Raw genomic sequence first — 143863 nt, forward strand, 5'->3', positions numbered from 1 at the left:
TGATCTTCTAAGTCCCAGGTGCTGGAAAAGTTACAGCTAAATATCACCAGTCAGGTCAATGCCACATAATGCATTTCGATTACAACTTAAAGCAAAATCAAAGGGTTTACATGTCTCACAAAAAGACTATCTTCTTAGTGGTAACTATCATTAACTTGCCAAAGGACTTCAATTTAGCAGCCAGGTGGAGCCTGATGGAACCAAGAACTTGGTAGAGTTTTCAAGTGTGGTAGGGCACTTCCAATAATCTCTTCACATGATCCTATAGACCAGCGGTTCTCAACCTGTGGGTCGCGACCCCTTTAAGGCTCGAACAACCCTTTCACAGGGGTTGCCTAAGACCATCGGAAAACATATATAATTACATATTGTTTTTGTGATTAATCACTATGCTTTAATTATGTTCAATTTGTAACAATGAAAATACATCCTGCATATCAGATATTTACATTACAATTCATAACAGTAGCAAAATTACAGTTATGAAGTAGCAACGAAAATAATTTTATGGTTGGGGGTCACCACAACATGAGGAACTACATTAAAGGGTCGCAGCATTAGGAAGATTGAGAACCACTGCTATAGACTAACTCTACCTATTTTCTACCCTTCATATGTACAGCCCTACTTCTATAATCATCTTTTGCCTTGACTATAACCTCATTATTTTGTTATTAATCAACCCTTGAAATCATTTTAATGCTACTTATAAGGTGACATCTATATTAAACTCTACTACAGGTTAGTTCCAAGAATATTCTGCCTCTCTCCCCTTTCTGGACACATGGAAAAGTGCACTTCTCAACCACTCTATATTTGGGGGCACTATTGGAATCATTCTGACCAATGAAATGTGAGTACAGATGACTGTGTTACTTCCCAGTTGAGGTGATGAAAGACCCATTGTGATGCTCCTATTTCTCTCACCTGGCACATAATTCATGTGGTGCAGCTACAAAATGAAAAGGCATCTCTCACCCTTATCCCTGAATGACTCTGTGAAGCAGAACCTCTCCTACGGACTCCTCTGAACATATAGGATAAGCAAGAAACAAACTTCTATTGGATAAAGCTCCAAGAATTTGGAAGTCATCCCCAGCATGTAACATTGCCTATCCTGACAAACAGCCTAATGTAAATCAACACCTCCATGTATGTGATCCATGTGTGATTAGGGATTTGCCAAGTTCTGATTGGTGGAATTGGTGGAATTTGTTTCCATTCCAATTGGCATCAAATCAGGCAATGATTCTAATTCATAAGAGGGCAGGTTGTAACCGTATGATCTTATGATGGAATAATATTGAGACATTTATAATTTATGTAGCATATAATAGTTTTTATTTGTTCTAGATAACTCAATGACAAGTACCCACTTCAACTGAGTCTACAGATGAAATACCCCAAACTTTGCTGAAGTGAAGGAATATGGATGCTGTATTTCTATTGAATAGTTTGTGCAAACTACTCTTGTATGGATGAATCAAGGACATATTAACAATATCCTAAGAGGGCTTGGGAAATGCTTGGAGTAATTTATGGCATCTTTAAACTGCTGTATGAATAACCCTCATGGTAAGTAGATGGTTTTAATGGAATAAGTTTCCAGATCCTCAACTTTCATATGTACTCAATCTTAACACTGATTGGAAGACAACCTGGGGCAGAGGTTGGAGGCTGCCTGCCACTTTTCCTTTCACTTCTGACCTTTCACAGCATCCTTCTTCCACACTACAGATAAGAGGCATGCCTTTTATACTCTATCCACACCCCTTCCTTTCATAGTCTATTTCCCTCTGGTGTGACTACCACCAGGGCATTAACAAAGGAGACATTTGAAACACTGGTGTCTAGAAGCTTCCTTTAACCAACCACCATAGCCTTCTAATCATTCATCTTTTTAAGAGATATATTTCTGCACAGCCAGTGTGGATCAGTTGTTGAGCATTGACCTATGAACCAGGAGGTCATGGTTCGATTTCTGGTCAGGGCACATGCCAGATTGCGGGCTTGATCCCCAGTAGGAGGCATGCAGGAGGCAGCCAATCAATGATTCTCTCTCATCGTTGATGTTTCTATCACTCCCTCCCCCTCCCTTCCTCTTTCTGAAATAAAAAAAGAGATTTCTAAAACCTTTTAAATTTTATATTAATGATCACTTTAAAAGCTCATAATGTAATTATGTTGTTGTGCTCAATTGTTTATATATATAAAACCCTAAGTGACCAGTCGACTGTTTGACCGGTCCCTATGATGTGCACTGACCACCAGGGGGCAGACACTCAACACAGGAGCTGCTCCCTGGTGGTCAGTGCACTCCCACAGCCACAGCAGTAGTGCTGCTCAGCTAACCAACAGGTGCCAGACGCTGGGCTCAAAGCTGGCAGCACGAGCCTCTCCCACCGCCGAGGAAGCACTACTGAGTGGCTGCGCCACAGGTGCAGCAGGGCCAGCATGAGCCTCGGGAGCAGCGCTGGCACCAGCCCAGGCCTGGACTCCTCTCTGGTGGCCTGTCACTTTGCACACTATTGCATCCCTTGGGGGATGTCAGACTGTGGGTTTCGGCCCCATCCAAAACCCACAGTCCAACATCCCCTGAGGGGTCCCGAATTGCGAGAGGGTACAGGCCAGGCTGAGGGACCCAACTGGTGCATGAATCTGTGCATCAGGCCTCTAGTATATTTATAATGATAATTCAACCCAGAAGAAATTTGTACACCAAACCTTATAATCATGCGAATTTTTTAATTTTAATTTTTGTACCTCTTTTTGTTGTAGAGTAGTATGATAGTATGATCAATGAAAAAAAAATCAAGCATTAAAATGTATTGTATAAGTGCAAAATTTTGTGGAAAAAATGGAATGGAATTATGTTTTCAAGGAGAAAAAAATTATGCAAAATCTTTGTTTTAAAAAAGAGAACTTTTATATATTTTTGAGTGGATAATAGAAGGTTTTAAATACCTAGGGTGTTTATATTTCATTGGAAACTTTGTAAAGAGTGATGCAACAATTTTGTTCTGTTTTAAACTGTCAAGATCTACAAAGCACTAGAGATTGCATCATTTACAACCATTTAAATGTATCATGAAAAATTTTGGATGTCAACTTGAAAATGTGTGATGAGGCACATACTTTTTCAAAATTCTTCCTGGGTAATATGCAAGCAAAGCAATGTGGAGACTCCTGATTCAGCACAGGCTGAGGCCCTGGGAGCCCCAAACTGTCAGCCCTGACTCTGAGCACCGGTGGGGGCTCTGCTCTTCAGAAGGAAGGACAGGCTACCGACAGCAGGTGTTTGGCATATAAATGCATGTTTGTGAAAAAGATAAATATCTCCGGTTTCTCATTCCCACTCTGTTCTCTACCCCCAGCGTGATCTTGAACAATTTTTGCCTCCCTCCTCAAGATTTTTCATCTTCTTGAGGTCCTTAGAGGAAGAATGCAAAGTGTCATGTGGTCACATTGTCCCAGAGGGTACAGGGGACACCCTTAGGAGCATGGCAACCAAACCCTCCCGAGGAGTCTTTCTGACCCCAGATTATTTGTTTGTTATTTTGTGGCAGAATCCTTCCTTTTTAAAGTATGTTTTTAATCCATAAAGACAGAACAGGGCAGACACTGGAACTTTACTGCCTGTATCCACCCTGTGATTGACTCGAAATTGAATATTTTTCAGCCACAGAAGAAATTCTCTCCATTCTGGCATTCAATCAAGATTTATTAGACAGATCTGAATCTGTTGTATTTTCATTTACAGTCTATGAGCCAAAGAGTTGGGTATTAGAATGAACTCTGAGTTCAAAGCTTGTATCTATGCTACCCAACTTTAACCCTCTCTTGTGTTCTTATAGCATCAGTTCCCTCAACCATAAACTGAGAAAACCCCAAGGGGAGAGTTCTGAGTATAAAATGAAATATTTACTATGAAAATGAGTGGTAAGTAAAAGTATAGAAATAGCAGGGTATTTATTACTAGGAAGATAGAATTTTATATCACTTTTGATAATTTGTAGTAGCATCAAATAATCATTCCTGGTCCAACCTAAATCTCATTAACCACAATTCCAACCCTTTTCTTTTTGTCTTTTTTTTTCCCTCTTTGGAAAAAAGAGAACAGATGGATGCCATCCCTTATGTAAGAGTCCATTCTCTATTTGAAGAGGAGATATTTGAAACCAATTATTCAGAAGTGGAAGTCAAGAGTATTCAACATCTCTGCATTACCCAGACTACCCTTAGACTTTGTTAACCAAATTCTGCCAAATTTCTCAGGAAAGGCAAATTAACTTCTAACAATTTTATTCAAGTAACCATTTTCTACTTGCAAATTTCCCTTATAACTCTGACAGCAAATTCTGTAGGGGTAGTAGTTAGATCAGCCGTGGGCAAACTACGGCCCGCGGGCCGTATCCAGCCCGTTCAGCTGTTCTATCCAGCCCGCAGAGCCGAAAGAGCGGAGGGTTCTCTTGCTCTCCCCTCCGCTCCTTCACCAGCAGCAGTGTTAACATGGCAATGTCGGGAAACACGGCCGCAGCTCCTTCTTCTGATTCCAGTTTAAGAACCCACTGTGGCCCTCGAGTCAAAAAGTTTGCCCACCCCTGAGTTAGATGAACTAATTTACCACTGTCAAGCCATGCATTTAGCTAGGGCCCCATCAAGATGAATCGTTCCAGAGAGGACAAAGCAAGCTTCATTTCCTGGGGCTGATCAATTGTACAGAGTTTATGCTAAGCATGGGGATAACACATTTCCCATTATACAACGACTTCATTTAAGCCGTCTTCAATGCCCAAATGCTCAATGTTAAAAAAACAACAACACACAAATGGAGTTTTACTGTCCAACCTCAAAAATCTGCTAGTCAGTCCTCTATTGCTGAAGTTATGGTAAGCCTCTGCTGATAGGAAAATAGCACCCTGGTGGCAAAACATTAAATGAAGAGGGGATGGCTTGAAAGAAAAAATCTGGTCTGTCATGCTTTAAACAGTAGTCAAGTAGACAATAATAGTCTCTGCCATCTCCATCTCTTTGTATAAACGCCCCCATCCCCCCGCTCGAAGCACTCTGAACATTTGTAGGTGTCACACACCTACATGATGTAACATGGGAATCCAGGTCTGTAATCTTCTGCCCAGGCACAGGATGCTCCCTCTTACCCACAGAGCCCCATGGTCCAACATCACCCCTTATTCTTTCTCTCCCACATGCAAGTTGTCAACCTCTGTCTTTTGCATCTGTCTGGCCTTCTTTGCATCCTGTAAGACTTGGCTCAAGAGTCACATCCAGAAACCTCCCCAGACTGTCCACCATAGAGCCTGTGGTTATCTGTATCAAAGCACCAGTTACATTGCTTATTATCATTTGTGTATTTGTTTACCCCCTGTCTCCTTGACTAGATTTTGACTCAAGGGCAAGAATCATGTTCTGCTGGCCTTCAAATTTCCTTTACCAAGAATTGTATTTGGCTCATAGTACATGCTTAAGAAACATTTGAAAAATAAATGAATGATTGTTCTAGTAATCCCTGGAGGTGGCAGGGAGTTAACCCAAAGGAATATGATTGCTAATGGTGAAATTTCAGGCATGTTGGAGGCTGGAATAAGAGATATTTTGGGACTAGAAGATGTGCCCTACTTCCCTCAATCATTTCACAAAAGAATCTACATGAAAGGCTGGCCTTGAGCTGGTAGCTAATGTTCCTGAAAAATCTCCCTGGTAGGTTACCCAGGGAGATTAGCAAGGTTGTTTCACTTGTCCTCTCATCATTATTTAGTGGACTGCCAAACTAAACAGACCCTGTGCTAGGGGGATAGGGCTCTGCCTCAGAGTTTTGACCCTTACTTTTCTACTAAGAGGCCCACATAAAGTGCAAGGGGCTAACTGTTGGCCCCACAGACCATCATTCTGTCTTTTGCAATTTCCTACCTATGAAAGCTGTGTTTACTTACATAACATTTGCAGTTCTTGCATCTGGCAATGTCCCATCTGTAACACCTGATTTTATGCATTTCCTTTTCCCAGCATCTGTCTTTTACAAGCTCTTATTGACCAAATCCAGGTTTAGGGATTTCATCTCTGAAAACACCTGGGCCCAGGACACTCAGGGAGTTGCTGTGATGTTGAAATGGATCTCTGAAAGTAACTTGAATGAAAGAAAATCAGAGCAAGTAATAAAAAGGAGAAATGCCGTGCAGGGCAGATCTATCCCTGCAATGACTGGGAAGGAAATGGACACCAAAGCAAAGCTGCCTGGCGAACCGCAGCCCCCTATTCAGCACGGAGCCGGCTAGCTCCCGGAATAGTTCCAGAGTCATATCTCAGCAATTCTCTTCTTTTATGTTTCTTTGGCTTATCAAAGACCCTTCTAAAATCCATTGCTTATTTTTAAAACTGGACTTTGTATCTTAAGTGGCCAAGTATATCAACAATGACATAGATATGAAAGAAGTATCTGAGACGCAGCACTAAGAATTTAGTGTCTGTGAGCATAATGAGGACTTCCGAGTCTGAGAACTTTTAGGGTCACCCTTTCAGTAAGGGCCAGTCTGCTTTGTGATTAGAATAAGTGGTTGCCTACATAGTGTCAACTGAGTGATTAAGAAAATCCCCATATCCCTCAGATAGCTATAGTCTGCATCAGATCAAAGTACCATGATGACTCAATTTCTATGAACAGAAATTTCCTCCTTAGGTCAAACAGTGATTCATTAAGTATGCTACTTTAGAGTACAATGCCCGATGAGAAAGACCTCTTCACGTCTCTAACGCACACTTTAATAGGAAACACTTTCTCACGTCTCTTTCTCTTCTGTGTAAGGAACTTGGGCCATGCTGAGTGTGAAGTCTTTGTTATTGTCTGTCATGGTTTGTTTTTGTTTTTGGTTTTTTTTTTGTGTGTTTTTTTTGGGGGGGGGGGGCGGACGAGAGTAAAAGGGAATGGAGGGAGAAATATGCTTAAATGAGAGAAAACAGTATCATAAAGTAGAGCGGTGTTCCCAAAGGAAAATGTTGCCTGCTTCTTAATTTTGCCTAGGACCATGCAATCAAAATCTACCTGAAAGGACTAGCCCAATGCTCCCCAAACTTTACTGTGCATTCATATCACCTGGAAATCTTGTCAAAATACATATTCTGATTCTGTAAATCCAGGATAGTGCCTGGAATCCTACATTTCTCTCCCAAGCTCCCCGGTGAGGCCCATGCTGCCAGTCCCCAGACTTTGAGAAGGGGGCAGTGACACAGAAAGCTCAAGGATCTTCCAAACTTTGTAGGAGTCATCATGTGGGGCACAACTGGAAGCCTGAGCTTATTTAAATCCGCCCCTGACTGTTAGGAACTGGTTCTGTAGTGCCCTCCCTCTCCAATCTGCACACAGTGGGGAGCACTGCCCCTCCCAGGAGGCTGGAATTCAGGTGGGAGCACTCTGCTCTTTCTCACCCTTTCAGGGCCCCAAGGCAATTTTTGGGGTCCCCAACAACTTTTGTTGTTGTCCTTTTGTTTTGCTTTATTAAGACTTTATTTATTAGAACAGTCTTAGATTTATAATAAAATTAAGAGAAAGAAGCAGAGATTCCCCACATACCCCCTACCCCCACTCATGCAGTCTCCCCATTAGCAACATCTCCCACCAGAGTGGTACAGTTTTTACTAAGGATGAACCTATATTGACGCTCATAATCACCCAAAGTGCATAGTTGACCTGAAAGCGCATTCTCAGCATTGTACATTCAGTAGGTTTAGACAAATGTATAACGACATATACCCATCATTACAATATCAAACAGTATTGTCACTGCCCTAAAAATCCTTTGTGCTCTACTTACTCATCTCCCCCACCCACCCTTGTCACCCACTGATATTTTTATTGTCTCCATAGTTTTGCCTTTTCCAGAATGTCATATAGTTGGAATCATACAGCATGTGGCTTTCTCAGTACTCTAAGACTTGTAACAAACAGTTGCAAAACTGAGTGGATCCTTAATACACTTTACCCACAGCTAACACTGTGGGTAACATAAGAATTAATATGAAATAATAATATAAGAATTGTTGTCAGTGGGCAGTGAGTCCAGTTTTTGATGACACCAGTAATAAAAGCAAGAAAAATCTACAATCTCATATTTACATGTGTAGATGATTAAAATTCCTCCCATGCCTACCCAACAATGAATTCTTTATTTCTGTCTCCTTTTAAAGAGCTTGAGGAGGTAAGAGTATACAAGTGAGTGGCAGGTTAATCTGTCTCATGATGTGATCCGGTCGTTGGCTGAAGCTGGAGTCACTGCTGTGTACAGACGAGGCTCGGGCAGCTTAGCTGGTGGAGCTTTGCCTCAGATGAACGCCCCCTGGCAGCTCTCCCCTAAAGCGAGGTATCTAACGCAAGCTGGCTCTTTGGGACACGCACTCCAAAGGCAGCAGCAGTGAATGTTTTGAAGAAACTGGAAATTAAGTAAACTTTGTCTTCAGCATCCTCTTGCTTCTTGTGGAGATTTTGTCCCTGGCAAACCCCCATCGCCTGGCATCCTGAATCTTCTGTGCTAACCCCTCCTGCTGTGGACCCAGCAGCTACTCTGTGCCAGCTCCTTCCTTCTGATGTGAGTGAACAGCTCACTACTGAGCAATATGACAATGGCTATGGTATTACCCTTCCCAGGACATTGGCTTTTAAAAATAGGGAAGGGCACCCTAGCTGGTTTGGCTCAGTGGATAGAGCGTCTGCCTGTAGACTGAAGGGTCCCAGGTTTGATTCCAGTCGAGGACACATGCCCAGGTTGCAGGCTCGATCTCCAGTAGGGGGCGTACAGGAGGCAGCTGATCAATGATTCTCCCTCATCATTGATGTTTCTATCTCTCTCTCCTTCTCCTTTCCTCTCCAAAATAAGCCAGTCAGAAAAAGATAAATATCACATGATCTCACTCATTTGTGGAATATAATGAACAACATAAACTGATGAACAAAAACAGATCCAGAGACAGAGAAGCATCGCTCAGATGCTCAAACCTCAGAGGGAAGGTAGGGGACGGTGAGGGTAAGAGGGAGAGATCAACCAAAGGACTTGTATGCACGCATATAAGCATAACCAATGGACACAGACAACAGGGGGTGAGGGCGAGGGCAGGATTGGGGGGGTGGGAGGGTAATGGGGAGATTAGGACACATTTGTAATACCTTAATCAATAAAGGGAAAAAGATAATAAAATAGGGAAGGGCAAGGAGAGTGAAAATCTAGCCTCCCATACAGCAGCCCTCCTCTGGGTATCCACTTTCTCAGCTGTCAGGAGCTAGAGGCTGGGCATCAGCCACAAATGGAGACTATCCCTTCTCCATTCAATAGATGAGTAGGGTGTCTAAGCAGCGATTCTCAACCTGTGAGTCGCGACCCTTTCACAGGGGTCGCCTAAGACCATCGGAAAACACATATATAATTACATATTGTTTTTGTGATTAATCACTATGCTTTAATTATGTTCAATTTATAACAATGAAATTGGGGGTCACCACAACATGAGGAACTGTATTAAAGGGTCGCGGCATTAGGAAGGTTGAGAACCCCTGCAAGGGTCCAACTTTGAGTGGCCACAGCCCCTCAGCTGTTCGTTCCTTTCTGCAGTCTCACTCTACACCACTAATGGAGACATGCCTTTCTGAGCTAGGTCTGTATGGCATTGTTTCAAATTTCAGCTACCAGCTCTTCATGCAACAAAGCATTAGTATTTCCATGGAGTATTAAATTGCCCAGGATACCTAGGCAGCACTTTTAACTTTGAGAAGTCACAGCTTTTAGAGCTAGAAGAGTGTATGAGAATCTTCCTAACTCAACCCCCATGTTTACCAATGAAGGTAATAAACCCCAAAGAAGAGTGTTAAAAATAGATGATTCCCCAGGCTACAAAATTAGGACCAGAATCCTCCCCTCTCTGAAGCAGAAGATCCACAGCATTTACCTCAAAAAACAAGACTTACATCACAACTGAAGAGATTTAGATGTGACATAAAGAAGAACTCGCTGGTAATGGAGATGATTAAATACCAGAACAGACAGCCACAGGGAATTGTGAATCGTCCTCCCTGGAGATCTTTTAAAATAGGACTGTTAGCCATCTGTCTGAGATGGTTTAAGTACAGTCCTGCCTTGGAGGTAAGAAAATAATGAGATGATCCCCTCACCTGTCACATTGGGGGTTCTGAAATCACACCTGGATGTAGGTGCATTAGGGGGATCCCAGGCTGAATCTGGGTTGTGCCTCCCCTGGGACTCAGATGTGTCTGAGTGGTTGAGAGTGTGGGAGGCCCACAGTGCTCTGGTTGGATACAGTGGGAAGATGTCTGCATGGAGGTGGTTTGTGCTGGGATTTTTTCCTGGGGTGGGAAAGAAGGGAGATGGGAGAAGTGGAGATGTCTATTTGCCAGGCCCCCTACCCTACCTCTGGTCCCTTGTAACTCCATCCTACCCTCTCCCTGCCATGTGAGTCTAATGGACTGCAGCTGATGCCTGCAGAACCAAGGGACACCACGGAGCACAGGGACTCCAGCAGCCCTGTTTGTTTCTCAGAGACAAAACATAACACCCAGCGGAAGGAAGAACAGTCTCCCATTTCTTTTTTAAAAACCCAGCCTGGCTCTGGCCTAGTGAGCATTTCAAGGGAAAACCCTTCCAGGACTCTGACATGGTGGTTTGGGACACTGCTTTGGAGCAGACTTGTGCATCCTCAGGGAAGGCTCCGTACCTGGGGCTGGCGGGAAGGAAACCCAGCCCTGCAGGGGCGCTGGGTCTTTCTGCACCAGCTGGGGGTTCTCGCACCTGAAGTGAGCCACTGGGCTACTTGCCCTTCTCATCTTGGCCACAGTTTCTCAGGCCTCTAGGGCAGCGATTTTCCACTGGTGTGCTAGGGCGCACTGGTGTGCCACCATGAATTGTAAAAACATGCAATACCTGACTATTTAGCCAGGGGCACTGACTTCTTTTCCCTTAGATTGTCAAATAAAAAAAATGATAACAGCCAACATAATAGCCATCCCATGCGGGTGAATCAAACTTATTTTTTTGTCAGGTCAGCAAAGAAATATATTCCACAGAATTTTAATATTAGTTTATGTGTGCCATGAGATGAAAAGGTTGGAAATCGCTGCTCTAGGGCTTTTACATGCTGTTGCCTCTGCCAAGACCTTTGTCGTCTTCACCCCTCACCATGCTAGCTCCCAAGTCTTTTCCCCTCTTTCCACAAAGTTGCATTAGGTATCTCTTAGCATGCTGTCCTTTCCTAATTATATCTACATGAAGAATTAAAACCGCCTGTTTACACATCTCTGCTTTTCTGATCTACAGACTTGTTGAGGACAGGGACTATGTGTTATTCACCCCTCTGCCTCCAGGGCCTGGCCTTTAGGAGGCACTCAGAAAAATATTTATGGAATACATGAATGAATGAATGAATGAATGAATGAGAAACCATAAGTTTTAATAACACTAGATGGCACAATTAGCCCTTGTATTATTTCAAAGCAATTGGATGTTGGCACAGCATATTACATTGACCTCTATTTGAGATTGTGTGTGTTTTGGGATTTACTTTGCAAAGAGAAATAAAACAGGAAAGATCATTAGAGTGTCACCTGCTAACTCCTCCTTATAATGTTAAATAACCGCCACGGCACCCTCAACATTGGCCTCTCAGCCTAGGCCTGAAGATGTCTGAGGGAATAGAAACAAAGGGCCAGATAGGGTTATTCATTCCATCTCTGAACAACTCTTACTATGAGAAAGTTCTTCATTGTGTTAAGTTGAATCTGTTCTTTTGATGTCTTCCCTGTAGCTCTAATTTAGTTCTTCTCAAATACTAGGGAGACATGGGAGAAGGAACAAAACCTTTGGATCTAGAAGATTTGTGAATCTTCGCTTTGGCATTTACTAAGTGTGAGTTTGGGCAAGTCACTTAACTTCTCCAAACTTCATTTTCATCAACTGTTTAATGGAAATAATTATATGCACACAATTTTTGTTGTGAAGACTTAAAATGAGTTAATGAGTTAATATATCCCAAAGGTCCAAGACATACCAGATATTCAGAATGTGATTGCTATTGTTAATAAATGTTATAATGAAGATAATATGTTAAAATAATATGTATAAAATCTTCCTTGCTTCTCCATGAATCTTTTCTTCTACAGACCAAAACATGACTACTTACACATCCTCTGCCACCCTCATCTCCTTCTTTATCAGTGTTCCTCTGAACGTGCTACCAGAACTGAGCTGTTCTCCCAGGTGGGGTGACTAGAGCAGTACAAACATCATCATCTTCATTTGGATGTTATACTTCTATTCGTGGTGCCTAAGGTTACTTTAGCTTTATTGACAGCTGCATCTTCTGTGGCCCTGGGCACTTTGGCCATGTTACTCTTATCTCTGTAGGGAGATGATTGCTGGAGATTTGTCTTATGATTCAATGAGGGGGAGCTGGAATTTTGCTGTTTTTCTCATCTGTTTTAGCATGAGATTGCCAGAAAATCTTTGCCCTCAGGATTATAGTATGAATCATATTTAAAGTCCTGGAGATAGTGCTACTGACCCTACAAAGACAATATAAAACATTTAGCATGGAAGAATAGGGGTGAAGATCAATGTTCCAAGAAGGAAGATACAGTCAGACTTCTGTTTTGAAGGCGTAAAAGTAGCCTGGATTTGGAGGAGAAGCGGATCGGTGTTCTGAGTCCCAGAGGTGTGTCAGGTGCCTGAGCCCCGACACAACATTCTAGGTTAGGTTTGCAGCCAGACGTGTGAATGGGCTGAGGACCACTGAGGAGACCGGGCTTCGGGCAACTGTGTCAGGCGCCAGCAAGAGGACCCAGCTGGGCCCCACTTGCTGTGGGAAATGCTGCCCACATATTCCCCAGGGCTTCTTGTAAGTCAAGGACTGGGGAGGCCACACCCCGCCCCCTCTAGAAGTGGGCTAGGCCGGGGGGACACCCCCAGGGATGGTTCAGCTTATCACTGCACCAGATCTGATGCTCCTGCCAGCATCATAGGGCTCTTTGGCATTTTCCTCCACCACCCCCATCTTCAGTTTAAAACCCCTTTGATCATATTGGCAAACCCTTAATTTTTCACAAAGAAGGCCCCCAAGAGCAAGCACTGTGTTTGTGTGTGTGTGTGTGTGTGGCAGGGGTGGTGGTTGTTATAGGGAAAAAATATTTTCTCTCTCTGCAGATCTGTGTTGTTATTTCCAGCAGAAGGGCTTCAGCGATTGTTAAATCAGAACCTAGTTCTATAAATACTTCGGATTTTAAAAGCCACATTCACTTTCTCTACTTCAAAATCCAAGCCCGAGATGGCAGCAGCATCTCATGGATATGAAATGCATAGAAAACACAGCACCGTTGTTAGCACCACCTCCTGATGTTCTGAGCTGCCTGCTCAGAACCCAGAGGACAAGACAAGGTCACTAATAAACACTACAGAATGGTGTCTCCTCCCTGGGTTCTGCATAAAAATATTGCAGCCCAATGAATACCAAACGAGTGTAATGGATTGGCTTAATCCACATTTGAACACCCACAAACACAGCCGCCTAATAACATTGCTGTTTCCAGCAGATTTTCATGCTTGTCAATTATTCAGACTCGTCAGCTGTCCTAACTTTGACTTCAGTTAAAGTAAAGATGCATTTAATGTTTACTTAGTAAAGGAAGAAAAATCAAAATGTTAATCCATTTTTTAAGTCCTTTTCAAGAGCAATAGTCCATTTGCAGTATGTGCCATCTGTAAGCACAGGATTGCACCTCTTTGCCAGAGAAGACCCCCAAACCCTAATATGCAAATACACCCAACAACACAACCACTAAACAACCGGTCGCTATGATGTATGCTGACCACCAGGGGCGCAGGCGGAACATGGCGGGCATCGGCAACAGGCAGCAGAGCATGGAACATAGCAGGCATTGGCTGCAGTGGGATGGTGGAGCAGGTGAGCGGGGGTACCAGACTAAAGCAGGGTACCAGTCACTGTCATCAGGGCAAGCCACTGGTGGTTACTGAAAATTCTTTGCTCCTGCATGCCATGGTTCCCACTGGGCACTCACACCCACTGCTGGCGCTTGCCCCAATTGCTCTGTGCTGTCAGCGGGTGTGAGCAGGGCCAGCGCTGTCAGTGCATGGGCGTGGTGGCAAGGCAGGAGCAGGGCTGCTGGCAAACAGGGAACTGGGGCCTCGGTGGGAGGGGCCTAGCGGGGGTGTGGAGGATGGGCTGAGACCCGTGCCTGTAGCCACTGCAGCCTCATGGCCCACAGTTCCTTTCAAGGTGCACGAATTCGTGCACTGGGCCCCTGGTCATAATATAAACAGACAAAACCTAAATCTTGGAAAGAACTCAAGCGGAGCTGGATGGGTATCTGGGTCCACAGGAACTTCCCAAGTTGTGCCCAGAACATGTCCTCTGTATGCAGGTGCAGGGACTCCAGCAGGTAGTGTCCCTCCCTATTCCTGTCTGTGTCAAGCCTGTGCAGACCTTGCAGCATGGAGAGATTCTAGGTGGGAGTTTGTGGATACATCCTTTCTACCCCTACCTAACACACACATACACACACTCACAGGAAGAGCAACCATCTGTCTCCAGGATGGGAAAATAGCAAACAAATGTAATTATTCTGTACATTCAATAAGATTAACCAGAAGTGTCTTCCATCTCCTGAGTCTACCATTATTCAGGAGGTGAATTCTCAGAGCATCTCAGGAAGGGTGGAGCAGGACTTGGAGAACTCTTCAAGGAAAAAAATTTTAAGACACCAAAGAAAGCCACTGGGCCATCTATATACCGAATAGTACCAAAGCTCTTCTTGCTGTTATAAGAAAATCCAAGGAGCCCCGGCTGGTGTGGCTCAGTTGGTTGGGTGTCATCCCATGCTGGTTCAATTCCCAGTCAGGGCACATGCCCAGGTTGGGGGTTCAGTCCCCAGTAGGAAGCATGCAGGAGGCAGCAGATCAATGTTTCCCTCTCATATGGATGTTTATATATATCTCTCTCCCTCTCCCACTCCCTTTCTCTCTCTCTAAAAGTATCAATAAAATCATAATAAATAAATAAAAGGAAATCAAAGGAGATATTAAAGCTTGTATTTATCAGAGATAGAATGAACTTCTACATACATATCTGGAACCATTAGAATATAAAAGAATGTATGAGAGGGTAAAAGCAGGAACTCTGTCTTTGACGAGTAAATTGACACTAAGACAAAAAAGAACTACCAAGGGCTGGAGTTTATGTCCAATAAAGTTTTATGAATACGAATCCTAAATAATAAATAGGCAATATGCAAATTGACCCTCATACTCTCGTGTCACAAGATGGCCCCCACATCATCACAAGATGGCTGCCCCCACGTCATCACAAGATGGCTGCCACAAGATGGCCACCCCCATATCATCACAAGATGGCCATCCCCATGTTGTCACAAGATGGCCTGCAGGAGAGGGCAGTTGAGAGCAATCGGGCTGGCAGGGGAGTGATTAGGAGGTGATCACGCTGGCAGGCAGAGTGCTTAGGGGCAATCAGGCAGGCAGGTGAGTGGTTGGGAGTCAGCAGTCCCGGATTGTGAGCAGGATGTCCGACTGACAGTTTAGGCCCAATCCCAGGGATCAGGCCTAAACCAGCAGTCGGACATCCCTTGAGGGGTTCCAGATTGGAGAGGGTACAGGCTGGGCTGATGGACACACCCCCCCACACCTCATGCACGAATTTCGTGCACCAGGCCTCTAGTCATTCTATAGCAGATAATATTTACTGAGCACTTCAATGGGCCAGTTGATCCTTTAAACCTTTTACAGACAATAACTCAAATGGATCCTCATAACCACCCCACAAGGCATGTGCAGCTATTAAGCGCCACATTGTAGGCAAGGAAACAGCACAGTAAGCAGCCAGTCAGGGTTTCCGCTGATCTAGGGCCAGAAACCACGCTCCACCTGTTGGGCTGCCTCAGACACTAAACTGAGCCTACAGTGAAGGCTGGTTTCCTGGTTATTCCAACCAGATGCCCATCAGATCCCTGGCTGCTGCCCTCACCCCTTCCAGGCAGTACGGCCCCACTATGGCCCAAGCATGTGCTCTGGAAAGATTAGCACAAATGGCCCCATCCACAAGACAGACACAGCTTCACAAGCACCTCAAAACCAGGACACCGGCCCCTGCACACGTACAAAATGCAGACCCCATGAGCACCTGAGGACCATGGAGAAGGGCAAAGCAGCACAGCTAGCCACGGTGGGGTCAGGGAAAGGAAGGTGCTGCTGTCCTCACCACAGCCCAAATAAACACTGAGCCCATAAAATTGATTCTGAAAGTATGTTTTTGGCAAAATGATCTATGAAGTTTTTCATTGATGAGAGTAAGGAAATTAAAACAAAACAAAAAACAAACAAACAAAAACTATGTTGGGCAATGTTCCTTTAACTGATGTACAATGTGAAGGAATTGACTTAATTGATTCCAAGGAAAGATGCCAGAAATTCCTTAGCATTAGATCTGAGCTTAAAATAGGAATTATTGCACCCAATTAGTATGGTGATTTTTTTAAAATCTCTCCTCTATAGTTCAGAGTTTATTTACAGACAAGGAATTCACCCATTAACAAATGGAACACCTCAACACCGTAAAATGACACCCAGGTATCGTTCTGGTGTCCCATGGCTCCCCTTTTGGGTTGGGGACATGTGACAACAAGCTGACAGAGGTGGCACTGATGAGGGGAGAGCCTCTCCACTGGCACGTGGCTGCTGCACAAAACCCAGGTGCCACCTGGGGCTGAGAGGTCCAGCCTCTGGCATCCGTGTCTTCTCCATGCTACAGCTGCCAGCCCAGCCCTCCAAGTTCACAAACACCAGGGCACAAGCACATGTCTAAGTGACAGGTGGGGTGGAGCTAAAGGAGTAAGCTCCGCAAGAATAGCAAGTAGCTGAGCTTTCTCTACCCTGAGATACTAGGGACACGTGTGTAGTGCGAAACGGAACCACCGTGTAGCCCCCTATCAATGAGTGAAGTTTGGAGTGGGAGGAACGAGAGAAACAGAAAACTGTATTACAGCCAGTCAGCCTCACTTCAAGGGGGAGTGGAGACAAAGCGGGAGAATGGAACTTTAACCAAAATGCAACATAAAAGTCATTTTTAAAAAAAATGAAGTACTGATCCATCATACGATATGGCGGAAACTTGCAAACATTATGCTAAGTGAAGTAAACCAGAAACAAAAGTTCACATATTGTATGACTCCATTTATACAAAAAATCCAGAATACATAAAAGTATAAAGACAGAAAGCAGATTAGTCGTTGGCATGGGCTAGGAGGAGGGCAAGTGGGGAGTGACTGCTTAATGCAGCGGTTCTCAACCTGTGGGTCGCAACCCCTTTCACAGGGGTCGCCTAAGACCATCCTGCACATCAGATATTTACATTACGATTCATAACAGTAGCAAGATTACAGTTATGAAGTAGCAACGAAAATAATTTTATGGTTGGGTCACAACATGAGGAACTGTATTTAAAGGGCCAGAAGGTTGAGAACCACTGGCTTAATGGGTACAGCGTTTCCTTTGGAAATGATGAAAATGAGTTGGATCTAGACCAGTGATGGCGAACCTATGACACTCGTGTCAGAGGTGACACGCGAACTCATTTTTTTGGTTGATTTTTCTTTGTTAAATGGCATTTAAATATACAAAATAAATATCAAAAATATAAGTCTTTGTTTTACTATGGTTGCAAATATCAAAAAATTTCTATGTGTGGCACGGCACCAGAGTTAAGTTAGGGTTTTTCAAAATGCTGACACGCCGAGCTCAAAAGGTTCACCATCACTGATCTGGATAGTCATGCAGATGTGCTTAATGACACTAATGTGTATACTGTGAACTGGTTAATTTTATGTTAAGCAAATTTCACCTCAATTAAAAAAAAAATATTTGTAACTGCAACATAAACATATTGGTCCAACAAATAGGAAGTGGTTTTAGGATGGACTGCAGGCTTCCCAGAATTGCATCAGGTGTCTCTTCCTCTCTGCCTTCCATTTAGAAAATCCCATAAGACTGAGCAAGTCATTTTTATGGCTTTACAAATAGATATTTGTAAAGCTCTCCCTCATTTATCTGTGACATACGTGCCCAGTTCAAGCAGCCTGTGGTCCCAGCACTCCTCCTGCAAGATCTTACCAGACATGAGGGAACATGCCAGACATCCTCAGCACAAAATATAATAGGTTCAACAGGCTACAGTGCATCCAAGGGAAAGTTACAGAAAGCCCAGAATCCAAAAGCCAAACTTTCAAATACAAGCTAATGTTTATTGAGCATTTGGTACTTGCCACAGACTGTTGGCAGCATTTGGTACGCCTCAACTTATTTCATCATCACAACAGTCATCATGCAAGTGAAGCAGCAGAACTCCAGGAAGGGTAAGTAGGATATGCAAGGTCATCGAGCTAATTAAGGTGAAGAAGAGATTTGAGCCCAGACAGTCCACATCCACAGCCTCCCTGTTTAACCTCTGTGCTTTACAGCCTCTCCATAGACAGGACCCATTTTCTTTAAAGTTCTATTTCTGTTCTAAGGTTGGTGTAAATAGGCCCATGCTGGCCCTGGCTACAGTGAGGAATCCCAATCGTCACTGGGAAAAGTAAAGAGCACTAGACTGGTAGACAAGAGATCAGTGTTCTAGACCCATCTTGGTTATTGGTATTGTGGCTTCAGGCAGATTATAAAACCTCTCCAGCCCTTAGTATCCTCTCTGTAGACATGAGAAGTTGGATTAGATTAATAGTTTTCCAATTATTTAAGCAGCAGAACTTATTCTTAAAATTAAACTTTATTTTGAAGCCTAATATACAAAACAGATAAAAGTGTGGAGCTATTCAGCATAAGGTGGAGGAGGAAGGATGCAGAACCTCTCTCCATGCCCCAAGCAGTTCCTAAGACCCTTTCTTGGAACCCTGGTGACTCTGTGTAACACAATTTGAAAGCCACTTGAATAGATATTTGTAAAGTTCTTCTGAAAATAAACCTTAGTCCTAGCCAGTTTGGCTCAGTGGATAGACTGTCCGCCTGAGGACCAAAGGGTCCCGGCTTCCATTCCGGTCAAGGGCATGTACCTTGGTTCCAGGCTCCTCCCTGGCCCAGGCCCTGGTCAGGGCATGTGCAGGAGGCAACCAATCGATGTGTTTCTCTTACATTGATGTTTCGCTCTGTCTTTCCCTCTCTCTTCCTCACTCCCCCCACAACCCCCCAAAAAAAGTCAATGGAAAAATATCCTCCAGTGAGAATTAACAACAACAAAACAAAAAAAAAAGAAAGAGAGAAAGAAAGAAAGAAAGAAAGAGAGAGAGAGAGAGAGAGAGAGAGAGAGAGAGAGAGAGAGAGAGAAAGAAAGAAAGAAAGAAAGAAAGAAAGAAAGAAAGAAAGAAAGAAAGAAAAGAAAAGGAAACCTAAAAATCTTAATTTCAAATACTGCATCCTTAGGCATTCTTTAATACTGTGTGTGTGGGGTGGAGGATTGCAGGGGCGGGGGGGGGGGGGAGGGGAATAGAATATTATAGTCACTTTGCTCAAAGATACTTATAGTATTTGAATTGATGCCTTTTGAGAGTTGGTGAAGGTTTCAGGTAAGAAGTCCAAGTGGACCCCTCTGAGGACATAACCAAGAATCAATAAAAGGATGTGGAGAACCTAAGCCTTCCAAGGGGCTCAAATCACTCTGAATTAACTATTAAGTATTACTATCCCAACAGACTCCTCACAGGAGACCAGCTGTTCAATTCTGAATCTGTGTGTGTTTTTTAAAAAAAGCTCTAAAGTTACTAAGTTAGACTTTAACATCAATCAAGGTAGCACACTTCTTTCTCCATAAAACTTAGTGCTAATATCTTGCTGGATCCCTATATTCAACTTGGTCAATGAACAACTGGACAAGAAATGATAGGGAGAGCATGAGTCTCTCATACTAATTCTGGAAAGATCAACTGACAGAGACCTCCAGGGGAGGGAACTGCTCTTTTAAACATTCATGAGCAAGTCAACTCCATTCTCTCCTCTCACCCTGCAGGCATTTATAAAGTCCAGCTTGCTGCAGTGCTTGGAAGAGGTTATACAACTGTTATGATGCAATGTTCAAGGCAGACAGATACCCATAATTCAGAGGCCAAGGCAAACAAGAATATATTAATAGCAGCCATAACATAAAGATAATTTATTTTGAGTATCTGGGAGCTGAGGAGATCAGCAGATAGACTGTTAAGCATTTAGGCACTAAAGCAAGGGAGCTTAGCAAATAGGGAAAGAGCGGGAGAGAGGTGGAGGGAAGAAAGATTGATCTCCTTTGGAAACAATGGAGCATCTGAACTAATTAACTAACTAACAATTATGTGGTTATGGGCCGCACCAAACAAAGAGGAAAAGACATTCTCCTACACCCCCATTCTGCCATTTGGGTGGCATATACCACCCAAGGGGCAAAGCATTTGTTTAGTCCTAGAAGAGAGATCATATGAAGAAACAGTTTCTTTTCTTTGTTCAGAATGCTGGCCAGATGGCAGTAAACAACAACCAAAAAATCACAGTTTGAAATTAGGAAAACATCACAGTACCTTTCTTTGGGGAATGGCAAGAAAGAATTAGAAAGCTATTTCTCTACTTTTTTTTTTTTAACCAATGAAAACTGAAATAAAAGAATCACTTTGCAGTTTCAGTTTTTCTTTTAAAGCATATCAGAAAATACATTTTGATTGTGTATTCTCAGAATGTATACTGTGCACTCTCCCAAATGTCACAAACAGGGCTGAATAAAATCTCAGATACCAAGTCATCAGCTGATCCTCAACATTGCAAAATCTTAAAAAAAAAAAAAAAAAAAAAAAAATCTCCCTCCGAAAAAGAAAACATTCAAAAATCTTGAACTCATGCAGTAAACTCTCAGGTGAAATGTTTCTAATCAACTTTAAAAAATAAGCCTTGCCAGTGAGGCTCAGTGGTTGAGTGTCAACCTATGAACCAGGAAGTCAGGGTTCGATTCCTGGTCAGGGCACATGCCCATGTTTCAGGCTCATCCCCAGTAGGGGGCATGCAGGAGTCAGCTGATCAATGATTCTCTCTCATCATTGATGTTTCTATCTCTCTCTCCCTTCCTCTCTGAAATCAATAAAAATACATTTTAAAAACTAATAAATATCAATATTATCTAAATCTGAGAAGTTCATGTCAAAAATTAAATGTCCATAAAAGTATATATCATTTGTACACGGTATTGTTTGGAAATCAGCTGATACAAGGTAACACAGGGCCTAACGCAGAAGAGTGAAGACTTTCTGCATCTGAAACTTCCTCCACATCCAATTCTTCAACATCATCAACTCTCAAATGTGCTTCTTTCTTTCATTCCTAGCCACTGTCAACATTATAGTTCAGGCCCTCTCCTCGCCTCTCATCTTGTCATCACCTAACAGGAATTTGTACCTAACTGACCCAACTGTCTTGACTCTCACTCCCCAATCACAATCAATCTATTTTTCAGGCTGAATCCAACATCATCATTCTAAAACACAGATGTGATCATGTCACCCCATGTTTAAGAACTTTCAAGGCTCCCTATTATCCCCAGGATAATACAAAAGCTTTAGCAGAGCCTAAAAGACTCACCATCTTGCCCACCTTACCCTTTCGGCCTTACCTCCTACTCATCTTTCTCTTTCCCCCACTCAGCAAGCACCTCCCTCCAACCATTGAACATAGGCATTTATACTCTTGCTTCCCTCAGTTCCTACCATTCTCTTCTATCTGTCAGGCCATTAAAAATGCCAGCTCCACCATGAAACTTCCTAACATTTATAAGCAGCTGTTTTTCTTTTGGTCTTTCAGAGCATTCGCATGCATGTTCACTGGTAGAATAATCATTTGTTCTGATCTTGTGGTTTCCAATAGCTGCCTTCCCTCTTTAGTTATCTTAGGGAGGGGAAATATGTGTCTTTGTGTCACAATACCCAGGCACAGAGCAGGCTTTGTAAATGGCTAGGTAGATAACAAGTAAATGACTGATAAATGCATGAATAAAAGAATTCAGGGGTTTACAACCCAAGTGAGAAAGGTAGTAAAAATATGTGAAGTTAAATACTTAACAGTCGAGATCAGTAATAGTTGAACTCAATGAATAAAAGAAATATGGGAGACAATCAAGTGTCATAAGATCCTGAGGCTGATATCCGGGGAAGAACTTCTCCAAGAGGAGGTACTTGAATCTTCAATGGATGAAAAGGATTTGAATTAGAACACAGAAGATGCAACTGCATTCCAGGAGGCTGGAATGTGAAAGAGAAAAGGAAAGCAGAGCCCTGGTCAGGTGGTTCAGTTGCTTGGAGTGCCATCCCATACACCAAAACATTGTTACAGGTTTGATTCTCCATCAGGGCACATACCTAGGTTGCAGGTTAGATCCCCTGGTCAAAGTGCATATAGGAGTCCACCAATTGATGTTTTCTCTCACATTGATGTTTCTCTCTCACTCTCTCTTTCTCTCTCTCTCTTTCTTTCTCCCCTTTCCCTCTCTTTCTCTCTCATTTGCTCTCTCTCTAAAATCAATGAAAAGCATCTCCTTGGGTGAGGATTAAAAAAATAATAAAGCAGGAAGGCCCAAGTCATGTTTGGAGGCTAAAAATAAAACAATCCTAGAAGCATTTTTTGGAGGCATAAGCTAGTCTTCAACAAGAAAATGCCTGCTCCCAGAAATTGAAAACCCATGTGAAAAAATAATGACAGAAAACTTCCCTAACTTGGTGAAGGAAGTAGACATACAATTTCAAGAAATGCAGAGAGTCCCAAACAAGATGAACCCAAAGGGCCCACACCAAGACATATAATTAAAAAGCCAAAGGTTAAAGACAAAGAGAGGATCATAAAAGCAGCAAGAGAAAAGCAGTTAGTTACCTACAAGGGAGCCCCCATAAGACTGTCAGCTGATTTCTCAACAGAAACTTTGCAGACCAGAAGGAAGTGGCAAGAAATATTCAAAGAGATGAAAAGGAAGAACCTACAACCAAGATTACTCTATCTAGCAAAGCTATCATTTGGGATTGAAAGACAGATAATGAGCTTCCCAGACAAGAAAAGGTTAAAGGAGTTCATCACCACCAAACCAGTGTTATATGAAATGTTAAAGGGGCTTCATTAAGAAGAAGAAGAAGAAGGGGGAAAAGATATAAAATGTGAATAGTAAAATGGGAATAAATACACATCTATCAACAATCGAATCTAAAAAACAATATAAACAAATTAGCGGAACAGAAACAGACTCATAGATAGATACAGAGAATGATTTGATGGTTGCCAGATGGGAGGCTGTTAGGGGAATAGGTGAAAAAGGTCATGGATTAATAAGTACAAATTGGTTGTTACAGAATAGTCATGGAGATGTAAAGTAGAGCATAAGGAATATAGTCAATAATATTCTAATAACTATGCATGGTGTCAGATGGGTGCAAGGTTTATGAGGATAATCACTGAGTAAGTTATGTAATGCCTAACCACTGGGGTGTACACCTGAAACTAATATAATAATGTATGTTGACTGTAATTAAACATAAAAAATGATTTTAAAAATTTATTAAAAATATAAAATGCCTGATCCCTTCATTCTTCAGAAAGTGCAGAGCTAGGATGGGACCATAGTCACTGCTGGAATCCCTAATGTAACCCACAATGCCCCCTGTTACTGGTCTACCAGATGTCAGCCTTGCGGGAATCAGACAGCTCTGCCCTAACTTTGCTGACACACCACTGCCTGGAATCAGCTCTCACAGATGCTGCATGGAACATGGGACCACAGAGCATGTTTTTATACAGCTAGAGATTATTTCTCTGCTCTGACTCAAAGTAGAAAATAACTCTTCCCACCAAAATAGGCTCCTTGCCTTCACTACAGTCACAGAAACGTGAATCCCACAAGGACATGCAGATAATTCACATTAGAGAACTGGAAGCGGTGGCATTTATAGAGGATACTGGAAGGAAATTGAGCTTGCCTTCCATAGAAATCAGTGCTTAGAGACTACACTTCGACTAGTACCTAAATGAAGTAAAAGACTGAGTAAGATGGATTGTAAAGACACTGACATTCCACAGCAGTCTAAACAAGACCCCTGAGGATGTTCAGAGGAGACTCAGACCGAGTCAGCATAGAGACCAGATTTGGCTAAGGGTTTGCACCCACTCCTCAGAGAATGGATGGGTGGTTGGTGCCATAACCTGCTTTAGTCTTCCTAATTCATTGCATGTCAGTATATATACTAAAGTGCAGAGAGATCTCTGACGGATCAGAAGTACAGATGCTCCCAACAACCCTTTTGCTCACATTAATCAAATCCCAAGATTAAAACCACATGTCAGAGACTGCTACTTATCGGCCAGTACCTCCCAGCACATGTCCCACATAGCTGCCCAGAATAAAGAATACATTCCCTTCGTCCAACAGACTAAACCCTGGTGGTTGGGCTGGGAGGAAAAATGAGGGTGCCACTTACTTTCATCTCCCTTCTTTCACCCTTTTGCCGGGCCAGGCAGGTGAAGGCAACAGTCTCCGTACGGAGGAGGAACAAGATAGAAGGGGCGTGGGTGTCTGACCTTGGGAAACTCTGGGTTGCTTGAAAGAGAATTAATGTCTGTCTCAATTTAATTCACGGCTATTTGGGGGTTTCTTTTCTAAGCAGCTGAATCTGTATTTCTCTCTAAAGATGTCTTCTACAATACCTGACCCAGATGGACCATGCCTGACAGCCAGAGCCAAGATTCCATGGCCCTGCGTGGGAAGCCAGGAAAGTACCCTTTTATGGAATTTTTTCATACCGAGCCTCCTGTTTGCCTGGACAGGCTACATATTACTCTGGTGCTGCACTCACAGCACAGGAAATAAAAAGGCCTCAGAAAATATATCTTTATGGATTAAAAGCCAATGCACTTGGAGCCAAAGCAAGGCAAAATTTGTCCATTTCCCAAATATGATGCCTTATACAATTCCTGGGCTGGATATGAGGTATAGAACCTAGCAATTGCTTACTTCAAGCCATCACTTAGTTGGGCAAGATAAAGCTACTTAGAAACCCAGCTTTCCTAACTCCCTGTCCAGTGGTCTTTCCAAGACACTGTACTGCCATTTTGAAGGCATCCACAATCTAAAGGAAGACTGGTCAGCAGGGAAGCATCATAACAGGCGACTGACGCTATGAAGGTGTTGGGGGATGTGTGTTAGTACGTGTTGTTTGTCCTTTTTCTTGTTAGCCATGGGCTGAGCCACATTTACTTAGAAACGCACGTTTTTTTAAGCTGGACGTGCTAAGCCACTGAAAGCAGACATCCCAGGAGCTCTGCCGTGACCTCTCCCAGCTGACTTTTCCTGGAACAGTTCCTAAGAGACCCAGCTGCAGCTGCACACCACTCCTCGGCCAGCTCTTGCGAAGCCTGCATTCCCAACGCTTACAACAGGCTGAGGAAGAATGAGGAGAGCCAAGCTCCACGTTAGCCAAAAGGAGGAAGCTCTCCCTTGGCAGGTGGAGGTTTCTTCCAGGGAAATCCTGGAGGCTCGTTGTTCCTGTCAAGTCCTATAATGTTCCCATAAATTTCATTTGACAAAAAACACAGTGTCAAAGGAGCAGAAAGTAACAAACCCCCCAAATGTACAAGCTTCCCTGCCAGAGCTCAGCCTGTCCTCCACTCGTGGCAGTGAAGATACCGGAAGGAAACCACCCACAATACTCCCTGCCCCCCGGCTGCCATAGGTGCCCACTAGGGCTTTCCTGGTTGGGAGGTCAGGAGCCGCAGAATGAGGAGTGGGTTCCACAAATTGTGCCAAAACGTGTTAACTTTCAGAACCACAGAACACTAGATCACCATGCCACCAAAAAAAGTTGGCTTGTTTGTCAGATTGGTTGTTTTCAATGGTAGACCCAGAACCAGCTATAATTTTCAGGGCTCAGTGTAAAATGAAAATCCAGGGCTCCCTGTTAAAAATTTATTCAGAATTTCAAGATGGGGCTAACAGAACATTAAATCAAGCTCAGAGCCCTCCTAAACGGAGAACTGTATAACTTGCACATCCATGGAGCCAGCCCTGAGAAGATCCTGCTTTCTATAGCACTCTCTTTACACCAGGTAGAATGGTTTATTTGTTAGCTCTGGATGCAAGCTGCCTGCATGCAAATTCCAACTCCTCTGTCTATAACCTGGGTGAGCTTGAGCAAGTTATTTAAGCTCTCTGAGCCCCAGCTTCCTCAACTGTAAGATAAATATGACAACATGGGAAATATTACATACAAAGCTCCTGGAATGTAGTAAACACCCATTCAGCTGTTAGCAGTTATTATTATTACCTAATACAAAGACTAAGAAATGTACTGAAAATCAGTGATTAGGGAACTCGGTGCCTAGGAATAATTTTACTACTGGGGGGAAATAGTCCATATGAGGATATTTTTATATTTACCCTAGGAACTATTCTGTGAAAAACTTGTTGTGAATGGCCCCAAGAAATCAGTTCCTGGCCACTGAATGGAAGTTACTGGTAGGCAAATATGGGTTTCATACAGGAAAACTTTCTAATACGCCATCTATTGACAGAATATAATGAGTTTTCCATCTTCAAGGGCATGAAAAAGGTGGAATAACCATCTTGTCAAGATGCAGAGCAAACTTATGTACTAGGCAGATGGCATTCAAGTTCTCTTCTATTCCTGGGATGCAGAAGATTCCGTGTAGTTTCAGTGCTTCTAATTCTGCAACTACAATGTCTAATCTTATTCCCTCCATGGCCTTCCACCAAATAATCCCTTCTGTCTCCCCTTATTCCCATTCAATCACTTAATTGTAGCCAACTGTACTTATAGATTTGGTAAGTTTTAAAGCATCTCCTTTTCTACTGTATTCACCTTCTACCATTCCCCAGTACCTTCTATTTTTATTCCTTCATTCCTGAAGTTAACTCCGCTTAGATCTACTTCAGGAAACCTATCCTGATTAAATTATGTGGAAAGGGAGGTACTAGAGCTAATGATTCAGAGCATTGGTCTGAAGACAAATAGCTGTAGGTACACATACCAGCTCTCCCACATACTATGAGTGACAGAGACAGACAGAGACAGAGCGAGAGAAACTCTTAAAGAACTGCATGCCATTTTATGTTTGACTTTAATACTATTTTAAGGATTGCCCACAGTTTTTATAGAATAAAGCCATAGAGTACGAAACATAAAAGGAAATTTAACAAATGGTTCTGCTCTACTGAAAGTGTAAAAAAATGAAAAATATATAAAAACATAAAACCATCTATCATTGATATCTTATTCAATCTTCCTGAACCACATTATTTTATGTGAAAAAAATCTATATAATATTAGCATTTACTTCATAGAGTTATTCTGGTATTTGAATGATACAATGCATATAAAGTGCTTAGAATGACATCTAGCACATAAGTAGTCCTCAAACTTAGCAATTATTTTTATTTATATCCACCAAAGGGCATTTGCTGATGGGATCCTGTTCCTGTCTATTCGTCAGCTTCCAAGAAAAGTAGTGTGTGTGTGTGTGTGTGTGTGTGTGTGTGAGAGAGAGAGAGAGAGAGAGAGAGAGAGAGAGAGAGGAAGAGAAAGAGAGAGAGAGACAGAGGTAGACAGAGACAGAGAGAGAACTCTTAAAGAATTGTATGCCATTTATGTTTGTCCTTAATACTATTTTAAAGACTGCCCACTGTGTTGATAGAACAAGCCTGTATAGTAAGAAACATAAACAGAAATTTAACAAATGGCTCCTCTCTACTGAAAGTTAAAAAACATGAAAAATAAATAAAAACATAAAACCATCTACCACTGATATCTTAAGAATACCACTAGTGGTACGTATTTTATATTATTAAACTAGAGGCCCGGTACACAAAAATTTGTGCACTCGGCGGGGAGGGGGGTCCCTCAGCCCTGCCTGTGCCCTCTCGCAGTCTGGGACCCCTCGGGAGATAACGACCTGCTGGCTTAGGCCTGCTCCCGGGTGGCAGAGGGCAGGCCTAATCCCTAGGTGCAGCCCCTGGTTGGGCTTAGAGCAGGGCCAATTGGGGAGTTGGGGCGCCTTCCCCTGTCATGCACAGAGCAGGGCAGATTGGGAGGTTGCGATGCCACCCTCAGTCACGCTCAGGGTAGGGCCGATTGGGGGGTTGGGCACCGCTCCCTGTCACACTCAAGGCAGGGTCGATGGGGAGGTTGCAGCGCCACCACCTGTCATGCACAGAGCAGGGTCAATCAAGGGGTTGGGGAGCTCCCCCCACCCCACCGTCACTCACAGAGTAGGGCCGATAGGGAAGTTGGGGCACCGCCCCCTGTCACACTCAGGGCAGGGCAGATCAGGGGGTTGGGGCGCCACCCTCTATCACCCACAGAGCAGGGTCGATCAGGGGGTTGGGGCGCCGCCACTGTCACACTCAGGGCAGGGCCGAAGGGAGGTTATGGCTCTACCCCATCACACACAGAGCAGGGCCCGTGGGGGGGGAGGGGTTGGGGCGCCGCCCTCTATCACCCACAGAGCAGGGCCGATCAGGTGGTTGGGGCGCCGCCACTCTCACACACAGAGCAGGGCCCGAGGGGGGGTGGGGGGTTGGGGCGCCGCACCCTGTCACACACAGAGCCGCAGGGCGATCAGGGGGTTTGGGCACTGCCCCCCGTCACACTGATCCCGTTGCCGGGAGGCCTCTCAGCTCCGCTGATCCTGGTGCTGGGAGACATATTGCCCTTTTACTATATAGGATAGAGGCCTGGTGCATGGGTGGGGCTGGCTGGTTTGCCCTGAAGGGTGTCCTGGATCAGGGTGGAGGTCCCCACTGGGGTGCCTGGCCAGCCTGGGTGAGGGGATGATGGCTGTTTGCAGCTGGTCACACACCCTTCAGGGTGGGGGTCCCCACTGGCCAGTCTGGGTGAGGGGCTGAGGGCTGTTTTCAGGCTGGGACTGAAGCTCCCAACTGCTCCTTTTTTTCTTTTTCTTTTTTTATTCTGGGCCAGCTTTAGCTCTGGCTCTAGCTCTGAGGCTTCTGCTGCTGAAAGAAGGTATCTGGTTTGTTTCCGTTCTATAATTGAAACACTGTATAACTCCAGCTCTAAGATCCCGGCCTCGCTGAAAGCAGGTTTCTGGGGTTTTGTTTAGCTTCTATATTCGTTACAATGTTTCTTAAACTGCAGGCTCAGAGGCCGGCAAAGCAGGTGGGGAGCGTTGGTTTCCATCGTCACTGAAGCAAGCAAGCCTCATGTTAGTTTCAAGCTGCCTGGCTGCTGGCCGCCATCTTGGCTGGCAGTTAATTTGCATATCTCGCTGATTAGCCAATGGGAAGGGTAGCGGTCGTACGCCAATTACCATGTTTCTCTTTTATTAGATAGGATACTATTTAACGTATTATGGAAATTAAAAACTTTCTGTGAGCAAATCAAATTAACACTATAGTTAACAGTTATCCCAAGATCCAAGATGTCGGTGGACTAGGTGGATGTTATACTTACCTCATCCCAGGACCAAACTGGAATTACAACTAAAATATAGGTCAACCTGAATACCCAACTGAAGACCAGCTGAATGGAAGTCTTATAACCAAGGATTTACAAAGAAGCCACATTGAGACTGGTAAGAAGCCAGACATGCTAAAAGGGCTGGCCCCACTGCCACAAGCTGTGACTGAGATTCTGGAGGGACATCTCAGCTGCAAAAATTCCTGCTGCGGGAGCATGGGATCTCAACCCCATGTTGGGCTCCCCAGCCCAGAGCACCAGAGCTGGGAAGAGGTGCCCACATAACATCTGGCTGCAAAAATCAATGGGGATTCTGTCTGCCTGGGAGAGACAGGAGTCTACTAGAGACACAGGTGCCCTCTGAAAGGGCCAATACACAAGATCTCATTTGCAGCCACTAACCCTGAGCTCTGTTAGAGAGAGGGTGGAGCAGACTGCAGTTGTATGAGAAGAAATGGGGTTTGTGGAACTGGGAAGAGAGCCAAAGGGACAGACACCAGAACCCTGTGCTGGGACACTCTCCTGACTGCAAATGCCATCTTTCCTCGGTGATGCGCTCCTTATGGCATCAGCCTGGGGGAATGTAATAGCCCTACCTTCTGGACTCCCTATTGCCCCACCCATGTGAGGCTGAAGTCAGCTGCCTGAACAGTAGTGTAGCAGTCTAGGCAGACTCAGGGGGTGTCAGTGAGTCTGGTTTTGGGGTAGGGGCCATTTACCCCCTACATTTTCCTATGAACCTGATCGGTGCCTCCCCCTCCTGCTGGATCTGCTAGTCCCACTCTCCAGGCCACCAGTGGCCCCACCCTCCCAATTCTTGGTGGCTCAGCACTGCTGAGATCTACGCAGAATTTGGGACTGCTGAGTTGTGTGGCTCTGGGCTGCTCCCCACCACCCTTCTCCCAAGCTTGACTCATACTTCTTCCTAATGGGAGATCCACTAGCCCCACCCACCTAGCTGAGATCAGGCTCCTGGCAGAATCTGGGACAGACAGAGTTGTGTTGCTCTAGGACGTTGACCACTTTTCCCTTGCACAACTGACCAGAACAGAGCCCTCCCTTCACACAGCCTAACTGTGGTCTGTTTGGACCTGATAAACTGCTGCCCTCACCCTGATGTCTCCTTAAGTCCTCCCCCGACCACAAAGGTGTGCAAGCACTCAGCAGGTGACACCTAGACTTGGTATAACCTGGGACATTTGCTGAGTACCCTCCGACCAAGCACTGGAACTGAGTTTGAACCTATATCAATCTGTGAGCACCACTCACCTCTACCTGGAAACTCCCTGAAAACCTACCTCATGGAACTCCAGTACCACCAGAGGCTTGTTCAGTGACTGAGTCTAACAGGCAGCAAGCAGGCAGAGGCAGGCAGGAGTGAAACTTGGGCTGCCGTGCAACTTCTGCTAACCTGCCACCAGGCGAGGGCTGGTAAAGCCAGACTTGGTATGCAGCTTGGTCGTTTTCACACACACCCAGGCCCCTCAGAGGCAGCCACAAACTGTAGATTGCTGTGTAGTTTCAATTAGGTTGCTGAGAGCTAGTCACAGGCAGTGTCTGACATTGCCCTGCACCAGCGTCCCTCCGAAGAGCCCCCAAACTAAAATACCCAATGGCCAGCTTCAGACAAAATCAGAGCAGGATCCAATAAGCTTCACACGTGGCAAGTCCAAAGGGAGATCTAGGCAGGCACCAGATCCTGTTGAGCCAAATTCTGCTTCATGTGGTCGACACCTACAGCAGCTCCTACGCTGCAGTCAGGGTTGATCTTCACAGTCAGCCAGCCTGAGGGTCAAGCCCACACACAAACAGTCCAATAGCAATCAAGACTCAATTACAATAGGAGGGCTCACATAACCCACATAAGGGTCATCCTGAAGCACCCAGCTCAGGTGACCAAGGAGACTGTGCCACAGGGTCCCACAGTAATCTGTTACATAATGCCACCCTACCAAGACTGGGAATCATAACAGATCTACCTAACACATAGAAGCAAATACAAAGGGGCAACCAAAATGGGAAAACATAGATATGTGCCCCCAGATGAAAGAACAGGAGAAATCTCCAGAAAAAGAGCTAAATAAAATGGAGACAAGCAATTTATCAGATATAGATTTTTTTTAAAAAAATGCTTATGAGGATGCTCAAGGAACTTAGTGGAACTACAACAGCATGAAAAAGCACATAGAAACCATAAAAATAACCAGTCAGAAATGAAGAATATAATATCTGAAATATAAAAAGTAGATTGGATGAAGTAGTGGACTGAATCAATGATTTGAAAGACAGCATAGAAAAAAAGCACCCAATCAGAGCAGCAAAAAGAAAATATAATTTTTTTAAATGAGGATAGTTTAAGGGACCTTTGGGACAACATGAAGTGTAACAATACCCACATCATTACAATATCAGAAGGAGAAGAGAGAGCAAGGGTTTAAGAACCTATTTAAAGAAATAATGACAGAAAACTTTCCTAACTTGGTAAAGAAAAAAAGACACTCCAAAAGATGCAGAAAATCCCAAACAAAATTAACCCAAAAAGGCCTACACCAAGACACGTCATAATTAAAATGTCAAAGGTTAAAGACAAAGGGAGAATATTAAAAGAAGCAAGAGAAAGATAGTTAGTTGCCGATGATGGAGTTCTCATGAGACTGTCAGCTGATTTCTCAACAGAAATATTTCAGGTCAGAAGGGTTTGGCATGAAATATTCAAAGTGATGAAAAGCAATGAGCTACAACCAAGATTACTTTACCAGCAAGGCTATCATTTAAAATAGAAGATCTAAAGAGCTTTCTAAACAAGAAAAAGCTGAAGTAGTTTATTTCCACCAAACCAGTATTGCAAGAAATTATAAAGGGTCTTCTTTAAGAAGAGGAAGACGTGTGTGGGAGGGGGGCCGCGGGGGGGGGGGGGGGGGGACAGAGGAACGCAGTTAAAAGAATACAATAACAATAAATATGTGCCTATGAATAAATACTTCAAATGTAAATGGTTTAAATGCTCCAATCAAAAGACATAGGGTAGCTGAATGGATAAGAAAACAAGACCATATAAATACTATCTACAAGAGACCACCTCAGAATGAAAGATACACACAGACTAAAAGTAAAGGGATGAAAAATGACATTTCATACAAATGAAAATGAAAAAAGTATTGCTGAGGTAGCAATATTTATTTATGACAAAATATACTTTAAAACAAAGGTTATGGTAAGAGACAAAGAAAGACACTACATAATGATAAAGGGACTAATCCAAAAAGAGGATATAACCCTTATAAACATTTATACATCCAACATAGGAACACCTAAGTACATAAAGCAAATCTTGATGGACATAAAAGAGAGATTAACAACAATACAGTCATAGCAAGGGTTTTAAAACCCCATTGACATCAACAAGGAAAAAGCAGCCTTAAATGACACACCAGATCAGACAGATTTAATTGATAACTTCAGAGCATTTTACTCCAAAGCAGCAAAATATACATTCTTTTCAAGTGTACATTGAACATTTTCTAGGATAGACCATATGTTAGAACACAAAACAAGTCTCAATAAATTTTAAAAGACCAAAATCATATCAAGTATATTCTCTGGCCATAATGGTATGAAACTAGAACTCAATCACAAGAAAAACACTGAAAAACACACATAGACATGAAGCTAAATAACACGTTACTAAATAATGAATGGGTTAGCAATGAGATTTCCCTCCTCCTCCAAATCAAAATATATCTTGAAACAAATGAAAATGAGAGCACAGACTTGCCAGGGTTGCTCAGTGGTTGCACATCAATCCATGAATCCAGAGGTCACTAGTTCTGTTCACAGTCGGGGCACATGCCCAGGTTGCAGGCTCCATCTCTATTGGGGAGCATGCAGGAGGCAGCTGATCAATGATTCTCTCTGTCTCACTCTCTTTCCCTCTCTTTATGATCAATAAAAAAATATATTTATAAAAAGAAAATGAGGACACAACAACCCAAAATCTATGGGGCACAGCAAAAGCAGTCCTAAGAGAGAAACTCATAACACTACAGGCCTACCACAAGAAAAATTTCAAGTAAACAATCTAACATTACACTTAAAAGAACAACAAATAAAGCACACAGCAAGAAGGATGGAAATAATAAAGATCAGAACAGAAATAAACAAAAATAGAGTGTAAAAACAAGACCTGGTTCTTTGAAAAGATAAACAAGATTGACAGACCTTTAACCAAACTTATCAAGAAAAAAAGAGAGAGAGAATCCAGATAAATAAAATCAGAAATGAAAGAGAAGTAACAACCAACACCAAAGAAATGCAAAAGATTGTAAGAAAATATTGTGAACAACTATATGCCAACAAATTGGACAATCTGGATGAAATGAATAAATTCCTAGAAACATACAATCTTCCAAAACTGAGTCATGAAGAATCAAAAAGTCTGACTAGACAGATTACAATTTAATTAAAGCAGTAATCAAAAAACTCCCAACAAACAAAAGTCCTGGACAAGATGGCTTCACAGGTGAATTTTACAAAACATTCAAAGAACTAACACCTATCCTTCTCAAACTATTCCAAAAAAATTCAAGAGGAAGGAAGACATCCAAACTCATTTTACAAGGCTAGAATTATCCTTATTCCAAAACCAGAGAAAGACATGACAAAGAAAGAATATTATAAGCCAATATCCCTGATGAACATAGATGCTAAAATTCTCAACAAAATATTAGCAAACCAGATCCAGCAATACATTAAAAGAATCATACACCATGATCAAGTGACTTTTATTCTAGGGATGCAAGTTGGTACAATAGCCACAAATCAACGCACATGATATACCACATAAACAAAATGAAGGATAAAAATCACATGAGCATACCAATAGATGCAGAAAAGGTATTTTATAAAATCCAGCACACTTTTATGATAAAAACTCTCAGCAAAGTGGGAATAGAGGGGACATACCTCAACATGATAAAGGCCATATATGACAAACCCACAAATTCCACAGGGAATATCATACTCAATGGGCAAAACCTAAAAGCATTTCCCTTAAGATTAGGAACAAGACAAGGGTGTCTGCTTTCACCCCTATTATTCAACATAGTACTAGAAGTTCTAGCCAGAGCTATCAGACAACAACAGCAAGAAAATAAAAGGCATCCAAATTAGAAGTAAAACTGTCATTGTTTGCAGATGACCCGATACTGTATATAGAGAGTCCTAAAGATTCCACCAAAAAAACTACTAGAACTGATAAATGAATTCAGAAAAGTAGCAGGATACAAAACATATATCCAGAAATCAGTTGCATTTTATATACCAATAATGAACTGTCAGAAAGAGCAACTAAGAAAACAATTCCATTTAAAAATGCATAAAAAATACCTTGAGTAAACTGAAGCAAAGATGTAAAATTATATGACACTGAAGAAAAAAAAATTTAAGGATACAAAATAGTGAAACCATATACCGTGTTCATAAATAGGAAGAATTAACATCATTAAAATGTCCACACTGCCTGGCCAGAGTGGCTCAGCATCGACCCATGAACCAAGAGATCATCCTTTCCATTTCCAGTCAAGGCACATGCCCAGGTTGCTGGCGCGATCCCCAGTAGGAGGCATGCAGGAGGGAGCCAAATGATGTTTCTCTCTCATCCATGTTTCTATCTCTCTGTCCCTCTCCCTTCCCTTCTCTCTAAAATCAATAAAAACATATTTTAAAAAATATATCCACCCTACACAAAGCAGTCTATAGATTCAGTGCTTATTAAAATACCAATGGCTTATTTCACAGAACTAGAATAACTATTTCAAAAATTTATATGGAACCACGAAAGGCCCTGAATAAACACTTCTCCAAAGAGGACACATATAGATGACCAATAGACATATGAAAAAATGCTCAATAACACTAATCATCAGAGAAACTCAAATTAAACCCATAATGCAATGTCACCTCATAGCTGTCAGAATGGCTATCATCAATAAATTAATAAACAAGTGTTGGTGAGGACGTGGAGAAAAGGGAATCTTCGTGCACTGTTGGTGGGAATGCAGACTGGTACAGCTACTATGGAAAACAGTATGGAGTTTCCTCAAAATATTAAAAATGGTACTGCCTTATGACCCAGTGCTTCCACTTCTGGGAATATATCTGAAAACCCGGAAGCAGTGATTTGAAAGAATATATGCACCCCTATGTTCATTGCAGCTTTATTTATAATAGCCAAGATTTGGAAACAGCCCAAGTACCCATCAGTAGATGAGTAGATAAAAAAAAAAGCTATGGTGGGCGGGGGGATAAAATGGACACATATGTAACACCCTTTGTAATACTTTAAGCAATAAATAAAAAAAAAATAAAAAATAAAGCTATGGTACATTTACACCATGGAATACTATTCAGTTGTAAAAAAAAAAAAAAAAAAAAGGGAAATCTTACCTTTTGCAACAGCATGAACGAATCTGGAAAGTATTATGCTAAGTGAAATAAGCCAGTAAAAGAAAGACAAATACCATATGATTTCACTTATATGTGGAATATAATGAACAAAATAAACTAACAAACAAAATAGAAACAGACTCATAGACACAGAAAACAGACAGATAGCTGTTAGAGGAGAGGGGGTTAGGGGCAACTAAGTGAAAAGGGTGAAGGGATTAAACAAACAAAAGAAAACTCATAGCCAGACACAACAGTGTGGTGGTTACCAGAGGGAAAGTCTTGTGGGGTAGGTAGAAAAGGGTAAAGGGGGATAAATGGTGATGGAAGGAGACTTGACTTGGGGTGGTAAACATACAATACAATATACAGATGATATATTATAGGATTATACACATGAAACCTATATAATTTTATTAACCAATGTCAACCCAATAAATTAAATCCCCTGTGAGGGGAAAGTGAAAAAAAAAAGTTTTATACATACACACACACACACACATATCCTATATAATAAAATCCTAATATGCTAAGCGTCTGGTCATCTGGTTGTCCATTCAACCAATCAAAGCATAATACGCTCAACTACTCACTATGACGTGCACTGACCACCAGGGTGCAGACTCTCCCACCTGTAGGTTAGCTTGCTGCTGGGGTCTGGCTGATTGGGACTGAGCTAGGCAGGCTGGACATGCCCTGGAGCCTTCCCATGGTCCCTCCCCAGCTGGCCAACCTCCCATGTCCCTTCCCTATCGTGCACCAGAGGGGCCCCTTGGCCTGGCCTGCGGGATCAGGCCGAAACTGGCCCTCCGACATCCCCAGAGGAGTCCCGGAGTATCTCTCACAAAAATAACATGTTGCATTAGAGGCCATCCCAATTCCATTTCCCATCCTCATGCACCTCCACCTCTGCTTCTCTCTTTCCTCCTTCTTTCCTGCCAAGCCATGCATGCTGAACCATTCCAGGGCACTGACAGACACCTAGTTTAGAGCTGAAGCAGTGACTCAAGCCTCACCCAGTATTTCCCTTCAGTAGCGTCCTCAGAAATTAGGAATCCCATCTATCAATGCAGTAAATTTTACTCCCTCATTGACTAATGTTTGAGGGAGGCTTAAATTTTTTTAAATTAGGGACTTGGGACCATTGCATTAGCTGGTTTCAGTATATTTGCACGTTTGTCAGAGAGCTAAATTAGGTGGGGGCGGGGAGGAACAACGTTATGGTAAGGGAAAAGCTCTGTCTTTTGCTTTACCATGATTGTTTTACATGTAATTTAAGTATACTGAGTTTTTAAAATCAGATTTACTATATATTAAGTCAAATTCTCTGTCCATGCCACGTTTGGGTCAAACTGAACTGAGTTTTCTTCCCAATAAAATTAGTTGAATCATGCTTATTAAGATAGAGGGACCAAATTGGTTCTGTAACGTCACTACCATCTGTGCAATGCCCATACTTGCCTACATCTCTGTGGCCACAGCCATGAGCTTCATCTTTCCTCACTGCTTCACTTTTACCCCACTGCCTCTCAACATTCTAATGTCCCTTCTCCTAGTGGTGGTGTGTGCTGGAGCCAGTTTGTACCAGCTTATGAGAGAAGATTGTTAAATTTTCAGAAATTATGTGAGCCAATTGTTAAATATCAGCTAGTGTCAAAATTAAATTATGTAAACTTTCAATTAAATAAATTACATTAAAAACAAAAGGGAAGAAATACTCAAAATCCACCACTTCCTAACTATTTTACTACATTTGAGCACCTTTGTTCTCGGAGTTATTAGGTGTACAGCCGTGGTTCCCAACCTTTTTTGGCCATGCCCCACCTAAGCATCTCTAAAATCCTGATGCCTCCCCTGTGACATATAATTCTTATTATTAAAAAAATGAACTATTCATGTTGAAGAAGCCTAAAAGGCCATTAACTTGGTCTAAACAAGCTTCCAAAAAACATGGCATCCATGAAAGAAAAAAATAAAAGAACAAAAGGACAGTTGAAGTACTGAGGAAGAAATCACTAAGAAATTGTCAAAAATAAAATAATAATAATAATAATAATAATAATATGAAGTGATATGAAAAAATAACAAATAAAGTTTCAAAACATATAATAGATAACTGAAATGCATAAATATATCACAATATATAATATTTATATACTGTATATGAGGCCCCTAGAACCATAAGAAATGCAAAAAAAATCACTGTTAATAACTCATTCTCGAATTGCCTTCCTTAAAAATCAAATTGCCCCCCTGTGAGGTATGTGCCCCATGCTGGGAACCACTGGTGTATAGCATCTATACAGTGGAAATAGTGTACACAGTACATCGCGTGTTACTATGGTCTCTTCTCAACTCCACCTTCCCGACATGAAATAGTCATGTTGCTCTTTGCAACCAAGTCATAATAAGAGTATTTACAGCAAGGAAATCAGCAAATGCTACACTACCCATCAGCTGTTGGTGTGTTGTTTTAATTGTGTAGACCAGAGGTCTTCAAACTCTAGCCAGGAGCTTATTTTTGTATGACCCTTAAGGTAAAAATGGTTTTTATATTTTAGGATTGTAAAAAATTCAGAGCCTCACTTTGGAAGAGACATTAATATTGTGTTATGTCAGTGTGGAAGGCAGCCCATGGTTTTTCTAATTTGCTGTGCTCTGCCTTCCAACCAGGACATGTGCCTCCACCCAGGCTTTGCCTGCCTTCTTCTACCTCCTCACTGAGATGATAAGTCTGGCATTGGGACTCACCTGACAACTAAATTTGATGGAGCACAAGGCAGTTGAATCCAATCATCTCCCTACCAGACTCAAATTAGCTCCAAAGACCCAACAATGGTAAAAATATGTTTTGAATAGTAGAAGCATTAAATAAGGCACCACCCTCAAAAAAAAAAAAAAACCCCAACAAACCCTATCATCAGCAGATCACAACGTTAAGCAGATATTTGGCAATTATTCAGGGAATTGGATCAATGTAAGTGGCCAGACCACCCCTTCTCTCCTCTTTCCCTAAAAAAACAAAACAAACAAAAAAAAAAACCTATTTAGAAGCTTAATGATTTACTTTGCCAAAATTATCTGGGTAATTACAAATGTGTCCTTTTGTGTTTTAAGGTGACAACTCACCTCTGTATCATTCTCAAATCCATAAATGCTTGAGAGTTCTTTAAGGAACTGCCCTTACTTAAAGACCAACCTATTAAGTATCAACTGAATTCTTTAAATATTTCCCAGAAAGGCAACAATTAAACCTCAAAACTGAAACTCAGCAGAAGCAAAACACTTTAGTTTCCTTACTCCTTATCTCTGTCCCTGTGTACCCAGGTTTCTGACCACACCCAGCATCAGAGTCCCACCATCCCAGCCTAATTCAGGCCCTTGATATCGTCTCTTCCCCCTAATGCAGTGGTCGGCAAACTCATTAGTCAGCAGAGCCAAATATCAACACTTTTGAGAGCCAAATTTTTTAAACTTAAACTATACAGGTAGGTACATTGTTATTAACTTAATTAGGGTACTCCTAAGGCTTAGGAAGAGCCACATTCAAGGGGCCAAAGAGCCACATGTGGCTTGCAAGCCGCAGTTTGCTGACCATGGGTTACCCTGTCTGCAGCCCTACCCATTTCCTACATTGCAGCCAGAATTATCTTTCTGAAACTTAGATTTCACTTCTTTCTTTACAAATCTTCAGTTGGACACCATTGACCAGAGAATAAATTCCAAATCCAAGCCAGGTCCCAGAAGCCTCCTAAGCAGCTAGCTCCAGTTTCTCTTTCCAGAGTTACATCCTTAATGAGCAGGAACTTCTAAATCACTGTTGATGTACATTAAAATCACCTGGGAGCTTCTAAAAATCCTGATGCTAAGGTCACAGCCACATCAATCCAGTCAGTTCTTTGGGTGAAGCCAGCATCTGGTACCTTAGGCAATATCCTATCTAATAATAGAGAAACATGGTAATTAGCTGTAACTTCGCTACCCTTCCCATTGGCTAATCAGGGCTATAAGCAAATTAACTGCCAGCCAAGAGGGAGGCCAGCAGCCAGGCAGCTGAAACGAACATGAGGTTTGCTTGCTCCAGTGACGGAGGAAGCCAACGTTCCCCGCCTGCCGCTGCTGGGCTCTGAGCTCCGGATGCAACTATGTTGCAATTATAGAACCTAAACAAAACCCAGAAACCTGCTTTCAGCCAGCACAGCCTCCAGAGCTAAAGCCGGCTCTCAGCTCCAGTGACAGCCATAGAAGGTAAATAAATCCCAGAATTAAAAAAAAAAAAAGAAAGAAAAAAGGAGAGGCTGGGAGCTTCAGTCGCCCACCAGCCTGAAAACAGCCCTCAGCCCCTCACCCAGACTGTCCAGGCACCCCAGTGGGGACCCCCACCCTGAAGGGGATGTGACCAGCTACAAACAGCCATCATCCCATCATCCAGGCTGGCTAGGCACTCCAGTGGGGACCCCCACCCTGAAGGGGGTGTGACCAGCTGCAAACAGCCATCATCCCCTCATCCAGGCTGGCCAGGCACCCAAGCGGGACCCCTATCCTGATCCGGGACACCCTTCAGGGCAAGCCAGCCAGCCCCCACCCATGCACCAGGCCTCTATCCTATATAGTAAAAGGGTAATATGCAAACTGACCCTAACAGCAGAAGGACTGGGAATGACTGGTCACTATGACACACACTGACCACCAGGGGGCAGACGCTCAATGCAGGAGCTGGCCTCTGGTGGTCAGTGTGCTCCCACATGAGGGAGCTCTACTCAGCCACAAGCCAGGCTGATGGCTGCCAGTAGAGCGGTGGTGGTGGGAGCCTCTCCTGCCTCCTCAGCAGCACTAAGGATGTCCGACTGCAGTTTAGGCCTGCTCCCCGCTGGCATGTGGACATCCCCCAAGGGCTGCCGGGCTGCCAGAGGGATGTCTGATTGCCAATCCCCCGGGGAGTGGGCCTAAGCCAGCAGGTGGTCATCCCCTGAGGGGTCCCATACTGTGAGAGGGCACAGGCCGGGCTGAGGGACCCCCTGTCTTCCCCCCACAGAGTGCACAAATTTTTGTGCACCGGACCTCTAGTCTATATATATAAAAGCCTAAGCAACCATTATGACGGACCGACCAGTCGCTATGATGTGCACTGACCACCAGGGCGCAGACACTCAATGCAGGAGCTGCCCCCAGCCCCCAGGCCCCAATTGCCAATGGAGCCTACCAGCCAACCTCCTGATTCCTCCCCCCAGCAGGCAGGCCCTGATCGCCCATTTGGGGCCAGGGCCCTGGGCTGGGACGGGAAACCGGGGGTGGGTAGTGGAGGACACGGCCCCTTTCCCAGGGGGGCTGAGGGCCAGCTCCCTCCTTGGGGCCAGCAGCCAACCTCCCAGATCCCTCCTTTGATCCCTCCCCCAGCTGGCAGGCCCCAATCGGCCTGCCGCCCACCTACCATGGTGTCGGTTGGCCCTTCCCCCTGGCCAGCAGGTTCTGATCGCCCAATCGGGGCTGGGCCCTGGGCTGGGATGGGGAACCGAGGGTGGGTGGCAGCAGACGCAGGCTGTGAGGGAAGGAGAAGGCAGGGGAGTGGAGAGGTGGGGAACTTGATCAGCCCTGATCACCAGCCAGGCCTAGGGACCCAACCTGTGCATGAATGTTGTGCACCAGGCCTCTAGTCAAATATATAATGGTATTTTGGTTACTCAGATTGTGTGGAGGACAAGAAACTGTTCTTAGAACTTTTTTCCCAAACCTATTATCATAAATACATGCTACAATATTTTGTTTTAGTGTATCTCCTGTATTCAACTTTAAGGTCCTGGAAGGCAGGGTCTGTATTTAATATTTCTGTTATATTGATAACTAGAGGCCTGGTGCACATCCCTCAGCCTGGCCTGTGCCCTCTTGCAATCCGGGACCCCTCAGGGGATGTCGGACTGCCAAGGGATGCAGTAGTGCTCAAAGCAGCAGGTGGCCGGGCACCGCGCCACTCCCACTCATCCTGGCCCCTCCGCACCTGCTGCCGCCACCACTCGGTAGCACTGCCGCGGAGGCAGGAAAGGCTTGTGCAGCTGCAGCTGTGCTCGCAGCCATGAGCCCGGCATCTGGCGCCTGTCACCTGAGTGGCACTCCCACTATGGAAGCACTCTGACCACCAGGGGGCAGCTCCTGAGTTGAGCATCTTCCCCCTGGTGGTCAGTGCGCATCATAGTGACCAGTCAAATGGTTGACTGGTCAAACAGTCAACTGGTCGCTTAGGGTTTTATATCTATACTAGAGGCCCAGCGCATGAAATCGTTTGCGGTTAGGGTCCCTATGCCAAGCTGTGATCAGAGCCATGTCCTCCAACCCACAACACTCCATGCCAACACCCGCAACGCTTCTCTGCCTTGGTAACCTCCGCCCTGCGACGCTCCTCTGCCCCTGCCACCCCAAGCTCACAGCCACCCCCCCACCTCTCTGCTATGCTCTGCACTTGCCACCACCGCCCCAGGACACTCCTCCACCTCCGTCACCCCTGCCCCACGATGTTCCTCTGCCTCCACTACCCCACGCTCACAGCCACCCCCGACAAAACTCCACGCCACCACCACCCCCCAACGCTCCTCTGCCTTCACCGCCAGCACCCCATGATGCTCCACACTTGCTGCCGCTGCCCCGCAATGCTGGGCTCATGGCTGGCAAGGTCAGAGATGGTGGTGGTGCTGGTATCCAGCCTCAAGGACTCCCACAGCTCAGCCAGAACTTACTATAAGGCACATACCCCATAAGCCTACAGGTACAATCTCTGGGGAACGAATGAAGCATGGACACTCAGAGTAATGGGGACAAGCCTGATAGCACCACCCTGAATGCTGTTGAGCAGGGCTCCTGGAACTCTGCCTCAGGCATTGAGATCAAATCTTATCCCTTACCGATTGCCCCAGAGCTACAGAGGAAGACAGCAATATAATAGTGGCCACAAGGTGGCGACTGGAAATCGGGGTAAAAGTCGGAGAGATGGATCTGAAGGGTGGGGGTGTGGGCGAGAGGGCACCCCCGCCCTCCAAGATCCCCAACTTTGTATTGTTCACCTCAAAGCGTCTCTTATCCGGCTTCAACCAGTGGAAAGTGTTCAGCATGGCCCAAGGTGTCCTAGGGACCTCCTGGCTGGCAAGGCGTGACCCTGGCCGCAGAAGGGACATTTGGAAATATTTTCTCAGGAAGCTGCAGGGAGGAGGACAGACTCCCCATGCAACTTCCCAGCGGCTCACAGGATGTGGAAACTCCCTGGGCACACAAGCACAGGCTCCCAATTTCCTTTCAATGTGCATGAATCTGTACACCAGACCACTAGTATAAAGATATTTAGTAGTACTTGGCACCTAATAGGCATCCAGCAAATGTTTGTCAAGTAAAATAACAAATGAATGAAAAAATAAATAAATGAAGTATATCAAACAGGACACTGAACTAGAGTGAAGTTTCAGAGGCCTTAAAAATAAGAAATCATTTTTCTTATTGAAGAAACAAGGTCATTCTTTTCTTTCTTTTTTTACAAAGGGAATCACTTTAAAAGACAAAGCACCACATTTTTCTACTGTACTGATCACTGTAAACCAGGGGTCCTCAAACTACGGCCCACGGGCCACATGCAAATACAAATATTGTATTTGTTCCCGTTTTGTTTTTTTACTTCAAAATAAGATGTGTGCAGTGTGCATAGGAATTTGTTCATAGTTTTTTTTTTTAAGCTATAGTCCAGCCCTCCAATGGTCTGAGGGACAGTGAACTGGCCCCCTGTTTAAAGAGTTTGAGGACCCCTGCTCTAGACCTTAAAAGTGATCGTGGTAGAAAGAGCATTGCCTAGAAACCAGGAGACCCAAAGTTCAGTCCTTTTTTGCCATTACCAAAAACAATCTCCATAATTGTTTCTACGAAATGCTTGATATGTTTCAGGTGCTTAACTTTATTCTCTTATTTAATACTCAGCAACACTCCTACAATGTAGGTATCATTAGTAATCTAATTTCATAGAAATAAAAATTAAATTAAGGTTTACACAGGATAAATACATTGCCCACTTGCTGAGCCAGATTCAAGCCCAGTAAGCTTGTCCTTGGCACAGAGGGTGCCTGTCCCCCATCCTGGCTGCAGTTTGAATCACTTTGAGGAGATTTACCAGGGCCCATCCTCAGAGTCTGACTAACTCTGGTCATTGGTACTTCTTGAACACTTCCCAGCCCTTGTAATATGCATCCAGGGTCAACGGTTCCCACTTCAGGCTCTTTCTACTCTAAGCTGATGTGTCCTCACAAAAGCCACTTCTCTAGCTTTGGTTTCTTCCATACTAAGGTGGCTGAAACCAATTATCCTGGTGATAATTTGAGCTTGAATCTTGAGGAATGTATCCCTGCCCCATCTCCACCCCCCAACACCATGAAGAGGGTCACGAGTGAGTACACCTACCTGCTCTCTCAGTCCCAGGGGAAGGGACAGAGGGCACAGACGAGCCCTCTGACTGGCAACTAGCCCTGTCATAGACGGACATGGTTTCCTCTGCCTGCCTTAGTGGCAGGTGTGGAAATACAGAAAACCCAGCCTGTCCTTTTAGGAAGGGAACCCCAGTGAGCAGGATAAGAGAGAGCTGAGCTGGCAGAACCTACTGGTGGTTCAAGGACATACTAGTCACGTAGGTAAATACCTGGGCCAAGACCTGGAAGTTCCCAAGGAGGAAAGGATTGCCCTTGGGAGGGTCTGTCTTAGCCCACTATGCTCCAAGGTCAATGGGGATCGAAGTGGCTTTAGGACGATGCCGAAGGACAAGTCTCTAGCTCCTCTCTAAGGCCAAAAGTTCAGACCACCCAAGAGAAGTCTTTCGGTCTAAAAATGATCAGGGCCCAGCCTCTAACTCTTAGGGCCATTCCACCCTGGTCTAGGCACAAATGTGGGATATACCGTGTGTTTATTTTTATTATATTTGGCTACTCATTTAAAGAAACTAACACCTCTCTTGTGTCTCTGCCATGTGCTCAATAGCATCCCAAACTTTTCACATAGCACCAACCCCACTGATGAAATCCCTGTCTCTGGGTCCATTTCTCCAGTTAGACTGTCAGCCGCAGGTGGGCATGGCATGCCTGTCTTGTTCACTGCAGCGTCCTCAGCTCCTAGCGCCTGTCTGTTCTTAAGAGCTTCATACATATTCACCGAGTGAACAAATGATTAAATGTAAAGTTTATCTGACAAGTGAACACGGCAACACTTGCTACCTACTTCCCGGAGAAGTGACGAGACATGAGCTGCTCTGAGTAAGGCAAGACATGCCTGGTCTAGGCTGCACATGGCTTCTTTGAGTTAAATAAAGGTGTTTGCTTTTCCGACAGTTTCCTGTTTTCTTATAAAGCCCATATAATTCTTACACTTAATAATTCTTAATTACAAAGCCAAACTATGGCTTCAGTGTTTGCAGTTGCTTAAAAATGTATTGATATAAAAGCCACCAGAGGCAGCAGCCCTGTGCCGACCTGAGCGGGGCCGGCTGGCGTCACAGTCATTGCTCCTAGGAGTCTCGTAACAGCAATAAAGGTCAAAGCCCTGTTTTTCAGCAGGAAATGTAGAAAACACCTGCCCTTTCACCTTCACGTTACCACACAGAAAGCGAAAGCAACATTATCAGCGGCTTCGAACACAGAGGAAGCAGAGCCTCTCTGGACGCTCAGATGCTGGTAGTTTTAAAGCCTCAGGTCTTATGATTACATCAAACCCTTTAACGTGTTTGTTTCAAAAAGCTCTTTCAGCAATACTCGCAATAGTCACAAAAATCAACGTTATTATCCCCTTGTTACAGATAAGGAAAATTGGTATGGTTTCTACATGACTTCCTCTATAACCACAGAAATGGGTGAAAACCTAGGGATATTACATGGCAATCCACAGGGCTGGTCCCACTGCCACCCTGCCTGACCTCTGGAGACAGTCGGTGCAGACCCTGAAAGTGTTACATTCCTGTGTCGGTCTGTAATTGCATTTTTAAGTATTTTGCTCCCCATTCCAAGGTGCTCAAGGACATAACACAAATCAGTTAGGGGCTTGGCAATGGGGACAATGTGAAAAATTAAGGATCACCACCAAATAATGGGGAGCCATAATTTTGTACTTAGCATTGCATGTGAGCGTCTTTATAAACTACAAAGTTCTCACTTTTGTTCCGGAAGTAAGTGTAACTCTCCTGTCCAGGACACAGATCGTGCTGTTCTCAGAGCAGCGGTCAATGACTAAACATTCAGGGAGCCCTATTTTTGTACCAAGCACTTTACATTCTAAGCACTGCACATGCATCACATTGTTTAGTTCTCACAACAACCCCAAGAGGTGGACAGTATCATTGTCCCTATTTTGTAGACAAAGAAACTGAGTTTTACAGAACCCTCCCCCACCCCAAGGTTACACAGTTGGGAGGAGATGGGGCCAAGATTTAGACCTGTGTCTCCTTGACTCCAAAGCTCACAGTCTTAACATCTATATATATAAAAGCCTAAGTGACCGATCGACAGAACAACCAAACGACCGAATGACTGGAATGACCACAATGACCTGTCACTAAGACATGCACTGACCACCAGGGGGCAGACCCTCAATGCAGGTGCCACCCCCTTGTGGTCAGTGCACTTCCACAGCAGGAGTGCTGCTCAGCTGACCAACCCATCCCAGAGGCCCACCAGCCCAATGGCAGCCACTCACTCCCTCAGTAGTCCCTCAGGTTCACTCTCTGAGAAGGGGCCAGGCACTGATGGACCAGCACCACTGGCATGATCCTGACAGTGCTACTGGCCTCCTGGAAGTTGGCTTCAGGTACCGCGGCCTCTTCCCCTCCCTAGATGTTCCGCAAGGAAGAAACAATATAAAAGTGGCCATCAGGTGGCTCCCAACAACCAGCACAAATGTCAGTGGAATGGATCTGGATCCCAGGCCGGCATGAGCATCCCACTGCCCAGCCCCACCCCCACTTCCCTGGGGACCCCACCCATGTACAAATTGGTGCACTGGGCCTCTAGTATACTATATTGTCTCCAAAAAAGGAAGACATTATGTAACTCTGGCTAGATTCAATTCCCTGTAGTTTAGGGATATTAAAGGAATCCCATGTCCCAGAAAAATCAGTTATCTAAAGTTACTCAGAAACATTTCTGGTCATTAAGGTATCTCCTAAGCCATAAGCCAAAAATATAAGGGACTTAAATGATACTAGAGTAGAAATACAGGTCAAATCCATTTACAGAGGATCTCAAGAGAGTGTCCAAGCTCTTAGTGAGTCCTGGAACTTTATTATATTAAACTAGAGGCCCGGTGCACAAAAATTTGTGCACTCGGGGGGGAGAGGGGGTCCCTCAGCCAGGCCTGTGCCCTCTCACAGTCTGGGACCCCTCGGGAGATAACCACCTGCTGGCTTAGACCTGCTCCCGGGTGGCAGAGGGCAGGCCCAATCCCTAGGTGCAGCCCCTGGTCGGGCTCAGAGCAGGGCCAATTGGGGAGTTGGGGCGCCTTCCCCCGTCATGCACAGAGCAGGGCGGATCTGGAGGTTGCGATGCCACCCTCAGTCACGCTCAGGGTAGGGCCGATTGGGGGGTTAGGGCACCGCCCCCTGTCACACTCAAGCCAGGGCCGATAGGGAAGTTGCAGCGTCACCCCCTGCCACGCACAGAGCAGGGTGGATCAGGGGGTTGGGGCACTGCCCCCTGTCATGCACAGAGCAGGGCCCATCAGGGGGGTTGAGGCACCGCCCCTCGTCACACACAGAGCAGGGCGGATCAGGGGGTTGGGGCACCGCCACTGTCACACTCAGGGCAGGGCCGATGGGGAGGTTATGGCTCTACCTCGTCACACACAGAACAGGGCCCAAGGGGGGGGGCAGGGGGGGTTGGGGCGCCGCCTTCTACCACCCACAGAGCAGGGCCAATCAGGGGGTTGGGGTGCTACACCCTGTCACACACAGAGCAGGGCCGATCAGGGGGTTAGGGCGTTGCACCCTGTCACACACAGAGCCGCAGGGCGATCAGGGGGTTTGGGCGCTGCCCCTTGTCACTCTGATCCCGGTGCCGGGAGGCATATTACCCTTTTACTATATAGAATAGAGGCCTGGTGCACGGGTTGGGGCTGGCTGGTTTGCCCTGAAGGGTGTCCTGGATCAGGGTGGGAGTCCCCACTGGGGTGCCTGACCAGTCTGGGTGAGGGGATGATGGCTGTTTGCATCTGGTCACACACCCTTTAGGGTGGGAGTCCCCACTGGGGTGCCTGGCCAGTCTGGCTGAGGGGCTGAGGGCCGTTTTCAGGCTGACGGGTGACTGAAGCTCCCAACTGCTTTTATTCTGGGCCAGTTTTAGCTCTGAGGCCTCGGCTGCTGAAAACAGGTTTCTGGCCTTTGTTTACTATCTGTATTTGATACAATGTTGCAGTCCAGCTGGCTGAAACCCAGCTGAGTAAAGCAGGTTTCTGGGGTTTTGTTTATCTTCTATATTTGCAACATTGTTGCTTAGAGTTGCAGCTGAGAGGCCTGCAAGTCAGGCAGGGAACTTGGAGTCCTCCGTCACTGAAGCAAGCAAGCCTCCCTGTTCGCATCAGCTGCCTGGCTGCCGGCCGCCATCTTGGCTGGCAGTTAATTTGCATATCACCCTGATTAGCCAATGGGAAGGGTAGCGGTCGTATGCCAATTACCATGTTTCTCTTTTATTAGTGTAGATGCTAGAGGCCCAGTGCATGAAATTCCTGCATGGGTAGGGTCCCTAGGCTTGGCTGGCAATCAGAGCCAATTGGGGCCTTCTAACTGCTGGCCTTCCTTTGTTCCATGCTGAGCCCTGGTGGCCAGTGCACGTCATAGTGAGTGATTGAACTCCCAGTCTCCTGGTCGAACTCCCAGGGGGACAATTTGCATATTAGGCTTATAGATAGATAGATAGATAGATAGATAGATAGATGATTGATAGATAGATAGATAGATAGATAGATAGATAGATAGATAGATTGCCTTCACCAATTGCTAGAGGACCCACTGATCCTCCTTCACATTCTCCAAATTCTGGTACTTGACAATACATCACAGTTTAACTTTTGATTTTATATTTATCTTTTATTGTTCATCATATTTTCATGCCTGCTAAACTTTGTCTCCTCAACAAGATTTTTAATTCCCAAGACTACAAAGTAAGCTTCAGACTTTGTGCCCTTTCCAATCTATTGTGTGCTTACCATGTGCACAAGCTGGGTGCCTACTGAGCATGTAGAAGGTCTCCAATATAAATTATTTATTGACTTGTTTAAATAATATAGACTGGGGGTCAGCAAACTTTTCCTGTAAAGAACAAGACAGTAAACATTTTAGGTTTTGCAGGTCATCTGGTTTCTGTTGCAGCTACTCAACTCTGCTGTTGTAGGGTGAAAGCAACCGTAGACCATACATAGTAAGTGTGACTGTGCCCTAATAAACTTCATTTACAAATCAGAAGAGCCCCGATTTGGCGTGTGGTCTGTCGTTTGCCAGTACAATAGAGCCTCCTTATGACAGACCTGGGGACTAGGTTGGGAAATGTCAAATCTTAGCATTATGACAGCAGATTCTGTATCTTCTTTCAGGACTCTTGCCCATGGAGTCCTACCTCCTGACCAAGCCAAGCCACCCCTTGGACTGAAGTTTAGTTCAGCACAGTATTTTACAGTTCATTTTCCTCTGGCGCTTCACACATCAGTTTAAATTCTTTTCACTAATTTACAATTGAGAGAGAGAGAGAGAGAGAGAGAGAGAGAGAGAGAGAGAGAGAGAGAGATTTATTTTTTCCATTTATTTTTGCATTAATGGGTTGATTCTTGTTTGTGCCCTGACTGTGGATTGAACCTGCAACCTTGGCATATGAGGACGACACTCTAACCAACTGAGCTACTGGGTCAGGGCTTCATAAATCAGATTAAAAGGATAAAAATAAATTACAAGGTAAAGAGTTGTCATGGTAAGTTGTAACAATAATAAGCAATTAGAAAATTATTCAAAGTATTCCACCCAGGAGTCTCTGACACTTTTTCAGACTGCTTTTCTATAGATTGCCACTTAAAATATCCTAGATGATTTGAAATATGCATTTCACCTGAATTAAAAATCTGCAGAGAGCTGATCATCCCTAGCAGGAGACCACCTAAAGGGTGGCACAAATAGACATTTGTCCTCCCAAAGTGAGTGCTCTGCTCTGACAATGAGAGAACTCAACAAATGAAAGAAAAGGACAAAAAATCCTTTCTCTTAATCAAACTATTCAACCCTCAGTTTTGATATAATATTAAAATGTCCTTAAGGGATTGCTACCTTGACCTCATTTTAATGCACATTAAACAGATTGTTCATTATTCTTTCTGGGCTGATCTACGTGTTTGTCAAGAGAGCTGCATTTGACCTGAATAGAGATGGCTCAACAGATTGCCACAAAATTTGAAATTGGGAAGCACCCTTCTAATTCAGCCCCTTTATTCTACAAAGAAGTGAAGTGACTTGTGTAGAACAGTGGACTCTCTGCTCAAATCAATAATCATAAAGCCATCCCTATATGACCTTAGTGCTCCTACTGTGAACCAGCCAGCTCCGCACACCTCTCACTGATGTAAGGGGCAACAGATTCCCTGTTCTAAGGGGCAATCTACTAACAACTCCAAATCTCTGCTTGGCCCCAGGACAAAAATTCTTTTATATGAAATCAGCCATATTAAATAACAACTTCCTCACCTACGTGACACAGAGCTGCCTTGCTTTCAGAGATATGGCGGACCCCGACTGCACAACTTCCACTGTCCCTTCCACAGTGCACTCATAAACTAGGAAGATTGTCTCCTGCTGTCTCAACTCACCTTTCCCCATCTTGCTGTCCCTCTTTAGTAACCAGGTGCTGATATTAGTTACCACAGCCAAGTATTTGCATTTTAAGTTTAATGTGACATGAAAGGCACTTCCTCGTGTCTTAGCATGTTTGGGGCATTGGGAAGCAACTAAAAAGATGTTGTTATTATAGAGATCCTCGAGGCCCACCCGACCCCTGCCAATGACAGTCAAATGAATAGATGTTATGGGGCTGGCAGAAAAAGGTAAAGAGAGAGAAAAGAGAATGTGCACGGATGACATCCCTACTCCAAAGAGCTCTGATCATCCAGGCCCTCTCCTGGTCAGATTAACAGGGCTTAGCCCAGGCAGCTGCTGGACCTAGATTGAAAAGTTCTGACCCTTTTCATAGTGTCTAGTGAAAGGCTCACTCAATAGGCCTCTTCCTCCCCTACATCTGCCCCTTCTCGCTTTGCTCCAAGTATCTCTGTTGATTATTACAAATCTTAACCCCTTTGCAATCTTAAGAAACACAGAGTTCTATATCCTATATTATTTCTCCCTCTGATTGTGAAGTTTCTGATGAATATGTGTTAGCTCACACCTTCTATTATAAAAACATTGATAATGAACTGCTTTGGGAATGAATGTGTTCCTTGTTATCTATACAGAACTTCGTTGAGATGATTTGAACTTTGGCTAAGTAATTGCACACGAAGGGTCCCTTCTGGACTTCCCGTTAGAAATGATATTCTTTAAAAAAAGAATAGCATTTTTCATTTGCAGAACATTTAACGGATTGCAAATTATTTTTCAGGTACATTTTCTCACTTGATCTCATTTACCCTGTGAAATTGGTAGGGCAGATATTATGATCCCCATGTTGCAGGTGAGGTCATCGTTGAAAGTCACATAGATAAAAAGAGGTTAACTTGTTTCGCTTCCCAGGGGGTGACCTTTCCACTGTGCTCTGCTGCTTAAAAAAGAAATGAACCCTGCATTGAAAACAACTGATAACACACAGATTCAAGCTGTTTTCCTCCACTGAGAGGAAGAGGGCATTAATTCTTCACCTTTGTCTCTCTTTAGTGTAAAATTCCTAGCAAAAAGGGCAATTCACACAGGCAGCACAGGTCACTTTAGAATCACAAACTCTTAGGGGGCTTACAGGAAGCTCCCCTCCCCCCTGCACTCCAACACATTCTACTCCAGGACAAATGCAAAACACAGTAATGAAAAGAGTACTAATAGAGTAGACTGTGTATTTATGTTTTTAGATTATTATGCCATAAAGTGAGTTTATATTTTTGTACAAATATTCATATGTGGCTATAAACATCCTTGTTCTTACAATTACCTTCATTGATTAGATGGTGAATTTTTTTTTTATATTTTATTGATTTTTAAAGAGAGGAAGGGAGAGGGATAGAGAGTTAGAAACACTGATGAGAGAGAAACATCGATCAGTTGCCTCCTGCACACCTCCCACTGGGGATGTGCCCACAACCAAGGTACATGCCCTTGACCGGAATCGAACCTGGGACCTTTCAGTCCGCAGGCCAACGCTCTATCCACTGAGCCAAACCGGTTAGGGCTAGATGGTGAATTTTATCTTAGTCGTTGCAGTGGTATAAAAATCCCAGACCCGGACATATATATTTTTTTTATCATACTACAAACTTGTTTTAAATTTTGGTATACAACTTTATAATACCAAGTGTTAGCAGCAATTTTTATCTCATAATGACAATTATAAAATAATCATAAAACCCAAAGTTACCAATATTTATTCAAAGTATCATGAGAAGGCTTCTGGGAACACAGTGGAATTATGCCAGCATGGTGGAAGTCAATGGAAGCTGAAGTTATAAGGATTAAGAGAGGATTTGCCTATTTTAAATGGTCTTTTACTGATAAGGGCCTACAATGTAGTATATTTGAATAAGTGATGATGACCTGATTTTACAAGCACGGATTATTCAAGTAGAAAGTAGACAGAAGTCTGTCTTCATCCGAGAAATTTAGAACTTTAAGAATTTGGGGGAAGGTTGAAACAGCCCCGGTGAGGTAGGGATGGCCCCAGTGAGGTCGAAATGGCCCCAGTGAGGTGGGGACAGCCCCGGTGAGGTTGAAACGGATAATAAAGACCAATATAAACTGATGAACAAAAATAGATGCAGAGGCAGAGCAGCATTGAACAGACTGTCAAACTACAGTGGGAAGCCTGGGGAGGGTTTGGGGGGGAGGGGGGTTTAAGAGATCAACCGAAGGACTTATATGCATGCATATAAGAATAACCAATGGACACAAGACACTGGGGGGTAGGGGAGGCCGGGGGAATGTCAAGGGGGGGGGGGAGACATATGTAATACTCGTTGTAATACTTTAAGAAATAAAAATCATTTTAAAAAAAGAATTTGGGGGAGAAATGGTTAAAAAGAGAACAAAGCTATGCATTTTTTTCTATGTGTGATTTTTAATCTTCAAGGCTTTTTCTTTACAATATGAAAAGGTGTGTGTGTGTTTTTAAATATATCTTTATTGATTTCAGAGAGGAAGGGAGACGGAAAGAGATAGAAACATCAATGATGAGAGAGAGTCATTGATTGGTGTGTGCTCTTGACCAGAATCGAACCTGGGACCCTTCAGTCCACAGGCTGACGCTCTATTCACTGAGCCAAACCGGCTAGGGCTACAATATCGAAAGTTTTTTTAAAAACTTCCCATTCTTTCCTATCTTTCTTAGAATGTGAACTCAAAAGATCAAGACTTGCTATTGTATGCCCTGACCGGTTTGGCTCAGTGGACAGAGCGTCGGCCTGTGGACTCAAGGGTCCCAGGTTCGATTCCGGTCAAGGGCATGTACCTTGGTTGCGGGCACATACCCAGTAGGGAGTGTGCAGGAGGCAGCTGATCGATGTTTCTCTCTCATCTCTCTCCCTTCCTCTCTGTAAAAAATCAATAAAATGTATTAAAAAAAAGAGAGAGAGAGAAGAAGACTTGCTATTGTCTGTTCTTGTATTGCTGTTGTTGTTAATCCTCACCCAAGGACACTTTTTAAATTTACTTTTCAGGGAGAGGAAGAGAGAGAGAAAATTAATGTGGGAGAGACGCATCAAATGGCTGGTTCCTGCAAGAGCCCTGACTGGGTAGTGAATTCTTGATCCTTCCTAGCATGCGAGAGGACACTCTAACCATCCAGCCACACCAGCCAGGGTGCTATTGTATGTTCTTTTATCCCAACTTGAATTTCTATAAATCATGAGATTTTTTAAAATGCTGATATTTAATGAGTAAAAAATTCAACTCATTCATGGTTTCATTCAATAGGATAAGCATTTACTAAATCTTCATTCAGCACAAGTCATTGGGCCAACTGCTAGGGAGACAGTGAGGGAGTACTGATGCTCCCTGAAATGATTAGAAGGTAGACCTTGCCCAAAGGCCCCAGCCTCAGAGATTCACCCCTTTACAAAAGAAATGTTAACGGCTTATTGAAAATTTTAAACAAAATATACATTCTGTGATGCATATACCAGAGTGACAAATGTTCACCTTTCTCCCACGGTTTAAAGAGCAAATTCCTCATCACAGGCTTTCCAATGCCCACTGACTTCATCAGAAAAGACTTTTAAGTACTGAGAAGCTGTCAAGCTCATTCATGGCCGTGGATATATGTTTTCTAAACTTATAATTCTCACTTGAAGGCTCAAAAATTACCAATGACAACAATAATTGCCCCTTGTTTTCCCGGAAGTAGCAAGTACATGGTTATTTTTGAAAAAAGTCTGTCAAATACCTGTCTGAATAACCATAGTTTGTCCATCCTTCTTTCAAGTCAAAAGCATGTTCAATGAAAATAAAAGTAAAAACACTAGTTCAGCCTGCAATTCAAGCATAGAAGTGTTTTCCTGGAGATAAATGTGGCACTTTGGTATTCAGCACACATGCTTTATGCATACTTCCTATTTTTTCCACACAGAATTTAAAAAATGTACCAAAGGGTTGAACTTGAATAAATTTAATAATGTTTACCATATATATTATTAACTATATTCCCTGTGCTGTACATTACATTCCCATGACTTACGTTTTTATTGTTGACACTCTTACAGATGTCCCCCATTTCTCCCCTCTTTGCCCCTCTCCACCCAGCCCCCACCCCACCCCAGGCCTTTACCACACTGTTGTCTGTGAATTTATGCATATAAATTCTTTAGCTAATCTCTTCCAGTCCCCCACCGCACCCCTTTCCCGCTGAGATAATTTTTACTGCTTTATCAAGACTTCTTTCATGTGACACTGGCTTCCACAGTTTGGTGCCTCTGCCTTGATTCACGATGAGACAGACACCTGCACTTTTACCCACCATTTTTGCACCGTTGGTGCAAATGTCAATACAGAGAAAGAGTCAAATAAGTCTTAGCATTGTCATCAAAACGATTTTGACTTGGCAGACCCCTTGAAAGGGTCTCGGGAACCCCCAGGGGGCTCTGGACCTCACTAAAAAACGGGTGTTTGAGCAGACAGAAATCACAATTCTTTCTCTTGGTTTATTTAATGCTGAGGCTTATTTATTGTTGTAGGTTTGATCACTGAGCGCCAAACGAAAGACAAGCCAAGGCGCTGAACCCATCCAAGAGATACATTCCATCGTGAGCAGCTCAAAGGCTCACTTAAGGAAGAAAACAGTTCTTGGCGAGGAGGTGTTGGGGGGAGATGTCAGAACGCTGGCCCAGGCTTGCAGTTGCCAGTGGCAACGATCGTCGGCGGAGGGAGCGCGGCCATCGATTAGTCGCGTCTCGCGGCTGGAGGGAGCCCTCCCGGAACCGGGCGCCGAGCGGGTGGCGGAGCTCGCGGGTTCCGCACTCCATTGGAGTGGCTGCCGCGGGCGCGGGCGCGGGCTCGGGCTGCGGACGGGCAGGGAGGGAAGATGGCGGCGGTAGCGGCGCGCGGCCCCGTGGGCAAGGGGCGCGACATCAGCCTGGCGGCCCTGCAGCGCCACGACCCCTACATCAACCGCATCGTAGACGTGGCCAGCCAGGTGGCTCTGTACACCTTCGGCCATCGGGCCAACGAGTGGGTGCGTGCGCGCGCGACGGGCAGTGCAGGCTGGCGGGGCGGGGACGGGCGGGGACGGGCGGGCTCGATCCCTCTACCGGGAGGGGACGCGACGCCCCGGAGGATGGTGGCTCGCGGGCTGCAGGCTGAAGTTGGGGGGTTTGTGCCCAGGGGCCCCGGGGCTTGGGGGAGAGGGAGGCCGATCTGTGAAACCATCTGAAACTGGGCAAGACTTACATGCAAATCCCTGCCACCCGCGCGCCCGGAGACCCGACGGACGGGGACGCCACCCCGAGGACCGAGGGGAGAGAGGACGGGTGCCCCGAGGCCGGAGACGGTGCCGCGGCGGAGGCGGCGCGGGAGCGGTGACGGGAACGGCGGCTGCAGAGGCGGCGGGAGGAGGCGAGTGCGGGGAAGCCGCGGTGCGGCACCTCAGCCTCCGCGGGACCGAGAGGACCGAACCGGAGAGCGGGAGACGTCTGAAATTGCGGACTCAGGGACTGGACTCCGCCAAGGGAAGAGCAGACATCGCGAATAGAAGACTACGTGGGCCTGGGTCCCACATAGGAGGAGCCGACGGTGTCGGGAAGATTGTTACTCCACAGCCCGTCAAGACCAGCGATGCGTTAATATTTGAGTCCATTGGGGAGCCGGAGTACTCCTGTCACGCAGGAACCCCGATAAAGAGCAATAGAATGAAATTCAGTTTTTCTCACAATTAGAATTGGGTAGAGCATAAGACATCCGAGCCCTCCAGCAGGTTACCAGTGGGTTTCGAATGTAGAGAGATGGATTTTTTTTCCCCCTCTTTTCCTCCTGGTGATTTTTGTCCAAATAATATTCATTTGTCAATTATATCACTATCCATTCATTACTTTCAAATAAGTTACAAAACACTATGAAGCATTGAGCCTGGATGAATGCATTTCAGATTTGTAAAAAATGTATTCTCCAAGAAGGTATCAAACAAAAATGTAAGCAATAGAACATCCATATTGAACAAATTCATATATTTTTAAACACATTCACCTGAAAATCACTAACAAAAATGAAAAGGTAAAAAGTTAAGTCTTAAAATGAGAGAGAAGAGCAGTTTTGCCCTGAATTCTTAACTAAGGAATGTTATTGAAATGGGCTTAGGGCTGCTTTCCAAGTAGCCAAGGCAATAATAATAATAATAATAATAATAATAACAATAAAAAAATAAATAAAGCATGGGAGCTCTTTACTATTCATTGTTTTGTAATAGGAAATATATCACTTGGTCAGAAAATTCTGCCACCTGGGTCTTTATATAAAAGACATTGAGCAACATAGTGGACAGTTTCATCAATGGCAACTTAAAAAATGCCAGAGGCATAATGTCATAATTCTGTCAACTTACAAAACATATTCTACACCTGGCTTTTACACTGCTCTACAGAAAAATGCCAGAGGCATAATGTCATAATTCTATCAAGGTAATTCTACAGTACAGATAAGGATCAGGCATGCATAGTTCAGTAAACTGACTTGACACCAGGATTAGAGTCTGGAAAATCCTGAAACATAGAGGAGATCATTCCTCTTGAGTAACAGTTGTTTCCTAGAGGCTTTTGAGACAGACACCTGTTAAAAAGAGTTACAGAGGTTTACTAGATACCCAGTGAGACCCTTATACTAAAGCCTCCTGAAAAGGCAGAAGAGCCACAATGTATTTACAAGATTGTTTTCCTGCTTCCTGGACTTGTTACCTTCAGACAGGCCATAATTCATTCAGTAAAAGGTCATTCTTTCAAAGTACTAATCTTCAAGGCTGTGTTAGCCAGAAAAAAAAAAAGAGACCCAGTTTAGCTGCAGAGCAGTTGCTAGGAGTAAACAAATTGTCACCGTTGTCTCCATATGTCATCACTCAGGCCTTTTGGATGGGAGCCTTTTGAATACAAACCTAATAAACATGTAAAGAACATTCTTGAAAATGGAGGAGAAAGCATATGCAAGAAGAATGTGGTGTGTAAAGGAAGGGAGTTCTTATTACACTGAAAATAGATGAAGAATGAACTGGCATTCAGAGCAGGAAGAAGTAGGAAGGAAGAGGGAACAGAAGTGAGCTGCTTTAAGGAAGAATTAAGAAAGATATGTAATGACTGAAATAGAAATTTTAGGACTGGACTTACTTCCTACCATTAGGAAAGACTACTCCCCCCAAATACCTGTGTGTGGAAGAATATAACCCTGGTATTTCTCTCAGCCCTGAGAGAAGTAGATCTTAAGGAGCTGATTTGACAGTGTCTGGAGAAAATTTTTGGTTGTCTTACTGAGAGTGAGGTGTGTGTCATCAAGAGGGTAGATGCCCTAACCGGTTTGGCTCAGTGGATAGAGCGTTGGCCTGTGGACTGAAGGGTCCCAGGTTTGATTCCGGTCAAGGGCATGTACCTTGGTTGCGGGCACATCCCCAGTGGGTGGTGTGCAGGAGGCAGCTGATCGATGTTTCTCTCTCATCGATGTTTCTAACTCTCTATCCCTCTGCCTTCCTCTCTGTAAAAAAATCAATAAAATATATTAAAAAAAAAAAAGAGGGTAGAGGCCAGCGATGCTGTTCAATAGCCTACACAAGTGCTGAGCTTGAGAAACTGCCTTAGTGACTAGTGTCCTATTTTTTCTAGCTTGTAAGGTTTTCTGAGTTCTGTGTTATCACAGTTTCTGGATATGAGGCCCAAGCATTTGATATTTGTTGATATTTTAGGCGACTTTGATGCTACATACATGACTGAGAAAGACAGGTTTAGAGGGTAGAGACCTACTTTTTCATTTTAACAAAATAATCAGAAAGACACAGATTGCTTTGAGTTGTTTCAAAGGAATCAAAATAGTGTGCTGATTCCCAATAATCTGTAAACTAACACTTATATTCCACTGTATTATTTCAAATTTTGAACTGCTTAAGTTTTAGCACTTGTGGAATTATTTTTATAATAAATAATATGAAATCATTAAATTGTTACTAAGTAATTTACTCTTGATAGCTATTTGCTCTTAAAAATCATTTTGATATCATTTGGACCATAGTGGATTTTGTTTTCATGACTCCTAATACAGTTCTGTGGACAGAGATTGTTATTGAATTAAGGCAGCGGTTCTCACATAGCATCATCAGAATCACCTGAAAGGCTTAATAAAAGAGACTGCTGGGCACCAGTCCGAGTTTCTGATTCTATAGGTCTAGGGAGGGACCCAAGTATTTGCATTTCTAACAAATTCTCAGGTGATGCTGCTGCTGGTGATGTGGGGACCCACTGAACTACAGTGACCAAGAAGATTGCTGAAATTTCTTGAGCTTGTGAAAGGACCATGCTTCCAGTTTTTTGTGAGTGCCTTTCAGAAATTATCATTTTAACATTATACCTTTATTCTTAAAGAGTGTGGTTTTCACCAAAATTACAGAATACTTACACTTTTGGTAATGATTTTGGTAATGGATATTAATAAAATACTGAGGTTAAATAGAATGCCGAAATTCAGCCATGTAAATAGCAAATGTACATTTAAAATTTTTAATTATAATAGTCCAATTATTAGTTAAACAAATGGGTACTTAAATATTTTTATCAGGGGATGAGATCCTGCCTTTGTTGAAATGGAAAAGAGCCTTTCTGAGTGAACTAAAATGATATCATTTTAACTTTATCACTTCTCCCAGTTTTTCTTAGGCAGATTTCTTGAGTCCTAGTTTGGTAATGTTTCTAACATAATTTCAAAAATCAAAACTTGACTCTGGCCCGGCCAGCGAGGCTCACTGTCAACCTATGAACCAGGAAGTCACAGTTCGATTGTGGTGAGGACACATGCCTGGGTTGCAGGCTTGATCCTCAGTGAGGGGCATTTAGGGGGCAGCCAATCAGTGATTCTCTCTCATCATTGATGTTTCTATCTCTCTCCCTCTCCCTTCCTCTCTGAAATCAATAAAAAACATATTTTAAAAAAAAACAACAAACTTGACTCTATTCCATACCCAGTAGGGCATTGAAAACTATGGCATTGTTGCTGTCTTCTATGTAGTTGTCAAAGTAGAATTATTGGCAGTTCATCTGCCCTCCTAGTAGAGCAAGAGAAAATGAACCCAGAAAACAAAGAGAAGGGTAATGAGATGCATACATCAGTGATTTCTGCAGCTTGCCATATAACGTGTTCAGAGGGCAGAGGAAAGGCAACACACTTCTTATAACTCTTCTTTCTAATGAGATCCATGGAGCACTTTTATTGCTTCAGCTATCCCTGCATTTGGTAAAGGAAGATAATGATGGTTTATTTTGCAAGAGAAAAATTACTGCTTCCTGCTGCCTCCTCAGCAGAGCTACAGTCAGGCAGAGATCCTGCTTTTCTCCTTTCCTGAAGAAAAACCTCTTAAATTAGATGTTGCTTAGATTTGGTCCCACTTGAAACTGGGCAGAATTCCTGTTCTGTAAGAAGTTTATGTTCTTTAACCTCTGTGAATGTTTACTGTTAATGAAGAGAATCTACATATTTTGCTGTTTGTTTTTATGTTCTAGGAGAAGACCGATGTGGAAGGAACCTTATTTGTTTACACAAGGTAAGAGTACTTTTAGAAAGGAAATGACAGCCATTCTTTAATTGTAGTTTTATTTCAAAGACAAGTAAAAGAACTGAACCGTAGTTTGAAGTTTTTAGTTGACATAAGGGAATACTGAATAATGTCACCTGGGATAGTGTGACATTATTTCAGAATAAAATTTTAGAATATAATTTAAATTTTTAGTATAGATGAACTTAAATCTTTATGTTTTCTAAAAGTAGTATTAAATGTTTATTCTTTAGTTCAAACAAATGGTACAAAGTTCTCGAATATAATGCATTAGCAAACAGGAGTACACTATTAAGATTATTAGATTATTTAATCAATATTTAGAATGGGTCCAGATATTTATCTTTTAAATTTTTATTTTTAATTACAGTTTACATTCATTGTTATTTGGTATTAGTTTCAGATGTTCAGCATAGTGGTTAGATAATCATATACTTTGCAAAGTGTTCCCCCCAAAAGGTCTAGTACCCAACGGGCACCATACATTGTTGTTACAGTATTATTGACTATATTCCCTATGCTGTTCTTCATACCCCTGTGACTATTTTGTAACTTACTAATCCCTTCACCTTTTTCACCCAGTCCCCCAACCTCCCTCCCTTCTGGCAACCATCTGTCAGTTTTCTGTTATCTATGAGTCTGTTCCTATTTTGTTTGTTCATTTATATTGTTCTTTAGATTCCACATATAAGTGAAATTATATGGTATTTGTCTAAATATTTCACACCCAATAGGGTTTTATTGATGTCTCCCCTACCACCCTTGACTATTTAGAGAAGCATGATCCAAAACTAAAGATGTCTGAGTCCTCCATTATTTAGTTAATAGAATATGTTTCAGGATAGATTTAATACACTCTTTATTTTGATTGGGAATAAATTTAATAAGTTTATGTTATTAATAATTTATATCAAATATTGACAGTGGAAGGGAGGGGAGTAAAGAGAGAGAGAGAAACATCGATGTGAGAGAGACGCATCCTTGCCTCCCGTACTCGCCCAACTGGGGTGGGGATCAAACCTGCAACCAAGGTATGAACCCTTGACCAGGAATTGAGCCTGCAACCCTTTGGTGCTCAGGCTGACACTCTAACCACTGGAGCACACCAGTCAGGACTGTATTTTGTCTTAATAGCTGAACCTTTAATTCATGTAAAGTGTCATAAAGTCCATCACCATCAATGAGGGTGCAAAGGTAAATACATAGGCCTACTACTAATTCTTTCAGGGCTAACAGTTTCATTGAGGACACAGAAAATATACACATACAAGTATATATTTTTTACACATGTACTCACATTTAAAGATAAACAATAATGTAGCTAGATTACCCTAAGTGCCAGTTGATAGGTTATAAGCAATGAATGGGCTGCTCAGGTTGTAGAAGGCTTTATAGAGTGGTGAGTCCTGAGTCAGCCTCACGAATAAAGGTAGAACTTAACTTGTTTAGAGGAGAGAGGGAAGGGCAGTTTCAAAAGCAAGAATGGCATAAGCAGAGGCATGAAACCTATAGTGATAAAGGGACAGTAAGGAAAATTACTCTGGTGCAGAGTTTACATTGGCTTATATTAGTTAGAAGTTAACAGTAAGGGTAAAGCAATTTTGCTGGCTTGGAATTTCAGACTAAGGATTTTGAAATTTATTTTCTTAGCAGTATGGAGCCATTGAAGGTTTATGAACAGAGGAGTAATAGAATTACAACCAAATGTGCGAGGAAAGTCAGTGTGTCAGCATTATGTGGATGCATTGGTTCTAGAATAAACTGGAGCAGGACATTGAGAAGATACTTGCGGTGGAGATGAGATGATGAGAGTGTGGACCAGAGGGATCAAGTTGAAATGGAAAGGACTTATTGAAATAATGCATGTATAGAGGGAATGGTGACATTTAAAAAATAACATTAAGATTTTGGAATGGAAGACTGAGAGAATGACAATTATTGGTAGAATGGAAAAATAGATCAAGAATCTGGTTTGAGGAAAAAATTTAATTTTCTTTTGAAATAATGATTTTGAAGTGATAGCAGGGCATTCAGATAGAGATGTCTAGCCACTCAAGTGGGATCAGGGCCGGAATACAGAGTGTGGAGTCATCTGCATTAATTTGGTCACTAAAACTATGAGAGAAAATAGGTTCTTTGAGGGAGAAAGTGGAAACTGAGGAAAACTAATGGTTGGTTTTAGAGCCAGCAGAATACAGAGAAGAGTCAGCCATAAAGGGAAAAGCAGAGTTAGAACAATACAAAGAGGCCAGTTGTGGGCATAGCCAGGAACAGTGTGAGCCTGTGTGTAGGTGGAAGCAGAAGTGGGAGTGGGAAGAGAAGCCTGGATGGCCAAGGCCATCAGAACAGGTAAGGAGGAGGTTAGTTCATTCAGTTTCAGAAAAATGGTGGGAGTGCTCAAGAGCCGTTGGCTGTATTAGTTCACACTGTGTTCCAAAACATTGCGAAAGCATGGGAGCACACCACCAATGAGCTTGTTCAGGGAAGACTACTCTTGAGAATTCTGAAGAATGAAAAGAAAAGCAAGTGGTTGAACTTTACTGTGCCAAGCACACAATATGCATTCTCATTTATTTCTGAAAATATGTTACTTCTGAAAAGAAGTAAAAGAAAATATATTAATATGCATTAATGGTTTTATTTTGGGAATTTTTAGTAGGGTTATTTTTTTTAGTGTACCCAAACCCAAATGTAGGGTTGTTATTATAAGCACTTCTTAATTTACTTTGAGTTCTTAGTGGATCTGTCAGTTAAAGAAAATATTAAATTGAGAAACAAATCCTTCCTTATATCTTTATATCTTAATCTCTTCCTCAAACATAACGCCTCATTAACAGGAGTCCCTTTTCCCTGCCGTCTTCCCCAAGATCCTCCCAGCCCCCAATGCCAGATTCTGGGATGCTGAGGTCTTTCCTCTGCAGAGGATAGCAGGAAGCTTGTAAAGATCAAAAGGGAGTTTTGGGTACAGGTGATGGAGCTGCCAGTGATCTCTTTTGCTCTGTCCATACTGAGAGGTTAATGAAATCCTTGAAGAGTCAAATCTGTTTATGTGTAAAAATACCTAATCCTATTTGAAATTTTTTTTTGTCTTCTTTTTCTCTCATGTTTTCTTTTTTTAATAGAGTTCATAGAGAACCACTGGTGATTTCTGAACTTAACACTTCTATAAGACTCCGTCAGAGATCTTTGGAAGTCAGTTTTCATTCTTCCTCAGAATTTAAGTTGAAATGATTATCATGATTATGTCTGGTTTTGATTATATGCCTAATACCACTTTACCTCCCTGTAAAGTGAATTAGACACGGATTGGCTTCCATCAATTTTAAAATTGGAGGGCTCAAAAGGAAATGCTGTAAGTGGTAATGTAGCTGTATTTTACTTCTTTATCAGTATTTTTTTTAAATATATTTTATTAATTTTTTACAGAGAAGAAGGGAGAGGGATAGAGAGTTAGAAACATCGATGAGAGAGAAACATCGATCAGTTGCCTCCTGTGTACCCCCTACTGGGGATGTGCTTGCAGCCAAGGTATATGCCCTTGACCGGAATCGAACCTGGGACTCTTCAGTCCGCAGGCTGACGCTCTATCCACTGAGCCAAGCCAGGTAGGGCCTTTATCAGTATTAAATCAGATCTCAAGTTTATATCAAACTAAAATATAAATACCTTGTTGCTCATAACACTTCTGTGGGTTTGTTACCCTGGTGCCCTAGTTTAAAGTAAATAAATAAATTCTGCTTTCACTTTCAGTTTGTAAGCATGTGGGGTTTCATTTGTCACAGAAGCTGCGTAGTTGAATTGCTATATAGCTGTCACCCAAGGGTAGATAAATGCAAATGTAGTTATTAGATTTTATACTCTGTATAATTTGGGTTTTTTCTGCCTGACAGAGAGTAGGCACTAAAGGTTTATTAAATAAAAATAAAAAGTCACTAATAGCCACATTTTTATGGAGAAAAACTTTATAATAGTTTATCTATGAAGCTATTTGCTTTAAAGAAAAGATCGCTTTGTACATTAAATTATATAAACTTTTAATTATACTGTATTTCCTCACCAGTTTATTGACCAGAGTTGCATCATTTCTTTAAAAAGTTTCACTGCTTTTAATTTCAGACCAACACTAAGATTTTCTGTGAAAATTTTCTTCATGTATTGTGACATACACTCTATATTAACTATCATGTAATACCATCTCCTCCTTAAAGGAATTTATAATCTAGATAGGGAAACAAGATATATATCGTTAAATAAGTAGAATTTGATTTTACCAAAGGATTTGTAATGAGAGTCATGCTGCATGTGTTACATAAATTAATATATTAGTGCTATTAGCTACTAGTAAAGAATCATTGCTTTACATGTGTACAGTCTGCTTGCACAAAGCTGTATAGACTTACAAAAAGGTCAAAGGCACATTTGGAATGTAGTTATACTAAAAATATACTATACTGAACAACGTGTCTTTTGATGTCCTCCCCACCCCTTGTGATTCTTAGGTCTGCTTCTCCAAAGTATGGGTTCACCATTATGAATAGGCTGAGCATGGAAAATAGGACAGAACCCATTACTAAAGACCTGGATTTCCAGCTCCAGGACCCTTTCCTACTCTACAGAAATGCCAGATGTGAGTTTTTCTTAATGAATGGGTAGTTTTATTTCGGCAGTTTTACCAAGTATTTAAAATTGTACAGTGTGTGTCATTGGGCTTGTGTTTAGTGTCAGTGATTCTAGGGGACAGGATTGGTGAGCTTGGGAAATGCATGCCCACTTTCTTCCTTGGGAAAGTTTACATGAAAACAATATGACTATATGATGTAAGTATTCAAATCCTGTCTTCTGCTATGAGACCACTTTGCAGTGTGAACCCATTGGAGATTCTAAGCTTGATCAGTGCTGGGTGAGGAGATTTTGGTCAGGAGACTACAGAGAGGCACATAGGTGGTGCTGTAGGACATAGAATGAATGATTCAGCTGGTGGACCTTTTTTGTGTGTGAGCCTTCTGATATTATGTTTTGGGGAGAGGACGAATAGTCTAGAATTGCTATCTTTTGAATATATAACAAAGTCCAAAGAATTTTAGTCATTAAGAATTTCATAAGACTTTGTAATGTTGAGGTCTTAGGTAACTATGTGGTCTTTGTCAGATTTGAAATGAGGTAGAAATTGCCTACCCAATAGTCTGCTTATTTTACTCATGTGTCTTATCTGACCACTTGTGTTGGACTATTGGACAGCCCAGAGAAATATTGATGGAAAATATATAAACTGCAAGAGCATCTATGTGTGTTTGTGCATGCACATGCTCTGTGCTTGTGGGTAACTTTCAGAAAGACCTTGCAGTTAAATATTTTTCATTCATTTTCCACCATGCTCTTTGAGCTCAATATATAAGAATTTGCCTACTATATACTATTCAGTGTAATCTTAATAAGGAATGTAATACAAGTGATATTTGATGTTATAACTCCAATGAATTTTTTTGAAATAAATATAACATCCTTTTACTGCTATATTTACTTGTAATTATATATGTATAATTAAGTTATTATGATAGGTGGTCATCCTATTATTTAGAGAATATGAGTAAATTTTCCTGAGAAAAAAATGAAAGCTATTAATGATTTACTAATGATAGGTCCTGTGAGTGAAAAATTTAGTAAAATAGATAAATATTTTATTTCCTATTTCTATTTCTTTGCTGGAAGGTGTAATTCCATCAGTTGTTAGCTTGTAGTTTGAGTTGTTTGTGTAGTAACATCAGGTTTTATTTTCCTTTTTGAGATTATTAGATTTTATGTCAAATAATATATAATTAAAATCCTAATAAAATAGCCATATAAATAAATATAAAATAAATGAATATTAATGACTTATAGTAATCATTTTGGTAGCTCTTACTTTGTATAAATACTTAGTCTAGTTAATACAGATACTATTTTAAGTTCTTATAATATTACGTATCACATATTAGGTACAAAAATATAAGAATCAACCACTCTTTAATGTGGTTGATTTTAAAATTGACTTTCCTAAGTCCCAGAGGATTTATCTGATAGGTAATACTATTTGAATCTAATAAACATATATTAAGCCTCACCTTGTTCCAGGCCAATGCTAATATGGTAGTCTAACTGCATGAGTCTGTTGAATACTTGAAATGTGGCTTAGTCTGAATAGAGCGGTGCTATGAGTGTAAAATACACATTGATTTTCAAAGACAATACAAAAAAATGTAAAAAACATCTCAATTTTATACTGATTTAACTGTTGAAATGATAATACTTTAAATATGTTGAGGTAAATAAAATGTTATTGAAATTAATTTCACCTGCTTTTTTTATTTTATTTAAAATTACATATGTGGTTCACATGTGTGGTTCACCTTACATTTCTATGGAATGGCAATGTCCTAATTATTTTTTTATTTCTTTTACTATATTTTACAATCATAACTTTATAGGGTAGACACTTTCACTGCCATTTTGCAGATGAGCAAACTGAGGTTCAGTGAAGTGACAGACCTGACAGATATTCACAGATTCGAATTTCTCATAACTTTTTCTTAGAAATACTAATATTTTTGTTTTATAAAAATGAGAAACTGAGGTTAAAGAAATTAAGCAATTTATCATGGCCCATGACTATTTGGAGATGGAAACAGCGTTGAACTGAGAAAGCCTAACTTCAAAAGCCCAGGCCCACCCAGCCAGTGTGGCTCAGTGCTGGAGTATTGACCCCTGTACCAGGAGGTTGCTGGTTTTATTCCCAGTCAGGGCACATGCCTGGATGGTGGCGTTGATCCTTAGTAGGGCGTGTATGAAGCAGCCAATCAATGTTTCTCTTTCATTGATATTTCTATATCTCTCCCTTTTCCATCTCCCTTCCTCTTTCTCTAAAAATCAATAAAACAAACAAACAAACAAACAAAAAAAGCCCAGGCCCAAGCAGTGAAAAAGTACTAACACATGAATGATGTATTTGAGCAAGGTTTACTTCTCACAGAATACTTAATCTTTTTATTATACACTCCAATGTTTAAAAAGAAAGTTTCTTTTATAAAAAGTTGAGTATTTTATCCCAGTTATTAGAGAGGAGACTGTCAAATAAAAACAAATATAACAAAAAGCTGAATTTGACCATTTCTTTCATATTATTCCCTTTAGTAACCTTTTACTATGTTTTCCATTTCATATCTAATTAAGATTTTGGTATATGGAAATATATTTTAGAAATGTATTTTCCCAAATATCCTATATAATAAAAGGCTAATATGCAAATCAACCGAACAGCGGAATGACTGGTCGCTATGATGCGCACTGACCACCAGGGGGCAGGTGCTCAATGCTGTGAGCTGCTCAGCCAGAAGCTGGGCTCACGGCTGGCGAGTGCAATGGTGGTGGTGGGAGCTTCTCCTGCCTCCGCAGCTGTCGGACATCTCTCAAGGGTTCCCGGACTGCAAGAGGGCACAGGCTGGGCTGAGGGACACCCTTTTCCCCCACCCCCCAGTGCATGAATTTCATGCACCAGGCCTCTAGTATAATAATATTTAAGATAAGTTACAGACAGCAATGACAGGTAGATTTCAGAGCTAGGCCAACAGCTTGAATATATCATTGTCTATACTAAGAAGTTCTTTTGAGCTGCTTGATTTAATTGAAGACATAAGCCTGGAGCTTAGAGCAAATTATAAAAGGCAAAACTCAAGATATTTAGGATCAAAGCTGTTTTAGAAAATTCCTCAGTTTTAAAGTGAATTTATTTGGGTAGTTTTTAAAAAAGAAATACAATTTAAATTCTTTGTTGATATTTGTAGGATCTGGGGAAAGTTGCTAAATAATGGGAAATGGTACACTGAATGAAAGTGAGAGTTACTAACAGTTCTTATCTTTCAAATAAGCCATGGCCTAGAAGTTCCCTTTTAAAGTGATTGGTGGTATTTTAGTTATAGACAGCAGATTGAACACATTCCTGAAAGTATAGAAATGACAGTAAATGGGAAAAAAGATATAAACCCACAAGGGTGTTGGATGAATTTCATGAAAAAGATTGAGTAAACAAGAGAGAAGAAGACATGCTATGATAGCTTTATTGTTCATAATTATTAACTTGTCTCCTTGCAGAAGATCATATCTCTGTTCTGTTGATGTCAGATTTGATTATATGCTTTCGTTCCCCCTCAACTCCTCCACCCACACTGACCCCTCCAGAAGGATATTACGTGGTCACCTGTTGAACTCAAATATGAATAAATTGCTTTGACCAATGAAATGTGGGTAAGCGTGATATATGTCACTTATGAGCACATACTTTACGAACTAGCTCATGATTCATCATGTCTCTTTTCTTTCTGCTATGATGACTAACAGTATTCTAGGCAGAGGCTGCTCTGTCAGCCTGGAATGAAAATAGCATGGTACAGAGGTAAAAGCAATCCATGATCAACATGTAATATGTATGAGAAATAAACCTTTGTCATTGTAAGCCATTGAGATTGTGGGGTTGTTTGTTACTGCAGTATAACTTGGGCTACTGTGACTGATGCACAAGCCATCGGAGGAAAAAGGGATCCAAACACAGAATGGAGGTAAAGGAGTTCTGAGAACTATGATAAAGAGGAATCCCATAATGACTCCTATGCGATTAAAGTAACGATCATTCAGCCTAAAAGTAAAAGGATAGGCGGCTTCAGGATGGGTGTCCAAGGAAAAATTTATAACTGATAGTGTGAATCTATTGAAACATTGACAGTTCCTTTTAAAGAAAGTTTGATGATAGAGGAACATTGAAAACTGCGGGGGTGGGAGGAGCAGTAACAAAATGAAGCAATTCTTAATTCCTGGGAAAACAAAATATTGTATAAAAAAGGAAATATAATCATAGTATACCATATGGTTCTAGATCATAATACTTAATTAAATTATAAGCACTGAATGTGAAATTGTATTATACTAGAAGGATGTGTGTTTGTGAGAGTGTGTATATTGTCAGAGAACTAAATCCTCAATAGATTTTAAAAATCAAGACGAAGTATATGCATGCTATATAGTAAAAGAGATTTAAATGTCAGAAGAAAAGTTGGATGAGAAATAAATGGAGAGCAGAAACAACTGTTATGGATAGCATTAAGATTGTTTTGGAGGAACAGTAATTATGAATGTAATGGCTAGAGAAGAGTTCTCTGTTTTTGTAAACTGTATAGTGTTTGACTTAAAATTATGTATGTGTATTATCTTGATAATGATAAAAATTAAAAATATAATTGATATCAATGCACTCATAAAAGCAATGTTTTAATTGGTGGTTAGATTTTTAAGTCAACTCCTCATAAGAGGCTTTCTAGCCCATTGTATACCTACCAAAAAGTAGCACACTACCATAATGATGTACCTATGAAATATACTGGTAGCACTAGTGTGTATAGCATTATTTGTATAGGAAAATTCATTCAAGAGTAAAACTTGTGTAGATCCCCAAAAGTATAACATCCTTAGCAGCAGGGCAGAGGACTTCTGGTGCCCATTTATAGTAACAGGTCATTTATAAAGCTAGATGTTCCTATAAATTATATGTTAGCACATGGTCATAGTAAAGTAAACTTTGAAGCCTTCACAGTCTGTTGCTAAGCCTTGGTTCTGTATTGGTTCTGCAGTTCTGTATTGCTCTCCTCTTTATTCCCACCGCCATTCCGGTTCAGGCTTTCATTACATATTACTTGGAGCATTTCACAACTCCTCATAATAAAAAGACATTAAACTTCTGACACCAGCCAAGATAGAGAAAGTTCACTGTAATATATCTATCCCACTGGTTATAACTAAAAGTTCTAGGCAGAATACACCCCTCCCCCAAGAAAAATCCTAATTGAGGATTCTGAAAATAAGCAATAACAGGCATATTGGGAAGGGAAGTAAAAACCTGAAGAACAAGCAATATGGTGGTGAGTTTCCTGATTTTATTCTTTACTTCTTTATCTTCTGGCTTTGACTCAAGAGTGGGCCAAGTCACAGAATTGTGGACAAGAACAAAAACAAGAGAAGCCCCACTTTCTAGTCTGGGGACTAGAGAAATCGACTCCCATGAGTTACAAAGTGTGGAGAGAATTGTTCCCTCTTCCCTTTTTTTTCTCTCCTAGCCCTACTCTGAAGCCAGTTGCAGCTAAACTACCACTGTGTCAGTGATGGTGGAGGTACACGCACATGAAGGTCCCAGGAAACAACCTGTCTCTACCAGAGGAACTTAAACAAGGGCGCTTGTGGTCTGAAGAGTTTGGGGGAAATCCAATTACATGTATTTCATCTTTGTTTTGCTTCACCTTGTGGGCATCCCAAGCTATGCAGTCTGTCTGACAGTGTGAGAAGTTAACACTCTAAAAGAAACTCTGACTCTCTGGCTATAGGTCCCTGATAGAGTGTTAGGGAGACTAGAGGAGAGAGCTGGATAAGGAGATGCCCTGATTCTGTACACAAACTGACAAAGGTCCTAGTCTCACTTGTGAGCTTCATACACATGTAATAGAGCCAAAGAAACATAGGAAGGACGTTGAAAACTAACCTACAATATAAACCACCATCCAAGTTCCAGACACAACTCTGGAAATGAATCTGACATGTAAACCATTGCACACAAAAGGCAAGACAAAACTTCTTGTCTATACATAACCAAATTGATTGCATTCTCAAACAAAAAATCAGCATTCTCTGGAAAGTTTTAAGAGGACTCAAAAGTCTCACAATATTATCAAAATGTCCAAGAGACAATCCAAAATTACTGATAAAAAGAACCAGAAAAATATGACCAAATCTCAAAGGAAAAATGTCAACAGATGGCCACCCTGAGCGGATTTAGATGTAATTATAAGACCATGGCTTTAAGACAACTTTTATTACTACACCCGATGAGGTAAAACTGAATACTCTTCTTATTTTATTTTAGAGAGAGAGAGAAACATTGATTGCCCTATTGGGGATCAAACTCACAACCTGGGTATGTCTCCACCATCTTATGGTGTATGGGACAATGCTCCAACCAACTGAGCCATACTGTCAGGGGTAAAACTGAATATTCTTGGAATGTATGGAAAGATATAAATTTTCAGAAAAAAAAATAGGTATAAAAAAGAATCAAAGGAAAATTGTGGAACTAAAATAATACAGTATTCAATGGATGGCCTGACTCACAGAATAGAGATGACAGAGAAAAGTCAGTAAACTAAAAGATCAGTAAAAATTATCAAGAATATAGAGGAAAAATATTAAGAAACAAAAAGACCCAGGACAGCCAAGATATGGAAGCAACCTAAGTGCGCATCAATAGACAAATGGATAAAAAGTTGTGGTACATATATACGATGGAATATTACTCATCCATAAAAAAGAATAAAATCTTACCATTTGTAATAGCATGGGTAGACCTGGAGAGTATTATGCTAAGTGAATTAAGTTTGACAGAGAAAGACAAATACCATATGATTTCACATATAGGTGGAATCTGAGGAATTAAATAAACAAACTAGAAACAGACTCATAGGTTGCCAGAGGAAGGGGGAGTTGGAGGAGGGCTGGGTGAAAATGTGAAGGAATTAAGAGGTAGTTACAGAAGACTTATGGGGATGTAAAGTACAACATAGGGAATATAGTCAATATTTTAATAACTATGCACGGTGCCAGGTGAATACTTGAAATATAAGAGTGACCATTTTGTAAAGTATATGATTGCCTAATCACTATGCTGTACTTATAAAACTAAATACAAAATAATGAATGTAAACTTAATAATGAAAAACTCAACAAAATACACAAACCCCTGGGCTTCAGAAACCTTCAGGGCAATATCAGGTCTGAATTTGTGTCATTGAAGTCCCATAAAAGGAGAAAAAGACTGGTTTAGAAAAAAACATTTGAAGAAATATGGTTTACAACTTTCAAATTTGATTAGACAACTATATAGATTTAAAGACTCAGTAAACCACAAAGAGGATAAACACAGAGAAAGCCATGCCCATAAACATCATAATCAAACTGCTGAAAACCAGATTTTTAAAAAATCTTAAAGGCAACCAGAGAAAAACAATACATTACATATAGGGGAACAATATTTTGAATGACTACAGATTTCTCTTCAGAAAGCATGAAGTCTGGGAGACAGTGGAGGGACATTTTAAAAGTGCTGAAATAAAAGAACTGTCAAGTTAGAACTCTTATCTCCAGTGAAACTATCCCTCAAGAATGAAGGTGAAATAAAGATATTGTTGGATAAAAGAATATTGAAAGAATTCTTTATCAGTAGACCTGCTCTAAAATAAATGCTAAAAGAAGTTCTTCAGACTGAAGGGAAATATTAAAGGGAAAATGGGAGCTGCAGAATGAATAGCAACAGGAATAGTAAAAATATGGGTAAATAGACTAGATTTACTTTTTTTCTTTTCTCAAGTTTTTAAAAATACATATGACTGTTGAAAGCAAAAGTAATATCAGGAGGGGTTTAATGTATGTAGATGTAATACATGTGACAATTACAACATAAATGGGAGCATAAAGGGACCTATCCTATATAATAAAGAGCTAATATGCTAATTAGACTGAACAGCAGAACGACCATCTGGATGACCTTCTGGATGAAGGCGGGGCTGAGAGGGCCGGCCAAGGCCCTGACATTTATTAACCACTGTTTCATCTAACCTTTATTTCTTCTTCTAAGTTTATTAGACTGTTACACCAACTCTTCTCAAGTTTGTATCTTGGCTTTCTCAACCTGGAAATACAGCCATCCTTATTCTAAAATACATCTTCAGGACTTTAAACCAACATGACACCAAAGGCTTTCATGTAATAACTTCAACTGAAAGTTTTAAGTAATTTCAGGTGATGGGAATAGTTTAACTTAGTTCCAGATTATTAGAAAGCCTGTGCACCCTTCCTCTAGCTTGGGATGTCTGCTCTCTCCATATGGTCAGAGGAAAAAGATTTCTTGTTGTTGAAAATATGAAAACCTGTACCACTTAATCTTTTTCCTGAGTAGAAGAAATTAACTCTGCTTCCCTCTCAAGGGTCAGTTTTTTTAAAGTGAGTTTTCTAGGAGAGATAATCCTTAACATCTATTCTGCAGTTCTTTCCCTAGAACAAAATGTATGGTAAACAACTAATTAGATTTTAAAATAGAATTATCGGTCTTTTCTTGATGGCTATTATAGAACACATTATAAGCTGTAACTTTAATTTATTCCAAAGCGCCAGTTGAAATGTTCCTATATATACCATGATAAATAATAGTAGAGAGTCAAAACTGCAAACACAGATAGTCATAATTTGGAAGCAACATTGCTCTCTAAGAATGCATTTTGTGAAATGTTTGCTCTGCCATTATATCACCATTAATTAGTTGAGAAAGTAGTGGCATGAGGGAATTACGGACCCTGTGTGGACAGAAACTACATTTTATATCTTATTTGTATTCTGTGGTACCAAATAAACACAGAATGCAAACAGATCTGGATAAGAAATAGATACACACAAGGTACTTAAAGTAATTCTCAAATCATTTATATTAATTCTAGAAGTATTATATGTGTATACTAGAGGCCCAGTGCACAAAATCATGCACAGAAAGGGGGGTGTCCCTCAAGCCTGGCCTGCACCCTCTTGCAATCCGGGACCCCTCGGGTTGGATCCCTAGGCCTGGCCGGCAATCAGGGTCTATTGGGGCTTTCCTTACCCCGGCTGCCGCCCACGCCACTGCCACTGCTTGCCATGTGTGCGGCGCTGCCCACACCTCTCCCGCCACCGGTCGCCTCCCTCTGTGGGTGACAGGCATGGGGTGTGATTGCTTGGCTGGTCTGGGCCTCCCTCTTTGGAGCAATCATGTAGCTCCCCCATCAATTGTCCTACTGGCCGGTGGCTTGGACCTCCCTCTTTGGAGCAATCAATTGTGGAGCCCCCCCCCCCATCTATCACCCTGCAGAGGGTGGCCTCGGCCTCCCTCTGCAGAGTGATCTTGGGGTGACGGTGGGCCCCCCCCCCGACCAATCGCATCACACCCGCCTTGGTTGGCCTGAGGCCATTGCATGTCATAGCATGGTTGTCTGGAAGGTCATCTGGATGGTCTTTCTGCTGTTTGATTGGTCGATTTGCATATTATGCTTTTATTATTATAGATATGTCCGATGTTTTGTCCAATTTTGAAGGTACTCTGCTTGGGATGATTGAGAAAGAGCCACAAAGTTGTCCAGTTTTTCAAAATTCTTCCCTATTCTCACTTGGCAGCAGAGATGGAGAATCCTACCTCTCAGCGAATACAAAGCAGCAAGGGAAGCTGAGCTGTGTGCTTTGCCCTTTCCATGGCTGAAGATGCGAAGGGGCCTGTGCTTTGCAAGCCTCCCCTAGGCTCCAGGCCGTGTGAGGAATAAAAGGTCTTCCAACTTAACAAATTCTAAGACCTCGAGACCTTGTTTTCTTAACCTTGGAATCAGCTCAGGCAATTATTACAAAAGCAACTTGAAAGGTTAAAAGTGAATGATGTGTAAATTTATTACTAAGGGAATGAAAGCTACATTATCTGCCTACAGATAATTGAGAGTTTGTTTTTCTATTTTAAGATATTTATTGTTATATTGATAGCCTTAAATAGTAGTTAATTTTCTTTGAGTCACAAATCCCATTGAGAATCAAATGAATTTCCTTCATTCCTGCCTGCCTCCCTCAAATGTTTTCCATACTAGGCATTGTTCCAGGGCTCTATGCTTTGTACTTCCAGACTTCCAAGAGAACATCTGTTCGCATATATACACACCATTCTGCATACATTTTTAGATATTTTATTGAACTCCTGAAGCCCTCTAGAGTCAAGAAATATCTTTAATTATATGGCTGAAAATATTTGACATTTTTACCAGGCAGAATTTAGTATTTGCAGGAATAACAATAGAATATCATTTAAAGTAAACTCATTCAAACCATGTGCAGTATGGAATGGGAGACAAGGAATCTGATATTTCATATTTAATCAAACTGGGTAACCTATACAATCTTTAGGCTTTTTTACTGTGAGAGGAGTTGTTGGTTGCACTAGATAACCTTCAAAGACTCTTTCAACCAGCTAAGTCTATGCTTCTTAGGGAAAAAGAAAGAAGCCACTAAAATTAAAATATTATAGCGTGGTCATTCTGTGCCTATAAGCCTCCATTGTCATTCTAACTGAAAAAAATGGATCTATTTATTATGTGCCATTGCTCTGAGAGCTAATGTGTTTTAATATGGTTAAGGGTTACACATCTCCCATGACTTGAGTGATGAAACTTGTCACTCTGACCTTAAACCCAGAATTACTTTTTTGTTCTCTCTGTCATTACCCACTTGTATGGAAAGGAAGAGATCTAAATTCTAAAGCAGGGGTCCTCAAACTTTTTAAACGGGGCCAGTTCAGTGTCCCTCAGATGGTTGGAGGGCCGGACTATAGTTTAAAAAAAACTAGTCGTCTGCTAAGCAACAGGCAGCGGCGGCAAAAACACCCGGCGGGCCGGATAAGTGTTTTCAGCGGGCCGCAGTTTGAGGCCCCTGCTCTAAAGAATACTGTTTACATAGGAACTGGCATTCTGTCATTTAAAGATGGCTCTGAAAAGCATCGTGTAAAGCAAAATGTCACTTTTGAATCCTGTGGTACCTTTGGGTTTTATGTCTTTGTTTTACCATGTGTTGAGTTGTGATACTTGGTAGCTCCTTAAAACACATACAATACGGATAAACAATAGTTATCTAATTTACACAGTCTCTACACTTCCATAACTTATGATTAGGGGCTCACTGTATATAGGATCTTCACATGAATTTAATGGGAAAATGTGTATACATCTCTGAACTTAGCAATCTGGCATGCTTAGATGAGGAAGAACCCATGTGGCAAAGTCATATACGGTTGGTGATGTACAGATACTATGTGAGAGTAACAGAGAGTAATTTTGTGGCTTGGAGTGTATTTCCTATTTTGTTTTTGAGAACCCAGTTTGGCATGGTAGAAGTCTACATTTTGGCAGAGAAAAGCTGGATTAATGATTAATAGTGAAGGACCTTTTAGTTTTCCTACCCTAACGCAGTGCTTTGCATATAGTAAGTGCTCATTTTGGCTACATTGACTATTCATGTCTGTTCTTTTAGAGTCTATTTTTTATATTACTGACTTTTGTCCAAAAATCACTTAGAAAATAGTTTTAAGTAATCAAATTGAAACTTTTGAGTTAATTTACTTCTTAACCCACAGAAGGAAAAATTATAATTTTTTTTTCATGCTCTTAGGGGTATTTTTGGAGAAAGAAAATAATTTTAGTTAAGAATTGGTGTTAGAATTATCCTACATACAACCTTAGAGCTTTTATTTAATAGTAGAACCCAAACATGATTTAACTGTTTATAACATAAAGGACTGTGTGAAAGTGGTATCTATTATATTCATAATTATAGATTAAGGTCAAAATGAAAGAAGACAGAAACTCCGGCTCACTTTTCTTCAGTTAAGAAGTAGTGTTAGTCTCCTTTTGCTAGAACACTACTATGTAAAATCTTAGAAAATTTTTAGTGATCATTTATGTTTTATAGTTAGGGTATTTTGGGGCAAAGCTTTTCTTATAATTATTAAACCCTTGATTAAATAATCTGATACAAATATGAGGAACTTTGTTGCAGAACAAATTTTGACCTATAGAAATATTCTATTGTATATTTACCTTAAATATGTATTTCTCACAAACTGTAGTTTATATGCGATTGGACTCATTTTGCTACATTGAGATTTACATAAAATAGTACATTTTCAATGCGTTCTTGGAATAACTGACATTGCACATAAATAGTATATTTTTAAGATAATTTATGTACTTGAAAATGTAAGCTTTAGATTACTACTGTGAGACATGACTGGAATATGAATATCTTATTTTTCTGCTAGATTAAAGTGCTGTTAGTTACACTCTGAAAACAATGCATGTGATTTGGCAGATTGATTGCATTCTTTGAACTCTTAGATGCCAGTGCCTGACAGGCATCAGGAAGACTGGTATATGGTAAAATTGTTGTATAATAAATACACATAAAATGAGTACATTATTGCCTACACAGTGCTGGATCAATAGAAATATACACTCTAAGGAGTTTATACCCTAAAGACAAATTCCCATCAATACTACTTATGCCTAAAATTATTACATGTTTAAAGCAAAATAAACTCTGAGTGAAGTTAGTAGGAGAACAGAAGGGGCGATGTGAAGAGAATCCACCCCTGCTGTGACCCTTGTAGGAGGTGCAATGTCCATACAGAGGATCTAGGCACATCTTGTCTGTGATGTTCTATGAAGCCAGGATAGTGAGAACTATTAATATGAGCAATTATAAGTAATGTCGATGGTGTAAGATCTTTAAGTCTTAGATTTCAGCTCATCTTAGCAAACATTTGTTGAATGTGTACTCATGCTAGTCGTCATGCTGGGTGTACTAACCAAATCCTACCTTCCCAGAGCTCATAGTCTAGCCGAGGGAACGGTTGCATAGTGACTTAATAATGGCATGTATTTCATTTTGTTTGTTTTAATCAAAGGATGTACAAATAACTGGGGGCAAAGAAGAAGTTGAGACTATTTATCCTGGCGGATTATGAGAAAGATTGAGTCCTTAAGGCTGAGTAAGAGCTCAGTGAAAGGGGAAGACACTTTAGGGAACCCATGTTGTTATCTGTGTCCCAGGAGATTTTGAAATTAATCACCAAGATTATGAACAAAATGGAAATATAAATTTAAATGGCCAACAAAATAGAATAAGTCATCTATACATATAAAGAGGTAATATGCTAATTGCCGTTATGCTGTTCCCCATAACGACCGCTTTGCATATTGATGCGTGCACAGCAGGGGGTGGGCAGCTGGAGCCAAGTTCCTGGGGGTCTGAGGAGAGCACCTGACAGGAGCCCGACTGCAAAGAAGGAAGAGGAAGCGTCCACGGGGAGCTCTTCCAAACCCCCTGCACGGACACCCTACCCCAGCCCCACACCCTCGGGGGGTTGGACGGACACCCTACCCCAGCCCCACACCCTCGGGGGGTTGGACGGACACCCTACCCCTGGGGGGACGGGGAGGCTGACCAGACAAGGAGAAGACCCAGCGTCGTGGGTAGCTGCAGCCTGCACCCCCGACTCCCTATTTCTTCCCCTACCACCCCTGCCAGGGGTGCCCACAACAATAGCACGCCAGCGACCACCCGTCAGCGCCCCTGAGGCACCTGAGACTCATGGCCCACCTCTGCCAGGCCCCCTCCACTTGGACTGGGCACACCTCTCCTCCCTACAACTCCAGACCCGGGTGGAGGCAGGCCTGAGCAGCCTCTCAGGGTCAGACTCTTCCCCCAACCCCACCTCCAACCCCCGGACAGCAGCAGCGCTGTCTCCTCAGTGGAAGTGTGCTGAACCTTGCTGGGGGCACAGCTAAACCTGCCCTCCTGACCCCGCCCTGGCCCGGCCCCCACCCCGCTCCAGGAGATTGGAGCCCCTCCCTGAGCAGGTACAGCTGAGAAACAGCCACGTACAATGTAAAGAATGGCGCCAAGCAGGAAAGTTTGACAGTTACTCCCCCTTCAGCCTCACTGACCCCTAGTGCCCCTCTAACTCCCTACCCCCGCCAGCGCCTCCAGGGACGACCACCGCTATAGGGCTGCTGGCCAGAGTCCCCCTTCCCCCCCACCCCCCCACTCTGAGGCCTGCGGAACCCTCTGCAAAGCTTCCATAGCTACAGTCCCAGGAAACAATCATGCCCTCCTCCCCTAATCAGCACCTGCTACCTGGGAGGGTACCTGTGGGCTTAAAAATAACAATCCCTTCCCGTTTAGACATCACTTACTTGATGAAACTTTTCTAGGTTTATTAGGTCAGAACCTCCTCATGACAACCCAGTGAGGCAGGCGGAGAAGAGATTACAATTCCCATGGTAAATGCGAATGTATTCAGAATGAAGCTCAGAGAGGGAAAGTGTCAAGCACGGTGGTTCCCAAGGTGCAGCACACGTCCCACAGGGGGAGCAATTTGACTTTAAGTGGGGGCAATTCGAGAATGAGTTAACAGTGAATTTTTTGCATTTCTTATGGTTCTAGGGGGCCTCATCTATAGTGTATCCTACATAATAAAAGACTAATACGCAAATGACCGAATGGTGGAATGACCGGTCACTATGATGTGCACTGACCACTGGGGGCAGACACTCAACATAGGAGCTTCCCCCTGGTGGTCAGTGTGCTCCCACAGGGGGAGCACTGCTCAGCCAGAAGCTGGGCTCATGGCTGGTGAGCACAGCGGCAGTGGTGGAGCCTCTCCCGCCTCCGTGACAATGCTAAGGATGTCCGACTGACAGCTTAGGCCCACTCAGCCATCAGTCGGACATCCTCCCAGGGCTCCCGGAATGCTAGAGGGCGCAGGCCAGGCTGAGGGACACCCCCCGCCCCAAGTGCATGAATTTCGTGCACCGGGCCTCTAGTTCTTATTTATATTTATTATTACCTGTGGCTTTTCTGCTTCCTAATTTTTTAAAATGTTTATTTAGTCTGTTAAATTTCTTAGATTAAAGGAACTTTTCATAAAATAAATCAAATTAGGAAGTTAGTATTAATGAGGAAGATTCCATTTGACCTTTCATGAACCTGAGAGTAGGTAGTAGCAGACCTCAAGATTCCCACTTTGGGAGGATAATGACCTCTGTGGAGATTCAGAAGGTCTAATGACATAATATGCATTTGTTGTAAAAGAAAACTTTGAAAAAGACAAATCTATCTTTTCCTTGAAGATAATAAATTCTCATTTACAGTTTGAGATACATATTAATTTAATCCAAAATAGTATAATGCTTTAATTTAGAGGTTATTTTTTGTTATTGTTTTTATGACATTAACTTTCTAATGAAGGTAATTTATTTAGAAAGGGAAGGTTGTTTTACTTCACAGTATTTGTTTAGGTTTTCTACTGTTTCCCCCAAAATTTTCATGAACATTAGTCACCCATAAAAGAAGTTTCATCTACTGTAAACCTTCCAATATTCTGAGATCATGGGATCACTGATTTGTGAGGTGCAGTAAAACTATGTCATATGAAAAGAACCAGACCAAGAGCCAAAGATAACAGTGTTATGTAGACTCTCAGAGGCTAGCTAAAATTTTGTTTTATAAGATTGTGCCCGTGTTTGGTCAGTAAAGCTAAGGCAGAGGTGAATGAAAGAACATTATTTTAAAGGCATTAAAGAACCTGCCGAAGTAAACATTTTTAGTGAAAAGCATTCCAAATGGGGAAGAAGTACAGAGCAGCCAAACACAGCCTATGTTTTCCATCTGTGCATGTAGTACCCGGGCAACATGATTGTTGTTCGAGCATTTACTGCCATAAAAATACAGCCAGTACTAGAAATTTCAGTTCCCTTTTCTTTCTTTCCTCTCTCTTTCCTCCTCTCAACATTCCTCCCTTTCTCCCTTCCTTCCATGTTTCCTTTTTTTCTTTTGAAAGTCCACATAAACTCACATAACCAAGCCTACAAATCAATCAAACATAAAAATTGTTTTAATACTTTTTCATTTCATTTGTAAGAATGGGAAAGGGCATATTTTAGAGAAAACAGATTGAACCAAGAAAAATGACTTTGGCTAAGTCATTTAGCCTTGTTAGACCATATATTACTCATTAGCGAAATAGATGATTGAACTGCACACTTCTTAGCTTACTTCCAACTCTAAAGTTTCATAGTTCTAATTTTCTAATTTGTTAACTATCTTGCAATCTTTCAGAAGGGTAATAGCTGAGTGTGTGGGCTAACTACCAGATGCCAGTAACAAGTCATCATGTAGTTAAACTTATAAAAACCTGGTAAATGGTACAGTGAATCAAGATATATTGTTTCCACCAAATACATGATTAGAAGTTCTTGGTCCTTACATTGGGATTATCAGTCCACTCATGTGAGAAAGACTTCATGAAAGGAACGGGGTTTAAAGGAATTTTTTAAAATTGTGGTTTATCTCTAAGTGCCCAGAAGAGATCTGTATAATTTACAATGTCAGTTTTTCATGACTTTCTTAGTAAAAAGAGAATTTAAATGACTCCTTGCTATATACTGATCAAGAAAAATATATTTTCCTATCATTTTGAGAGAAATTTGCAATTTAGAGAGAGAGAAGAGCATTACCACATAAGATATTCTTACTCTGTCTGTTTAAACCTTACCTATAGTAGATAATTATTTATTATCTACTTACTACCTATTTGGAAATATGCCGTATTTTAAACTTGCACAAATATTAGCATGAATCCTTGTTAAAAGGTTGTAAGCTACCATTTGTGATTTGGAATGTAAATATATTTGGGATAAAATATAAAACAAATGATAAATGTCTTAATAGAACAGATTGTATAGAAATATTTATTAGGAACATAAACTAAATGAAGTAAATCCCTAAAGAGCATCCAGAATGAACTAATGCGTCCTGTTAATAAGCAAAAGGGGTTCTAAATGGATGTGCATTTAAGGATATTTGATATTGCCTCTAATGACCTCTGAAGTAGCCTCTTAAATTTGATCAGCTTTAGATTTTTCTGCTGAAGAAATTTGAAAAGAAGAAAATATCATTATGAAATAATCAGCTTACTCTCATCAAACATGAAATCTAATATGGAAATTTTGCTTTCCTTAATCTTTCTTGCAGAATTAAAAGGCAAGTAGAAGATTGGTGTTTTAGCAGATAAGTAGAGGCAATGTTGCATTGCCTGCTGCCCCAATCACTGCTTTTCTTTTATCCAACTGAGAATTTCCAAATCATGACATAAACCAGGGCAGTGCAATTTTAGGCACAATTTCACAACTGTTCTGTTAAAGATCCTGTATTAAATATGAAGAGGACTGCCAAAAAGATGAGTCCTTAGAGTGGGGGAGTCACACATTCTAGCATCATTAAAGTACTTTAGAGTACATTTCAACATGTTCTTTCTATTCTTTACTCCGCTTTTGGGTTTCTTACCTCCAGGAGGGCTGTAAAAACAGTTGAGTTGAGCTTCATGCACCAAAGTGCCCTTAAACTTCACCTCTGTTTCAGCAGACGGGTGACTGGGAAGCGGCTGGTATGCAGGCGTAGCAGGCTGAACAAAGGCCCGAAGCATGGTGAATATCCAGATGCGTACTAATAGGTCAGATTTTTAAAATAAGCAAATATCCTGCTCGTGAGCTTTTCTCCTTGTAATTTTTTAAAACCTAGAAATCATTCTCACAGTCACATTTCTGAGCTGCATAAGTTAATGCGGCCATATCACATCACTGCAAATTTAGGTGACAGGAATGACTTTAAGTTTTAGAATCCTAAAAACCACATCTCTTTTGTGGTTCTTCTCAACCTTGTCTTTTTCTTTCCTTCCTGCTGTGCTCACTGTCTACGTAAGGTGGCCTCTCCCCCAGTGGCTTTACAGGAAAACTGGGATTGAAATGTGAGGTTAATGGTTTCTGTCAGCCTGGCAGCTCATCACCTCCCAAGGCATGATGATCTCTGGTTTTTATTTGTCACCACGAGCTGCTCTGATACACTCTCTTGTGTAGAAGAGTGATAGGTTTGTCCAGGGGTCGGTGGACCTTGGGCCTAAGAAACAGAAAACTTCAGTTGGAATGTGCACTTTAATGTAATTCACTGCTGCCCCTTTCCCAGTGGAATGCAGCTCAAGTGGCAAAACTATTTTAGGGAGAAAAGAAATTAGGCCCAGTTCTACATTTTATCTTGGTGCTACCTTTCCGTTGCCAGGACTGTTGGTAAATCTGTTCCCACCTCACCCCACTCTTTGGCTTTTTAAATTTTGTGTTCAAACTAAATATTAACTGGAATGAAAAGAGCTATTTCAAAATGGTTCATTTTAATCTTAAAGTCAAGTGGCTTTATAGATAAATGGTCATGCCCTAAAGAAATCTCCACAATGTCTTATATAATCACTTTAAAAACCAGTCTCCCTTCATTCTTTGACATCTGAAAGATGTTTCTGTAGCATTTTCCTTCCCTAATTCTGCTTTTCAGTTATCTCGTGGCAATGGTATTGTCAAATTGTGTTTCTGTTTGTATCAACGGTTTACTTGGCATCCTACCCTTATGAAAATCTAGTTCCTTATGTCAAATGCCACAAATGTGTAACATAAAAAAAAAAAATGATACCCAAAATATTTCTACTAATATGTCCTACTGATGAGACCAAATGGCTGTTTTTTTCTCTGCCATTGGGCCTCAAATGTTGTTAGCTATGCTGTTTGTCTCCCATGATACCCCTTTTCTCCTTTGATAGTTTTGGAAGACTCAGTCTTCAAGGAAAAAAAAATGGGTAACCAAAAAATAGACCGGGTTCCTAGTTTTGTAACTAAGATTAAAACCACCAAAACACATAAACCTATTAAATAGCCAAATGGCATGTACTTATTTACAAGAACATGAAACTAGGTGGGTTAGTATGTAGGAATCTGTGTAGGCAGTCAGGGTAAAACAATGTTGATGGGCTGGAAACAACCTTGAATAAAAGTTTCAAGATATACATTTAATCTTGAAATGGAAGAATTTCTTTTTGACATAAAGGCTGTTACAGCCCATTAGCTTCAGAACTCAGATGTTCTTTTTCAAAAGATTGTCATTGTATTAAAGGCAAGATATGAAGTTCTAAGAAGATAAAATGGTCCTGTTCAAGGAAAAGCTGGTTTTTCCACTTTTACCCCTTCATACATGTAGGTAGGTAAGATAAAGACTCCTGGTACACTAATCATACAAAACGTTAAAAGCCCATTGCTACCTTTCGGCAAGTTAGTAATTCAGATTTATAAGGTTCCTTTTAAGATACCTGCTTAAAATTACACTAAAAAGACATTTCCTACACTTACTGACATCTGAATCATTATTGACAAGATGCAGATACACACACCAAAGCATTGGTCTCGTGAGTGGGGGGAAATGTCGTGGTTACTAGTAAAACATCACAACCTGGCTGGCATGGCTCAGTGGTTGAGTGTCAACCTATGAACCAGGAGATCACGGTTCGATTCCTAGTCAGGGCATATGCCCGGGTTGCAGGCTTGATCTCCACTGTGGGGTGTGCAGGACACAGCCAATCAATGATTCTCTCTCATCATTGATGTTTCTCTCTCTCTTTTCTTCTCTGAAATCAACAATAATAATAAAACATCACAGCTGTTTTAATGACCAAATAATATTTATATAATTAAACTAGAGGCCCGGCACTCAAAATTCGTGCATGGGTACGGTCCCTAGGCCTGGCCTGCAATCAGGGGCGTCTCCCGCAGCTCCTCACAGCCGGTCCCGCCTCCTGCCACCACCCACCCCCTGTTCCCGTTCGCCATCCGGTGATTGGTGCCTGATGGCCAGGGGAAGGGACCGAGAATTTGTCTGTTTCCGCCCGCTCACTGGTGCCGCCCCCACAGCAATTGGAGCCTGCCTGCCAGGGAAAGGGACCAAGAGGGGGTCAGTGCACCTCATAGTGACTGGCTCAGCAGTCATCTGGTCATTCTACTGTTAGAGTCAATTTGCATATTACCCTTTTATTATATAGTACTAGAGGCCCTGTGCACAAAAATTTGTGCACTCGGGGAGGAGAGGAGGGTCCCTCAACCCGGCCTGTGCCCTCTCTCAGTCTGGGACCCCTCGGGAGATAACGACCTGCTGGCTTAGGCCTGCTCCCGGGTGGCAGAGGGCAGGCCTAATCCCTAGGTGCAGCCCCTGGTCGGGCTCAGAGCAGGGCCGATTGGGGAGTTGGGGCACCGCCCCCTGTCATGCACAGAGCAGGGCAGATTGGGAGGTTGCGATGCCACCCTCAGTCACGCTAGGGTAGGGCTGATTGGGGGGTTGGGGCACCGCCCCCTGTCACACTCAAGGCAGGGTCGATGGGGAGGTTGCGGCGCAACTCCCTGTGACGCACAGAGCAGGGCCAATCCGGGGGTTGGGGCGCTGCCCCCTGTCACGCACAGAGCAGGGTCGATCAGGGGTTTGAGGAGCTCCCCCCTGTCATGCACAGAGCAGAGTCAATCAGGGGGTTGGGGAGCTCCCCCCTGTCATGCACAGAGCAGGGTCCATCAGGGGGTTGGGGAGCTCCCCCGTGTCACTCACAGAGTAGGGCCGATAGGGGAGTTGGGGCACTGCCCCCTGTCACACACAGAGCAGGGCGGATCAGGGGGTTGGGGCGCCACCCTCTATCACCCAAAGAGCAGGGCCGATCAGGGGGTTGGGGCACCGCCACTGTCACACTCAGGGCAGGACCAATGGGGAGGTTATGGCTCTATCCCGTCACACACAGAGCAGGGCCCGTGGGGTGGGGGGGTTGGGGCGCTGCACCCTGCCACACACAGAGCTGCAGGGTGATCAGGGGGTTGTGGAGCTCCCCCATATCAGGCATAGAGCAGGGCCGATCAGGGGGTTGGGGTGCCTTCCCCTGTAAGGAACAGAGCAGGGCCGATAGGGAGGTTGTGGCCCCACCCCCTGTCACACTCAGAGCCGCAGGGCGATCAGGGGGTTTGGGCGCTGCCCCCTGTCACACTGATCCCGGTGCCGGGAGGCCTCGCGGCTCCACTGATCCCGGTGCTGGGAGGCATATTACCCTTTTACTATATAGAATAGAGGCCTGGTGCGTGGGTGGGGGTGCTGGTTTGCCCTGAAGGGTGTCCTGGATCAGGGTGGGGGTCCCCACTGGGGTGCCTGGCCAGCCTGGATGAGGGGATGATGGCTGTTTGCAGCTGGTCACACGCCCTTCAGGGTGGGGGTCCCCACTGGGGTGCCTGGCCAGCCTGGATGAGGGGATGATGGCTGTTTGCAGCTGGTCACACGCCCTTCAGGGTGGGGGTCCCCACTGGGGTGCCTGGCCAGTCTGGGTGAAGGACTGAGGGCTGTTTTCAGGCTGGGACTGAAGCTCCCAACTTCTCCTTTTTTTCTTTTTTCTTTTTTATTCTGGGCCAGCTTTAGCCTGGCTCCAGCTCTGAGGCCTAAGCTGCTGAAAACAGGTATCTGGTTTGTTTAGGTTCTATAATCGAAACTCTGTATCAACTCCAGCTCTGAGATCCCAGCTCTCTGAAAGCTGGTTTCTGGGGTTTTGTTTAGTTTCTATATTTGTTAGAATGTTTCAAACTGCAGGCTCAGAGGCTGGCAAGGCAGGCGGGGAAAGTTGCAGTCCTCCGTCACTGAAGCAAGCAAGCCTCATGTTCAGTTTAAGCTGCCTGGCTGCCGGCCGCCATCTTGGCTGGCATGTAATTTGCATATCTCCCTGATTAGCCAATGGTAAGGGTAGTGGTCGTACACTAATTATCATGTTTCTCTTTTATTAGATAGGACTAGAGGCCCGGCGTGCAAAATCCCTGTGGGATCGGGCCTAAACCAGCAGTCAGACATCCCTCTCACAATCCAGGACTGCTGACTCTCAACCGTTCGCCTGTCTACCTATCCAATCGCCCCTAACTTCCCTCCCCTGCCGGCCTGGTCACCCCCAACTGCCCTCCCCTGCAGGCCCAGTTCCCCCCCCCCCAGTTGCCCTCTTCTGCTGACCTGATCACCCCCATCTTCCCTCCCCTGCAGGCCCAGTCACCCCCAACTGCCCTCCCCTGCCAATCTGATCGCCCCAGTCTGCCCTGCCCTTCCAGCCATCTTGTGGCAGCCATCTTGCACAAGGGTGTGATGGTCAATTTGCATACTACCTCTTTATTATATAGGATGTTTTGAAAGTATAAATTATAAATGTTTTTCCTTTTAAAAAATATGTTTTATTGGTTTTCATTGCCTTATAACATTACTACTATTTTCAATGAAGATTTTTAAATGTATATGTAATGAGTGCATTATTTACGTGATAATATCACCAGGTCTTCAATTAGGTATTTATACATTGCTTGGAACTCTTTAGCTTTTGCTATAAAAATGATATAGATAGGCCCATACCAAAGTATACAAGTTATTGGAAAATTGTTATATTGATCAATACCAATTACTCATTCATTACTAAATGATAGTCACAGTTGTTTCTAAGCTATCAACAATTGTAAATTTTCTGTACAGATATTTTGAGTCAGAGATTTATTATGGAATCTAATTTTTCCAGACCCTATCCTAACTTACATCTTAAAAAGCCAATTTCTCAGTTAACATTTACCTGGGAGAAGGAGAAGAGAGAGGGGTTCCTAGACCTAATTTTTTGCATCAGGGGTCTGAATACCTGAAAATAAAGATGAAACATGTGTGTGAAATGTGCAAATGGAATATGGAAACATTATGTTTCAAAGCCAGGAGTTTAGAATTCCAATTTCATTTTCAATCTCTAGTCATTCATTAAGAAGCATTTACCAAATGCTTATTATGTTCCGGTGCTATATTTTTAAGGACAACAGACTTATATTGGGTGTGTGTGCCTGTGTGTGTGTGTGCATAAGACCACTATAGATTTCTCTGTGGGCTTAAAAAATTCTAATGGGGGGATAAGGACACATATGTAATACCTTAATCAATAAAGAAAAATAAATAAATAAATAAATAAATAAATAAACTCTAGTGTTAGGTTTTCAAGCTTTAATTCCAATGATTGGTTTCATTTATTCAGTAGTTGTGTGTTTCTTTCAAAATGGAGAGGGACTTTCTTTTAATTTTGTAGTTTTGAAGATGCTCATAATTTATTTGATGTGTTTTTACAGTGTCCATTTATGGAATTTGGTTTTATGATAAGGAAGAATGCCAAAGAATTGCAGAACTTATGAAAAAGTAAGTGCTGAAAGACTGCATACTATTTTTTAGGACCTGGTGCTTTTGTTTGTATTTCTAAGTATGTGTAACTACACCATAATCTTAGCAGAATATATCTCTTACAGCAATTGTTTTCAAGTGGTTAGGAAAAACATTTACTATTACTTTATAAGTGAAAAAGAGACATGAATACAACTTTTTACATTTCCACTAGGTAACATTTATCATGTGGAATGGCTCACCTCATTGTTTTCTGCATGTGTGAAATACCTGTAATATGAGTTGTTCCAAATGGCAATTTTCCGTAATATCTTCCTTATTTGTCATTTGACAGTTTTTCTTTGAAAGTTATCAGTATGTCTATTAGTAGAAAGAACATTCGGAGACATTCTGAAAGGCTCCTCTAGATTCTCTTTGACCTTTCATTTCCTTCCTGCCTAAATACTTTCCTTTAAGTGCATACCCATAGTTGTAGAGGCTCAGGGTTTCCCCACCCTCCAACACTGTGAGTACTTAGGATGGTCTTTGTTTTCTCTCTCTCTGTCTCTCTCTCTGTCTCTCTCTCTCTCTCTCTCTCTCTCTCTCTCTCTCTCTCTCATCTCTTTTTCTTCTAATCTCATGCTACCTTGTGATTTCTCCCATCTTTGAGCAGTTCTTGAGCCCAGTGCTTGTGCTGTGAGGCAGTCACACTTCCCTGCTGTTTATGGGAATGGTTTAGAGCAGCGGTCGCCAACCACTGGTCCACGGACCACTGGTGGTCCATGAGGTCCGAAAGGTTGGCGACCGCTGGTTTAGAGCCCAGAATGACATATTTCCCACTCGTGCTGTATCTCAGGTCGTGACTGGACTCAGCTGAGCACATAGTGTAACTGCTGCCCATATGAGTTGGCAAAACAGCTCTATATGCAAAAGAAACATTTGCAATTTTAGATTTTGGCCAATGAAATTACTAAAAAGTGATTCCCAAAAATGAAACTTTGGGACCACCTTTACATACAGTAAATATAATTTATTTCTGAAAATCTAGCTTGTGATGATAGCTAATTTTAGGTAACTAGCTCAGGTTTCAGATTGTGATTGTGTTCAAACTGGTATTTACCACTGTAACAACTAGTTCTTAGAACATTCATGTTATTGTCAACTGTGCAATGGATAATAATAGCAGGATTTCATGTAGATTAAAAATTACCCTGCAGCTCAGCCAAGAGGCCATGTTAAAATCGCCAGCATTCTGCACTAATTACTTAAGAGCTAGGGCAGAAAATGGATTGTTGACTAGCAATAACAGCTTATGTGTATGGATTCCAGCCCTTCCTCAGTTAGAATTAAACCTCTCAATACATACTCAGATCTCTCTGACCAACTTCATGGCAATTATAAAAGAATTTGAGCTAAAAGTCAAAGCACACAAAAGGAACAAGTGTTTTTATCAATGCCACCCAGCAGAATATAGGAGCATATGGTCTCCCTTCAGTATTGTTTTCAGGAAAACAGAAGACATGCCTTATTGCTCTGTTTTTTATATGCCCCTCTCCTAGAATGGAATCTTCACTGTTTCCAAACTTCCAGAGAACCACATGATTTGAGTACCTGGTATTAACCTCGCTTTGACTTTAAAAGGCACTTTGGAGGAAGGGGGAATTCTGACTTGCCATGCTGTTTGCTTGGTTTTTGAGAACTCTAAAATTGGGTTTCCTCAGCAATTAATGAGTCCTTTCAAATGCTCTTAATGAGGAGTTGGTAAAGATAATATTTTTTTGCAAGGTCACACTTACTCTGTCACAACTACTCAACTCTGCAGACAAGTCTGAGGCAGCAGCCTAAGGAGAGGGGCTATGTTTGTAACTCCACAAAAACCAGCAGTGGGAAGGATTTGGCCTGCAGGTTGGAGTTTGCCCACCTCTACTCTAGATTCATATATCTAGTCAGTGAACTCAGGACCTCCCTTAAATCTCATTTTCCTTCTTTTAATTCTTAAGCAGTCTTATTTTTAATACTAGAGGCCTGGTGCACAAAATTCATGCACTCAGAGTGGAGGTAGGGGGTCCCTCAGCCTGGCCTGTGCCCTCTTGCAGTCCAGGAGCCCTTGGGGGATGTCCAACTCATGGCTTAGGCCCTCTGGAGTGGCCCTAAGCCATCAGTTGGACATCCATAGTACTGCCACAGTGGCAGAAGAGGCTCCTGCCACTGCCACTGTGCTTGCCAGCTGTGAGGCCACCTTCTGGCTGAACGGCACTCCCCCTGTGGGAGCGCACTGACCACCAGGGGGCAACTCCTGCACTGAGCGTCTGCCCCCTGGTGGTCAGTGCGCATCATAGCAACTGGTTATTCTGCTGTTTGGTTGATTTGCATATTAGCCTTTTATTATATGGTGTGAGTATAACAGGATAAAAACAACTGGGTGAGAATTGGATGCTTTTAAAAATCATCTGTTTTGAATTGTTTTTCCTTGTGTGGCTCTTCCCCTCTACTTTTCTAGCCTAACTCAGTATGAACAATTGAGAGCCCATCAAGAAGCTGGAGCAGGAATCTCCCCAATGATCCTCAGTTCAGGAGAGGGGAAGGAAGTAGATATCTTACGAATGCTTACCAAGGCCAAAGATGAATATACAAAGGTGAGTTTTTGTTTGCCCTTGTGATACATAGGTAATTCCCACAGTGGGAACACGTACATTAAGAAAGTCTTAACTGCTGTTCCTTCCGCCAAACAAAATTATATGAAAACTAAAATCTTTGCTTTTAACAGACTATGACTATTTGCTTTTAAATAGATTAAAAGGTAGCCTGAGAAATCAGTAACCTTCTTATGTACAAATAGTACACAGTCATAAGGTTTACTAGAAGACCCCCATAAAAATAGCAACAAACTGCCCTAGCTGGTTTTGCTCAGTGATTAGAGCATTGACCTGGGGATTGAAGAGTCAAGGGTTTGATTCCAGTCAAGGGCAGGTATCTTGGTTGCAGCCTCAATTCCTAGTCTTGGTCGGCGTGTGTGGGAGGCAACCAATCAATGTGTCTCTCACACTGGTGTTTCTGTCTGTCTGTCTCTTCCCCTCCCTTCCACTCTCTCTAAAAATCAATGAATAAAATATTCTCGGGTGAGATTAACAAAAAAAAATAGCAACAAACTAATATAAATTCTTTGGAATAAAATAATAAGAAACAAGCAAAACCTATATAAAGAAAACATTTGAACACTTCTGAAAGGCATAAAAATAGACTTGAACAAATGGACATATATGTCCTGATCTTAGACAAGGAGATAAAGCTTCAGGTTTTCACTGCCCCATAAATTAATCTATAAATTTAAGATGATTCCTAAACAAATATAAACTGATTTCTTTCTTTTTTTCTCTTCTGGGGTCAGACAAGTTGATAATAAGGTTTTTGTGAGAAAATATACAAGGAAGAATAACTGGGGAAAACCCTGGCAAAGAAAAGCCATTCTGAGTAGGGGAGAAGTGGGGAGCTAGGTCTACCTACCTGATAGTAAGACGTTAAAGCCTGAACACTTAAAACAGTGTGGTATTGGTGTTGCTGCATAAACAATCAGATAGACCAATGGGACAGATGACAAAGTCCAAATGAGACCCCAGTGTATATGAAATTTAGGATATGATAAAGATGAAAATTCCAAATCAGTTATTTTAATAGATTTTTAAATAAATGATGTTGGCTAACTGATAGCCATTTGGAAAAATGCAAAATTGGATCTCTTCCTCGTGCCACCAGGATAAATTCCAAATGTATTGCATTTATTTTAAAATGTAAGAATAAAACTATGCAAGTACAAGGAGAAAACTTGTATGGATTTCTTTGTAGTCTGGGAAAGGGGAAATCTTCCTAACCATGACTCAAAACCCAAAAGCAATTAATTCAATTGCATGAAATTTTAAAAAATGTGTTCCATGGTTTAAAAAAACCACAAGCAAAGGGAAAAGGTACTGAAAACTAAGAAGAAATGTTTACAGCTAAATAACAGACAGAGGGTTAATTTTCCTATTTTATAAAGCGCTTTTATAAAAATCAAGAAGTAAAAGGTTAACACTCTCTAGAAACATGGGCAAAGAATAAAATTAGAAAAGAAAAGAAAACCTAGAATTTGAAAATTAGATGAAATAAATGTACATAATTAAATATATTATGACATAATTACTTAGAAAAAAATTAGAGTGACTTCAGAACTCCTTATTTGAACTAAATACCCTTAGTGGATTATATTTTAAGGACAGAAAGAACTACAAAGAAATTATAAACTTCATTCAGTGGCTTTGTTAGCATTGTAATTTTTCAGCTGTCATAAGATATAATAAATGAGTACAGTTGACCCTTTAACAATGCATGGGTTAGGGATACTGACCCCATACACAGTTGAATATCCACATATAACTTTTTACTCCCCCAAGTACTTAACTAATAATCTAATGTTGACCAGATGACTTACCAATAACATGAACAATAGATTAACACATATTTTGTATGTTATATATAATATATACTGTGTTCTTACAATGAAAGGATAGAGAAAAGATGTTATTATGAACAAATCACAGGGAAGAGAAAATACATGTACTGTATTTATTTTTTTTGAAGTATGTTTTTATTGATTTTTAGAAAGGGAGGAAGAGAGAGGGGAAGAGAGATAGAAACATTGATAAGAGAGAGAAGCACATTGATTGACTGCCTCCCACTCACCCCTACTGGGGATCTAGCCTGCAACCCCGGCATGTGCCCTGACCAGGACTCAAACCTGTGACTTCTTTTTTTTTTTTTTTTTTTTTTTTACAGAGAGGAAGGGAGAGAGATAGAGAGTTAGAAACATCGATGAGAGAGAAACATCAATCAGCTGCCTCCTGGATACCCACTACTGGGGATGTGCTCGCAACCAAGGTACATGCCCTTGACTGGAATCGAACCTGGGACCCTTCAGTCCGCAGGCCGATGCTCTATTCACTGAGCCAAACCGGTTACGGCAAACCTGTGACTTCTTGGTGCATAGGTCAATGCTCAACCACTGAGGCACATGTACTGTATTGAAAAAAATTGCATATAAGTGATCCACACAATTCAAATCCATGTTGTTCAAGGGTCAACTTTGTGGTCAGAATAAAACCTTCAGTGTAAGAGAAAAAAATAAATATATAATGTTAAATTTTAAATGCAAATGTCTGAATTAGTTGACATTTTATTTCTTAAATATGTAGTTATTAACTTTTCGCCCTGAAAAGACCTAGAAATAAGTGACAACCCAGTAGCAATAAATACCTCTAGCCCCCAGATTATTGTTTCTAAATACTATTTCCTCATAAAAGGTTTCCAGGCTCTTTAAAGAAACTCCTAATTCCAGGATATGAAAGTCAAACAAATAGGATCATGTGGAAGGGGTACAGTAGTCAGCTTGAAGGGACCACCAGCCAAATAACAAATTCTAACATCTACAAGAATGACTACAGCCCTACCTGGTTTGGCTCAGTAGATAGAGCGTTGGCCTGCGGACTGAAGGGTCCTGGGTTTGATTCCAGTCAAGGGCACATGCCTGGGTTGCGGGCTCAATCCCCAGTAGGCAGCTGATCAATGATTCTCATCATTGATGTTTCTATCTCTCTATCCCTCTCCCTTCCTCTATGAAATCAATAAAAAAAAATTTTTTTTTAAAAGAATGACTGCAGTAGATTGAAACCCACTGAATTTATAAAATCTATGAGTTCATAGAGATGAGAGAGCAAGCAACCAAAAATATAAAACAAAACAAAAACATAATTATTGGCTATCCTTGGAGATACTAGGACACCAGCTCCTTCCTCTGAAAATTGGTAGTTAATGAAAAATAATTAAGCATTTATTCTACCTGGCCAGTATGGACTATATTTCAGAGTAACCAAATAGTCCTTGTTCAGGAGGGGAAGTTCTTCTCTATTAAAGAATCCCAAGAATTCCCCTTCTTAATGTAGATAGAGTAATAGAACTTAAAAACACTCTAGTAAAATAATTGATTCAGGCAATGATCATCAATAATGTTAATAATATGAGAAGAATTGATGAAAGGGTTTAGGGTGCCACCACCTGAACCCAATGATAACATAATTAAAAATTGAATAACCAGACATTATGTGCCTCCTACTGTGATATGATGTGCAACATATAGCACCACCTTGAAATATTCTTGCCAAAAGAGTTGATTCTGAATCTAAGTCTTGAGCTTGAACTTTCTAGTTTACAGAAAATGAAAGAGGAAGGAGTAAGGAGCAGATAGAAAACAAATGACACCACAAGGAAATAATCAGAAAAGTCCTGAATGAAGTGGGACATACTAAAGGACAATTGGCTGAGTTTCTTTAACATGCCTTTGACTTGATTGTTGACTCACCCTTTATTGTTAGACTGTGAGCTCCTTGAGTACAAAGAACATCCCTAGTCTTCTTCCAAGTTCCTGGCACATGATAAATGCCAAATAAATGTTTGTTGAATGAAGGAATGAATATGAATACAAATATGAATAAATGAGAGTTTCATTATTCTATCATAGGGCTTGGACAGAGATGCTTTAATTCCAGCTTTAGTCCGTAATAACTATTTCTATATTGTTTATTTTATTTCTTAAAATCTTTAAAAGGTATCCTAATGATTTGGCAACTAGTCAAGTAATGAATTATACTTTAATTGTACTATGTTAGGCACACTATAGATTAATCTTAAAAAGTAAAATTTTACCTCCCAGGAACTTCGGTTCTATGTGGCCAGTAAATAATAAATGTAAATATTGAATAAATACTTTTTCTTCGTCTCTCCTCTCAAAAAACACGCACAGACACACACACTGTACTGTTTATATTTTATAACTAAAGGTCCAGTGCACAAAATTCATGTACAGGTAGGGTCCCCTAGGCCTGACCAGCGATCAGGGCTGATCTGTGGGGTAAATGGTGGGACCTCTGCTGACACCCTCCTTGGCCGTCCTGGCACTGCTCGCTTGCCAGCCCCGCCCCCCCCCACTGCTGCTGGTTGCCTCCCTCTGTGGGGCGACTGGCGGGACAATCAGAGGCCCCCACTGGCACCTGCCTTGGCTGTCCTGGGGCCTGCGGGCTGGGGGCAGCTCCTGCGTTGACCATCTGCCCCCTGGTGGTCAGTGTGTGTCATAGTGACCTGTCATTCTGCCATTCAGTTGATTTGCATATTCGCCTTTTATTATATAGAACTAGAGGCCCAGTGCACAAATATTTGTGCACTCGGGGGGGAGGGGGGGTCCCTCAGCCCGGCCTGTGCCCTCTCGCAGTCTGGGACCCCTCGGGAGATAATGCCCTGCTGGCTTAGGCCTGCTCCCGGGTGGCAGAAGGCAGGCTCAATCCCTAGGTGCAGCCCCTGGTCGGGCTCAGAGCAGGGCCGATTGGGGAGTTGGGGCGCTGCCCCCTGAGCAGGGCGATCGGGAGGTTGTGGTGCCACGCTCAGTCACGCTCAGGGTAGGGCCGATTGGGGGGTCGGGTCACCGTCCCTTGTCACACTCAAGGCAGGGTCGATGGGGAGGTTGCGGCGCCACCCCCTGTCATGCACAGAGTAGGGCCCATCAGGGGGTTGGGGTGCCGCCCTCTATCACCCACAGCAGGGCTGATCAGGGGGTTGGGGTGCCGCCACTCTCACACTCAGGGCAGGGCCGATGGGGAGGTTATGGCTCTACCCTGTCACACACAGAGCAGGGCCCTTGGGGGGGGGGGGGCACCGCACCCTGTCACACACAAAGCAGGGTCGATCTGGGGGTTGGGGCACCGCACCCTGTCACACACAGAGCTGCAGGGCAATTAGGTGGTTGGGGAGCTCCCCCCTATCAGGCACAAAGCAGGGCTGATCAGGGTGTTGGGGCACCTTCCCCTGTCACGAACAGAGCAGAGTGGATAGGGAGGTTGTGGCCACGCCCCCTGTCACACACAGAGCCGCAGGGCAATCAGGGGGTTTGGGCGCTGCCCCCTGTCACGCTGATCACGGTGCCGGGAGGCCTCACGGCTCCGCTGATCCCAGTGCTGGGAGGCATATTACCCTTTTACTATATAGAATAGAGGCCTGGTGTATGGGTGGGGGCCGGCTGGTTTGCCCTGAAGGGTGTCCTGGATCAGGGTGGGGGTCCCCACTGGGGTGCCTAGCCAGAATGGGTGAGGGGATGATGGCTGTTTGCAGCTGGTCACACACCCTTCAGGGTGGGGGTCCCCACTGGGGTGCCTGGCCAGTCTGGGTGAGGGGCTGAGGGTTGTTTTCAGGCTGGGGGTGACTGAAGCTCCCAACCGCTCCTTTTTTTCTTTTCTTTTTTTTATTCTGGGCCAGCTTTAGCTTTGAGGCTTGGCTGCAGCTCTTAGGCCACTGCTGCTGAAAGTAGCTTTCTGGCCTTTGCTTACAATGTTGCGATCCTGTGGCAGACTAAAGCAGGTTTCTGGGGTTTTGTTTAGCTTCTGTATTTGTTACATAGTTGCTTAGAGGTGCAGCTCAGAGGCCTGGAGCGGCAGGCGGGGAACGTTGGAGTCCTCCGTCACTGAAGCAAGCAAGCCTCATGTTAGTCTCAAGCTGCCTGGCTGCCGGCCGCCATCTTGCCTGGCAGTTAATTTGCATATTGCCCTGATTAGCCAATGGGAAGGGTAGCGGTCGTACGCAAATTACCATGTTTCTCTTTTATTAGATAGGATGTTTTGGCACCTTAACAATCTTCTAATTGGGGACAGACTGCGCCTCCCTGAGCTTGCCAGTTCTTAGGGGGAACAAAGGACCCTGCCAGAAACGTGTCTTTGATATGCAAACTAACTATCCTGAGCCATCCCTCCACTATCTGATCTGTGTACACCAGGAAGCAATATTCCTCTGCCTTACTCCTATCAGGCTGGTCAGGCAGCTAGGGACCACCCCTATGGTTAATATCCTGCTGAAATGATTCAAAGGAGATAGTCCTAGGGGGCAGAAACCCCAGCAAAAGGCTTTATTCTTGCTCTTCCCCTGCTCCTGTTCTCTCCCTCCGGACCACCGAGAGGCTTCCCCATGTGGTCCTGTGTGGTGGGCTGTGCCTCCTGTTTCTAGGACCTGTGAGTATAATGAACTTTGTTTCCTAGCCTCTCCAGTGCTGCCTCCTGTAGCTACACCTGACTGTCTCATAAAATAACATGGAACTCATACACGCACTCATGGCTTTGGAGACGTCTCTTTATACTGTATCTACAACTTGGAATGGTTTTCCCCTCATTTTACTTGCCCTTCAGACTCTACATATCTTTCAAGGACCAGTTAAAATGCCACTTTTTACGTGGAGTTTTCCTAGATCATGTCATTCAAATTAATTATTCTTTCCATTGAACTCACCATCTATTAGTATTTAGAACTTACTTTTTTTTTTTTTTTCAATTTTTACAGTTAAGTCAACTTCTCCCACAACAGTGTTACTTGTTGAGGTTGAAACAATGTTCTGTTCATCATTATGCTCCCACAGATGGGTTCTTACAATGTTGACAAGAAGTGCAGATATTCAATCAAATATGTTATAGACATAATGTCAATTGCTCCAACTGTGAGGTAAACAACAGAAGAAATTATTCTTTCTGCCATTAACAGCCAGATGATGTAATGTAACCTGTATGATCATGGTACTGCTCTGGCCTAAATCCTTGTTTTCTCATTGCCTAGTATCTATGAACCTGTAGACTCTTTTTTAAAAATATTTTTTTATTGATTTCAGAGAGGGAGGGAGAGATAGAAACAGCAATGATGAGCTATGGAATTGAGCCCACAACCCAGGCCAGTGCCCTGACCGGGAATCCAACCACTGAGCAACACCACCTGGGCTCAGATGATTCTTCTAACCCAATACCTTCTACTCCCACTGCCCCCTAAAAATATTTTAAACTCCTACCAGAGTAACAATCTTGCTTCCTAAAAGTGCCTTCATGACTTTTCCCATGCTATTCCCTCTCATCCTATCTAATAAAAGAGAAACATGGTAATTGGTGTAGAACCGCTACCCTTCCCATTGGCTAATCAGGGCAATATGCAAATTAACTGCCAGCCAAGATGGTGGCCGGCAGCCAGGCAGCTTGAAACTAACATGAGGCTTGCTTGCTTCAGTGACGGAGGAAACCAACGTTCCCCGCCTGCCTTGCCAGCCTCTGAGATTGCAGTTTGAAACATTGTAACAAATACAGAAGCTAAACAAAACCCCAGAAATCTGCTTTCAGCGAGCCGGGATCTCAGAGCTGGAGTTATACATTGTTTCGATTATAGAACCCAAATAAACCAGATACCTACTTTCAGCAGCAGAGGCCTCAGAGCTGGAGCCAGAGCTAAAGCTGGCCCAGAATAAAAATAAAAAATAGCCGAAACTGGTTTGGCTCAGTGGATAGAGCGTAGGCCTGCAGACTGAGGGGTCCCAGGTTCGATTCCGGTCAAGGGCATGTACCTGGGTTGCGGGCACATCCCCAGTGGGAGATGTGCAGGAGGCAGCTGATCGATGTTTCTCTCTCATCGATGTTTCTAACTCTCTCTCTCCCTTCCTCTCTGTGAAAAATCAATAAAATATATTTTAAAAAAATAAAAAATAAAAAAAGGAGCAGTTGGGAGCTTCAGCCCTCAGTCCCTCACCCAGACTGGCCAGGCACCCCAGTGGGGACCCCCACCCTGAAGGGTGTGTGACCAGCTGCAAACAGCCATCATCCCCTCACCCAGGCTGCCCAGGCAGCCCAGTGGGGACCCCCACCCTGATCCAGGACACCCTTCAGGGCAAACCAGCCAGCCCCACCCATGCACCAGGCCTCTATCCTATATAGTAAAAGGGTAATATGCCTCCCAGCACTGGGATCAGCGGAGCCGCGAGGCCTCCCGGCACCGTGATCAGCGTGACAGGGGCCAGCGCCCAAACCCCCTGATTGCCCTGTGGCTCTGTGTGTGACGGGGCGCGGCCACAGCCTCCCTATCCGCCCTGCTCTGTTCATGACAGGGGAAGGCGCCCTAACCTCCTGATCAGCACTGCTCTGTGCCTGATACGGGGGAGCTCCCCAACCCCCTGATCACCCTGCGGCTCTGTGTGTGACAGGGTGCGGCGCCCCAACCCCCTGATCGGCCCTGCTCTGTGTGTGACAGGGGGCAGCTCCCCAACCCCCGGATTGGCCCTGCTCTGTGCGTGACAGGGGGTGGCGCCACAACCTCCCCATCGACCCTGCCTTGAGTGTGACAGGGGGCGGTGCCCCAACCCCCCAATCGGCCCTGCTCTGAGCCGGACCAGGGGCTGCACCTAGGGATTGAGCCTGCCCTCTGCCACCCGGGAGCAGGCCTAAGCCAGCAGGGCGTTATCTCCCGAGTGGTCCCAAACTGTGAGATGGCACAGGCCAGGCTGAGGGACCCCCCCCTTCCCCCCGAGTGCACAAATTTTTGTGCACCAGGCCTCTAGTTTACTTATAAAATATCATCAGTCTTTCAAGGCCCCATTCCACATATTCTTTGCCCATCATGTTACTTCTTATCCACTCACCAGATGTTTGTGCTCCTCCATTAACATCCATTGGATCTTTTTATTTACCTCAGAATTCTTGTTATGAGGAAGTGAATTTTCCATTATTGGAAGTATTCAAGAAGAGACTGAATAATTACATATTGGGGATAGTATAAAAATTTTTTTACTTCTCTGTGTAAGTATTAAACTAAATAAATGACTTCTGAGATTTTTTCCAACTCAAAAATTTTTAAGTTCATGAAAATTCCAAAAAATTTGAGGAGGAAACATTTTATGGTATAGGTATATGATATTGATAAATGAAGCCTAGTGGTACCAGATACAACTTTTTATGTAAAGTTAATAAAATAATTTGAAACACTTCTTTGGGTTAATATTTTATGCTTTCTCCCTAAGAAATAACTTCCTATGAGTTTTCTGTAAAGTAGCAATGATATCAATTTGAGTGGCATCTCCTTTACCTCCTTCCTTCTTGTAGAGATGCAAATGAACCATAAAATAACAAAACTCAGGAAGAAAATGAACCAGGCCAGACCTGTAGACTACATAGTTAGGTCCTTAGTACTCAAAAGTGGACTATTTTGAATTTTATGGTTTTAGGCAAGAATTAATAGTTCTCTTCTAGATATTGCTGAGATCTATTTATGAAATTAAAGAAATTAGTAAGTGTTTTTTGATGTTCATGAAGAAATTCAGAAACAAAAAAGAAAATAGCCCTGGCTGGTTAGGTCAGTCCGTTAGTACATCATCCCGATATGTCAAGGTGGTGAGTTCAGTCCCTAGTCAGGGCACATACGAGAATCAATCAATGAATGCCTAAATAAGTGGAACAACAAATTGATCTCTCTCTCTCTCTCTTTCTTTCCTCTCTCTCTAAAATCTATATATATAAAAGCCTAAGCAACTGGCCAACCGGCCATCCAGTATGTATGATGCACACTGACCACCAAGGGGCAGAGACTCAACGCAGAAGCAGAAACCACAGGCGTGGAAACATGGAACAGCCTGATGAATCTCAGAGGGAAGGGGATGCGGGGAGGGCAGAAAGAAATTAACCAAAGATCTTATATGCATACTAGAGGCCCGGTGCACAGATTCGTGCACTGGTGTGGTCCCTCAGCCTGGTCTGTATGGATCGGGCCAAAACCGGCTCTCCAACATCCACTGAAGGATTCCAAATTGCGAGAGGACAAAGGCCAGGCCAAGGGACCCCACCAGTGCACACACAGGCTCTAGTAAATAAATAAAAATTTAAAAAGAAGAGAAAAAAATAAAAAGAAAGACCACCCTATAAAGCCAAATACACTTTGGTTGTATTTCCTTTCAGACTCTTCTCTTGGCATAGATAATATGTTTGTGTTTGTATGCGATAAATTAAAATTATGTGACATAGTTTTTGTCTCTGTGAAGAATCCATTATACACTTTTTATAAAACTGTGATTTTTTTCCAAGTATTTTAAAGTTATTTGGGTCGGAGAAGAATATAAAATTAAACAACTGGAAAATGAGCTACAAACTATTGAGGTGGATAATGTTTAATTCTGAGAAATTTGATAGAGAGCTATTTTCATATACATGCAAGGATTCATAGATAGGTAGACAATTGCAGTAACATAGAAAGCAATTTTACCTAGAAAAGTCAATCTGGGGTTATGCAAGCAAAAGACAGAGATATGTGCATAGTGAAGGTGGGAAAAATCTGTTTTTTTTTTCTTAGTTTAAAATTCAAGGTCCCTGAACACAGAGAGAATGAAAGAGTACAGAAGGGTCATTTGGTGGAAGTAAGCTAAGCATCCACTTTTCTTTTAAACGCAAGCAGAAGTTAAAGTCTTTCCGTGCTAAAATTTTGTAAGTGACTATATCCTAGGCTATACTCTTGTCTTGTGTTGCTTAGCCATATCTTGAAAAGCCAGTCCTGTTGGTCCATGCCACTAATCACCATCATTCACTTCAGAAAAATTAGAAATAACGTTTTATGATTCATAAAGTATTTCACATCCCATTTAATACTAGTGCCAAATCCCAATTATTTCCAGAATTCTTAAAAGAAAATAATTAGTCGTTCGTACAATTAACTTTATAAACCTAAGTGAACAAGGTGGTAATTGACCCACACCTCTCTATCCTTGAATTAGAAAATACAATCCATAACTGTAAGACACATTGGGAACCTTGGGTCTCTGAGGGACAATATTGTATTTGTCACACATTCCAGTGTGAAATATTTCCTGAGCTGGGGCCTTGACTGTAAAATTGAAACCAACAATGCTATAGAGAGTCTGTAGTAAGGAAGGGAGCGTTTTTATACTCAGTTTTATTTGTAACCAGTCAGATGCCGACATCGCTGCTGTGCTCTTTCTGTTTTGAATCCTACTGTGTTGATAATTGCATGGTTGGTTAGACTGATGTGTGATAATGATTCGGTATTTGAAATGATGAGGCATGTCTCGTCTCTTTCTCTGTGAAATTCTAATTTGTAGTGAGTGGCTCAGAACACTCAGATTTGAATTATTCTGTTTATCCAAAAAGTCACTTATTAAATAAAGATGATGTTAGTAATTTTTAAATCAGTAGTTTGAGTCAGCTTTACTTTTTGGTTTGTAGACCAAAAAGGGTTAGTTACTTTGATGTTGGAACTCTCCAACTTGAAATCAGTTGCTAATGGGTGAATAAAACCCTATTGCAATCCAGACATGGTATTTAAGGAATAATTTGTATCATTATTAATCATTAAAAATCACTAGATTCTATATTTTTAAACTATTACTTCTTAAGTATATAGATAGCCTTTAAAGTATCCAGGTATCTAAGACCTTCTAGGGCAGTGGTTCTCAACCTTCTGGCCCTTTAAATACAGTTCCTCATGTTGTGACCCAACCATAAAATTATTTTTGTTGCTGCTTCATAACTGTAATGTTGCTACTGTTATGAATCATAATGTAAATATCTGATATGCAGGATGGTCTTAGGCGACCCCTGTGAAAGGGTCATTGGACCACCAAAGGGGTCGCGACCCACAGGTTGAGAACCGCTGTTCTAGCTCTTGAAGGCTGATACTGTTAGTAATATTTTAGGGCACTGAATTGTGTAATTTAAAAAAAAATAAGTAAATTTTATTTATACTCAAATATAAAAGAGATTAAGAGATTTTGTTTGTACATAAAACTCTACCAAAAAATAGCTACCAATTAAATAAAATAGAGAACAAGAAGGAAGGTATGTTCTTTTTAAAAGAATAAAGCTTCTTTTACACCAAAAATATGGTTCTTTTTTCTCTTTCAGTGTAAAACCTGTTCTGAGCCCAAACAGATAACCAGTTCATCTGCCATTTATGACAACCCCAATCTCATCAAACCCATTCCAGTGAAGCCCAGTGACAACCAGCAGCAGCGCGTACCTCAGCCCAGCCAGGTACCCTGTTCTTTGCTTTTCATTTATGGCGTCTGTACAAGGCTCTTAACAAACTTTCACCCAGAGGATAGTCGAGGGAGGAGGACCTGGTCCTGTTTGAGGATCCTTTAGGATAAATTTTTTAAAAAGAGATTTCAAATTAGAGATTCTTTTATTATTAATAATTTACTTTTCCTCAAAGGGGGTTAAAATTTTTACTTTTGGCATTTACCATAATCTCTGTGGACTTGAACTCCTTACAGGATAATGTGGTGTGTTTTTTTAAAAAACAACAACAACAACAAACAATATCATCAGAGTTAACAGGAATATTACCCAAGAGGCCCATATTCTGCTGAGGTTGATGGTTGGTTTCCCAAAGCAGGCAAGACAACAAAATTCAGTTTAACATTTCTGAACACTTCCTTTGTACCAGGTATAATGCCAGGTCACTGTGTGTACAGAATGGGATTCCTGTCCTAAGGAATGGTATAAAAGTCCCTTTTAGACCTGATGATTTGTCATTGTATTTGCGTCTCATTATGATAGCAGTTTTTGAATGAATATATATATTTCAGAATAGTAAAGCATTAACAAAATTGCTAATCTATGAGCCCCATTATTGTTTTTTTAAGACTTTTAAAAATTGATTTTTAGGGAGAGAGGAAAGAAATGGGGAGAAAGAGAAACATCATTAGCTACCCCCTGCACACACACCCCCACCAGGGATTGAGCTCATAACCCAGCATGTGCCCTGACTGGGAATCGAACTGGCAGCCTTGTGGTGCATGGGATGATACCTAAGCTACTGAGCCACACGGGCCAGGGTATAAGTCCCATTTTTTATTGTAAATATAATGTGGCTGTTTCCATTCTTAGGTGTTATGCCTCATTAAAGGTTTTGTGTTTGTTTTTTTAAGGAATTGGTTTAAATTAATTTTAAAAATGAAATGGAACCAAAAGACAAATATCAGCTAATGAAAGTCTCAAAGTCTCATATTGAATTTTTTAAAAATAAGTCTTTTCTAATTATCTTTTACTTTTATTGTTTGCTTTCCATGGAAATTTGTTATTTTAATAGAGAAATGAGAATATGTTGATTTGAGAATGAAGCTCCTGTTTTCTTAGCCTAATAATACAGAAAGCAACAGAAAGAGGCAGAGATGATATAGAGCAGGAAGGAAGCAACTTTGTAACTGGCGGGGCCAAGGTAGATTTTTTGATTTGATGGTTTTTTAAAGCTACTAATATATAGTTGTCAGCCAATAGTAGTTTGTACCAATTCAATGTGAACAGGAATCCTCAATTTGGGGTGCAGTGAAGAAGAAACTTTATTCAGTGCAAAATAGCTCCATTGTGATACAGCATGGCTGTGAGGCAGCCCTGGGCCAGGCAGCACGGGGCCCAGAGCTGGACAACTCTGCTCTACTCTGTGCCAATCTGCTTTTTGCTGTGCTGGTCTGCTCTGCTCCTGTAAGACATCTTCAAGATTTCAGCTCCGCAAGGGAAACGGAGTCTTGAATCTCCCATGGAAGGAGGAAAGTGTGCTCCCAGAGCCAGAGGGGAGCTGACTTATGTAGACAGAAGTCCCTGCCCCTGGTCCCTGATTGGTCTGTCCTCATGCAGATGAGGACTCCAAATCCTTGAAATTTGATTGGTCCAAAAAGCACCAATAGTGCCACTCTGGTTGGTCAGAACTACACAGCTCTGATTGGATGGGGAAAGCCTCCATCCCACTGGTCGAAATAGGATTCCAGGAACTCCTTTATAAGCGCTGGTTCAGATGGCAGAAATAGAGTGCAGGCTTCACCATGAAGTGCAATTTGTGTCAGAGGCCCCTGGGTAGAAATGGCTTGTAGGCTCCTTTTAAACAAAATTGAGCCCTGTTAGCTACTTAGGAGGTATCTTTCTTCTCAGAGTTCACACAGTTGAAAGGATCAAGTTAGACTAACTGACATGTTTCTTTCTCACCCTAAATTTCTATAATTGTGCAAAAAGCTACCAGGAATTCTGAAATCCTCATGTTCCTGTGTGTTCTCAGGATGTTATACTTTGCAGGGTTAGATGGACTTCCTGCTGAAGAGATTATTTACCTTCTGGTGTATATAATTTTGTACCATAGTGGTTCCTAATCTATCGAAGCTCACATCCTTATTCCATCATTCAACAGATACTAAAATGTAACAGCTATCTTGAGAGTAGTAGGGCAGAATGCTGTGAAAATAATTGGCATTAAGGTCTCAGTTTTGTGAAGTTTATTGTAATTAAGTGTTTTATACTCTCTAATCCTTTATAAATAGAAGAAACTATTGATTAGGTGAATTATGTTTCATAGCCCCCATATAACCAAATTGTATGTAGATCCATTTTGAGACATTTTTATTTTTTCAGACCTTAGACCCTGAACCCCAACACTTGTCCTTGACAGCACTCTTTGGGAAGCAGGACAAAGCTCCGTGTCAGGAAACTGTGGGGCCTGCACAGACCCTCCACCAGCAGCAGCAAGAGAAACTTCCAATCCGGCAGGGGGTTATCCGTTCCCTGTCCTATGAGGAACCCAAAAGACACTCACCCCCCATCGAGAAGCAGCTGTGCCCAGCCATTCAGAAACTCCTGGTCAGGAGTGCAGACCTCCACCCATTGTCAGAGCTGCCTGAAAACCAGCCCTACAAAAATGGCAGCGAGGCTCCTGCTGGGGAGGATTTTACTGGACCTGTCCTCCTGGGGTCTCCCCAGAGCTTTGGGGCATCCCATCGAGTCCATGGTGCTTCCAGAACTCGGAACCTGCTAGAGAAGCTCCAGAGCACCCCAGGGGCAGTGAACAAGTATGACCCTAGTGCACCAGCACCTGCCAGCCCAGCAGCCCTGAGCTTCACGGCCCTCCCTGCTGCCACCCCTGCAGCTCCAGGAAAGGCGGTGGCTCAGCCGCCACTGGTACATTTCAATGGCTCCCTTCCACCTCAGGCACTAGGACATCAGGCTCATGAAAAAGATCAGTCCGCGTGCCCAAGACAAATGCTCGCCCTTTCTGGCAGTCAGACTAGTGGTTCTGGAGTGATCTCCCCTCAAGAGTTACTGCAAAAGCTTCAACTTGTGCAGCAGGAGCAGCAGCTGCACATGTCCAACCGGCCAGCCTTGGCGGCGAAGTTTCCTGTGCTAACTCAGAGCTCTGGAGCCGGGAAGCCCTGGGAACCCTGGGTTGACAAGACATCCAGCACGGAAAAGCAGACTCCCCGTTTCCAGGTAAAGATCCCCCGGGTGGGGGTTATTACTGTGATGCAGTGAAATGCAGAGTCAGCTTCTGTGCTCTAGGGACATAGCTGTCCTGAACAGTGTTGCAAAGCCACTTCTGTGCATCTTGTATCACCTTAACTTCCTGCCTGGAAAGAGAATCTTTGCTTCGCTTAGCAATCTGGGAGCTTCCCTCCTTTCAGATACTTTATTTGTAGAGTTAAATCTTTGCAGTTCATCAGGCCTGAAGACATAGATGTGGGAAAGAACATAGACATGGTAGGGGATCCTAATCTTCATTCTGGGATAGGAAATGTCTGACCTCCTCTTATTATTTTAGTCTAAGTAATCGTTGCTTATCCATTTATTTAGTAAATATTTCTGAGCACGGCTCCCTCCCAGGCACTGTGCTACACATGGGTGCAGAGTGGACAAGAGCACAGACGCTGCCTCTGCAGAGCCCACAGGCCTGGCGGGGGGTGCGGGGCTGGGGAGACAATGGAAGAAAAGTGCCATTACTCTGCCAAGGCCGCCTGTTTTAGTTTGCATCCTCTGCATAGCTTAATGAAGATGGAGAGAGGGATAACTATGCCATGCCCCCCCGCCCACCACCACCACCACACACACACACACATTTCCAGAGAGGAAAATATTGTAATTTTTATAAATTGTTTATCCTTTAAGGAAGATGATCTCTATGTTCATCAGTAACTTAGAACAGAGAAAACCACAAGCTGTTCCATTGCCCATGGCTAACATCTGGAGATTGGACTGTTTTCTCATTTGGATTGGTACAAATTCATTGAAAATGCAATAGGTTTAAAAATTAGGAAGTTCTCCCTATTACATATCTCATCATTGGTTGTTTGTCATGTTTTGGCAAGTAACCAACAAAATCTTCCACTCTTTGAAAACCAAGATCATAAGCGTGGAGCGTAAGTCTTTGTGTCTATGAGGCACTGAGTCACAGAGCTTGTGTTTATTTTTTTATAAAATCTCAAATCTGAGTACCTATTTCTATGGAAACAGTATTTGTCACTCATCCTCATTTCCGTGTAATCTTGTCCCCTTTTCTCTTTGATGGTTTAGAGCTGACGCTAGGAAAATTGGGGTTGGTACTTGGACATAAACGTCTGCACGCACAAATCTCTTGGCTTTCCAGTGCTCACAGGGGTGGAGCCGAGGAGCAGAGTGCACCCTGTCTGCCTCACGGCGCTGGCCATCCTCCTTCGGGAGCGTCCGCCTCAGGCCCTCTCCTCAGAATAGCAGTGGGACAGGTAACAGCCTGCCTTCCTCAAGGCTGGTTTCTGCCCAAAAAGAAAGCAAGGGAACGATTATAAAATTATAGCAGCTTCATGATCACTGGCCTTTACACCCCTCCTCGAGTTCTTATGGAGCTTTAGGATGATAATAACATTTTCTCACCTGAGTTAGAAACAGATGAGAGAGAGAGAGAGAGCTGTAGGCATCCGTGAAACAGGGATCAAAGTGTCACTTGCATGTGTTTGTTAGCCAGGTGAGGTAGACAGACTCGCCCAGACAGACAAGTCACTGGCAGTGCTGGCATGACCAGCCCCAGGACCTGCCCCAGCCACTCGCGCACAGAAAAGCAGGAAGTGTGTGCTCTCTGCAGGCAGGCAGATCCCATCAGGAAGGACCCGGGAGAGGTGGACCCGGGAATCATGCCTCCCTCCTGGTGAGAAGTAGCGAGGAGGACCACTCGCACAGCGGTTCCTCCATAGAGACATCGAGTGGAAACGTGTGTCCCTCCAGCAGCTCATGCATGTTGTTGGAGCTGTAGGTCAGAGTCGTAGACAACTAGCCCCGAGGAAACGGCCAGCAGTCCTAAATGCATGTTGCCAAGGGATGACAGTAAAGCAGAAAAATAAAGTGTTGCTCAGAGGCCAAGCACTCTATGCAGAGGGAACAACAGCCACCAGAGCGGACTGTGCCGGAGCTGCTTAGGAAGGACGAGGGAAATATGTGGGGAACTGAACAGGAATCAGTTCTCCTTGAGCTTTTCCAATTTAGTGAAATTTTGAACAATTCGGATTTAAGTTCGCCGATATCCACTCTTGCAAGCGAGTGGCCTCTGTCTCTGTACCCGTTGTATCAAAGAGTTGCTACTTACACCTGCCCTCTTTGTATGTGTTTGCTCTGAGCAGGTCATCTCACCTCAGTGCATCCGTGCTACAGTTGCTCCTTCTCTGCTCATGTCCCCCATGGTGTTCACACAACCCACCTGTAGCCCATCAAAGGAGAGGGACCGTGGGCTCTTGTCCCTGGGAAGCCAGGAACCAGCTGCCGCCTCCACCAGCCTCTTCCTGCCTCTGCAGAGCCCAGAGCCCTCTGTACTCAGCCCACTTACCAAGCTGCAGCTTCAGGAAGCACTGCTGTTCCTCATTCAGGTAGGAGGGCCATCGTCTCTCTTCTTACCTTTGCCAATCCTGCTCGCCAGCTGGTTGCCACTCTGAGATAAGGCCTCAGTTAGCGAGTGCCCACATAGAACTGCCCAGGAATAAGAGCGATGTAACAACTCACCCTAAACCACAGTGGCTCTGTAGTTGGCTGGGTGAGATTCAGAATACTAACTACAGCTTTAGGTGATTTGACGCCTTAAGGATTTTGTAATTTGGAGGAGGACTAAGTCCTCCAGTCTGTCACCTGTCAGAAAAGAAGGAAGCAGAAACTATAATTAAGGACCGTAGATGCTGTGGGCACCCAAACCGAGAGCTCCCCTCTGGAAGTAGAGGTGATGCTGTTTGCGCAGTCGCTGGTGTTTAGTGGAGAGCTCAAGCAGACTGTAGAGCAAGGAGCCGGCAGGTAGGGGAGCAAGTAATGGCTGTGATACTAGGGCTGTTTTACAAATAATTTTGAAGCCTGCTAATTAGGACAGGATAGAGTGACGAGACTTCTTTGGCAGCCATGAGTTTTGTCTCTATGAGATAATAACAGCTAACACACAGAGCTGTGTCAGGCACTGTTATAATGCGTTACTTAAGTCATTGAGTCCTTATACAGCAACACTACCATTTTTCCATTTTAGAGACAAGGAAACTGAGGTCACACAGCTAGTAAATAGCAGAGCTGGGCTCCAACCCCAGTCTGGCTCCAGAGCGCTCCTTCCTGCTGCCCGCAGTGGGGGCCACGGTAGTAACTCAGCCTCTGGGCTGTCTGCCCAGCAAAGCACATCCACAAATAAGTGGCAGGCCTTGAAAAGCAGGATGCTTTTCCCAGACTTCACACACCTCAGCTAACATCTTTAGGTACTTTTTTGATAGACAGTCTTAAGAAAACTTTTGTGATATTTGGCTTAGAGAGCAGGCTTTTCGATGGCTTTTAGAGAGCAGGCTAGCACTTTTGCAACTGTCTCATCTTAAGAAGAAAATGGTCTCTATTAGTAAAAACATTTTTTTAAGGTGACGTATTTTAGAGAGAATGGAAGGAATTGGGCTGGAAAGTGGAAGACTATCTGTTAAAGAGGGGCAACAAATGATCATGCTTTACTAGGTCACGAATATCAGGATGCCAACAGTTTCCACCTTTTAAAGCCATTTATGATAAGTTCATACAGACTTAGAACATCTGAGAACAATAAAGTGAACATATTTAAATGTTAAAGTTTCATATTTCTTCTGGCTCATTCCATTTAATCACATTGTTCCAAAGATCTCTGTGCAGGGCCCAAACTGAAAGCCTAGAGCAGTCCCTGTACAATGTTGAGCGCTATTTCCCCCACTCTCTGCGTGCATCATACTTTTTCCACGTTTAGACATACTTTCCTGGTGAACTGTTAGAAGTCACTAAGCAGTTTGTTTTCAGTGTTTGCCTGTTGGTAGGACACAGTAGGGCCTTTGTGGTCACTTTGTAAGAAAAACAGAGATATGTAGCTCTCCTTCATTGCGTGAGAATAATGCTAACTCTGTGCGTGGGTGCCAAGAGGGAATGTGCAATGTGGGTGAATTGCTAAAGCTTTAAAGGATTTGGGTGGGAAGCAGAAGTCTCCATCATTAAAAACAAAGCCACTGATTCTCCATCAGCCCGTAGCCAGGCAGAAGAGCCCAGAGACTGCTGGTCTAACTGCTGTCCGCTTGCCAAGGCCAGAAACTTTCCATAGATGATGGAGAATTATACCGGCTTTGATATACCAAGGATGCACATTGCAAGTAAAGTCTTAACTAATGCCAAAAACAAAGTATTCGCTAGCAGTCTCCTAACCAAACATCGAGAACCACTGACTTGGATCAAGTCCTTCCTATCCAGCCATCTGTTGGGGATCGACAAACCCAGGCTTCTCATGAGTGAGCCCTGTTCCATACACACATAGCTGGGCAGCCCGTCTGTGCTGTATGTGACATGCTGGCCATTGAAAAACAACAGAGGACTCAACTGGCCTGGCTTCAGCCCCGCTTACCATTCACATGTGCAGTTTAAACCGCCAGCTGTCAGACAGACAGGGAGAGATGAGCATCCTGGGCTCAAAGGGCCAGGCCGGCTCCAAGACAGGGGAAGCCTTTTGTTCCTGCCCCAATCACATTCCTTTGGGTCTTTTGGTTTTGTTTTCCAGAATGACGACAACTTCTTAAATATAATCTACGAAGCTTATCTCTTCAACATGACACAAGCAACCATGAAAAAAACTATGTGAAAGCAAAGCATTTAAGAACTGATTCTCAAGGTCCTCTAGCTCAAGGTTTTTTCCTGTTAAGTGTTGTTACCCTAAATGTTTCTGCCTTTTTATAAAAAAAAAAGTATGTGTAATATGAAGTAAAATGTTTCCGACTTTTTTCAGTCAAGCTTTAAAAAAAAATAAAAAATACATGCTTCAGTACACCTGGCACTAAGAACTGAGTGGATAGAAAGAGTGCTTAGCTCATATCACACAGTAAATGCCAAGCTTAATTATTTCTTTTCTTACTATGGGCCATTTCTAGAAGAATTAGCCTCTCCATAGGGTGGGCTGTTCTGGAAACGTGGTTTCTTTTTTAATAGTTCTGGCTATATACTGTGAACAGAGAGAATGTGTGATGTTCCCATTGCTGAGCTCCGCGTGCTGCAGTGTGTGCCCACCACAAGGTGGCAGTGTCACCCCGCGGACTGACCTGCACAGCTCTTATCCAGCCTTTGGAAGTAATGCTGGTTTGCTTGTACCAAACAAAATAAACCTTTCTTCTGTAAAAGTCCAATTGGCATGTTTTCCCTGGGCCTTTAAAGGGAAATTATTCCTAAAGATATTATAGCTGTTTTCTAGAGGACTGTTGTTCTCTAGGAGTCCACAAACAGCCCAGGTTTCTAGTAACATCTCATTTATCCCAGCTCATGCTATTTCTTTTGGACCCAACCAGCAGAGTATGCCTACCTATGTTTCAAGATGAACATTTTATAATTTTTAGAAAATCATGCTGAGAAGAAGATCATAGAGGATTTTAAAGCTTTGTCTTAGCCTCTAAGGATAGCTAGTGGATGGTTCAGGGCATAATGATAAGGACTCTTCAAGCTATGTAGCAGACTGATCTTTATGCTCAGAGTTGAGCTCAGTCTTGGGTAAAGTCAGAAGAGCCCTTGCCAGGTTTTTCAGGCCCAAAAGAGTAGGCCTGGGAATTACTCCCTGCTGAGTAATAGTAACCAATAAAACTTGGCTGTTCTATAACCCTTCTTATTCTGGATCATAAAAACATCTCTGGATGACTGCGCAGAGGGCAGGTTCTATTCTCATCTTGTAGGTCATAAAAGGAGGCATGGGGAAGGTAGGTGCTGAGACTGGGGCTCTGGCTTTAGACCTTTACTCAGGCCATCAAGCAAAGGGTTTATCGCAAGACCACCTCCCCACTTCCGCAGGATGGTACTTCTGAGGAGGAGAGGTGGGCGGAAAGGCAGTGACTCTTTAAAAAAAAAAAGAAAGAAAGAAAAAAGAAAGAAATGTTTTTATTGACTTCAGAGAGAGGAAGGGAGAGGGAGAGAGGGATAGAAACATCAATGATGAGAATCATTGATTGCATCAGCTGCCTCCTGCATGCCCCCTACTGGGGATCTAGCCCACAACATGGGAATGTGCCCTGACAGGGAATCAAACCATGAGCTCTTGGTTCATGGGTCAACACTCAAGCACTGAGCCACACCGGCCAGGCAAGGCAATGACTCTTACTGAAACCTGTTATGTGCCATACTCAAGGTGGAGGAGTCTACTGTCATCCTACAGTTTGGGATGGGACGGTTTCTTTTGTCTCTTTGATTTCTCCTACAACCTCTAATACAGTGAAAAACCCATGTGACATTCTAACAAAATACTTTGGATTGATAATTGCTTATATAATCTATACTAATAATAGCCTAGGGCTGTCACGACTGGACAGACGACTGAACATCTGGGTCTCGGCAGTGGAGTCAGGCCTGGGTCCTGGCGGCGGCAGTGGCGACAGTGGCGGTGGTGGCACTGGCAGGAGTCAGGCCTGGGTCACAGTGGTGGCAGCGGTGGGAGTCAGGCCGGGGTCCATCACCAGTTAGAAGGCATCGCAGGGTAAGGACCATCACCTCAGCCAGAACTCAAGATGCTCACCTGGCCTGGCCTGGCCCCTCCTCAAAGGAAGCCCCTTCCTCCATGGACACTGCAGAGGACAGATAGGGATGCCTAAGGGGCTGGGGCCATGGTGCCCCATCCCTACCCTACTTCCCTGGCCGCCTTCACCTGTGGCCCCCACAGAAGGGTATGTATGAGAGCCCTTCCCCTGCTACCTCTCACCACTGTCTCCGCCATCCCTCCGCACACAGGCATATCGGCTTTCAAACTTACCCTACTCACTTCTTCTCACCCCCTTCCAGGGCCTCTGCTCTGGATGGGGCCTTTGGAATCCAGGGCTCTGGGGTTTTACAACTGAGCTGGGGTGGGAAAGGGTAAACAGCTCCAAAGATGGCTGATATGGCTCCCCACCTCTGCCTCAGCTTGACCAATTAGTTCAGTTCAGAACGTGGCACTCAGGGGATCCCTACTTCTCCAGCAACGGCTCTAGGGCCTCGGCCCCAGTACCAGCCTCCTCTCCCCCTTGGCCCTCCCCACAGCTGGTGCTTGCTGCAGCTCCGTGTGCCTTACTTAACCACCCCTTCCTTCCCTGTTCCTACAAAGGAGGCTGCATCTTTGTATGTTATATTCATATAAACTTGGTAATGTTTGGGGGAAAAAAAACACACAAAACAATGACCAAGAGAATGCCGCAGTCAACGTCTGGAGTCCGGCTCGGAGAACGGAGAGAAGGGAGAATTCCGTAAGTTGGCCGATGCCAAGATATTTCTGAGTGACTGCCTGGCGTGTGACAGTTGTGTGATCGCAGAGGAAGGAGTCCAAGTTTCTCAGCAGAACACCAAGGACTTCTTCCGTGTTCTGAACCTTTGCTTTGGTTTTCAGAATTCCCTGCTCCCCATCTGTCGGCTCCCTCCCTCTGCGGGGCACTGTTGTCGTCACATGGGTGCAACTGGAATATTGTACTTCGAGAGGATTGCCCCAATGTATGTATCCTTTTATCCAACGATGACAAAATCCCAAAGAAAAGAATGGAGACAGACTACTATCCTTTAGGCTTAAAAAAACCCTGGAAGTGTCCTGCGAAGAGCTGAGACTTGGTTCTGTCCACGTGCCTCAGAGAGATCGGATGAGGAAATGGCCTGGTTTGGCCCTGACTTTACCCACTTATGTTACTTTTGAAGGTGTCTTTGCCACAATGTGAATAAACTGCCACCTTTAACTTTTCTTGAAACAGATCTATGTTCTGCAGCTGTGGCCACCATCCTGAGACCAGGTCCTATTGCTAGGAATCAGGGGGCACTGGAGTGGAGTCCCCCCACCCACCGTGTCCTTTTACATTCAGGGATTGAGCTGAACTCACTCTGGGGGAGGCCTGGCAAGAGTACAGGTGTCACAGATAGAAGGATGGAGAATGGAGAGGCAGACACCCTGCTCGACCCCACCCTGGGTGGGGTCAGGCCGATGAAGGCCAGCCAGCCTGCCCCACAATTGGGTGAGATAGCGTCCTCTGTGTCCACCTCTTACCCCAAGGGCCTGACCACTCCCCTCAGCTCCGGGTAGCCCTCTGCATTCCACAACAGCACGCTCTGCCCTCAGATGCTGCTTGCCCTAAATGAGAAGGAAGAGAGCAGTTGGCCCACAGACAACTACACAGAAAGATAGGGCTCATGGCTGGCGAGTGCAGCGGCGGTGATGGGAGCCTCTCCTGCCTCCGTGGAGAGGAGCAGCGAGCTGAGTGTTAAGGAGCGGCGAGCAGGCGGGCGGTAAAGAGCGAGGGGTCCCGAACTGTGAGAGGGATTTCCAACTGTCGGCTTGGAACAGGGGAATGGGCCTAAGCAGACAGACGGACGCCCCCTGAGGGGTCCCGGACTGCGAGAGGGTGCAGGCCAGGCTGAGGGACTCCCCCCCACCCCAGCCCCCAGTGCACGAATTTCGTGAACTAGGCCTCTAGTATCTTAATATTCTTATATGAAGACTGGGGCAAGCAAGAAGAGAGATTAAATCAATGACTGCTCACTTCAGCAATACATACAGTAAACCTGGAACAAAGTCAGTGATATACTTAACTGCTGGCCAACCTTTTTTAAAAAAAAAATCTCTTTGATCTTTATTACATGTTGAGAGTTGCTTCTCGCTAAGGAGAAACGAATCCCTTTGTAAATGTTTCTAGTATATTTGGGGTAGCAAATGGCTAACTACATGAAATATTTTTTTACCTCAGTATTAAATTAAAAAAAAATCAATTGCAGCAGCTAATGAGAAAGGTGCATGTGACGTATAAAGACATGAACCCCAGCCCAGCACAGTCCAACCACACCGCAGGCCTCACTCAGGCCTTTGTAGGTCAATAACACAGCCGTACATTCTGAAAATAAGAAATTCTCATCCTTTATTGAAGTGATACACTGTAAAAGTGATAGACCCAATTCATTCGAACCAAAGACTAAGTCACCTCTTAAAGGACGCTTGGTGATGGGTGCTTATTCTATATATGGTGAAGCAGATGAGAGCTTCTTTGTACAGGAGCTTTCTATAGCGAGTACAAGAAATGGATTAAGGTTAGCTAAGGCACCCAAAATTAGACTTCATATATAAAGTAACTTCTTTTTCCTACTGCCACCCCAAAGTCTGAGACCATCATGGACCCCGCCCTTAGGTGTCAGTGGCTCCTGGCAGCAGTTTTAAGCTAATTGAATTTCAGATGGAGCCCTGAGGCTCTGTTGCTAAAGGCAGCCTTGTCCGCGAAGTGGATTTCAGCCTTGTGAAGTTACAGAAGTTCTGCTGGGGTGGGGGCCGGACACATAGCTTTTTTTTTTTTTTTAATGTATTTTATTGATTTTTTACAGAGAGGAAGGGAGAGGGATAGAGAGTTAGAAACATCGATGAGAGAGAAACATCGACCAGCTGCCTCCTGCACACCCCCTACTGGGGATGTGCCCGCAACCAAGGTACATGCCTTTGACCGGAATCGAACCTGGGACCTTTCAGTCCACAGGCCGACACTCTATCCACTGAGCCAAACTGGTTTGGCAAGGACACATAGCTTTTGTCAGACAAACTTGCCCTTCGGTTCCTGGAAAGGTGAACTTTTGGGACTGTTTTTTCATGTGTAGAATGAAAGCCACACCCACTCACAGGGTCCTTAGGAGGATTAAGTAGGAGCTCCATATGGAACCTGTCTCCTCCTACTGTGCCTCTGAGTGTGAGCTCCTGCCTGCTCCCCCGCCTTGTCTGCTGTGCCCAGGCCTCTGACGCTGGGATGAGGCCCGCAGCTGCTGGGCTGCCCTGCCTTGCCAGCTACCGTGGCCTGTGTGCAGCCTGATACTGACTCGTGTGTCTGCGGTCACTGTGCTATAGCCTCTTCTCCCCTTCATTTCTTTGTCACTAAAAGGAAAGCAGTCACGCTTATCCCTTCCTTCCAAAGGAAGTGCCATGAACTCTAAGACAAAGGTGCCGGTTTAGCCCAAGATAGTATTATTGTTACTGCCCTGCATTTATGGGTAAAGTGCCATTTTAATTGCAAAGCCAGAAAAGGCGGTGCTGTTTGGTAGAATTTATGGTCCCTGAATGGTCTGAAAAGACACATGTTGCTCAGTCTCCCCACTTAGAATGCCGGGCATGGTGTAATTGCAGAGTGAGAAAATACTTTTTTAGCATCTTCAAGAAGTTCCTGGTGTGCAGACCCACCACTGCTGATCCCCACAAATGGCTCTTCCAGCTTGTTCAGAAGGCGGGCCAGGGCAGCACATTCCCAGGCGAGGCCCTCCCAGGAAGGCACACGTTGTTTGCATCTGGTAACTTTACTCTTCCCCCAAACACTATTAGCCCAACACTCTCTCAGACAGGCAGGACTCCGCTTTCTTGCTCTTGAATGAGCAGGTGCAAATCAGAGAAGAAAGTGCCTTTCCTCCTAAAGAAACTTCAACTGTCGAATAACACTAGCCTTCTTTAGTTCTCTTGAGTGTTAAAGAGAAAACCCACAGTCAACACATGTGAAGGCTTATGTCCCTGGGTGTGTCATGCTAAAGATGGGAAGTGTCAATCAAAGACCAGGCCTCTGACACCAGGCTTCACCTCATATGCCAGTGCAGACACAGGAAGGAGAGGAGCTCGGAACTGAACTGCAGAGAGAGTTCCTTGTCTGGCAGGGCTGGGTTGGGCTGGGCTGGGGTGGAGGGTGCAGTGTTAGGAGTGATGTCTCCAGATTCTATGGACAAATCAGCTGCTCGCGCCTCCTAGCCAGAGAGATGCCTTTTTTTTTTCATAGTGCCTGCTCTATTTAGACATGTGCCTCCTCGTTGTTCAGGGAAAGCAGCTTGCTTCCCAGGCTTCGGCATGCCGAGCCCTCTTTAAGGTTACATCTACCACTTGCAGCCAGCAGGATGTGGCATCACTTCATCAAATAAAGTTGCTTGGCTGCACAGACAGGTGGGTCTCACCAATGTTTTGCTGAATACTTGATTTTTAGGTTTCAATTGCTCTCCATCTCCCTCCATCTTACAAATAGGAGCGTGAGGGAGGCGCTTACAAATAGTTGGTAAATTTATCTCAACCTTGAGTATCCAGGTAGATTTCCACCAAATTGGATTGTGAGTAATGGCTTCCAACAGCTCAGAGCCCTAAGAAAAATACACAAATAAAAACTGTGTGTGCAGATGATGGTCTTAAAACACCAGGGCAGGAGGTTGAAAGCAGAGCACCAGCAGTAGCTTTTCCAGGGGCTGGGCAGTGCAGACGGACACTGTGGCTCCGAGCCAGCTAGCACCACACAAGCTATGCAGCCGGGTTTCTTGGACAATTAACTAAGGGCACAGTAGGAAAGAAGCAAAGAATGTTCCACCCTAACCGGTTTGGCTCAGTGGATAGAGCGTCGGCCTGCGGACTCAAGAGTCCCAGGTTTGATTCCGGCTAAGGGCATGTGCCTTGGTTGCGGGCACATCCCCAGTAGGAGGTGTGCAGGAGGCAGCTGATCGGTGTTCCTCTCTCATCGATGTTTCTCTCTATCCCTCTTTCTTCCTCTCTGTGAAAAATCAATAAAATATATTTTAGAAAAAAAAGAATGTTCCAAATAGGCAAGAGAAAAGATGGGAGACCCTACAGTTGTAAGCCAAAATCAGAATTCCCTACAAGTCTGGCGATGAAGATGAAAGGCACTAAATATCAGTGAAAGTTGTAGAACATGCCACAGAGGTTGGCCGGCCTTGAAACAGACACTTGGGTGGAGGTGGAAGTGGTCGCCCTTCATGATGCTGAGCCACAAGAAGGCCATCAGCCTAGGAGACTAGATGTTTGCTGGGGTCCCATGATGGAGGCTGCAAGTCCCATCCAGCTGGATCCACACACGGCTGTGGAAGACATCGCCTAGGCCCTAGGGAAAGGAGGCCCCAGCTCCTCCCAGAGACGTTTTCCCATTTCCTACCACCTGGCTGATATGTAACACCCATTATGACTTTTCTCAGCACAGCTAGAGTCTACATATCCATTTAGGAGCTCCAAAAACCAAGATGGCAGTTCCAACATGGAGGTTGCTGTGAGCTCCTTATCAACCACATGTTCTTAGAGTCAAAGAGATCTGGATTCTAATCCCACCACCTCCTGTCTCTTTCCTCAACCAAGTGAGTATCAGGGTGAAAAATTATTTTGTTTGTGGTTATCATGCCCACATGGAAACTGGCACCTTAGATAAGAATGACCATCTGTTCTGTGTAGTGGTATTGTCTGTTGGACAGTGGCCTATCAAACATGCATGGGAGGAGCTTATTCTTCACTCCCATCAGCCTCAAGGGGTGTATGGCTCAGCTTCCCTGTATTGCCATTTATGGCTCTGTCATAAATCTGTCCAGAATTCTGTTTTATGCTTCTGTACGTTCTGACCATAGCACTTTCCAGGGTTATGTGTCTCTAAAGTTTTATTCCCTTCTGTGTACATAGTAGTTGACTAAGTGTGCCCAGGGACTAAGAAGCTGTGGGTTGACAGAAAATCCATGAATAACAGACCCTTACAGGATGAGGGACTCTGTCCTGCAGTGAAATACCAGACTGGGTGTGAATGTCCGTGACTTGTCAGAAACATCTCTTGCCCCAGCTGGTGTGGCTCAGAGGTTGAACCAGGATGTCATGGTTCAATTCCTGGTCAGGGCACATGCCCAGGTTGGGGGCGTGCAGGAGTCAGCCAATCGATTATTTTCTCTCATCATTGATGTTTCTCTCATTCTCTCACTCTTCTCTGAAATCAATAAAAATATTTTTTTTTAAAAAAAGAAGCATCTGTCTTCCCTAGACCAAACTCAGTAATGTCAGCCAACAGGGCACTCAGGCAGCCTCCTGTGGAGGGCAGGGTAAGGCTCAGGAGACCTGGGTTCTAGTTTACAGTTTGCTATTAACCTGCTACATGACTTCTTCTTCCCCCCTCTCTGGACGTCAGCTTCTGTCTTTATAAAATAAGATTTGACAACAAAGAATCCTGCCTCGCATATGAGTTTTTGCAGTTCCAGATCCTGCCACCTGTGAACCAGGCACCGCTGGCGCCGTTCCATGCACGAGAGCCTGCAACAACTGTTGGTCCCGTGGGACTGCCCTGATTTGGGGGAAGGTGGGGACCTCTCTATAATCAGATGCTGGGCACTGTCCTTTTTCCATCAGACCCACTCCACTAGGGAAGAGTGGAGGATGCAGCCCCACTGCGCGACCTCAGCTGGGCCTGCAGCCTGCGCAAGGGATTTTGCAGTGGGCAAAGGTCCTTCCAGTTCGCACAGCCTAGGATTCTGGTGGTTCAAGCCCTCTTTCTCCTTTAGTGCCCCCAACTGTCATCCATAGGATGGCCCACCTACATTAGGTTACTTCTGAGAATAAACTATTAATAAGGACAGCAGATGGTGAGCATAAACCTGGAGCATTCTGGGCAAACGGGGACCAATGGTATGTGTCACCATGCATACCCTGCCAACATCCAGTCCTGAGGAACCACTGGTTCTGCCATTCGGCTAGCATCGCCTTAGACTAAGCCTAAAAGAAGTCAGACTGCAAACAAACAGCTACCCCTGAAGTTGGAAGGCGAGTTCTGGGCCAGCTCTGTCATTAATTTGCTGTATGTGACTAAAGCCAGGTCACGTAAAAAGCTCAGAGCCATAGCTTCCTCTATCAAATGAAGGGTTTGAACAAAATGTGGTTTCTTCCAGCCTCAACTCCCAGGCCTCTTTCTCCTTCTAGGTCCTTCCCTTTTGATTAAGATGTAAGTTCAGGGGAGGTTACTGCCAAAGGTGGCCTTTGGGCCTGAGTATAAACTGACCAACACATTCTTTGCCTCCACTACCACCTGGAGACGGCTCCTCCATGGCCAGGACAGGGATGCTTTAAGTATGGTGGGACAGCCTTGCAGCCCCATTTTGGCTCTGCTATTGACTCCTTCTGAGGCCCTGCAAGTTACAGACCGTTTCTAAGCCTCCCTTGGAGAACAGTGCTGGTCCTCCATCAGCCGGTAGAGTGGGCCAGGCCTGCTTCTCTCGGGTGCCCTTTGGTGTGCAGCTTGAGACCCCCTGTGACCTTGGCCGGAGGCACTGGTTATAAAACGTGAGCATTAGAAGGATTTTGTGGGATGCCAATCCAACCCTTTCATTCCCTGATGAAGACACAGGCCCAGAGAGCAGTTCTGACCTGCCCGAGTTCGTGGCCCTGGCTCTGCACTGCGGCCTCTCCTCTGGGTGCAGTGGCCCCTGCCCCCAGCACAGCACAGCTCTCCCCAGGGGACTCAGGCTTTCGTCAGCCTTTAGAAGTCTGTGTGTATTTATAAAGCTGCTGTGTTTCTTCCAGCATCTGAAGCCTTTTACAGGCATTAATTAAGGAAGGTTCACAGCAAGCCCAAGAGGGAAGGAAGGAAAGAAGAGTTTGAAGGATTCTTTAAAGGACCAGTTTCTCCTGCTGGGGGCCTCTCCTGTTTTTTCTGTGACTTCTCAGTCTCCAGAACACACCCACCCACACATGTGCACACGTGTAGGCACGTGCATGTGCACGCACACGTATGGACATACACATGTGTGTATGCACACATGCATGCACATACTGATGCGCGCACACATGCACACATACCTATGCAAACAGATGCATACAAACATACACACACCCATGCGCACACGCACATGCACACACACCAGCCCATTTCCAGTGGCCTGTTGCATCCTTCAACAAAGTCCTGCCAGCCCCATTGATGACTGCATCGCTGAGGCATCCCCAAGCCTTGTTCCCAGCAGTTTAATCCCAACCAGCAGTGCCCAGTGGATGTCCACCTCATACACCTCACCCTGTCCTCCCCTCTTCCAAAATCCCATTCCTGAATGTTCCACACACTTCAGCTCAAGTCATCTTCCATGCTGTGGAGAAATAATCCTTTATTTTTTCTCCTGTTAAGTTGGTAGAGTCTCACAGGGGAAGGCCGGGACCAGGAAGGCAGGTACCTCAGTGCCTGCTAGACTACTGTGTCAGGTTCCTGGAGCTGCCGTAACAAAGCACCATGCACTGGGGGCTTACACCACGGAAAAGGATTGTCCCACAGTTGTGAAGGCCAGAAGTCAAGGTGTCAGCAGGGTTGGTTCCTTCTGACCCCAAGGAAGAGGCCGTTCTGTGACCCTTGCTTATCTTCTGGTGGTTTGTTGCTAACCTTCAGTTCCTTTACGTGTAGAAGCATCACTCCGAGATCTCTCTTCATCTTCACATGGTGCTCTCCCCATGTGTGTGTCTGTCTAAATTTCCCCCTTTCATAAAAACACCAGTAGTATTGGATCAGGGTCCACCCTAATCCAGGATGGCCTCACCTTAACTAATTACATCTGCCATGACACTAGAATTCCAAATAAGGTCACATTCTGAGGTACTGGGGTTAGGACTTCACATTTGAATTTTTGGAGGACACAATTCAACCCAAACTACTATGTTACTGAAATTCCACAAATCAAGGGTCCTCCTAGGATAATCAGTGTCTGTCACTGGTGGCCTAAGTGACTCCCATGAGACATGTTCCTGCTCAGATACCAAGACCCACTGACCAGTGGCTGAGGTTTTCTAGCCAAAGAACCCAAACATAGCTCTATGAGTTCCTTCCAAACCGGCCGTGGTGTATATGGATGGGTTGCTAATTGCACAGCTCAGGTTTAGTCTGTCTTAATCGCCAGTGAGGACACTGGGCACGAGCACCTTCAACCCCTAGTGACCAGAGTCAGAACTCTGTCTTTCATCACTGTCTTAGATCCCATTCTTCACATTGATCAGACCAGGGTGGCCTGCTCTTGGCAATGGGCCTAGAAGGAGTTTCTAAAGCCCATGCTTTCTACCTCAACTCTGACTCCCCTAGGCTGCTGCTGGGGCTCTTCGTTTTCACTGCTTCTCTCTCTCTGCCTTGGGCGTGCACACAAAAATTGAATTATGCCTTCTCCTTAGTATAGATAAACCTATATTATTAGTTTGGAGAAGAACCCTTTCTAATTTTATTAATTTCTTCCTTTCATGTCCAAACCCCTCTTTATGCCCTTCCTTCCCAACAATTCCCTACAACCATTCTATTAAGTCCAATGTGTTCCTTTTTGTCCGTTTGAGTTCTTACAAAATGGGTGTTGTTTGGTGTTCATGAATTTAATTTTTATTGAGGATAACATACACACATAAAGAATGCAGACTCAAGTGGACAACTCAATGAATTTTATAAGTAACTGTATATGTGGGGCTGGTGTCTGTGATAACCCACCATCCAGATTAAGATCTAAACATTTCCAATGCTCCTGAAGGTTGCTCATGCCCCTTCTCTGTCAAAACTAACTCCCAGAGATACCATCCTTCCACTCCCTACCATCATAGACCCCTTGTTCTAAATTTCAGATAAATGGAGTATATAGCATATAGTCTTTATTATCTTTTTGCTGTTTTTTTTTTTTACTCATTATTATGTTCATTTTTATTGCTGTGTGGTATTCAGTTGTGTGAACCTTTGAATTGTTAGACCTGTTGATGGGCATTTGAGTATTTCCACATTTATGACTCTAATGAATAAAGCTACTATGAGTATTTTTGTACATGTCTTTTGGTGACAATCCAAGCTTATTTCTTCCAGGAATATGCCCAGGAATAGGAGTGTGGGTCCTGGGGCAGTAGGCGTTTCCCTGTCTCTAACGCACTGCATGTGGCACTGACATTTCCTCCAGCAACACATGTGACTTCTCATGGATGCCATCCTTGCCAGCCCAAGGTGTGGCCAGCCTTCCATTGTTAGCCATTCTGGTGAGGGTGTGGCGTCGCACTGCGGTTTAGTCTGCATCTCCCTGAGAACTAAGGGTGTGGAGCACATATGCTGTGGATGTGGATATGGTTGTCTGTGAAGTGCCTGATCAAGTTTGATGTCCATTGTTTAACTTGCTATTTGCTTTTCCATATTGATTTGTCTTATTTTTAAATGAGCCATTTATTGCATGTAGAGAGAAATACCTTTTTCTGGTCCATTGCTGGCCTTTTTACTCTTTCAATGATGTCTTTTGACACAATTACAAATGTTCTTGATTTTAATGAAAACTAAGTTACTACTTTTTCCTCTTATGATTGGTGTTTTCTGTGTTTTAAGCCGTCTTTGGCTAGCCCTGGCAAACTTTAAATTTTTGTATTTTCCACATCTTTTTTATTTATGTCAGTGTTATTGTGTCATAAATCCCGTTTTTCCCACCGAGTGCTGTTTTTACTTTCCATCCTCGTTGCCATCTGCACATCTAATCTGCTTCTTCTAACCGCTCCCTTGGCCAGCGGCCCCTGTGGTCCTGCCCCTTCCCTGTGCCTTCACTCTTTATCACATGGATGGCACTGCTGGGGATGGGAGGCGCTTGTATTTGTCCTTCCCTGGATAACATGCAGATAGTTGTACAGAATCTCAGTCTCCTCACACTTCACTGACTCCGGGATGTGTTGATCTTCACTCCTGCTGCTTAAGTATCTCTGTCACAGCTGCACTTCCTTGTATCTATGCAGGAAAGCCAGGAGCGATGGCTCCCAAACTTCGGCCAGTGAACTAAAGTCACCTAAGGGACTTGGGTTCCCACACCTTGGGGATTTGGATTTAGTAGATGTAGAATGAGGTCTAAGAGCCTGCATTTCCCACAAACTCCCCAGGTGATACTGATATGCAACCAGGTTTACCTACTCAAGAAGTATTTATTGAACACTTACTATATGCAAGGCACTGAACCAAATGCTGTTGATAGAGCAGTGAACAGAGCAACAAATATTCTACCGTTGAGGAGAAGATGGATGATAAGGAAGAGAGACAAGAAAAATATGTAAGATGTTAGAGATAGAAATGCTAAGAAGGAAAATTAAACAGGGAAGGGAACTAGCTGGTGCCAAACTTATTTTTTATTGTAACTGAAAATTTGTATTTTATGATTGCAGTTGACATATACTATTATATTAGTTTCAGGTATACAACAGAGTAGTTAGACATTTATGGAAATTATGAAGTGTTCCCCCCAATTAATCTTGTACCCATTTAGCACCATACATAGTTATTACAATATTGTTGACTTTTTCTGTATGCTCTACTTTACCTTCCTGTGACTTTTTATAACTACCAATTTGTACTTCTTAATCCTTTCACCTGTATGACTTAAGTTCCCATCTGGCAACCATCAGTTTGTTTTTTGTATCTATGAGTTTCTATTTTCTCTGTTCACTTACTTTGTTTTTATTTTTTTTTCTTTATTGATTAAGGTACTACATATGTGTCCTTATCCCCCCATTGCCCTCCCACCCACCCCCAACTCATGCCCTCACCCCCCTGGTGTCTGTGTCCATTGGTTATGCTTATAAGCATGCATACAAGTCCTTTGGTTGATCTCTCCCCCTTCCTCCTACCCTCCCCTACCTTCCCTCTGAGGTTTGACAGTCTGATTGATGCTTCTCTGTCTCTGGATCTGTTTTTGTTCATCAGTTTATGTTGTTCATTATATTCCACAAATGAGTGAGAGCATGTGGTATTTATCTTTCTCTGACTGGTTTTTAGATTCCACATCTAAGTGAAATCACATGGCATTTGTCTTTCTTTGACTGACCTATTTCGCTGAACATAATATCCTCTAGGTCAGTGGTCGGCAAGCTCATTAGTCAACAGAGCCAAATATCAACAGTACAATGACTGAAATTTCTTTTGAGAGCCAAATTTTTTAAACTTAAACTATATAGGTAGGTACATTGTTATTAACTTAATTAGTGTACTTTTCCTAAGCTGTCCTTTGCTAAAAACGTCCTCAATCTGATTGAGGTACGTTTGCTGAGGTTGACCCCTTCCAACTCTCCCATCCACACTCGTCTTGTATACTTGTTTCAGATAGACAAGTGTGGATGGGAGAGTTGGAAGGGGTCGACCTCAGCGAACATACCTCAAAACAATGTAACTCCTGCTCTTATCCCCCTGTTATCCATGTCCCTTGGTTTGGCTTATATGCATGCATACAAGTCCTTTGGTTGAGCATGAGTGTGTGTGTGTGTGGGGGGGATGGGGGTTAATGGGGGGGAATGAGGACACATATGTAATTCCTTAACTAATAAAGAATTTAAAGATAAAAAAACAAAACAAAACAAAAAAAACCCAATGTACCTCCCCCGCACTGCGTCTCCCGTCGCCCGACCTACCGACACCCCCCACTTCTTCTAACACCACTTCTTCAAAATAGACTCACCCAGGCCGAAAACTGACTTCTGCGCATGGGCCACAAAGTTTCAATCGCACTGTACCTGCGCACCCGCACATGGTATTTTGTGGAAGAGCCACACTCAAGGGGCCAAAGAGCCGCATGTGGTTTGCCAACCACTGCTCTAGGTCCATCCATGCTGTCGCAAATGGCAAGGACTGCACCTCGTGACTGGGTCCCAGGGAAGGTCTCGCTGAGAAAGAAACAACCGAGGAGAGATCTGAAAGAGCTTCGGGGGCCACGTGGGAATCTGGGGAAAGAACAGTCAGCAGAGGACCCAGCTGTCACCACTCTCCTTGCTGAGGCTTTATTGCCTCTCACCCATGGGTTACACCGGGAGCATCGCTTTCTGTGCCCAAATATTCCTGAAACCTGTGAAGAGGACATCAACTAACTGGACACAGGCCCTGCTGCTCACATTCCAGGCTCTGCAGACCGTGCTGGCTGGTCACAAACAACCATCCACCATCCCCTTCCTCCATTACATCAGCCCTCAAGTTTGGGGTTTTCTTTGTGTGGCCACATTCTTTTGGGAGATGGGGCCCAGCACCAGTTAAGAAGGGAATTGTTTAAGTTAGTCACGATTAAGTCAGTCCCCATTCCCTTGCCCATGACACCTTCAGGCATGGGGATCGGATCGAATCTGGCTGTTGAAAAAAAAGGAAGTCTGCTGCATGATCTCTGCCATAAACATTCCTTGCAGCTAGGAGATGCACAGGTAAAGTCAGACCCTCTTCTCCTTCAAGACACTCTCATGTCTGAGTGTAATGTCTGGGACAATAGTCGCCATCTGTGGCCCTGAGGCGCGCTGACCGAGGATCATCCACATACTGAGGATGACAGGAAGAGAGGTGGTCTTTGGTGATATTGATGAGCTGCTGCATTAACCAGCCCTGGAACCATCTAGACTTCTTATGTGAGGTATTATTTAAGTCAGTTGCGTAGGGGTTATCTATTACTTTCAGCCACAAGCACTAATTGATATGCACTCCATTCCCACCCCCTCAGCATGTTAGGACACTTTTCTGATAGTTCCCTGAAGAGAGGGGCTACGCAGAGTCAGCTCTGTACTCTCAGGACGTAAGGGACTACCGGGCATTCCAGATGTGCTCGGGCTTACTGCCACCTACTCTACTGTCACAGGCACAAAGCAAGTTGTGTGGAGCAAAGGGAGAGACCCAGGGCGAGTTAGCTGCTCCCACACTCACCTCTTGGGGTTTTCTGGGGCTGCCTCCTCAGCAGCCCATGAGCTTCCCCAGGGCAAGAAATTACCACCATCCCCGAGGCTCTGAGTCCTCAGGGCTCTGCATAATGCCAGGTGCAGAGGAGGTGCTCAACAGAGGTTTGCTGAGTGTGGGCAAGTGATGAAGAGTAATTGAGAAACAAGAGAAGAGGAGAGAGGAGAGGGGACTAGCAGAAGTGAACGGTGTTGGGGAGGGGAGAAAATGAGGAGGGAGGTTCCCGAGGATGGTTTGCAAAGAAAGTGCGGCTTCCTCAAGGGACCCAGCAGAGGCTGTGAAATAGAAGGATGGAGCCCAGGGGCCCCAGAGGTCAGTGGTCACCCAGACAGACGAGGAGTCTGAGCAAACCATTATCAAGATGTCTATCTGGCTTGGAGGGATGAACCTCCAGTTGAGTATAGGTCCAGCCATGGTTCCAAAATCTGCTTCGGGGATTCATCCGATCCAATAACTTTGGTTTCCTAACTCCACCTCTCACTCGGCTGCTCCAGAATAGCTGCTGACGCACGTAGAGGGAAGGCTGCACAGATGTCGCCGCCCCCACCTCCAGGGCTGCGGCTGCAGGCAGCCCTGCCTCGGGGTGACTGGTCCACGGTGTGGGGGTGCTGGCAGTGATGAGGAGAAGCACGATGGCCACAGCATTCGTGAGTGTGTCGTGTGCCAGCAGCGTGAGGAACGTAATGGGCTTTGTCTCAGCTCCTGGCACCTGTGGGTATCACTGCCCTCCATTCTACTGAGGAGGAAACTGAGAGTCCAAAACAGAGCGACTCCAACTCTCATTTGTCACATGACCTGGGACTTTGTGACCCAAGGTAGAGGCAGGAGCCCCTCCCCCGATCCTCTGAGTGGATTGTGGACTGGAACCAAGGACTGTCCCTTGGAGGAAGGAGCATCTGCTGATGAGTGCCAGGGACCACTCCCGAAGTGCTGGTCCAGTTTCTTCACCGGAGGAAACTGACAGAGCTTTGCGTCACTCCTGTAATTCCCCTCAGCGGGGAGGAGAGGAGAGCTTCCTGAGGTCCGGGGGGCTCATTTGAGTTGCACATCAGTGAGGTTGGTAATGCAGCGTTTTCCTCACAGATGGCTTCCAGAACACCCTGGCCAGCAGACCCGGCTCCTGCCAGGGCTCCTCGCTGTGCGCCCTGGATGATGCTGACCCTGGGAGTCAGCCACAGCCTTTCTGGCCTTCCTGGAATGCTGTCCCTGGGAAGCACTGAGCTGCAACTTCTGAGCAAGCTTCCAGCTGGACCAGGCTTCCTCACAGAACCTGGCCGGCTCTCCGAGGATGCGGTCTGCTCCCTGCCGGGCCAGCGCCTCTGGCTCCTAATTGCTTTCGCCCCCACTCCTCCAGCCCTCGGTGGCCTGCGGGGTTGAGCACCAGTGCTACTTGCTGAACATTGCTACCTTTCAGCACTGGCTTCCAACACTTCATTCTAGCTGGCATGGGCCCCAGTATTTTTAACGACAGGGCTGGGTTTTGAGAACCACATTGCCAGGATACGGCTGGATGATTCTAAATTTAAGCTCACGTTATTTTTCAGACATGCGCAATGGTGTGGCCTGCGGGACTATTTCCACTCCAATCTTGGCTGCCTGGCCAGGTGCTCCTTCTGACATTCCTGGGTGGACACTAGACAAGCAGGCTGCCCCCAGCCTTCAGGGGTCTGACCTTTCGTGGCTGCAGAGGAACAAGTTCAAGGTGAAGTAGACAGCTGATTTCTAAGGGCTTCCTCCTTCTCTGACCTCCTGGGGCACCCGGAGGCCTCTCCCTGGGGTGCCGCTCAGACCCGCTGCTTCCCCTGTTTTCCTCCTCAGGGTCTCAGGGCTCAGTCACAGCCTCCAGAGTGTCACAAGGAGGTGGGACACTGGGAGTGACAGCGACTCAGAAGTAGTTTCTGTAGCGATGTGGTCCTCGCGGAGAGAGCCACCTCTAGAGGACATTGGGGGTGTTCCCAAGGGCAGTTGTCACAGTTTACACATTTCCACACGGAGAGAGAGCCCTGGGAACTTCCTGTTGGCCTGACGTGATGAGAATTGCCAAGACCCCTTTGCAAAGGCCGTCGACCTCAGCCCCAGCCCTGCCCGTGTCCTTTACAAGCCCTTTACACTGTGCCAGCGGGGCCCACTCTGGCAGACAATTTACATGTTTAATGTGTGGAATTTCCATTCACCGGCACTTGCTACATACATGTGTTTGAAGTGGGACCTGGCAGGGTGTGTGTGCATGTGTGTGTGTTTACTTCCCCACCCCAACCACTGTGCTCCCCGAGGTGGGCACCTTGCTCCTTCCCACAGGACTTAAATGTCTTGCATTTGCATAGAACATCATGCCCTCACATCACCATCTTGTATGGTCCTGTCCTATAAGAACCATATACATTATTGCACACATGACAAAATGAAGAGATGAAAGGCCCCCGCCATGCAGGGGATTAGTATCAGGCGAGGGTGCAAAGCCAGGTCTTCTGAGCCCTACCTGGGTGCGGCTCAAGCTACGAAGGCCAGGAAAAGGCTCCCAGAAACCATGGGCCCTATAGTCGGGTCGTCTGAAGAAGAGAGCCATGCCTTTGCCAGCTCCCCTTAAAGTGTCCTGGGAGTAAAGGTTTGCCCATCAATTCTTATGTAGGGAGAGAATTTATATGCAAATAATATTAGAGAATGTTTTGGGTGCCACGTCCTGATTCTGTTTACACCCAGAATCTTATTTACTATTAGAGGGAGTGAGGCAAACCTGCTGCACACATAACACTAGTCTCTTGCTTGTCCTTTTTATTATTATTATAATTTTCTAAAGTTTTACATTTGTCTCCTTTTTCCCCACTTGACCCCCCTCCCCAGCCATTCCCACCCCTGGCAAGCCCCCACCATCACAGTGTCTGTGTCCATTGGTTATGCTAATATGCATGCATACAAGTCCTTTGGTTGCTCTCTAACCCTAACCCTCCCCTGCTATTTGTCTCTGGATCTATTCTTGTTATTCAAATTATGTTGATCATTATATCCCACATGTGAGTGAGATCATGTGATATTTATCTTTCTCTGACTGGCTTATTTCACTTAGCATAATGCTCTCCAGTTCCATCCATGCTGTTGCAAATGGTAAAAGCTCCTTCCTTTTTATAGCAGCGTAGAATTCCATTGTGTAGATATACCACAGTTTTCTAATCCATTCATCTGCTGATGGGCACTTAGGCTATTTCCAAATCTTAGCTATGGTGAATTGTGCTGCTATGAACATACGGGTGCATGTATCCTTTCCAATTGGTGTTTCTGGTTTCTTGGGATATAGTCCTAAAAGTGGAATTACTGGGTCAAATGGGAGTTCCATTTTTAGTTTTTTGAGGAAACTCCATGCTGTCTTCCATAGTGGCTGCGCCAGTCTGCATTCCCACCAGCAGTGCACGAGGGTTCCTTTTTCTCTGCATCCTCGCCAGCACTTGTTGATTTGTTGATGATAGCCATTCTGACAGGTGTGAGATGGTATCTCATTGTTGTTTTGATTTGCATCTCTCGGATGATTAGTGACTTTGAGCATGTTTTCATATGTCTCTTGGCCTTCTGTATGTCCTCTTTCAAAAAAGTGTCTATTTAGGTCCAACCCATTTTTGATTGGATTTTTTATCTTGCTTTTGTTAAGTTGTATGAGTTCTCTGTAAATTTTGGAGATTAAACCCTTATCGAAAATATCTTTGGCAAATATGTTCTCCCACGCAGTAGACTTTCTGCATGGGAGAAAGTTGTTTTGTTGATGGTTTCTTTTGCTATGCAGAAGCTTTTTGCTTTGATGTGGTCCCATTTGTTTATTTTCTCCTTAGTCTCCATTGCCCTGGGAGCTGTGTCTGTAAAGATATTGCTACGACATATGTCTGCTGTTTTGCTGCCTATGGAGTATTGTAGGATTTTTATGATTTCCTGTCTTACATTTAAGTCCTTTAGCCATTTTGAGTTTGTTTTTGTGTATGGTGTAAGTTGAGTTTGTTTTTGTGTATGGTGTAAGTTTCCTTTTTTGCATGTATCTGACCAAATTTCCCCATACCATTTATTGAAGAGACTGTCTTGATGCCCATCGTATGCTCTTGCCTCCTTTGTCAAATATTAATTGAGCATAATGACTTGGGTCGATTTCTGGGTTTTCTGTTTTGTTCCATTGGTCTATATGTCTGTTCTTGTACCAGTACCATGCAGTTTTGAGAATGGTGGCTTGGTAATATAGCTTGATATCTGGTATTGTGATCCCTCCAACTTTATTCTTCTTTCTCAGGATTGCTGTGGCTATTCGGGATCTTTTTTTAATCTCAGATAAATTTCTGGAGAGTTTGTTCTAGATCTTTGAAGTATGCCATTGGTATTTTAATAGGGATTGCATTGAATCTGTAGATTGCTTTGGGTAGTATGGACATTTTAACGATGTTGATTCTACCAATCCATAAACATGGTATGTTCTTCCATCTGTTTGTGTCTTCCTCTATCTCTTTTTCAGTGTCCTGTTGTTTTCCGAGTCCAGGTCTTTTATCTCCTTAGTTAAGTTTATTCCTAGGTATCTTAATTTTTTTGGTGCAATGATAAATGGGATTGTTTTTTCATTTCTCTTTCTGTGAGTTCATTATTGGTGTATACAAAGGCCATAGATTTCTGAGTGTTAATTTTGTATCCTGCTACATTGTTCCTGCTTGTCCTTGATAACAACCACCAGCCCCAGTCAGGACATCATGATTAGAACAGGTGGGATGTCCTTTCTACATTTTCCAGCCAATCTTGTAGCTCATGGGACAACATGGTCTACTCTGGCCAGTGGGTCAAAAACACAGGTTTGCTGTCAGAGGTGGTGAGTGAGTGAAGGCTGTACCTTCACTCTAAAAAAGAACAGAAGCATCGAGCATGGCCCTTCTCCTTTCCCCTACCTTGAACTCGGATGCAAAGTTTATTTTTTTTTAACAAGTCATAATACCTTTATTAAAGTACTAAGAAGAACCAATGTTATGTTTTATTATTATTATTATTATTATTATTATTATTATTAGTTAAGGTATTACAAATGTGTCCTCATCCCCCCCCCCCATTAACCCCCAACCTCCCCCACACACACAAACTCATGCTCCCATCCCCCCGTTGTCCATGTCCATTGGTTTGGCTTATATACATGTATACTAGTCCTTCGGTTGATCTCTTCCCCTTACCCCCGCCCTCCCCTACTTTCCTTCTGGGGATTGATAGCCTGTTCGCTGTTTCTCAGTCTTTGGGTCTGTCCCTTTTCATCAGTCTATGTTGTTCTCTATAATCCACAAATGAGTGAGATTATGTGGTATTTATCTTTCTCTGACTGGCTTATTTCACTTAGCATAATGCTCTCCACTTCCATCCATGCTGTCGCAAAAGGCAAGAGTTCCTTTTTTTTTACCGCAGCAAAGTTTATTTTTTTTATTTGTTTTTAATTTTTTTATTTCAAGAAAAATTATTTTAAACATAATAATGTTACATGTAATAAACATTGATATTTCAAGAAAAAAATATTTTTAAATATAATATTATTATCAAAACTGTACTAACATAGTATAATATCATAGTAGTTGTCGGAAATATTAAAAATCTGCAAATAACAGGATTACTTCTATTATATTCTAAAATATTTTTTCCTCTGGCTCTATTTTTGTTCATCAGTTTATATTGTTCATTATAGTTCACAAATGAGTGAGATCAAGTAATATTTATCTTTCTCTGACTGGCTTATTTCGCTTAGCATAATGCTCTCCAGGTCCATCCATGCTGTTGCAAATGGTTAGCATTCCTTCCTTTTTACAGCAGTGTAGTATTTCATTGTGTAGATGTACCACAGTTTTTTAATCCATTCGTCTACTGATGGGCACTTGGCTATTTCCAAATCTTAGCTATTGTAAATTGTGCTGCTATGAACATACGGGTGCATATATCCTTTCTGATTGGTGTTTCTGGTTTCTTGGGATATATTCCTAGAATTACTGAGTCAAATGGAAGTTCCATTTTTAACTTTTTGAGGAAACTCCATACTATCTTCCACAGTGGCTGCACCAGTCTGCATTCCCACCAACCATGCACGAGGGTTCCTTTTTCTCCGCATCGGATGTGAAGTTTAGAATGGCAACAGCCATCCTGTGACAATGAGGTGACAGCATGCCAAGGAGGGAAGGGAAGAAAGAGTGGGCACCTGGACCTCTGGGCCTCACCGAGCTTTGAACCAAGACCAGCAACTGCTGACTCCAGGCCCTGGCTCTGTGTTAACAGGTCATTATCTTGTTAATTGGGTTTCCTGTTACTTGCAGCTGAATGCCTGCCTGACACAGAGGTGGCATCTCCCTATTTCACAGATAAGAAAACGAGATGCTTTGGACAACAGAGTTAGGAAGAAATCATACTAGAGTTCAAATCCAGAAACTTGGACACCACAGCTGAGCTCTCTTATTGCCTATAAAGAGTTTGTTAAGCAAATTACTAGTATACCTGAGATTGCAAAGAGGACACCTACAGGCTTGTCTTCATATTAAATCAAGTGCAGTAGCCCCTGTTCCCTGAGCTGCTGGTATCCCTCTCTGGCCCTAGTCACATGGACAGCCCCTCATAAGAGGATCAGGATTCTCCAGGGCTGAGACAGAGGCCATCTGCAGTGGGGCAAGAGGTCAAGGGCAGCCCGGTCCAAGTTAGCCCCTCCAGCCGACAATGAAGAAACAGGCCCAGAGCGGGAAGTACTTGGCCCAAAGTCACCTCCAGTTAAAGGCAGAGCTGAAACCCAATGCCAGGTCTCTTTCCCAGGTGGGTGCTCTGTCCCCCCCAGCAGTTTCTGGAGCTCCCCCCTCCCACCCCCCGGTGCCACAGCTCCCAGCCCACATGGTTGAGACTTGGACCGGATCTGAGAACAGAGCCTTTGTGTCCCTTGTCCAGATCCCCAGTGAAGCTGCTGTCCCCGTAGATGTTGGTCAGCCTCGGGCATAGCCACTGTCAAATTGCCACACTGTCCCCATTTCCCTGTGTGTATGAGGGGGGTTTCTAGGGCCAGGAGCACATGAGCCTGGCTCACTTACTGGTCAAGTGGGGAGATGACTGGCTTGTGGCTGGCACCTGTCAGCAGGCACTTCCTCTGGCCTTCTCTCTCAAAGCCAGTTCCTTGAAACTTGGATTTCCTCTTGAGGCTTCTCCACATTCCTCCTGGGCTGTGAGCTAGAGAGCGATGCAGACAGCTGTGCAAAGTCACCAACTCCTTTACCCCTCCCTCGGCCTCCCCCAGCCTCCTCTTCCCTTTTCTCCCTGCCTCATGTCCACCCTCCCTTTCCTTACACACACACACACACACACACACACACACACACACACACACACACTTCCTCTAACAAGTTACCCTCCAGGTATTTATAGACCCAGCAAGTCCCACAGGGCCCTCTCCAGGCAGCCAGTTGCCTGCCTGGCTGCCTCTAATTTCTGCCCGGGGCTTTGATGTGCCTCAGACTCTCCAGGCAGAAGGGACAAGCCAGGGGCCTTATGTCCCTCCAGCAACCACGACTGCAAATCTAGGTTGACACTCAGCAGATGCCTGAGTTGTCACCTGTATCCAAGCTGTGTTTCTTTGTGGTTGGCGGGAGGGTGTATGCGTGGGGTTGGAGGCGGTGTGTGTGAGTTAGAACACAGCATTTTGCTCAGTGGCCTCATTTCTCCCTTCCTCTCCCTCGTTAAGAGGAAAACTTGTCTGAACCATGATTAAAGACATTCGAAATCTAAACCTTTCCTCTCCCTTTCAAACTCTGGAATCCATCCAGGACTGGGATTGTGTAGCAATGGAAGTTTTAAAAATGGGAGGCCACCTCTGGGGACATAGCAGGAGTCCACACTCCTCTTCTTTTCCCCACTTTTAAAAAAATTTAAAAATTTACCATTAAACCTAAGTATACAGTTCATTTCTGAGTGTAAAGTACATTCGCATTGCTGTGCAACCAATCATCACAACATTTTCATCTTGTCCCCGTTAAACACTAACTCCCCAGCCCCTGGCCATCACCATTCTACTTTCTGTTTCTATAAATTTGACTATTCTAGGCAACTCATATATGTAGAATCATGCAGTATTTGTCCTTTTGTAACTGGCTTATTTCATAATGCCCCCGAGGTTTCTCCACATTGCAGCATGTGTCAGAATTCCCTCTTTTTAAGTCTTTTTAATAGACCCCATTCTGCTTATCCATTCAATGGCTCCTCCATGAACAGTTGGGCTGTTTCCAGCTTGGTTATTGTGCCTAGTGCTGCTATGAACCTGTGTGCAAATATTGTGGATGCCCTTTGGGATGTCCTTTTTGTCATCTGAAGAGGAATGAGCTGCCCAAGACACATTTGCAAAATGAAGGGAAAAGGAATGCCTTTGCATGGCTATGTGGTGGTTTCCAGATTGAGTGCAGAGCCCTGGGCAACTGTCCAAAGGCCCTGGGAGGAGTGGGAACAGGTATGAGTTGGCCCAAGCCCCCACCCTCACCTCCAACCAGAGTGACTCCACCTTCAGCCAGTCGTCCATTCTACTTGTGCTGGGCACTGCTTTTGGAGGGAACCAACCAGGCCGTAGTCCCTGCCCTCACAGAAGTTACACTCTAGTGGAGGAGATGGGACATGAGCACACGACATAAGGAAAATACTGTATATGCTATGTTTAATGGCAACCACTAAGGGAAAAAAAGATGCTGGGAAGAGGGATGTGAAATGTTGAGGCCAGGTGAATTTTTATATCCCACAGCCAGGCAAGTCTTCATCATTGAAACAGCGATGTTAAAAAGGCATTTTTAAAACATAGAAATGTGCCCTGGCCGGGTGGCTCTGTTAGTTGGAGCATTGTCCAGTACACCAAAAGGTTGTGGGTTTGATTCCCAGTCAGGGCACATACCTAGGTTGTGGGTTTGATCTTGAGTCAGAGCATGTACAAGAGGCAACTAATCAATGCTTCTCTCTAATATCGATGTTTCTCTCTTTCTTCCTCCCTTCCTCTCTCTCTAAAAAAATCAATAAAAACATATCCTCGGGTGCAGATTAAAAATAAATAAATAAATAAATAAATAAATAAATCCTATCTAATAAAAGACAAAAAGGGTAATTAATCATACCTCTGCTACGCTTCCCATTGGCTATTCAGGGCGATATGCAAATTAACTGCCAACAAAGATGGCGGCCGGCAGCCACGCAGCTGAAGCAAGCAGGAGGCTTGCTTCCTCCAGTGATGGAGGAAGCCAAGGTTCCCCGCCTGCCGCAGCCTGGCTCTGAGCCCGAAAGCAACAATGTTTCAATTATAGAAGCTAAACAAATCCCAGATACCTGCTTTCAGCCGGCTGCGGCCTCAGAGCTGGGAGCGCCAGTGAAGGCAACAGAGTTTCAATTATAGAAGGTAAATAAATCCCAGAATAAAAAAAAAAAGAAGAAGAAGAAAAGGAGAGGCTGGGAGCTTCAGTCTCATGCCAGCCTGAAAACGGCCCTCAGCACCTCACCCAGACTGGCCAGGCACCCCTGTTGCAACCCCCACCCTGAGGGGGTGTGGCCAGCCTGAAAACAGCCATCAGTACCTCATCCAGGCTGGCCAGGAATTCCAGTGGGGACCCCCACCCTGAAGGGGGTGTGACCAGCTGCAAACAGCCATCAGCCCCTCACCCAGGCTGGCCAGGCACCCAAGCAGGACCCCCACCCTGATCCAGGACACCCTTCAGGGCAAACCAGCCAGCCCCCACCCGTGCACCAGGCCTCTATCCTATATAGTAAAAGGGTAATATGCAAACTGACCCTAACAGCAGAAAGACTGGGAATGACTGGTCACTATGACACACACTGACCACCAGGGGGCAGACGCTCAATGCCGGAGCTGCCCTCTGGTGGTCAGTGCACTCCCACATGGGGGAGCTCTGCTCAGCCACAAGTCAGGCTGATGGCTGCCAGTACAGTGTTGGTGGTGGGAGCCTCTTCTGCCTCCTCAGCAGCGCTAAGGATGTCCGACTGCAGCTTAGGCCTGCTCCCTGCTGGCAAGTGGACATCCCCCAAGGGCTGTCGGTCTGCCAGAGGGATGTCTGATTGCCAGCTTAGGCCCAATCCCCCGGGGAGCAGGCCTAAGCCAGCAAGTGGTCACCCCCGAGGGGTCCCAGACTGCAAGAGGGCACAGGCCGGGCTGAGGGAACCCCCAAGTGCACAAATTTTTGTGCACCGGGCCTCTAGTAAATAAATAAAAGATATGTGTGACTCACCACATTCAAGTGTACAATGCAGTGGTTTTCAGTACATTCACAAAGTTGTGTACCACCGCTATCTAATTTCAGAGCATTTTCATCATAAAAGGTGACTTTTTGGGTGAAGATCTCATGCTGGATGTCTTCCATCTGCTCTCGAATTAGCTCTCTGCCCCCTCAGCCTGGGCGGTGAACCTGGGTGCTCCATCCATGGGCTTCTTCTCACAGGCTCCGTGGCTTTAACAGATGTGAGCACCAGCAGGAGCTCAGAGAGAGGAGGAGGAGTGGAGACACAATCCTCCAGCCCACTCGGGTGGGGTCACCACCGGCTGGCGGCATTCCTGTGGGACAGCTCTCTCCAAACAGCTCCCTCTCTCCGGCCCCGTGACTTTCCCTTCCCCTGTTCTCTAAGGCCCAGGGTGACTCCTGCTGTTTCCAGCCAGGCAGGATACTGCTCTGACCCTGTGGTTTCCCCAGATGCCCTGCCCATACCTCTGTAAATAGCCCCTTTATTAAAACTTTTCTCAAGTCACTCAATTCAGGTGTACCCTCTCTTCTGACTAGGGACCCTAATTGACAGAGACCTGGTGGGAATGCGGAAGCCAGCTACTCAGGGACAGCAGGGCAGGCAGAGCCACAGGAAACTGCCAGCTCAAAGGCCCTGAGGTGGGAGCAGGCCTAGGATGCTCAAGGAGCAGCAAGGAGCTGCTGTTGGGGGGGCAAGGGCAGGAGTAGGAGACATGCAAGGGAGGAGCCAGGCCCTGATCGTGTTGAGCTTTGTGGACTGTGGTAGAAACTTTGGCTTTTACTCTAAGTAAGTTGGGCAGCCACTGTGGGCTTCCAAGCAGAGGAGTGACATGGTCTGACTTACATTTTAGTCTGCACTGTTTTAAGAATATACTGAAGGCCCTAGCTGGTTGTTCAGTGGTTGGAGCATTGTCTTGTAGATTGACGGGTCTCAGGTTTGATTCCGGTCAAAAGCATACTTCAGTTGCAGGCTCAATTCCCAGTCAAGGTGGGGGTGGGGGGGTGGGGGAGGCAACCAATTGATGTGTCTCTCTCACATCGATATTTGTCTCTTTGTCTCTCCCCTTCCTTTCTACTCTCTCTAAAAATCAATGGAAAAATATCCTTCAGTGAGGATTAACAACAACAACAAAAAGAAAGACTGAAGAGAGGCAAGAGCAGAGGCAGGGAGACCAGCTGTGAGACAGAGGTCCGGCAGGAAATAAATAGGACATTAAAGAAAAGTTTCTTTTCGAGAGATTAAAACTGGCGGCAGAGTAAAATTGGAAGCAAGATTGTTTTTCTGTTTGGTAGGAGTTTCAAATATTTGTAGGTGGCAGTGGGAGTAGAAGATATTGAACTAAAAGAATCATCTGAGTCTGGCAGGTCTTGCTCAGTGGTTGGATTCCCAGTCAGGGCACATGCCTGGGTTGTGGGCTCAATCCCAGTGCGGGGGCGTGCAGGAGGCAGCCAATCAATGTTTCTCTCTCATTATTGATATTTCTATGTCTTCCTCCCTCTCCCTTCCTCTCTAAAATTGATATATATATATATTTTTTAAGAGTCTACAGGTTCATAGATACTAGGTAATGAGAAAATAAGAAGGATTTAGGCCAGAGCAGTACCATGATCATACAGGTTACATTACATCATCTGGCTGTTAATGGCAGAAAGAATAGTTTCTTCTGTTGTTTACCTCACAGTTGGAGCAATTGACATTATGTCTATAACATATTTGATTGAATATCTGCACTTCTTGTCAACACTGTAAGAACCCATCTGTGGGAGCATAATGATGAACAGAACATTGTTTCAACCTCAACAAGTAACACTGTTGTGGGAGAAGTTGAATTAACTGTAAAAATTGAAAAAAAACAAAGTAAGTTCTAAATACTAATAGATGGTGAGTTCAATGGAAAGAATAATTAATTTGAATGACATGATCTGGGAAAACTCCACGTAAAAAGTGGCATTTTAACTGGTCTTTGAAAGATATGTAGAGTCTGAAAGACAAGTAAAATGAGGGGAAAACCATTCCAAGTTGTAGGTATAGTATAAAGAGACGTCTCCAAAGCCATGAGAGCGTGTATGAGTTCCATGTTATTTTATGAGACAGTCAGGTGTAGCTACAGGAGGCAGCACTGGAGAGGCTAGGAAACAAAGTTTATTATACTCACAGGTCCTAGAAACAGGAGGCACAGCCCACCACACAGGGCCACATGGGGAAGCCTCTCGGTGGTCCGGAGGGAGAGAACAGGAGCAGGGGAAGAGCAAGACTAAAGCCTTTTGCTGGGGTTTCTGCCCCCTAGGACTATCTCCTTTGAATCATTTCAGCAGGATATTAACCGTAGGGGTGGTCCCTAGCTGCCTGACCAGCCCTGATAGGAGTAAGGCAGAGGAATATTGCTTCCTGGTGTACACAGATCAGATAGTGGAGGGATGGCTCAGGATAGTTAGTTTGCATATGAAGGCATGTTTCTGGCAGGGTCCTTTGTTTCCTCTAAGAATTGGCAAGCCCGGGGAGGTGCAGTGTGTCCCCAATTAGAAGATTGTCAAAGTGTCAAAACATTATAAAATATACATTAAAAATGGCAGCGGACTAAGTGGATGCTGCACGGACCAAACTAGAATTACAACTGAAATACAGAAAAATGGCCTGAATAATCAACAGAAGACTTGCTGGAGAGAACCCTCATAACCGAGGATGGAAAGTGGAGACCACATAGAGCAGTGGTTCTCAACCTTCCTAATGCCGCGACCCTTTAATACAGCTCCTCTTGTTGTGGTGACCCCCAGCCATAAAATTATTTTCATTGCTACTTCAAAACTGTAATTTTGCTACTGTTATGAACCATAATGTAAATATCTAATATGCAGGATGTATTTAGGCGACCCCTGTGAAAGGGTCGTTCGACCCCCAAAGGGGTCACGACCACAGGTTGAGAACCACTGACATAGAGTGGTAAGAGTGGCAAAGGCTGGAAAGGACTGGCCAGGCTCCCACAGACAGCAACTGAAGTTCCAGATATCTCAGCTGTGGGGGTTCCCACTGAGAACTCTGGGGTCTAATCCCCAACCTGGGCCCCCAAGCAGAGAGCACCAAAACTGAGAAGGGTACTCACATAACATCTGGCTGTGAAAAGCAGCAGGGTACTAGGTCTAGAGGCTCAGTGTCACGGCTTTAGCACAAGTGACTCCATTTTGTTCCTGTGGTTTTTTTCTTGAACAAGACCTATCAAGGTATGGCACCCTACAAATGTGCCCTAACCACTGTACAGAGAAAAATGCCTTTTAAGTAACTCTAAAATATATGTATTTTATGCTATACATGCTATATATGCATTCTTGGCTCTACTAATTATAGCATGTTAAGACTAGCCCCTCTTACTGCTGTACTGTGAAATGCTACATTGCCCAATTAATTTATTAAATCTAGTAGTTTTTTGGTGGAGTCTTTAGAGTTTTCTATGTACAATATCATGCCATCTGTGAATAATGAAAATTTTACTTCCTCCTTTCCAATTTGTCTGATTGCTGTGGATAGGACTTCCAGCACTATGTTGAATAAGAGTGGTGAAAGCAGACATCCCTGTCTTGTTCCTGCTCTTAGGAGAAATGGTTTTAGTTTTTGCCCATTGAGTATGATGTTGGCTGTAGGTTTTTCACATATGGCCTTTATCATGTTGAAATATTCTCCCTCTATTCCCACTTTGCTGAGAGTTTATATCAAAAATGGCTGTTGGATTTTTTCAAATGTTTTTTCTGCATCCATTGATATGGTCATGTGATTTTTAACTTTCAATTTATGTGATGTATCATGTTTATTGATTTGTGAATATTGTACCAGCCTTGCATCCCTGGAATAAATCCCACTTGGTCATGGTGTATGATCTTTTTGATATATTGCCGCATCTGATTTGCTCATATTTTGTTGAGGATTTTAGCATCTATGTTCATCAGGGATATTGGCCTGTTATTTTCTTTCTTTGTAGTATCTTTATCTGGTTTTGGGATTAGGGTAATGCTGGCCTCATAAAAAGAGCTTGGAAGTGTTCCTTCTTTTGGATTTTTTGGAATAGTTTGAGGAGTATAGGTGTTAGTTCTTTGAATGGTTCATAAGACTCCCCCTGAAGCCGTCCAGACCAGGGCTTTTGTGTGCTGGGAGTTTTTTTATTACTGCTTATATTTCATCAGTTGTTATTGGCCTATTCTGATTCTTCTTGATTCAGTTTTGGGAGATTGTATTTTTCTAGGAATTTGTCCATTTCATCCACATTGTCCAGCTTGTTGGTATATAGTTGTTCATAGTATTTCCTTACAATCCTTTGTATTTCTGTGGTGTCAGTGGTTCTTCTCCACTTTCATTTTTTATTTTATTTATTTGGGCTCTCTCTCTGTTTCTTGATGAGTCTGGCTAATGGTTCATTCATGTTGTTTATCCTTTCAAAGAACCAGCTCTTGGTTTTATTTATTTATTTATTTATTTATTTATTTATTTATTTATTTATTTATCTCTATGTCATTATTTCTGCTCAAATCTTTATTATTTCCTTCCTTCCAGTTCAGTTCTCAACCTTCCTAATGCCACGACCCTTTAATACAGTTCCTCATGTGGTGATGACCCCCAACCATAAAATTATTTTCGTTGCTATGTCATAACTGTAATTTTGCTACTGTTATGAATTGTAATTGCCGGAAGCCGGTCTATCCTTGCTGCTTGACACAGTCGCTGCAGGAAAGAAACATCTGCACAGCATATGTTTCAAGGGACCTGGCTTATATAGCATACTGTTCTTAATATGTTTGCTCCCCTTAGCGCTGTGTGTTTTAACCAAGGTCACCTCTCCGAGAAGGGTTGTTTCCCCAGGTAGGAATTTTTTCCTGAAGTCAGGGAGGGGATGAAACTCCTTAACTAAGTGCCAGGCGGGTAGTTAATCACTACAAACAATCATGCTTAAGCTACATAATCTTTACTCCCTGGAATGGAGATAAGAAACGCCCTAACCTTTGTAATAGAGATTGATAGGATTGGAATCAACTGGTATTAATACAGATGCAACAAGACAGCAAGACTCAGAACTTAGAACACAGAACTTAGAAGACTGAACCAAGAGACAGAACCTAGGCACAGAACCTACACAGAACATTCTCTAGAGACAGAAGAACTTCGCCGGAGAGAACATGGCAAAAGATCCTGGACAGAAACTGGCCTCAGAACCTAGAGACAGAACCTAGCGAGAGAACATGGCAAAAGATCCTGGACTGAACCTGACTACAGAAATTGGCAAGAGGACCTGACTAGAACCTGGTGACTGAACCTGGCTGGAGAACCTGGACAGAACCTGGCTGGAGAACCTAGCAAGGGAACTTGGCTACAGAACCTGGCTGGAGAACCTGGAGATCCTAGCAAGACAACATGGACACAGAACCTGGCTGGAGATCCAGAGCAGAACCTCTCTGGAGATCCAGACCAGAACTTGGCTGGAGATCCTGGCTGGAGATCCTGGCTAGGCTGCTGATCAACTGAACACTGTCTCCGTGTCATTCCTTCTTCGCCAACTCCGTCCACGCCTTTGGGGACCTCTGGACCTGCTGGGGTTGGACCCCAGCAGTAATGTAATTATATATGTGTTTTCTGATGGTCTTAGGTGACCCCTGTGAAAGGGTCGTTCGACCCCCAAAGGGGTCGCAACCCACAGGTTGAGAACCGCTGTTCTAGTTACTCTGGGTTTTTCCTGTTGTTCTCTTTCTAGTTTTTTAAGTTGTAAGGTTAAATAGTTTATTGTTGATTTTTCTTGTTTTTTGAGGTATGCCTGTAGTGCTATGAACTTCCCTCTCAGGACTGCTTTTGCTGTGTTGTAGAGATTTGGGGTTGTTGTGTATTCATTTTAATTTGTTCCCAGGAAGTTTTTGATTTCTTCTTGATCTCATTGGTAACCCATTCATTGTTTAATAACATGCTACTTAGTCTCCATGTGTTTGAATGTTTTGGGGTGTTTTTACTGGAGTTGATTTAGAATTTCATTCCACTGTGATCTGAGAAGGTGCTTGATGTGATTTCAATCTTTTTGAACTTGTAAAGACTTGTTTTGTGTCTTAACATGTGGTCTATCTTTGTGAATCATCCATGTGCACTTGAGAAGTATATTCTACAGCTTTGTGGTGAAATGGTCTATAAATGTCAATTAAATCCATCTGATCCACTGTGTCCTTTAGAGTCATTGTTTCCTTGGTAAGTTTTTGTCTGGAAGATCTATCCAGGGAAGTCAACATGGTTTTAAAGTCCCCTACTATGACTATATTGTTGTCTATCTGTTTCTTAAATCCTCTAGAATATATAAAGCCGTGACACTGAGCCTAGACTTAGTACCTAACCTAAGTACAGTTTCCACCTTCTCCAGGAACATAATCTTAGTCAGGAACTTTCTGGTCTGTGCTAATGAGATAGTTGTCACTCTGTGAGCTCTCTCCATCCCCCAAAGGAAGCTAAGGTAACCTGCCTGATGAGACCCCCACCTACCCCTGAAACCTTGCCAGAAACAATCCTTTCTTCTCATTCACTAATAACTTTCTTGTCCCATCCAGTTTCTGCCTATAAAAACCTTCCATTCTGTACAACTCCCGGAGATGGGATGCTGCCCAATTCATGAATCATTTAATAAAACCTATTAGATCTTTAAATTTACTTGATTGAATTTTTGTTCTTTAACAGTCTTTGAAAAGACATAATATTACTTTCCTCACCAATATGACATCAGCATTTTTCTTTACAAGAACTTTGAGGGCTTCCCAAGCAGATCTAAGGGGCTGGAGGGGTGGGGGAGGCGTGAAGGGGGACCCAGGCCACCACTGTGTTTGTGAAATGACT

General features: G+C 43.5%; 1 protein-coding gene across 8 annotated transcripts; it reads left to right on the forward strand.

Moving 5' to 3' along the window:
• Window positions 1-55535: 55535 nt before the first annotated feature.
• Window positions 55536-115040, forward strand: DCP1B (decapping mRNA 1B; the record flags this gene model as incomplete). 8 transcript variants are annotated; one of them, XM_081083638.1, is made up of 11 exons in its annotated part: window positions 55716-55899; window positions 59122-59223; window positions 60407-60447; window positions 63582-63651; window positions 64959-65086; window positions 88164-88230; window positions 90692-90827; window positions 102966-103094; window positions 105465-106316; window positions 108470-108712; window positions 110872-115040. In XM_081083638.1, the coding sequence occupies 7 exons, from the start codon at window positions 64990-64992 to the stop codon at window positions 110950-110952; spliced, it is 1605 nt and encodes a 534-aa protein (XP_080939764.1). In that variant the 3' UTR covers window positions 110953-115040. The 8 variants fall into 8 exon arrangements, with proteins under 8 accessions (XP_080939761.1, XP_080939763.1, XP_080939767.1 ...); XM_081083639.1 differs by lacking the exon at window positions 63582-63651 and adding an exon at window positions 63886-64064 and having other exon boundaries at window positions 55718-55899; XM_081083635.1 differs by lacking the exons at window positions 59122-59223; window positions 63582-63651 and adding an exon at window positions 63886-64064 and having other exon boundaries at window positions 55536-55899.
• Between the last annotated feature and the right edge of the window lie 28823 nt (window positions 115041-143863).

The sequence above is a fragment of the Myotis nattereri genome (assembly GCF_964212035.1).
Source record: "Myotis nattereri genome assembly, chromosome: 2".
NCBI lineage: Eukaryota > Metazoa > Chordata > Mammalia > Chiroptera > Vespertilionidae > Myotis > Myotis nattereri.